This window comes from Phocoena phocoena, chromosome 20, assembly GCF_963924675.1.
Source record: "Phocoena phocoena chromosome 20, mPhoPho1.1, whole genome shotgun sequence".
Taxonomy (NCBI): domain Eukaryota; kingdom Metazoa; phylum Chordata; class Mammalia; order Artiodactyla; family Phocoenidae; genus Phocoena; species Phocoena phocoena.
Window position 1 is genome coordinate 8,637,971 of NC_089238.1, and position 143,615 is coordinate 8,781,585.

Sequence of the window (143,615 nt, forward strand, 5' to 3'; positions counted from 1 at the left end):
TCGGTTGCTGCACCCAGAGATTCACCACCAGGTTTGTGTGGAGGCCACGCCCCTAAGCCTGTTCCAGCCAATGAGTGAACTGGGGGTGGGGTGGGGTGGGACCCAGGGATGAGGGTTTGTTGGGCCAGAGAGAGGGAGAAAACTGGTGTCTCCTCTAAGGACCCTAATCCTATTGGATCAGGGCCCCAACCTATGACCTCATGTAACCTTAATTACCTCCTTAAAGGCCCCATCTCCAAATACAGTCACATTGAGGGTTAGAGCTTCAACGTATGAATTTTGGGAAGACACAGTTCAGTCCTTAGCACCCGCCCTGTCCATTCCACCATATCCCCAGTAGCCCACTTGAAAAGCAAAAGCTTTCACATTCTTTCTTATTTCTTCTGGTGGTTACTCTGTTTGTCTCGAAATATGTCAACTTTAGGTATTTCCTGCCAACTTCCTGCTCCCTTCCCTCCCCCTTACTTTCAGGCTGCTCGTCTAAATACTATGATACCTCATTCTCTGTGTCTTATTCTCTCAACCAGCAGTGCCCACTAGAATGTTCCACAATGATGAAAATGTTCTCTCTTCGGTACTGTCCAATATGAGAGCCACAGGGCACATGTAGCCACTAGCACTTGAAGTGTGGCCAGTGCAACTGAGGCACTGACTTCTCGTTTTTAAGTTTAAATTTAAAGAGCCACATGTGCCCAGTGCCTGCCATGTTGGACGGCACAGCTCTAAACCTTAGCTGGAGCTCCTTGTTAAAATTATTACAATTACAAATCATGGGACTTCCCTGGTGGTCCAGTGGTTAGGACTCCGCACTTTCACTGCCAGGGCCTGGGTTCAATTGCTAGTCAGGGTACTAAGATCCCACAAGCCACGCAGCGTGACCAAAAATATAAAATAAAATAAAATAGAAGTGTTGACAGGGCTGTGTTCTTTCTGGAGCGCTCAGGGGAGAATTGACCTCTTGCTTCTGTTGTCACATCTTCTTCTATTAACTGATCCTCCTGCCTCCCTCTTATAAGAACACTTCCGTCCGCATCCTAATTCCTGGAACCTGTGAATGCTACATTCCATGGCAAAGAAACTTTGCTGATGTGACTGAGTTAGGGATCTTGAGATGGGGAGATGATCCTACATTATCTGGGCAGGCCCAGTGTAATCGCAAGGGTCCTTATAAGAGAGAAGCAGGAGATCAGAGTAGTAGATAGAGCAATGGAAGCAGAGGGTGGAGTGACTCCAGGAAGAGGCCACAAGCCAAGGAGTGCAAGTAGCTTCTTGAAGCTGGAAAAGGCAAGCAAACAGATTCTTCCCTGAAGCCTTTAGAAGGAGAGCAGCCCTGCTGATGCCTTGATTTTATTTTATTTTTTTTTTAATTTTTATTTATTTATTTTTGGCTGCATTGGGTCTTCGTTGCTGTACACAGGCTTTCTCTAGTTGCGGCGAGCAGGAGCTGTTCTTCGCTGCGGTGCACAGGCTTCTCATTGCAGTGGCTTCTCTTGTTGCGGAGCGTGGGCTCTAGGTGCGCAGGCTTTAGTAGTTGCAGCACGCAGGCTCAGCAGTTGTGGCTCACGGGTTCTAGAGCACAGGCTCCGTAGCCGTGGCACATGGGCTTAGTTGCTCTGCAGCATTCCTGGACCAGGGCTTGAACGAGCCCGTGTCCACTGCATTAGCAGGTGGATTCTTAACCACTGCACCACCAGGGAAGTCCCAACACCTTGATATTAGATCTCTGATCTCTAGAATTGTTAACAAAAAAATTAATTTGCATTGCTTTAAGCCACTAACTTCGTGGTAATTTATAACATCAGCCATGGGAAACAAATACACAGACTAAACTAACCTGTGTTATTAAAGTCACTGTGGCAGTGGCTACAGTGCCTAAGAAGGGGCTTGAGGGGTCCCCTGGGGGCGCTGATCATGTTTATTTCTCAGTCGGGGAGGTGGTGATGTGGGGTGTGATTTTAAAAAAATTCATCGAATTATGTGCCGTGATCTTTGTACTTTTCTGGATGTGTGTGATGCTTTAATAAAAAGTTAAATAAGAAATTCCAGGGCTTCCCTGGTTCTTCCACTGCAGGGAGCACTGGGTTCACTCCCTGGTCAGGGAACTAAGATCCCACAAGCTGTGCAGCCAACAAACAAACAAAACAAAACAAAAGAAAAACGTAGCTCCTAAGAAGACTAGATTATATGCACAGAAAACTGCGTAATTCTGTCCTACCGTTCCATGCTAAATCCTCACTTTACAGGGAATGGAAAAAAACAGAGAACTAACTTACCTGGCATCACCTGAGTCGGTCTAGAACAGACAGCCAGAACCATTTTAAGGCCTCATACGCTATCACATGTACTAAAACAATAACCACTAACACATACACACACAGTACGTGAGATGGTGCTGGCCCTGGGCTGGGTGTTTGCATGTATTGAATAATTTCCAGAACTCCATGAAGTAGGTCTTATTATGTTCCCATTTCACAAATGAAGAAATTGAGGCCCAGAGAGACTAAGCAACTTGTCCTAGATCAACAGCTACTGAGTGGCAAAGTCAGTCTCCAAAATACAGACAGTGTGGCTCCAGAGTCATCTTACTCTTGGGGAGAGAGAGCCCCAGGGCTTGCGGTTGTCAGAGGAATACAGAGCGATGCCCTTCCTCCCCTCTTGATCAGTATCTGATCAGGAAAACTGAAACCACTCCAGGCATTTAAACCAGAGGGAATGTAATACAGGGAATTGGACACCAAGAGGCTGGAAGGGCTGGAGGAGTAAAAGAGGCATAATCGGGTTACCACCGATTAGTAGCTGCGGGAAGCTGCTAGAATCCCCAGGGTCAGGGTAACAGGAAAACGACAGTGTCACCCAGAGACTGCTATGTTGCTGAAGTAGGAACCAGGCTGCCTGAGCAGGACTTCTGAAGCTTGAGCTTGGCAACCTTCCCTCAGGGCATCACCAGAAGCCAGGGGGAAGAAAAGCTTCTTGCTTTTATGCCTTCCAACTGACAGAAACTAAGAGGAAACCATCTGGCAAAGGAGATGGAGAAATGTAGTTTGCAGGCTTCTAGCCCCTGTTGTAGAGAGGAAGGTATAGGAGGGCAGCGAGTGTGGATCTAACATACTGACTCTCTTTTTCGTGCCCCAGGCATCTGCTGTCTTTGAGGGGCATGTGAAACCTTCTGCTGCGTGAGCTGTTCCTCTTGTAGGGGACCCAGCCGTCACCCTGGGGTGTCCTGAGTCACAGCACAACTATAGAGGAGGGTCTGCAGTGAGGAGGAGATGGGACAAGCTGGTGGAGGAAGAGGGGAGAGTGGGGAGATGACCCCTTCCCACTAGGCCCTGCTTCACCCTGGGCCCCTCCCTTTCTCCACAGTGTGTCCCAGAAATTGCAAGAGCAGGCTCTGCGTCTTCCCTGAAAGGGCTCTACTTCACCCTTCTCTTCCCCACACAGCTCACTTTATCCAGCCTTCTGTCTGTTGCTTCTGCTACGCCTCATGGATGATCTGATGTGTCTTCATGAAGGACTTTGTTAAAACAGATAGCCAGTGCTCCAAGCCAGCGGTCATCTAAGAGCTAAACACACAGACCGCATCTTGTGGGAGAGGAATGCAGGAAAGCCTGGAGAGGGAGTGGATGGATGGATGGGTGTCCAGGAAAGACCCAGCTTTCTGGGCATGTGCCAGGTGTATAGGACATATGATCGCCTTGTACCGTTGTGCAGGTTTAACACTGAACAAGGACATCGCACCTAAAAGGACACCATTCACATGGAAATCATAGATTTGTAGACTGATGTTGACAATTTACTAGCATTTCGCAGAAAATTCTCTTGTTCTAACCAGATCAGTGTAGTAGGATAATTTTCAGGTAAGTGGAGACACTAAAGGAGAGTTTTGATCCTTGGATGGGCTGGGGGCCAAGGAAGTGGGGGGAGGGAAAGGAAGGGAATCCCAGAGGGAGACACAAAGGTGGAGGGAGGGAAGGTCTGGCAGCCTGGGGGGCGAAGTCGTGAGATTAGAAAGGGGAGTTGCTTTTAGCAGAGATGGAAGAGCAGTTCAGGGTTAGGTGGGGTCTGAGGGGCAGGGAGAACAAGGCTCCCATCAGAGCCTTCAGACCCCTCCATTTCATCTCCTCATGTCTTTTACTTACCACAAGTGGGCGGCAAGTCTGTGTCCACCAGAGGGATATCCAGGTCCAGAGATGGATAGGACGCTGAAGCCGAGGCAAACATCCAGGAAGCCATAGGGAACAGAAGAGCTCAGGGGGCAATGGGAAGGACCCCAGCCACTCCCTGCGGCTTGGCCTGCCCTGACATTTCTGCTTTCAGAAGGACGTTTCTTGGGAAATAGGTGAAGATGGGCAAAGGATACAAACTTCCGGTTAGAAGATGAATGCACTGTGGGGATCTAATGAGTACAGGTAACAGTACTCTCTTGTATACTTGAAAGTTGCTAAGGCAGTAGATCTTTTAACTTTTTTTCTTTACCATGCCACGCGGTTGGCAGGATCTTAGCTCTCCCACCAGAGACTGAACGCGCACCCTCGGCAGTGAAAGCACAGAAAAACAGATCTTAAATGTTCTCAACACGCACTGAAAAAAATGGTACCCGTGTGAAGTGAGGGAGGTGTTAGCTAACATTATATTGTGATACGCATTTTGCAATATATATGTATATCGAATCATCACACTGTACATCTTAAACCCAATCTTATACACCAATTATATCTCAATAAAGCTGGGAAAAAAACCCAAAATGACATTTCTCCTCTCTCCCACCCCCCACCCCAGGTTACAAAAGCAATCTTTTTTTTTTTTAATTTTATTTATTTATTGGGTCTTCATTGCTGCACGTGGGCTTTCTCTAGTTGCGGCGAGTGGGAGCTACTCTTCGTGAGGTGCACGGGCTTCTCATTGTGGTGGCTTCTCTTGTTGTGGAGCACAGGCTCTAGGCGCGCAGACTTCAGTAGCTGTGGCACACAGGCTCAGTAGTTGTGGCTCACAGGCTCTAGAGCGCAGGCTCAGTAGTTGTGGCGCACGGGCTTAGTTGCTCTGCGGCATGTGGGATCTTCCTGGAGCAGGGCTCGAACCCGTGTGCCCTGAATTGGCAGGCGGATTCTTTTTTTTTTTTTTTTTTTTCCTGTATGCGGGCCTCTCACTGTTGCGGCCTCTCCCGTTGCGGAGCACAGGCTCCGGACGCGCAGGCTCAGCGGCCGTGGCTCACGGGCCCAGCCACTCCGCGGCACGTGGGAACCTCCCGGACCAGGGCACGAACCTGTGTCCCCTGCACTGGCAGGCGGACTCTCAACCACTGCGCCACCAGGGAAGCCCCGGCAGGCGGATTCTTAACCACTGCACCACCAGGGAAGTCCCCAAAGCAATCTTAATGGTAAAATTTTTTGGAAAACTCCCTCCTCCCCCCAAAAAAATGGGAAGAAGAAAATAAGTATTAGCCAGAATCTCATAAAGCAAGTTATTCAGACTGTTGTCACAGGGACACCTTGTTCCCTCACATGTAGAACCCTCACAACCCATAGCCTTCTCTTCCCTGGATTCACATGTTCACTTTCTGGAGTACATCCTTGAAATCATTTTTACAAGGAAGAGAATACCTGGGTGTGGGGACGATAAAAAGTGGAGAGGTGTTATTTAGTCAAGAAAACTGCTATATACCAGCAATAACCAACCAGGAAATTAACAGAAAATCAGATAACCTTCCCAAGAGCGATAAAAAAAACTAGAAAGTATCTCGGAAGTAACTTAATGAAGAACACACAAGGACTTTCTGGAGGTGTCAAATACTCCGGACAGAGTTAATTTTATTTAAAAAGCCCACTGCAGTAGAGAGAATGCTCTGAGCTCCGAAATCTGCAAGCGGGAATTCCCCGGTGGTCCAGTGGTTAAGACTCCGCTCTTTCACTGCCAAGGGTCCAGGTTCAATCCCTGGTCGGGGAACTAAGATCCCACAAGCCGCGTGGTGCAGCCAAAAAACAAACAAAATCTGCAAGCATCTTAAAAATCAGACAGAAAAAGACATTGCTTATCTAGGGTAAGAGGGTTTCGCAGTCAACGGGAAGTTGCCTAGATGAGGAAAAGTAACCATGGTGGTTTGCAAGACACACAGGAAGTGTGTCTTCCTGGGGTCAGTGCGTTCTCAGGAGAAGCTGACGAGGAGGCATGTCCCACTTTTCAGTCCTTCGGAGAAGAGGGAAGCTATAGTTAAGGGCCTGGGGGGAGGAGACAAGCCAGACTTAAGTTTGCGTAGAGCAAAACAGAGGGTGAGACCGAGAAATGGGCCGTGAACACCTGGTTGGACAAAATGTTGAAATCTTATTCAAGGACAACCTGAATAAATGCCTTCTTTGTGGTTTTCACAACTTGGCATTGTAATTCCCCTCCACACTCTGAAATGTCCTGCCTGCCACCAAAGCTGATCGTTTATCTCCTTGGTTCATTGGGTTCATTGTTGTGTCCGTGGGTGTTGGAACAGTCCCTGACATCTAGTCAGTTCCTTTTTTAAAAAAAAAAAATGTATATATGTATATACATATATATATATATATGTGTATATATATATATATATTTATTTATTTATTTATTTGATTGTACCAGGCCTTAGTTGCGGCAGGCAGTCTCCTTAGTTGTGGCATGTGAACTCTTAGTTGCAGCATGCATGTGGGATCTCATTCCCTGACCAGGGATCAAACCCAGGCCCCCTGCATTGGGAGCACGGAGTCTTATCCACTGCGCCACCAGGGAAGTCCCCATCTAGTCAGTTCTTGATAAAAATATATTCTTTAAAAAAATGTGTAGGGAATTCCCTGGTGGTCCAGTGGTTAGGACTCTGCACTCTCACTGCCAAGGGCCTAGGTTCAATCCCTGGTCAGGGAAATAAAATCCCACAAGCTGCATGGCATGGCCAAAAAAAAAAAAAAAAATTAAAAATGGAGATATAATTGACCTATAACACTGTATAAGTTTCTATTGTAACTGTGATGATTTGACACACATTGATCCATACATACAATTACCACTGCAGTATGATTACCACTGCAGTGTTGGAGCACCTCCATCGCATCACATAATTATATTTTCTTTTCTTGTGATGAATAAAAATATATTCACTGTAAAAGGATACCAATGCCTGATCTCACCCTCCGATCCGCAGGTCCTGACTATGTTGCTCCAAGATGGGGCTGGAGCATTAATGTTTTTCTTAAAGCTCCCGATTGATTCGTTTTAGAACCACTGATGGAATCACAAGTGCAGAGGCAACTGGCCAGCTCTGTCTCTTTAAAGAGGATTTGTTTTCTCTGCAATGACCCTTTAATCTTTTTTTTTCTTCTCTCCTTTCTCATCTGCCTAAAACCATTCATCAGCCAAAAATGTGAAAAATGTGTTTCAAATATTTTCCGTTCCCATTTAAGCCCATTTAATGCTTAACATTCATTGCCAGCAGGCAGACTATTAGTACAGCCCGTTTGAATTCCCTCCCCAAGTTTAACCCCCCAACCTGCCTCTCCCTCCATAAAATCCAAGCTCTTCCCAGTAGGAGAGGAAGGAGCAGAGGTCGACAGGGGCCTGGCCTAGCCGGCCTTGCAGCCACGGTTCTGGAGGGTGATGGAAAGCTGTGGAAGATCTTCACCCTCATAGGAGGGTTTAAGCTGGGGAGAAACATCATTTGATGCTCATTAAAAACCTCTTCCGGGGACTTCCCTGGTGGTCCAGTGATTAAGATTCCGTGCTCCCAGTGCTGGGGGCTGGGTTCAATCCCCCGTCCTGGAACTAGATCCGGCTTGTCACAACTAAAAGATCCCGCATGCCGCAACTAAAAGATGCCGCAACAAACCTCCCAGACGTGGCAATGAAGATCCCACGTGCTGCAACTAAGACCCGGTGCAACCAAATTAATTAATTAATTAAAAAATCTTCCACCTGCTAAGTCCGTTTTCCACTGAGCCCTCAGCACCACATTCAAAAGACATACATCAGATCATGCTACACCCCAGCTCAAAATCTCCCACTGGCTCCCATCACGAACTATGGCCCACCAGACTCCAATAACACACCCCAATTCTCTCTCTGCCCCCCATTCTCTCTCTGACGTCCTCTCCTCCCAATCTCCCCATTGCTTAGTTCTGCTCTAACCATACTGGCCTCCTGGCTATTTCCCCAGCGTGTCAAGCACACCCCGGCCTCAGGGCCTTTGCACTTGCCATCCTCTCTGACTGGAGCACCCCGCCTCATGACCTCATGGCTGACTCCTTTTTGTTACTCAGATTACTACTCACATGTCACATCCTCAAAACTTAGTGATTTAAAACAATAAATGTATTATCACACATAGTTTCTGTAGGTCAGGAATCCTACAGGAGTGGCTTAGCTGGGTGGTTCTAGCTCGGGGTCTCCCATGACCTTGGGTTGGGGCTGTGATCATCCAAAGAATTGACAGGGACTGGAGGGTCCACTTCCAAGGAGATTGACTTGTGTGGCTGGCAAGCTGTTGCTGGTTGTTGGCTAGGGCCTCAGTTCCTCTCCACGTGGGCCTCTCCGCAAAGATGCTTGAGTGTCCTCACAATGTGGCAGCCAGTTTCCCACAGAAAAGGTGATTCAAGAGACCAAGGTGGAAGTTGTAATGTCTTTTGGGATCCAGCCTTGAAAGTCACATTCTGTCACTTCCACAGTATTCTGTCGGTCACACAGAGCTGTTCTGATTGGATGTGGCAAGAGACTATACAGGGGACTTCCCTGGTGGTTCAGTGGTTAAGACTCTGCGCTCCCAATGCAGGGGGCCCAGGTTCGATCCCTGGTCAGGGAACTAGATCTTGCACGTGGCAGTGAAGATCCCGCGTGCTGCAGCTAAGACCCGGTGCAGCCAAATAAATTAAAATACAAAACAAAACAGGGACTTCCCTGGTGGCACAGTGGTTAAGAATCCATCTTCCAATGCAGGGGACACAGGTTCAAGCCCTGGTCCAGGAAGATACCACATGCTACAGAGCAGCTAAGCCCACGCGCCACAACTACTGAGCCTGCGCTCTAGAGCCTGTGAGCCACAAGTACTGAGCCCATATGCCACAACTACTGAAGCCCACATGCCTAGATCCCATGCTCCGCATCAAGAGAAACCACCGCAGTGAGAAGCCCGCGTACCGCAACAAAGAGTAGCCCCTGCTCGCCACAACTAGAGAAAGCCTGCACACAGCAACGAAGACCCAATGCAGTCATAAATTAATTAATTAATTAATTAATTAAAAACAAAACAAACAAAGAAGGACTATACAAAGTGTGAAGATCACTGGATCATCTTAGAGGCTGGCAGCCACACTGTCTCATTTTCTAGCTCATCACCTTGACTTATTTTCTTCATGGATTTGACACTACCTGAAATTACATTAATTATTCCTTTGTCTCCCTTCCCCAATAGTGTCATGCCCATAGGGGCTGGGACAGTTTTCTATTTTGTTCACTGCTATATCCTCAGTTTCTCAAACAGAGGTTGGTACATAGTAGGTAATCAATAAATATTTGCTGAATTAATAAATGGAGAATCTACTTTAGGGGAGGTCTTTAGATCATTGAATGAGCTTTTTTTCAGGTGTCCAGGTGAAAGATAACAAGGGTTTGGACTAGGGAAGTATTGGAGAGAAATAGATAGGTATTGATATGGTAACCTGTCCTCTTGCAAGTTTCTGATCTCTCCCTGCTACAATCCATCCTCCAAAGAGAGGCAGAGTGATTTTCTTAACAGATAAACATTGTCTGTTCCCTCCATAGCACCATAGCTCCCTAGTGCACAGGATCAGGAATTAAAGGTGACCCAGGAGCTAAATGGGGTGATTTTGGAGGGTTAAGATTATCGATGCCTTGCTCTGGTTGGGGTTAAGGACAGCAGAGAGCTGCTTTTCTGGATTCAAAAGATCTCTACACACTCTAGGTCATCTCAGACAATATAATTATCACAGCTGCCCACAAGAAACTAAGGAAACTCTCTCATGGTGGTAAATAATCGTCATTTATTTTATTGTTATATTCAGTTTCCTACACTCACAGGAATCTTTCCTGGGCCCCCGATTCTTTCTGCAAGTCTCTGATCATGCTTTACCTGGTCCATGCCTACTCATAGTTCCAGTTTCAACATAGGCACCCCCTGCTGACCCCACATCCAAGCAGGGTTAGTTACCTTATCTGGACTCCTCTAGTGTCCCAGACTTTCCCTAGAATTTACTTATTTAGCATATTTATGGCTTATTTTCTGCCTTCCCCTCTAGAGCAGGGGTCTGCAACCCCCGGGCCATGGACTGGTATCGGTCGGTGGCTGTTAGGAACAGGGACGCACAGCAGGAGGTGAGCAGTGAGTGAGCAAAGCTTCATCTGCCGCTCCTCATCGCTCACATTACCACCTGGACCACCCCTCCCGCCCCCCTGCGGAAAACAGGTCTTCCATGAAACTGGTCCCTGGTGCCAAAAATGTTGGGGATCACTGCTCTAGAATGTAAGCTCCATGAAAGCAAGGAACTTTCCAATCCATGAACATGGTATATACATGTCCATTTATTTAGATCTTCTTTAATGTATCTCAACAGTATCTTGTAGTTTTCAGTATAGAAATCTTGCACATCTTTGGTTAAATTTATTCCTAAGTATTTTTTTAAGATTTTTTTTGATGTGGACCATTTTTTTTAAGTCTTGATTGCATTTGTTACAATATTGCTTCTGTTTTATGTTTTGGTTTTTTGGCTGCGAGGCATGTGGGATCTTAACTCCCCAACCAGGGATTAAACCTGCACCCCCTGCATTGGAAGGTGAAGTCTTAACCACTGGACCACCAGGGAATTCCCAGTATTTTTGTTTTTGATGCTAATTGTAAAGGGAATTATTTTAAATCTCACTTTATAATTGTTTCCTGTAAGTATATTAACATAAGACTGATTTTTGTGTATTGATCATGTATCTTGCAGCCTTGCTAAATTCATTTATTGGTTTCAGTAGTTATTTCGATTCCTTAGAATTTTCTATATAAACAATCACATCACAGGAATTCTCTGGTAGTACAGTGGTTAGGACTCCATGCTTTCACTGCTGAGGGCCCAGGTTCAGTCCCTGGTCAGAGAACTAAGATCCCACAAGACGAGCAACCAAAAAAAAAAAAATTACATCACATGTAAATATTGACAGTTTTACTTCTTCCATCTGATCTTTATGCCCTTTATTGCTTTTTCTTGACTTATTGCACTAGCTAGGATCTCCAATATAATTTTGATCAGAAGTGGTGGGAGTGGAAATCCTTGATTTATTTCAATCTTAAGGGAAAAGTAGTAAATATTTTACAATTAAGAATGATGCTGGTTGTAGGTTTTTTGTAGATGCCCTTTATCAGATTGAGGAAGTTCAGGGCAGAGAATTTTATCTGTTCACTGATTTATACCAAATGTGTAGCATGATGCTGTCAGAGAGCAATTTCTCAGTAAACACTTGTTAAATGAATGAATGCGTATAAGATGCATGGCACAGTGGCTAGTAATTTGGCGTTGGACTTAGTTAACTGTGTGATTTAGGGCAACTAATTTAACCTCTCCTCTTCCTTCTCTGTGAAATGGGGATAATAATGGTATATATTACCTAGGGTTGAGGATTTAATGAGAGTATCCATGTAAAGGAAGAGCACAGTGTCTGACATGGTTAGTGCTCAACAAACATTAACTTTTATTACCTCACTTCTCTGAGCCTTATGTTTTTTTCCCTCTATAAAAGAGGGAATGTTCTAATCCTTAACTGCTAGGGTTATGATAGGGTTAAATGACATTATGCACATAATGTGCCTAGCACAATTCCTGGCACAGAGGAAGTCATTAATAAATGTTTGCTATTCTTATTTACCAAGTCCCCTACCTATATTGAATGGAGGGACATGGAGACCTGTTGATCAAGGACCCAGTCCACTGGAAGCTCACAGCCTGATAGCAGGGACAGATAAGTATAGAAATCATTACAACACAGTGTAATAAGGGCATATATAAAGCCATCTGTGGACCCAGAGGCAGAAGCTGGCTGCTGAAATCTGACAGTTAAATCAGGTCCCTCTCAACTCAGACATTGGCTTAGACCTAGAAGGAAACAATTGTTTATAGCAGGAAAAATTGGAAACAATCTAGGGCTTGGGATAACTTGTGGTACGTCCTTATAATGTATCGGTGTGAAGCTTTAAACTTGCTGTGGAACAGGGGATGGGAACTGGCTGGGGGCACCGGATGTGAATTACTTTTCATTAGACCACTTTGTAACTTGCATCTTGTACCATGTTCAAAATAACTAAAAATTAAAAAAAAAATTATGCTATGGAAAAATATTCAGTGCCACCGGTCAATGTTCACGATTGACCGCTACCATATGAAAAAAATTAATTTGTCAAACGACAACTGTTTACACCCGCCTAGAAAAAAGGTGGAATAGGGGTACAACAAAATATTAGCAGTAACCGCTCATTTGGTGGGATTAATGTTGAATTTTACTTTCTCCTCTGGGCTCTTCGAGATTTTGCAAAGTTTCTACATTAAGCACCACGAGTTTTGTTTTGTTTTTTGGCTATTAAAGTTATTAACAAAAACTACAAGTCCCGGTAGACATAGCGCCTCCGACTTCTGAAGACCGGCCTTCCCCCTGCGTAATGAACGCTGGGATTCGAAGTCCGGCCCCAGAAGCAAGGTGGGACGCACGGTACCGGCACAGATGACAGAGGAGGGATCACCGCTATTTCAACCAATGAACAGTGCGCACCGGACCTGAGTGGCACACGCAAAGCCAATAGATGAGCGGCTAAGCCTGAGTGACGTGCGCTTCAGCCTACGGGCGGCCCATGGGGCGGTGCGGTGCGCCGCGGCCGTAGTGCGAACCATGGGAGGTGGCTGGTGGTGGGCTCGGGCTGCCCGCCTTGCCCGACTCCGCTTCCGGGGGGCGCTGCTGCCGCCTCCGCGGCCCCGGAGCGGGGGTGCCCGGGGGTCCTTTGCTCCTGGCCACGGCCCCCGCGCTGGGGCTTCGCCGCCCCCAGTGTCCGAGCTGGACCGCGCAGACGCCTGGCTCCTCCGGAAGGCTCATGAGACAGGTCTGGGGCTGTGGCTGGGGTCGGCCCGGATGGGAGAGGGGGATCCGCATAGCCGAGCTGTCCGCGCGCGCGAGTGGAGGATGGTGGTGGGATTTCTGCTGGAAACGGGGCCCGGGCTCAGGGGGGAGAAGGGCTTCCGTGTAAGCGCAGGCTGCAAGAGCGCAGTCTGTCCGCATAGGAGACGGGCTTGTGGATGGGACCGTGGGTCCGGTTTATGGGGTGCAGTAGGGATTGGAGAGGTTGGTCGGGCCAGGACAGGCAGCCTTATCAAACTGCGCTGTCTGGGTGGGAGAGGCTTCCAAAGAGGGCTATGGGCGGGGGAGTTGCCTACAAGAGGGGGCCTCGTTGGAGGGGCCAGTTCAGATTAAAGAGGCGACCACTCTGCATAAAGCGGGAGCGTGGAGCCCCACAGAAAAGGGAGGAAGTTGCGGATTAGAAGAGGGAACAACCAATAGAAGAAAATCTCTGGGCTGATTGGAGGGCGTGCTGCTCCTGGCTGCAGGGGGCGGGGCCTCATGTGGGCGGTGGGGGTCCGGATTGGAGAGGACTGGTCTTGTAGGTACAGGATGGGGTAAGGGTGGGGGGATTGTAACCCGAGTAGTCCCCGTTAGTGCCACACCAAGGACTTGAATGGATGTGAATGACACCAAGGAAGAGCATACCCAGCAGCAGATAGTGAGGTTTCAGAAAACTGAAAGGGGAGGCTGGAGAGAGGCCTGGGGGAGTGTGTGTGTGTGGCGGGGGGGGTAACAATTTGTCCGGAGGTCTGAGGAAGAAGTGAGGGGGCACCCCTTGGGGATACACATGTGGGGAGGACGTTGACCAAGATGACCTCTTGGGACCTTCCTGTCCTCAGATTTAGGTTCTGAAATTTTTATCTTAGATCCTCCGCCAGATTCTGCAGACTGTCTTGAATCTTTGGTGTTGCAGAGCTTGGGGTGGGGAGGCGCTCAGAGATGGAGACGAGAGAGGGTTTTGGGGGGATAGGGTTTGGTAGGCGGACCGCCAGGACAAGGTGGGGATTTGGGGCCAGACTGGGCGGTGAGATGAAGAGGCGCCCCTCAGTTTGACTGTCTGGGCTGGGGGGCTGCAGAGCAGGGTTTGAGCTGATGCGGATTTCTCCGCCCCGCCCCACCCCCTCCAGCCTTCCTCTCCTGGTTCCGCAATGGCCTCCTGGCATCAGGCATCGGGGTCATCTCCTTCATGCAGAGTGATATGGGTCGGGAGGCCGCCTACGGTGAGTGCAGACCTCAGTGTCGCCCCCACCAGAGAGTGGGGCGCTCCCTCCCCCACTGAGGAGGGTGGAGGTGCCCCATCCCGTCACCCCCCCCCAGAGTAAACGTCGCTAGAACCCCTCATTCTTCCCCCACCGGAAGCTGCCTCACCTTGTGAGTGTCCACCTTCTACCCACCCCATCCCTACCTCCTGGGCACTGGACCCACCAGAGGGGGTGGCTCAGGGCAGGGCTGTGGGTCCTCATCCTTTCCAATCTAACTTCTCAACAAAGATGAGGGTCTCTGTCCCAGCCCCACCCCCAGCCTGGTCCTGCCCCTGCCCCTCCGACCTTATCTTTGCTCTCAGACCAACCCCCCACCTCCAAGCCTAGCCACCCCTCCGATTCCTTCTCCAGTCCCCGACCTTGGCTCTGTACTGTCCCTGACCCCTACCCCGCTCTTGAGTGTGCCCCATCCCCTTTCTAACGCCACCTCAGTCCCGTGAACGGCCTGGGTCCCCAGGATCAGCCTCCCTGACGCCGGCCCGCACTCTGTCCCACAGGCTTCTTCTTGTTGGGCGGCCTGTGTGTGGTGTGGGGAGGCGCCTCCTATGTGGTGGGCCTGGCGGCGCTGCGAGGACCCATGCAGCTCTCGTTGGGGGGCGCGGCCGCAGGCGTGGGCGCCGTGCTGGCCGCCGGCCTGCTCTGGGCTTGTGCCGTCGGCCTCTACATGGGCCAGCTGGAGCTGGACGTGGAACTGGTGCCCGAAGACGACGGGACCGCCGCAGCGGAAGGGCCGGACGAGGCGGGCCGGCCGCCACCGGAGTGAGCCACAGGGCCGCGGCTGCGGGGAACGGCTGGGCACTGGACTGCCAGGGCCCGAGGACCGGGACATTAAAACCTGACCCTTCCCTTGCTCCCGATTCCGAGTGGTGGTTGCTTTTGCGGGGATGCTGAGCGAAAGAGGAGGGTAGGGGCGGAAGGCGCTGGGGGGCACACGGAGATACCTAAGAAGGAAGAAAAGGAGAGAGGAGCTCCTTGACCCCAGAGAGGAGCCACAGAGTGGGAACAGGCGTTTAATTCACCGGGGCTCAGAGCCCTGGTCCCCACCCATCCCCCAGGTCTGGCCACGTGGGGGGCTGTTCCAGTCCTCAGTCCCCCTTCCGCTGCACCCTGGTGCCCAGGGGCCCCGCGTAGGGCAGGCCCAGCGCGGGGTAGAAGGCCTCGGGGAGGGTGGGGCCCGGGCCCAGCCTCTGCAGGTGCGGGTACACGAGGCCCAGCTCGGCAGGGCCGTAGCGGATGGTGCCAGGTGCGCACAGGCCCCGCACCACGGGGGGCAGGAAGCCAGTGTGCAGGAGGGAAGGTGGGGGGTCCCCAGGAGGTGCCAGGCCCCACGGCCCCACCAGGTCCTGCTTCAGGGCCCCCGCCCGGATGACCGACGTGAACTCGGGCCTCGTTGGGGCCAGGTGGCCGGACGGCTTCTCATCCCTACTGTCCTCCAGGTCTTCAGTCTCCCCCGGGCCAGGCTCCACTTTGATGGGTTTGCCCCGGGGCTGGGGGTCCTTGTCCTCCTGCGGGGGGACGGCCTGCTTTCCTTCCACTGGTGGCTCTGGCTCTGCAAGAGGAAGATTTGGAAGGGCTCCGTGTGTGCACGTCCCCAGCCCTCAGCCTTCCCATCTGTGGAATAGAGCAGCGCCCCGTGGTCAAGACCCGTGGATCTCTGCTGGAGGGGTTTGGTCCCCTTAGGGGACACTTGGCAAAGTCTGGAGGCATTTTTGGTTGTCACAACTGGGGAGGAGGATACTCCTGGATTCTAGTGGGTAGAAGTCAGGGATGCTGCCAAATGCCCTACAATGCATGGGATGGCCACCACCACAAAGCGTGACCATGCCCCAGATGTAAGAGGCTCTGGTCTGGACGCAGGCTGTCCTCTGGAAGGAAGTTCCATATCTGCACTGGCCACCTATGGCCACCAAGCTCTTCAAACGTGGCGAGTACAACTAAGGAAATGGAATTTTAATTTTAATCTTACTGTAAATAGCCACATGTGAAGCTAGTGGCCTCTGCACCAGACAGCACAGGTCCCAGAGGCCACTCGGAGCCTCCCAGGGGCTGGGGTGGGAGGTGGGCTCACCTGTGGGTGCTGGCTCTGGGCTGGACGTGTCCTCATGGGCCACGCTGGCCGGAAGCTGGAAGGCATCCAGAGGTATCTGGCCCCCCTCGGCTTGACTGGGACAAGACAGATGGGATTGGGAGCTCAAATCCCGGGCCACCCAGCCTCTGGTGAGGGGAGACTCCCTCCTTCCGGCCAGTCTTGTGAGTGTAGACTTCCCCTCCCGCTCTGAGTGTAGACACTTCCCCCCCCCGGCCCCTGCCCGAGGCACTTGGGACTCATCATTGGACCCCAAATTCCAAGTTGGCTTCTAGCCCAGCTTGGCCCAGTCTCCCGAGGCCCAAACTTGGCAGCCCGTGGCCGCCTGGATGTCACCACCTAAGTGTCCCCCGGGTACCTCATGCTCACCTGACCTCAGCATCTTTCTTCCAAACCTGCTGCTCCTCTCAGAGGCTCAGACCCAGGCCCCGCAAAGCCAGAGATGGCCAGATGGCCGCCTCCCCTCCTCCACCTGTGCTGCCCGGCATTTCCCAGGACCTGCCCCTGCCCCCCATCCCTGTCTTGTCCCACAGACCTCCCTGTACATGGCAGCCAGAGTGGTCTTTCCAAGAAGCAGATTTGACTGTGACTCTCTCCAGCCCTAAACCCTTCCATGGCTTCCCAGTGCCCCCACCACCATCCTAAGCTTCGTCTCTCGAGACTCTATACTCCAGCCCAGAGCACCCCCTGTAGTTCCTCAGATGGGTCCGGCTGTGACCCTGAGCCTTTGCCTGTGCTGTGCCCTCGGCCTGGAACGTCCTTCCCACCTCCAGCTTCTTTCCATCATCTGCTCTGCTCTGTGGTGGCCCTCCCCTGGTAAGAGCCTGCCATGGCTCCCCCAGTGCCCCAGAAGCACCCTGGGCCTGAGGCCACTTCATATCTGCCTCTTTCTCCCTGGAAGCGCTTGTCACTCCGCCACCCACCCCTGGCCTCCTGCAAGCTCATTCCTCTTCCAGGCCTTTACTCTCACTGGACCCTGTTCCCCTTCATGTTTTCACCACCACTGCCCACATCGGTCCTTTTCTAGAAGCCCTCCCTGAAGAGCCCCCACCCGAAGGTGGGGAGAGCTGGCAGACTCTTCTGGAGGGAGTTCTGAGCTCCCCGTGGGAGAGGAGAGGGGCGCAACCCTCACCTGAGCACGTAGCTGACCCAGAGCACGTGACGCTCTCCAGGGCTCTTCCCGCTCATGGCCACGGTGGCCACGGACTGTAGCCACACGAAGCCCCCGGCGCGCTGCAGCCAACGGTAGTAACCGGTCATCACCTGGCCCTTGTCCAGCACTGGGCCCAGCCCAGGGACCGGAGACACCGGAAGGGATGGGGTAGGGGTGGGATGAGGTGAGAGGGGCAGAGAGAGACAGGCAGTGGGAGAGAGGTGGACAGGGAGACGGGCAGAGAGGGGGCAACAGGGAAACAGGAAAGGTGAGACGGTGTGGAGAAGAGAAAGGCAAAGTACAGAGAGGGAGGCAGAGAGAGCCCGAGTCAGAAAGACAGAGCGGAAACCCGGCATCAAGTCCCCTGGATTTTGAAGGGTGGGTCAGAGCTACCCCACGGTTCCCCTTACTCCCCATGCCCCCATCCTGAGCTGTTGCTCAGAGTCTCCTTGCTGCTCTTCCTGTGCTGAGTGGAGCCCCTGGAGGTGGCAGCAGGAGGGACTGTGGTCAGCCCGGGAGAAGGACTTCCAGGGAGTGGGGCAGTGGGGGTGCTCAGGTCTGGGGTGAGAGGTCCTCACGGTCCAGGTGGCTTTGGCGGATCCTGGTTGCATCCTGTCCATGGACAAACTGGTAGCAGCTGCGGCCCACTAGCTCCGAGGGCCCCAGGTCCATGTGGTCGCTGACTCTGAGGGCAGGGGGCAACAGAGAGGAGGGGAGAAGGGGTCCCAGACCATGGGGTGGGGAGAAAGAGGCAGGGTTGGCTCTGGAATCCCTCAGGGTCCAAACCCTGGCTCTGGAGTGCTCTGGGTCTCAGTTTTTCCCTCTGTAAAATGGGTGGGAGAATATTTAAAATAGTAGTGTCCCTCCTCGGGCAGCCATGGGCATTCAAGCAGACGGCACTCCTGGGTGTGGGGTGGCCCGGCCACCCGGCGCTCGGTGCTTGGAGACCAATTCGCTATTTAATTTCCCCCCACTGCGTCGTGCGGGAGAGTGGATGAGAGAGGAGAGGCCGCAGAGGCAGAGAGAAATAGGATCAGGGAAGGGCGGAGCTCTGCTGAAGGGAGGGCCTGGGTCTCTCGGAATCGAGCACGGCCCCGCCTCCATCCTAGAGGCCCCGCCCTAGGCCCCGCCCCAGACCCCGCCTTCACTCCCTCTTCCAGTTCGCCCTCCGCGGCTTTCCCTCCTCCCGCGGCTCCCCAGGGCCCCGCCCCCACCCCCGCCCCCGAGCTCCTCTTACTTCCTGCCTACCCCCCCTCTCCCGTGCGACCCCATCCTCCCACCTCAGCCCCCAACCCCGGTACCTGCTCTCACAAGCAAGGATGGTGAGACCCAGGCTGAGTCGGAAGACGATCATGTGTCCGTGCAGCGGCAGCTCAGCCAGTGGGGCCGGGGGCAACGTGTGGCCAAGGGCCACAAGGCCCAGGGCGCGGGCCCGGAGGCGACCGGTCACATGGATGACCTGCAGGTGGCAGGCGCGATCGGAGGAGGGCAAGGCGGGGCCAGTGGGGTGGGAGGACTAGGGGGGCCCGTGGACAGAGCTGGCGTGAATACAGGCGCTCTCCTTGGGCCAGAGAGGGGACCCGGGAGTCAGAGGCTGGGGCGGAGAGCTCACACCCACCTTGTACCCTGAGGCCTTGACGTGCAGCCCCCTCTTGGTGAGGGTGGATTTCATGCGGATGAAGAAGGAGCGCTCCTGGACCCGGGAGGAGGGGGGCACCTCGATGGGGCTGGCCTCTGGGACGAAGAGTGAAGGAAGGTTATGGAGTCCTGAAGAGGACACACACGGGCCACCCCTGCCCTCTACAGAGCTATCCAGACACAGGGTCATGGCCACAGTCACACAGACGCACCTACTGGGTTCTACAAGCCCACTGACATCCTACATCAATCTCCCCTCCCAGCAGCACCCAGCCTGGTCTTTCTAAAGCTCAGATCTGACCCCATCCCTCCTCTGCTCTGAACCTGCCATGGCTCCCTAGTACCCTTGGGGGAAAGCCCAGCTCCTCCTCACCATGGCCTAAAACTTTGGCAAGAACTGCCTCCTGCTGACATCATCTCTAGCCACAACCTCCAGGTCTCAGATCAGACATCTCCTCCAGGAAGTCCTCCCTGACCCCCAGGCTGGGTCAGCTGCCCCTCCGGGGTCTCCTACCCCAGCCCTGCCCAGTCTGGGTCATCACTGTCTGGGGACAGGGTCAGTCTCCCCCACTGGACTGTGAGCCCCGGGAGGGTGGGGCTGGGGCTCTTGTCACCACTGTGTCCCCAGCCCTGCCCAACCGAGGGCTGAGCACAGAGTGGGGGCTTGGGCTATAGCAACAAATAAGCCACACAAATACAGATTATTCTATAAACCCTGTGAAATTGTCTTATAAATATGCTCACACCCAGATGACCCTGTGCCTCAAACTGAGGTGTAAATATAATCACACTCCCTAACAGTCCCACACGTGTCACAAACATCTCCCCAAGCTTGCAAGCACTGCTGATAGCTCAGATGGTTTGGGTATTAAGCAAACTCCATATAAGAAAAGCCTATTTATGAGAAAGATAACCTCAGTCCCCCAATATCTCAGAGCTAAAAGGGTAATCTCCAACACCCTCCCCAAAATGGAGTGGAATTTTCCACTGGAGAGGAGTAGAAGCACAGGCGCTGGAGTCAGACAAGCCTGGGCTGGAGTCCAGCTCAATCACTTACAGCTGACCTGGGACACAACCTCTCTATGCTGTGCCCCAGGTTCCTCCTCTATAAAATGGGGATAGTCATAGCTCCTGCTTTGTGGGCTTGTGGTTAGGATTTAATAAAATTATGTACTTAAAGGCAGGGCACGTGTAAATGCCCAATAAGCACACGTTGTTATTATTATTTACCAAAGCCTGGTTCCATCTGTCACCCACAGGCACCCACCTCCACTCTGCAGCCAGAGGGGTCTTTCTAAAGTTCAAATCTTGGGGATCCAGGCAATCTTAGGGAGCCACGTCTCGCTACCTCAATTTAGACTCTGATTCATTTTACAAAAACTTGCTTGCAATACTCTAACAAGAGTGTTTTTGTATAAAGGAGACATAGTTGGATACATTGTACCCATCAGCCCCTAAGCTACCCTCAGGCCTCTTTCTTTGGGGATGCTGAGAATTACCGATCTCAGGGGTATCCGCAAGCGAGGAGGACGAGGACGAGGAGGAGGAAGAGGAGGGGACGGAGGGCGGGGTGGGGGGTCCGGGGGTCGGGGCCCGCAACCCCAGTTGCTCCAGCACCTCGGAGTGGTCCCCCGGATGAATGTAGTCGAAGAGGCTGCTGCCCGTCAGCTCCACCTGCCGGCGAAGGAGGGGAATGCAGGGGGCGGGTGAGGTGCGCGCGCAGTCACTCGCTCTCCTGTTCTGCCACAGGCTCACTCGCCAGCAAGCAGGTGTGTGTTTTTATTAGAAAATAAATATATATATATATTTAAACCATTTTAAAGGAGGATAAAAAGGCGCTTCCCGTGCCCTTCCACTTCAAACCCAGAGATTATTAAGGATTTTCTGCCCCTGCCTACAGTATAAAGAAGCTGTGTATGTGGTTGGGATGGGGGTGTCGTAAGCCTTCATATACGCAGCTCTTGCTTACTCACCCCCATACAGCAAACAACTGCGCCCTGAAATGACTCACAGGATGGAAATCAGGACACAAGCAATGGAATGGCTTTCAAACTCTTTAAAGAGTTAGAACCTTTTAATTAGACAGACTTTACATTCAATTCATCCCTCAAATCTCTCACAGTAGTGCCCTTACCTCCACACCTTCCCAGTCCCCGCACCCATCTTCTCCCTGCTGTGTTTCTGTCCCAGCGTCCTCACTGGTCTTCTGGCCTTCAGTCCCCACGTACATACCCCTCCCTCAGTTACTCCCCTGACCATGGCCCTCCTCCTCTCAGAAACCTCCCATGGGACTTTCCTGGTGGCGCAGTGGTTAAGAATCCGCCTGCCAATGCAGGGTATACGGGTTTGAGCCCTGGTCCTGGAAGATCCCACATGCCGTGGAGCAACTAAACCGGTGCTCCACAACTACTGAGCCTGTGCTCTAGAGCCCGCAAGCCACAACTACTGAGCCCACAACTACAGAAGCCCATGCACCTACAGCCCGTGCTCCGCGACAAGTGAAGCCACCACAATGAGAGGCCTGCGCACCGCAACGAAGAGTATCCTGCTCACCACGACTAGAGAAAGCCCGCGCGCAGCTACGGAAAGCCAACGCAGCCAAAAATAAAAATAAATAAAGTAAAATTTAAAAAAAAAGAAAAGAAACCTCCCATGGCTCCCACTGCCCCTGGACTTGGGGTCACATGCTTCCCTCTATCCCTCATTAAACACCCCCCCCACACACACACACCAGCTTTGAGCCTTTCCCCCCACTCTTCCTCCCTCCCTTCCCCTTGTCCATATTCTCCCTTCAGGGTCTTCCTCCTCCAGGAACCTCCAACAACTCACTGAAGAGCTGTTCACGAAGGCCAAATACCAATGCACTGAATTTTCTAAATATGCCATTTGTCAAAATCTTTGTAACAATGATAAAAGTTGACAGCAATTTGTACTGATTGCATTGGCAAGTCCTAAGACGCTGCACGGAGACAAGACTCCAGGGCTGGGGGCTTTTGGCTTCTCTTTGCCCCCCTTTTACCTTTCAGCCACCAGCTGCAGGAGCTGGAACAGAAACAGTGGGTTGAAATAAAGGCAAAATGAAAACTAGTCAACGAAAATGCCACAGAAAATCTTCCCAGCTGGAAACCCCAAGCCCTTCCGGTACGAATTGCTGTAATCTTTTAAAAGTGTTAAGAATAAACAAGTTTTGGTAAATACGGTACAGTTGGCAACCCCTCATAGGCAAATTTAGCTTTCTGCTATTTTGCTCTCTCCAAATCGACCTCTTACTTTAATAACCCTCCTCTGTCTGGGAGGAGGAGCCATGTTAGGTGCCATGTGGGGTTCCAAGGAACACACTTTGGGAACCAAAGATGCAGTCCTTTTTTTTTTTTCATGCTGGGATGGTGAGGCCAGGAGAGAGGAGGGCCGGCAAGGGAGATGGCAGCTGAGCCAGTCCAGGCAGGCTGCTGCGGGCCCCTTACCTGTGAGAGACCCAGATAAATGGAGACTGTCTCTGAGATGTAGAGGAACTTCCCTTCCTGGTTCAAGGCAAACACGAAGCCGTCCAGGGACTAGAGTGGGGAGAGACAGGGTCGGGGAGAGGAGGGCCTGGCATCTGTAAGAGGTTCTGAAATCTGGATCTCCGCCTGGGATGGATTATTCTGGGGTAAGGCGCTTCAGCGGCCCTGGGGGGAGCAGGAGGGGGAGCCTGAGCCTGGGGGGAGCAGGAGGGGGAGCCTGAGCATTCTGCCTCCCAGTTCTGGGGCTCCCCTACGGGACTGATGCTGGAGAAAAGGGTGCGGTTCTACCGAGACGGCCACCAGGTGGCAGCAAGGAGCAGCAGGCAGGGAAGGGGCCTCACCTGCAGGATGTGTCCTCCCAGGTGCTGCTCGAAGACTTCGGAGACCAGCGCCACGGGGCCCCTGCGGCCTGGGGCTGGGGGAAGAGGGAGGGGTGAGGCCAGGGCTTTTTGGCCCTATGAAGAATCGAATAGGTGGTGTGAAATAAAGAAGCACGGGGGGTTTCCCTGGTGGCACAGTGGTTAAGAATCCGCCTGCCAATGCAGGGGACATGGGTTGGAGCTCAGGTCCAGGAAGATCCCACATGCCGTGGAGCAACTAAGCCCATGCGCCACAACTACTGAGCCTGCGCTCTAGAGCCCGCGAGCCACAACTATTGAGCCCACGTGCCACAACTACTGAAGCCTGCGCCCCTAGAGCCTGTGCTCCACAACAAGAGAAGACACCGCAATGAGAAGCCAATGCACCGCAACGAAGACTAGCCCCCCGCTCGCCGCAACTGAAGAAAGCCCACGTGCAGCAACAAAGACCCAATGCAGCCCAAATATTTTATTTATTTATTTTAAATAAATAAATAAATGAAAGAAGAAGCATGGGGAAAGGCCTGTTGAAGGAGGAGGGGGTGTTTGAGCTCAGACCTGAAGGGTGAGAAGGAGGCAGATAGGAGACAGAAAAGGAGACAGAGAGACAGAGAAAGAGACATTGAGAGACAAAGACAGACAAATAGATAGACAGAGAGATATAAGGAAATAGAGAAAGAAATAAGGGCGTTACAACTCAACAACAAAAGGATGAACAACGGGATTCAAAAATGCGCAAAGGATTTGAACAGATATTCTTCCAAAGAAGATGCACAAATGGCCGATAAGCACATGAAAAGATGTTCAACATCATTAGTCATTAGCAAAATGCAAATCAAAACCACAGTGAGAGATCACTTCACACCCGCTAGGATGGTTCGAATTTTTTTTTAAATAGAAAATAGGTGTTGGCGAGGATGTGGAGAAATTGGAACCCCCGTGCATTGCTGGTGAGAATGTGAAACGGTGTGCCACTCTGGAAAATAGTTTGGCAATTCCTCAATAAGTCAGACATAGAATTACCATATAACCCAGCAATTCCACTCCTAGGTATACACCCCAAAGAATTGAAAACAGGTGCTCTAACAAATACTTGTACATGAATGTTCATAGCAGCATTACTCCTAATAGCCAAAAGGTGGAAACAACCCAAATGTCCATTAACTGATGAATGGATAAATAAAATGTGCTATATTCATAGAATGGAAGATTATTCATCCATAAAAAGAAATGGAGTACCGATCCATGCTACGACGTGAATGAACTTTGAAAACATTATGCTAAGTGAAAGAAGCTGAACACAGAGGCTACACAGTGTAGGATTCAATTTATACGAAACGTTCAGAAGAGGCAAACCCAGAGATGGAAGGCAGATCAGTGGTTGCCAGGGGCTGGGGGGAGGAGTAGCAGGAATGGGGAGGGACTGCTCATGGGACAGGGTTTTGGAGGGTGATGAAAATGTTTTGGAACTAGATAGAAGGGCTGGTTGTACAACACTGTGAAGGTGCTAAGTGCCACCGGATTGCACACTGTAAAACGGTGAATTTCATGTTATATAAATTTTACCCCAATAAAATTTTTTTTAAAAGAGAGAGGGGTAAAAAAAAAAAAAAAAAAAAGAGAGAGGGGTAGAGACATATATAGACACAGAGAAACTGAGACAGAGATAGGTAAAGACAGAGAGACACAAAGAGATGGAGGGACAGAGGGAAACAGATGTACAGAGACAGATACAGAAAAAGTGGCAGGAAGACAGAGATGGAGAAGTAGACAGAAAACAGAGACACAGGCCGACCCATCCCCCGCAGTGAGGAGCAGAGGGCTCCAGACATCCATGCTGGGCGTGGGCAGAGGCCCTGTGTTCCTGGACTCTGTTCCCACCCAGGATGCCCTTCCCTGACCCTGCAGAGAACGACCCCCGCAAGGGGTCCCTGCTCAGATTGGGGAGCCAGTGACCTCGAGGGTCCCCAAGCACCTGGTTCCTGCAGGGCCGAGGGTCCAGTTCTGGCGTTAAGCCCCAGGACTGTTCCTCCCTGGCTGTGTGCCCTGGGACCAGTGCCTTCACTTCTCTCTGCCTCAGTTTCCTCCTCTGTCAGGTGGGTTTGCTAACGAGCTGATCTCACAGGGGTGTTGAGCATTCAGTTGGCTTAGGGAACTGAAAGGGCCTACCGGGCGCCCGCATGCAGCAGGTGCTCTGAAACAGAGCTGGGATCAGTATTAATAGCGTGATCACTATTGTTATTTCCAGACCATCAAAACACCAGGCGGCGAAACGCCACCCCCTCCCCCCCAATCAGGACGCAGCTCCCAAGCCCCGCCCCCAGCCCCTTAATGTTTGGTCTCGCCTCCTCTCCCAGGAGCACCCCCAGCATCCCCACGGCTGTTCACACCCTTTTTCCATCCCCGCCTGGAACTCCAGGAACAATAACGGGGTGTGTGTGTGATGGGGACCCCTCCCCCGAGATGCAGCGGGAACCAGCCGGGTGACAGGCGGGAACAATGCCGCCTGCTAATTGTCGCAATTTTCCCCTGTCATTTTTGCTAATTCCTTCATTTTCCCTCTCACAGGATCAGCCCAGGTCAGACTGAACGGCTGCAATTAACAGCCTTAATGGGCACGTCGGGAGGCGGGTGCGTATAGGGGGAGGGCTCAGCCACTTGCTGTTCCCTCATCCTTTCCCCGGCCTCTGTCCCCATCCCTGACTGATGTGTCTTATTACCCCCGGCCTCCCCCGGCCCCAAATCCACCAACTCCCTGACTCCTCTCTCTGTGTTTCCTCCTCTCTCCCACAAATACCTCAACTCCTGTGTCCGCCAGATTCAGCTGTGGGCCCTTCCCTACTCTCAGATCTGCCCCCTCCTCACATCCGGACCCCAACCATCATTCGCTCATTCAACAAACATTTGCTGAGTTTCTTATCAGAGCCTGCCTCTGCTGGAACAAAACTGGCCCAGCTGTCATCTTCCCCCACACACAGAGGGGGCGCTGAGGGGCCGAGGGGAGAAGCCAAGACTTCTCCCAGGGCTCCCCCTCCACCTCCCATTCTCAACTGCCCTGAGGGATTTGCTGCCCTGGGCTAGGGCAACTAATGAAGGGCTGGGACTTCATTAGCTTTGGAAGTCTGGGAGAGGGAGCCCCCTGCCATAATCAGAGTGCCTTGCTCCCTGGGAGCAGGCCTGAGGACCGGAGTGGGTGCATTTCTGGCTGTACTTTCCTCAGCTGCATCTGTGAAATGGGTCTAGGGCTGGAGCAGAATGGGTTCATGCATGCAAATGGCACACAGCCAGGTACACAATAGGTGAGTCCTGCACCATTCTTATCAGAATAAGCTCTACTTCAGGCACCTCTACCTTTTGGGGAGGCTTCCTTACCATCCACCTTGACCCTCGCTTTCTCCCACACCTTCACCCATATTCTGCAAGTCCTGAGGCTGGACCCTCGCTGCATCACCTGAATCCTACCACCTCTCACCCCACTGCCCCCACCCTGGTCTAGCTGCCCCACCTCCCGCCTGGACGACTGCACTTGCCTCCTCACTGGGCTCCCAGCTTCTGCCCTCACATCCATCACCTCTGTAACTCCCATCTCACTCGGGGTAACAGCCAAAGTCCTCACCACGGCCTGAGAGGCCCTGCAGGACCTGGCCCCTGACCCGCTGACCACTTCCTGCCTCACTTACTCCTCTCTGGAGCCCCTGACCTCACAACTGTGACCTGCACGTAGCAAGCTGATTGCTGCCTGCCTCAGGGCCTTTGCACTTGCTGTTCCCTCTGCCTGGAAAACTCTCCTCCCAGCTTTTCTCCTAGCTTTTGCTCCCTCACCTCCTTCCAGTCTCAGCTCAAAGGTCACTTAGAGAGGCCGTGCCTGACCTGTGAGTTGTGATGTCCCCCCTCCTCCCCTCAATGCAGTTCTGTAGTCACCCAAGAAATACTTAGTGATCCCTTACTGTGCCCCAGGCTCTATTCTAGGCTCAGCACACAAGGTGCTGTAGGGGAGAAACACAAGAAACAACAGAAATAAAAAATATATAGTATTAGATGATGATTAGTACTATGGAAAGAAATAAGGCAGGAAAGGAAGATAGGACATGCTGGGAGCAGGGGTTGTCTTTTTTTTTTAAGCACCTACTATATGCCACGTGCTATTCTCTCTCTCTCTCTTTTTAAAGTCTTTATTGAATTTGCCACAATATTGCTTCTGTTTTATGTTTTGTTTTTTTGGCCCTGGGCATGCGGGATCTTAGCTCCCTGACCAGGGATCAAACCTGCACCCCCTACACTGGAGGGAGAAGTCTTAACCACTGGACCACCAGGGAAGTCCCAGGGTTGTCATTTTTAATAGAGTGGTCAGGGAAGGCTTGACTGAAAAGCTCACATTCTAAGGGAAGGGAGTTCCTGGTGGAAGCCGAGCAAGTGCAAAGGACCTGAGGTGGGAACAGGCTTCTCTGAACAGCAAGGTGGCCCATGTGGGGGAGGGGGTTGAAGAGGCCAGAGGGGTGGAAAAGTGATATCAGGGAGGTGGGGGGCAAGGGACCTACCGTGTCAGGTGTGTAGGCCCACCTTTGAGGGCAGGGACTTTGTCCTGTTCCCTGCTGTGTCCCCAGCACCTAGAACGGTGCCTGGCACAGGGAAGGTATTCATTGGGCATTTGTTGAATGAATGACAAACACTGATAGGAGATCAAGGCTGTCTCCTCCCCAGACTTAGAGCCCCCTGGCTAGACTTCAACATCTGTCATCCCATTTCACTGATGGTAGAGTAAGGCCCAGAGAGAGGCCGAGACCTGCAACATAGGATCCATCCCTGGAGACCCACAAGCATGCCAAGGATGGTGGTTGAGAAGGTGGGCTCTGGAGCCAGGCCACTTGAGTTTGAATCTCAGCTGGGCCCCTTCTCAGTTGTGTGACCTTGGGCAAAGAGCTTCACGTCTCTGGGTCTCAGTTTTCCCCTTCTGTAAAATGGGAACATAGCATTGCCTCCCTCCGAAGATTTTTGAGAGGATTAGCAAGTGAATTTGGATGCAGCACTCAACACCGTGTCTGACTGGTACGTTACTGCCATTATTTTTGAGGAGAACGCGGGAGCCCCCTCCTTTACAGAGAGCTTGAGGCAGAATGCTTTGCTCTCTGACGGCAGCTAATTCACTGTCCTCAGTTTTCCCATCTGAGCTATTGAAGCAGGTGCTTGGCCTCTTGTTGGGGTCCCGGGAGAGCAGGAAATGCTCCCAATTTCTTAATTTTGTGGGTACAGCGGGAGTCCACGCAGTTCCTCCCCCGCACACTGTCCTGCCCCACCCCCTTCCCACGTACAGGCAGGGAGGTTGCTGAGGTCAGTGGTCTTGAATTAGCCATCCCGGCAAGCACGGAGGGGGGAGGCCGGACGCCGGTGAGGCTCTCTCAGCGTCTTCCCCCTTTCTCTCCCCGGGGCTTGGGGACAATAGACAAGATGTTTATCCCCCGCCGGCGCACATGTTGTTCGCGGTAATGACAGTAATCAGCGGCGCTAATGCCGCATTCTCTCCGCGCCAGTCAATTCGCCTAATTACCGCCTGGGAAGCCGGATTATTTAAATTTAAATGGTGATTTATTGCGAGTTTAATCAATGCTATTTTCTCTCCCCCCTCCCCCCTGAGACCAGGGCAGGAGGGGAATTGGAGCCCCTCCAACCCCACCTTAAGGACAACCCTTCGGGGGTGGGGGGGTGGAGGTAGCCTAGGGTGCCCTGTCCCTGTCACCTGCGACCTCAGATGAAGACGACTCTCTCTCTTCTCGTAATAAGAGTAAAGTAATAAAACATAAAATAGAAGTAATAACATAACACTTCTATATAATGAAGTCTGAATAATAATGAAAGTAGATACCTATCTATATATCTGTGTTTTACATATTCTATATTTTAACATATTATTGATTGCATTTCGTTATTGTGTCTTGGCCAGTAGGATGTCAGCCTGTCCAGGGCAGGCACTTTTATGAAGCTTGTTTTCTGCTGGATCTCCAGGGCTCAGAACCGTAGCAGGCACACAGTAGATGGTCAATAAACCTGCAGGTAACCATTGATAGCAGTGCTTGCTAGACACTGATCGTTTACTCTGTGCCAGGTGTGTTTAGGGTCTTTACACATACACATATTACCTGGTAGATCTTCTTCTCTTCTCAGCCCTGCGGGTGGGGGTGGGGCTTCATCATGATTCCCATTTCACAAGTGAGGCACAGAGAGGTGAGGCGACCTGCCCAGGGTCACAACGGTGGGGAGTGGCTGAGTGGGGACAGGGACCCCCGTCTTTCTGAAGCTCGCCATCTTACCTGCCATATTATCCTGTCTCCCTCCCGCATCCCAAACTGGGAATTCAGACTCTAGAGGTTCCCTCTGGGGTCCCTCAGGTCTGAGTGCGGGAGTTTCTTGCCCATTAGTGGATAGGAGGCCCAGGCTGGGTCTCCCCTGTCCCGCCCATGGCGCTGTGATAATCTCCTTTGTGATAATAATGATTCATTTTCCCTGATAACAATAAGAGCATTAACTGGTTGTATGATCCAGTGTGGCCAGGCCCGTGATTAGGCCAGAATTCATGAAATCGTCCCTACCTGGTGAGCCCGTTTTAGAGATGAGTAAACTGAGGCTTGGACAGTTGAAGCCGCCTGATAGGAACACACAAAAGGTCTGACTCCAAATCCTGTACTCCCTCAGGGTGCAGGAGCTAGGAGAGAGCTGGTGCGCACCCTCAGATACCGGGTGCCCTGCACCGGGGGAGCGCGCCTGGACCCCCCCACCCCCGCGCATGCGCACTCACCTAGGCCAGCCTGCGGCCCCGCGGACCTCAAACCCCAGGGTGGCGCCCCGAGAGCGGCGAAGCGGCGCAGGCGGAGGTAGGTGACGCTGAGGCGCACGATGGACGCCTTGTCCAGCTGGCTGGAGATGGCTCCGGGCAGCGGGAGTAGCTTGGCCAGCTCGAAGAACTCCAGGTTCTCCTTTCCGCGCCGCGAGCGCGCCGCGTTACGGGACTTCTCCTTGCGCTGCGCCTGCAGGCTGGGCGGGCGGCGCGGAGGGGGCGTCAGCGGGACCCGGGGACTCAGGGGTCTGGGGTTGAGGGACGAGCCTCGCCTCTTGGGGCCTCGGGAACAGGACGGGATGTTGAAAGTGGATTCAACACTCCCGAGGTGGGGCAGAGCCTGAGTGTGACTTCTACACCCGGCCGTGGAGCAGAACCTGGGGTGTAAATTCTGGGGGAAGGAGGAGGAAGAGGAGAGAGATAAGAATGTTGGGTAGGAATTCCGAAGAAGGGGGCTAGGAACAGAACGCCAGGTGTGTGGGGTGGGTGTTACAGAACAACAGCTGAGCAACTCCAGGTAAGAAATTCTGGCCCGAGGGGGCGGGGCAGAAGGCGAGTGTGAATCCTCCCGGGACACCGCCTTGGGGGCGGGACCACAGCCCGAGGGGCGGAGCTTTGCTCACCAGGGTCCGGGCGGGGTCTTGACCACGAACCCTGGCAGAAAGTCCCAAGGGACGCTGCCGCCGCGACCTCCCCCGCACCTGACCTCGCCTCCACCGCCACTGCTGGGGTAGGGGGCCGCCATCTCCGCGGAGACCCGCTCAGGCGGGCTCAGAGCAGCCTGCGGAACTCGAGAGCCGCGTCTCCTGCAGCGGGAAGGAGCGGGAGGCAGCGCTCAGCGCCCGAGGGGGCAGGTGGGGCACCTGCTAGGGAAACCGAGGTCCGCGTGGGGCGCAGGGTCCCAGCAAGGAGCTGCGGCTAGATGCTGCCTCAGTTTCCCCTCCCTTGGGTCCCCGCTACACAGTCCGCAGCTCTCAACGCGCCGGGCTCTGGGAGAAGCTCAGGACGAGGACGTGCCCCGCCGCCGCCTCCCCCGCGCCGCCCGCTAGAGCGCCCGCCTCACGCCCGCGCCGGGCCGGCTCCCGCATACCAATAGGCGCACGCGGCGCGCATACGGATCCGACCGGCCCGCGCGCTGCGTGCCAAGCATGCCCAAGCCGGGAGGGGGGCGGGCGCCTCGCCCGGGCCCGGGCGCGCCCGGCTGCAGCCCCCAGAGCCCTCTGCCCCGGGGAATCCGCCCCCAGAAGCCCATCCCAGGAGTCCGGTTCCTTGCATCTGCCGTGCGCCTATTTCCCGGGCTGGGCTAAGGAGGTAGCGGGGACAGAGGGCAGGGACCCCACCCTATGCTCTGCCCAAGGACCACCCCCAGCCCCTCGGGGTGATGCCACGTGTCTGGGCAGCCAAATCTCCGCAACCACAACTTCCTCCCTGAAGGCCCGGACGTGCGAGCCTCAACCCCAGATGCAGTGGCCAGAGCCTCAGCCAGAGGACGCCCCCAGGATGGACCAGACACTCGGGGCCCAAGTGTCCTAGTATCCAGATCCCCCAGAACAAGGAACGTGTTGAATTCGGTCTTCATTCCTCCAGGACTAGGCATTCAGGATCCACCCCCGCTCCCCATATCTACACCGCCCCCAAGCCTCCCCAACCAAGTGTCCCGATGCCCTAGACCTTGGCGTCCAGATCCCCCAGCCCCCTATTTCTCCAGGACCCAACATCTGTGCGCCCCCTCCCTCAGCCTCGGGATACAGGCGTTCCGATGCCCTAGCTCCCAGCACACTGGAGTTCCGGTCCCCTTTTCTTCCAGGACCCAGGAGTTCCCTGTCCTCTCATGCCAGCCCCCAGGCGTTCCCTACCCGCAGTACCCACAGCCTCGTTACCTGGTCACGGGTCAGGCTCCGGGCACGGCGTGGGGCCGGCCGGGCGGCGCAGCAGAGGAGCGGCCCCATAGACCCCGGGGCGGGCCGGGCTCGGCGAGTCGCGCGGGCTGTGGCGCTAGGCTCTCAGCGCCCACCGAGGCCTCGCAGACTTCGAGATGCGGGGACAGCGCTGGCGGGCGGGGGCGGGGCCTGCTGGAGCCCCGCCCACAGACTCTCCGCCCTTGGGTCCAGCCCAGCTCCAGCCACTCTAGCCTTTTCCGTGGTAGGGGTTTCCAAGCAAGGGAGTCCCGGGCTGCTCTGGTGTCCGAGTCCCCTCACCCCACCAGAACGAGAACGTCGAAGTCAGCTTTCCCACCCCGAGAGAAGAACACCAGAGTCCGGGCACCATCCACTGGGAGGGACTATCATCCCATCTTCCCCAAGAGAACCCGGCACCCCGGCAGCCCCTCGGGATAAGGCGGGCACCTTGCAGCTGAGTCTCTTTTAGGGGTGGAGACCCAGACGTCGGTGCCCCCTCCAAGGGCACAAATCCAGGTGTTAGAGACTCTTTTCCAGGAGAGAATTTAAGGGTGTCAGCAAGAACCCCTGGACAAGAAGGTGACCTTGCACCCAAGCTCTGCCCCCCTCCTTATAAGAGCAGGATTTGACAACTGGGCCTCCCAGGGACTGGGACACAGGCATCCGAGGAACTTCCGAGACCAGGATCCTGGGGTCTTATACCCACCACTGCTCCCACGGCAACCCCGACATCAGAGCTTCCCATTAGACCATAAATGGGAACTAAGGAGTTATAGCGCCTCCCACAGAGAACTGGGGACCCAGGTGACTGAGCCAGGCCTTTCCCACTCTGGTAGGAGATACTACACCTCTCTCTCCCAAGCCCCTTCAGCAGCCTGGCATGCGGGTTTCCAGGCGATTAAGTGCTCCTAGGAGACACCAATGCAACTAATGAAGGTGGGACAGGAGTCCTAGGAGAGGCAGGTGGGTGGAGGCTGGCAGAGAGCAAGGGTTCCTCTGTCTGGTTGGACAGAGGAACCGAGGCACACACCTCTGAACCCTCATGTGCACTGGCTGATGGGAACACTCTTCAAATGGCTCTGGATAACCACACTGAACAACTTGGGAACTAATCTTTTACGTTCTGCTAATTTTTTTCCCCACAGCAAGGTTCTGAGCTGGGCTCCATTACTAAGCCCATTTTACTAGGAAAACTGAGGCATAGAGAGACTAGATAGCCTGTTGGTGATGGTCTGTTAGCCAATAATATTTTCCTGTTTTTTCCCAGAGAGACTTGCTAGGGTGTCAGGGTAAGGGATTCAAGCTCAGAACACTGGCTCTTAACTGATGCTACTTCCTGGCTGTGTGACCTGGGCAGGTGCCACGCCAGGCCTTGAGAAGTGCACTCATACTATACAAATTATTCATGACCACACACACACACACACACACACACACACACACACACACACAGATCTTGCTGAGGTTAAGAGCCTAATTTCTGGGGTTCAGACTGCAGTTCTACCCCTTACTGCTGTGTGACTTTGGACAAGTAACTTCACCACTCTGGGCCTTCTCCCTTGTAACGTGGGGATAATTTCATTTTAGTACCCACCTCCAAGCATCACTGTGAGCATTAAATAAGTTCAGCCAGCAGTTCTCGAAGTGTGACCTGGGCACTAGTTCCTGAGACTATCTCAGGGGGTTCGCGAGGTCAAATTTTCATACCGAGACATTTTCTGCCTTTGTCACTTCATTCTCCCATGAGTGCCAGGTGGGGTTTTCCAGAAGCTGCATGGCATGTGATATCACAGCAGACTGCATGCAGAAGCAGCCAGGAGGATCCAACTGTCTTCTGTTATGCTGGACTTTGAGGAGGTTTGCAAAAGTATAAAATAATGACAGTATTCTCACTAAATTTTTTCATAAAATATGTTATTTATGTTAGCCTGTGATGTGTTTATTATTGCTATTTAAAAATGAATTTTGAATCATCTTCAAGAATTTCCAGTTTTATTTTTATAAATTTATTTATTTATTTATTTTTGGCTGCGTTGGGTCTTCGTTGCTGCGCGTGGGTCTTCTCTAGTTGCGGCGAGCGGAGGGGCCACTCTTCGTTGCAGTGCACGTACTTCTCATTGCAGTGGCTTCTCTTGTTGCAGAGCGCGGGGTCTAGACGCGGGCCTCAGTAGTTGTGGCACGCGGGCTCAGTAGTTGTGGCTTATGGGCTCTAGAGCGCAGGCTCGGTAGTTGTGGCGCACGGGCTTAGTTGCTCTGCAACATGTGGGACCTTCCTGGACCAGGGCTTGAACCAGTGTGTCCTGCATTGACAGGCGGATTCTTAACCACTGCGCCACCAGGGAAGTCCCAAGAACTTCCATTTTTAATTTCTGGTATGGCTTATGAAACAGAAATAAAAGCTTTTTGGTTTTCCCTAAGAATGTAAAGAGACCAAAAAAGCTGAGAATCGCTGAGTTAAGCTATTTGAAGCTGAGAATAGAGCCAGGCATTAAATATGCTAGATGTGATATGTACATCCAAAGACACATCGCCCTCATATAACCAGACGCAAATCATGTTACCTCTACACCACTCAGGGAGTCACTGAAAAACACACACCATTTGGGGTCTCAGCTTCCCATCAGTGAAATGGGTGGGCTGCTCTGTGATGTCTGTGCCCTTCTGCAGCTCTGGTAATACAGTTGGGAAAAAATAGGACAGCTTCTGGGTCAGGGTGTGCATCAGGCCGGGCCCCAGGAGGAGACACCTGGGGCCCTCCAGCTGGGAACCGAGGGGCATTTCAAAAAAGACCCTTGACAAAGGTTTGGGGAAAATCTAGGAGGGCTGGTGTTACCATCTGGGGCCTGAAGGGGTAGGGAGGGGGCTGTTAAGGGACACTGGGACTGTGGCAGTCGAGACCTTCATGGTCTCATATCCGACACCTCCTGCCCTAGCCTGGGTTCTCAGCTGCTCAGCTGCATTCAGCTCTCCTTGGCCTTCCTCAGCTTTGGAGATGTTTCCTATCAAACCTCGGAGACCCCACCACTCCCAAAGCCGCCTGGGTTGAAGAGATGGGGGAGGATGGTATATGGCCTTGAGAGGTGGTGAGCTCCCTGTAACCAGGGGTAATCAAGGAGAGGTACAAGGATTTTAGTAGGCAGTAAGAACATGGATGGGGCTTCCCTGGTGGCGCAGTGGTTGGGAGTCCATCTGCCATGCAGGGGACATTGGTTCATGCCCTGCTCCGGGAACATGCCACATGCCGTGGAGCGGCTGGGCCCGTGAGCCATGGCCGCTGGGCCTGCGCGTCTGGAGCCCGACGGGAGAGGCCACAACGGTGAGAGGCCCGCGTACCACAAAAAAAAAAAAAAAAGAACATGGATGTGCGTGTGTGTGTGTGTGTGTGTGTGTGTGTGTGTTTTGAGGGTTCCAATGACTTCTCCTTAAACAGTCTCATTTTTCCTTATTAAGAGAGTATACTTTTAGGGACTGCCCTGGTGGCGCAGTGGTTAAGAATCCGCGTGTCAATGCAGGGGACACGGGTTCGAGCCTTGGTCCGGGAAGATCCCACGTGCCGCGGAGCAACTAAGCCCGTGCGCCACAACTACTGAGCCCGCATGCCACAACTACTGAAGCCCACGCACGCCTAGAGCCCATGCTCTGCAACAAGAGAAGCCACTGCAATGAGAAGCCCGTGCACCGCAATGAAGAGTAGCCCCTGCTCGCCGCAACTAGAGAAAGACCGTGTGCAGCAACGAAGATCCAACTCAGCCATAAATAAATAAATTTATTTTAAAAAACTATACTCTTTTTAAAAATTAATTAATTAATTTTATTTTTGGCTGCGTTAAGTCTTTGTTGCTGCGCGTGGGCTTTCTCTCTAATTGTGTTGAGCGGGAGCTACTCTTCGCTGTGTTGCACGGGCTTCTCACTGCGGTGGCTTCCTTATTGCAGAGCACGGGCTCTAGGCACGTGAACTTCAGTGGTTGTGGCACGTGGGCTCAGTAGTTGTGGCTCGTGGGGTCTAGAGTGCAGGCTCAGTACTTGTGGCACATGGGCTTAGTTGCCCCGCAGCATGTGAGATCTTCCCGGACCAGGGATCGAACCCATGTCCCCTGAATTGGCAGCCGGATTCTTAACCACCGGATCACCAGGGAAGTCCCAGAATTCTCTTTAACTAAAATTTTAAACCATGTATGCATCTGACAAGAATGTATAAGTAAACATAATGCAATTCCTCAATCCTAAAAAAGGTATGAATACCTACTATGTGCCAGGGGCTGGGGAGACATCAGTGAACAAAACAGACAAGGTCCTTATGTGTGTATATGGGGGGGCAAACAAGTAAATTAAAAAGATGATTTCTGCTCATACTGAGTGCTGTGAAGGAAATAAATCAGGGTGAGGCGAGAGAGTGACTGGAGGGTAGTTATGGTGACAGGAAGCCTTCTCAAGGGTGGTGACATTTGCTGGGAAGCCTGAGATGAGATGAATCTATAGGAAAAGTGATCCAGGCAGGAGGAATGGCAAGTGCAAAGGCCCTGAGGTGGAATGGAGGAACTAGGGAGAAAAAATAAAAAAGCCTGCGTGTATCTGGGTCAGCTGCAGTGGGCAGGGACTTTCGGGGAGGGGTTTGGTTTTCACTGGGACTGGAGGTTGTTAGGTTGGGGAGGGGCCTGATCTAATTCCATTTATTTATTTATTTATTTATTTATTATTTTGGCTGCTCTCTGTGCAGATCGTAGTTCCCCAACCAGGGATCGAACCCACACCCCCTGCATTGGAAGTGTGGAGTCTTAACCGCTGGACCGCCAGGGAAGTCCTGATTCCTGTTTTTTTTTTTTTTTAAGTGTGATGAAGACATTTATTTTACCTCTAAGAAACTCATGTTACAAACTGATTTCGATACTATTCATTTAAATAGGGTACAACTTTAATGTAATAAAAATATGGCTGAATATATGAAAAAGACTGATTCCTATTTTTTTTTAATTTTTATTTTATCATTTTATTTATTTATTTTTGGCTGCGTTGGGTCTTCGTTGCTGCACGCGGGCTTTGTCTAGTTGTGGCGAGCGGGGGCTACTTTTCGTTGCGGTGCACGCGCTTCTCATTGCAGTGGCTTCTCTTGCTGCGGAGCATGGGCTTCAGTAGTTGTAGCGCGTGGGCTCAGTAGTTGAGGCTCACGGGCTCTAGAGCGCAGGCTCAGTAGCTGTGGCGCAAGGGCTTTGTTGTTCCGCGGCGTGTGGGATCTTCCCGGACCAGGGATCGAACACGTGTCCCCTGCATTGGCAGGTGGATTCTTATCCCCTGCGCCACCAGGGAAGCCCCCCTGATTCCTATTTTTGAAGACAATTTGGGCTGATGGGTGGAGAAGGAAGTGTAAGGGGTGAGAGCAGAAGCCGGGAACCCAGCTGAGGGGGTGACTGGAAGAGTCCAGGTGGGAGGTTATGGTGGCCCCCAGGGAGGCAGTGGGGGTTGGGAGAGATGGTCGGATACTGGAGATATTTCAAAGGCAGGGCTGCCGGGATTGGCTGGCGACCAGATGTGGGGATGACAGAAAGAGAGGAGGAGTCAAGGGGATGTGGTAGTTTTGGCTCCAGTGCCTGGAGGATGGAGCTGCCCTTGAATAGATGAAGCAGGAAGGGCTGGGGAAACAGGTGTTGGGTCTGAGCTCCCAAGGGGGGTTATAGCGAATGAAATCCCTCAAAGCTGAGTCTCATTGTTCTTGAGACCTCCTGGCACAGACCTGTGACTCCCTGAATCTCCAGCATCCTCCAGGCTTTCACTTTCCGGAAAGTCCTACCACACATCTGATCTTCATCCTTCCTGCTTTCACTCCTGCACTTTGCAAGCCTATAGTGAGAGTTCCTGGAGCCAGACCTTGTTGGAGGCCAGGATTCTGAGAGTCAGGTTGTCAAGGAGCTGTCTCTCCTGACCACCAGGGGTGCTAATGGTGTACGGCACCCCAGGAGTGTATTCCTTGAGCAGAGAAGCTCGTGCTCAGGTCTGAGAGTAAAACTGTTTTCGCTTAAAGCACATTAAATGGACGATGAAGAGTCATTTGAGAACTGGGCAGCCCAATGTGGTCCCAGAATTGTTCTGTTTTTGGTTTTGATCCAGCCAGCGAACATTTATTGAGCACCTACTGTGTGTCAGAAGCTCCAGGGATCCAGCAGGGAAGAAACAGGCAGAGATTCTTGTCACTGGAGCTCGCATCCAGGTGGGGGTGTGGGACAACAGATAAAACAAGAAAATATCTGCATCAGATGGAGCTAAGTGCTAGAGAAAAACAAAGCAGGGGAGTGTGCGTGCATCTGTGTACGCGCGCGATCTTAGGTAGGCTAGTCAAGTACTGACAATTACCGGGGAGAATAAAGGAAGTGGGATATGAAAGAAAACACCACCCATCAACTCGATAAATAGCCCCACAGCCAAGTGTCGCCCAACCTGACACTTGGGTGTTGTCCCGGGCGCCTCCTATCTTCCAGCCCCACCTTGTCCTCTTCAGGCCACCCAAGGTGTCAGGGAAGAACTCTAACCTCACAGCAGACATCAAGGCCTACCTGTCACCTGTCCATAGGTGCCAAAAGAGGACAGCAAGCCTCAGGGAACAGAGAGAGATGCTCGTTACAGCACAGCCCACAGCGGGAGCGTCGGCATTGTTGGGCTGGTCCCCTGCCCCCAAGGGACACCAGGCAAGACCATGGACCCAGGTGGAGGCTACAGCACTAAATAAGTAGCAAGCAGCAAACTAGCCAGTGTGCTCCCCTAGGGAGGGGGCAGTGCCTGGTGGTCACTCTGTTGTCACCTTTACTCATTTGCTTAGGGGACCAGCTACAGAGACAGAGGTCTCAGGGTCTGGGCCAGTGGGCCAGTGGTCCTGCCTACCCAGGAAGGACCTGTGGGGATGCCCGGGGAGCTCGGCTGACTGCTCTCCCAGCCCAAGGGCTGCTCCTACCAGAGAGAAAGGGACTCTCTCCACTACTGACACTGCAGAGTCCCCTGGAGAAGGGACAAGAGGCCGAGCAGCAGCTGGGGAGGCAGCAGGGTGAAGGTGGGGCAATGATGAGATACCTCTGCAATTATTATTAATTCATTAATTAATTTTTGGCTGCACTGCTCAGTGCGCGCGATCTTAGTTCCCTGACCAGGGATCGAAACGGCGCCTCCTGCAGTGGAAGCGCGGAGCTGTAACCACTGGACCGCCAGGGAAGCCCCTTCAATTATTAAATGTGCCTCATCCTCATCGTCTCTGACTTCCCAACCGCCCACTTGGGCGTCTCCGACTTTATTCCAGCCCCAAGCTGCCCTTCAAGGTCGTAAGCACAATACCGATGACAACAATAAGAATAATAGCATCATTCGGGCTTCCCTGGTGGCGCAGTGGTTGAAAGTTCGCCTGCTCATGCAGGGGACACGGGTTCGTGTCCCGGTCCGGGAGGATCCCACATGCCGCGGAGCGGCTGGGCCCGTGAGCCATGGCCGCTGAGCCTGCGCGTCCGGAGCCTGTGCTCCGCAACGGGAGAGGCCACAGCAGTGAGAGGCCCGCGTACCGCAAAAAAAAAAAAAAAGAATAATAGTATCATGGGGAAGAGTTGTAGGGGGTTGAGTAGTGCCCCCACCCCACCCCAAGCGATATGTCCATGTCCTAACCCTGGAACTTGTGAACGTCACCTTACTTGGCAAAAGGGTCTTTTCAGATGTAATTAAGGATCTTGATATGAGATCATCCTGGATTATCTGGATGGACCCTAACTCCAGCGACAAATGTCCTTATAAGAGACAGAAGAGGAGGGAATCCCGTGGCAGTCCAGTGGTTGGGACTCCCTTACTTTCACTGCCTAAGGGCCCGGGTTCAATCCCTGGTTGGGGAACTAAGATCCCACAAGCTACCATGCGGCCAAAATAAATAAATACATAAATAAAAAAGAAGAGGAGACGCCCAGAAAAAATACAAATACACAGGGAGAAAGAAGAGGAGGCCATGCGAAAACGGTGGCAGAGATTGGAGGGAGGCCAAGGAGCCCCCAAAGGCTGGAGGAGGCGAGGAACAGCTCTCCTCTAGAGACTTCGGAGAAGGACAGCCCTGATGACACATTGATCTGGGGCTTCTGGCTGGTAGAGCTGTGAGGGGAGGCATTTCTGTTGTTATGACCAGTCTGCGGTCATTTGTTACAGTAGCCACAGGAAGAGCCATGGGCTTTGGGGTGCAAATCCTGGCTCCCACTTACTAGCTTGTGATGTTGGACAAATCACTTGGCTCTTTTGTGCCTTGGTTTCCTCATCTGGAAAGTGGGGATAAGAAAACAGGGCCTGATACCTTGTAAATGTCCAAAAATTGTTAGCTTTTTTTTTTTAAGATACTTTTTTCTTCTTTAATCAATTTTTAAAAATTGAAGTATGGTTGATTTACTGTTAGCTTTTATTTTTATTTTTTAAAATCAATTAATTATTTTTACAGTAGGTCTTTATTGGTCACCCATTTTATTATTTATTCGTTTTAAAATTTATGTATGTATGTATGTATGTATTTATTATTGGTTGCGTTGGGTCTTCGTTGCTGTGCGCAGGCATTCTGTAGTTGCGCCGAGCGGGGGCTACTCTTCATTGCGGTGCACGTGCTTCTCACTGCGGTGGCTTCTCTTGTTGCGGGGCATGGGCTCTAGGCGTGCAGCCTTCAGTAGTTGTGGCTGGCGGGCTCTAGAGCGCAGGCTCAGTAGTTGTGGTGCACAGGCTCAGTTGCTCCGCGGCATGTGGGATCTTCCTGGACCAGGGCTCGAACCCGTGTCTCCTGCATTGGCAGGCGGATTCTTAACCACTGCGCCACCAGGGAAGCCCATAGAGCAGTCTGTACATGTCAATCCCAAACTCCCTGTTAGCTTCTTTTTTTTTTTTTTTTTTTTAGCTTCTATTAATATGATTTGTCTTGCTAACATTTGTGACAACTGCATGCTCTTTAATCCCCACCTAGGAAGCAGAGTTCCGGTGACCAGTATCTCTCAGATCACCACTTTCTTCTTCCTCCTCCTCAGCTCCTGCAAATCCGACGCAGTCTCTCCCATGCTCAAACTACCCCATGGCTCCCCAGCGCCCCCAGGACAAACTTTGAGCTTATTACCTCGCCCTGAATAAATGGAGGGAGGGCTGGTTGGATGAGTGGCTCACCCCCTGCTTCTCAGCCTGCTCCTGGGACACTTCCAACCCCGTTCTCACCCTAGCTTAAAACGTCACCGACCCGGCTTCCAACACTTCCCAGGCCCGACCACGGCTGGGCAGGGCGGCGCTCTGCTGACCCCTGGTGGCCGCATGGAGTAACACGCCGCGTTCTCCACTTCCGGGCAGTCGGCCTGGAGCTGGTGAGAGCCTAGCAGCCCAGTAGGTGTTCGGTGCTGGCTGCAACTCGGGGAACAGACGGTGATTAGATACACTTTGTGTCAGCCCTGGAGTCGTCCCATCTCCTCTCTCTCACAGCCACGTGCAATGTTGAGCAGATTCTGTCGCCCTGACCTTTAAGATATCCGGACTCCCACCTCCTCTCTCCACGTCGACTGTCCTGGCTTTGGTCTCATCCACCACCGCTTTCCTCCCCACTCCAGGCTGTCTTATCGATTTCTCCTTTTGCTTGGGCCTTCACAGCACTGTTACTGAATCCGTTTTTTACCTAAAATTTTGATCATGGATTTTGGGGAGCTGGCTTTGATTTTTTAAAACATGAATTGAAATATATTTTATCTTGATCACTGAGTTTGTGCCCCTTTAAGTTTTGTATCCGAGGCAAGTCATCCTGGTCTCTGCCTGCTGCAATGATGTCACATCCCCAGAGAGGTCTTCGTGACCACCCTAAATAACAGACCCGCTCCCCCTTAATACCTTATCTACACCCGACATTATGCACACATTCATTTCTTTGCCTGTTTACTGTGTCTGTTCCACTAGGGGGTCAACTCCCAGCTGTGTCCCAGGGGGCCTGGCACCGAGTAAACACTCAGGAAATACGGGTTAAAGGGGCAAATACAATCTGAACGAGTAACAGAAAAGCACTGTTGCAGAAGAGAACATTTTTTTTTTCTTTGAAAGCAAAGGAGCTCATCTTGGTCTGGGGGGAGGGGGTGACTTTCCCAAGGAAGAGTCCATGGACCTGAAATCTAAAGGCTAGGGAGGGAGTTAGCAAGGAGGGGTGGGCAGAGTTCCAGGAGGGAACAGCATGTGCAAAAGGCCTGAGGTGGACGGGCCCTTGAGGACTCAGAGGGTTGGACCGAAGGGTGTAAGGTAAGACTCCCTGGGGGGCTGGCGGGGGCTTCACAGGACCTGCTGAAGAGTTTGCCTCTGAGGGCACTGGGGACCCCCAGGAGGTGTTAAGGGAGGGGTGGCAGGGCCAGATCTGTTTTGAAAAGCTTGCTCTGCTGCCACAGGGAGATGGAAGGGAGGGGGTGAGACTGGAGGCTGGGAGACCTGGAAGGAGGCCAAGGAGGAAGCTGGTGAGATTCAGTCAGGACGGTGGCAGGAAATGAGGAGGAAAATGGTGGGATCTGAGAGCTACGTGGAAGGTAAAATGCAACTTGGAGGTGGGCCGGGTTGATGGGAGAGAGTAACACCCTGAGGAGGTCTCCAGGGTCTCTGGCTTTGGGGAAGCATGGGGGATGAACAGGTTTGGAGAAAGGGGTCGGGAGTGTGGCTGTGGGTATGTCACGGTCAGCAAGTGGAGTGTCACAGGCAGGTGGGTAGGAATGTGGCCCTCAGAGCAGAGGTCTGTGCTGGAGTCACATGGGAGAGGTCGGCTTATAGATTCAAGTCAAGGGCCAGGTTGAGACCGACCATTGCGTTCTACAGACCGAGGACCTTGGTGGGCGCCTTGCTCAAGGCACCTCGGTGGGCATTCTGAGAGGACATACGGGGGAGCCACAGGCCCTGCCCCCCCAAAGCTCTCCACTTGGGTGGATGGGGCTGAGAGGTATAAGTATACGAGTACACGTGACTTGAGACAAAGGTTTATGTCAGTACACATATTGAGTGCCAGCTGTATACTGTATAAATTGTTTTGAAAAAGAACAAATGCTGAAGCATTTATGGGAGTCACACGAATCCCCATAGTAGGCAAATGGTTGTTGGGTGAGTCAGTGTGTAAAAGGGTCTGGGAAGAATTTCTAGAGGAAGACTGGCTTGGAAGGACAGGCGAGGATCTGATGGGCAGAGCTGAGGTTTGGGGGTGTGTGGATTGGAGGAATTCCAGGCAGAGGGAACAGCACAAGCAAAGACTTGGAAGCCGGAAGGAGCCAAGTGCATTCAGAGGATATGATTTTGACAGATGCTGGGAGTCTGACTGGAGGAGTGGGAGAGAAGGGCAGGCTGGGTCGAGGGAGGGGCCCCTGGCTGGCCCGCGGTAGACCTGTGAGTGACTGCTGGCTCCTGTCGACGGGCGGCGACTGCCTGGAGGGGCGTGTGGGGCCCGAGCTCTGGCGAGGGAGGGTTGTGATCAATGACTGCGCCTGCCACGGGCACGGGAGAGGAGAGGCATCTCGTTCGGTGACTAGTCCCCACTGCTGCTGCAGGTCTTCCTTCTGGAGTAACTTGGGGGTACGAAGACTGAGGACGGGGAGGTCACTGAAGGTGTGGGAGTGTCCGTCAGAGTCCAGGTGAGCCAGAATTAGGACTTGGGCCAGAACGGAGGCGGTGGGGACAGAGAGGTCACGGCTGCAGGTGGCATCTGGGAGGTGACCTAGAGAGCCTAGAAGGAGGGGTGAGGAGGCAACAGGGATAGAGCGGACCGAGTCTGAGTGGCTGAGGTGTCTTTGAGGGGCAACCTCCATCCCTGGAGCTGCTGTCCTGAGAAGCTGACTCTCCTGGGTCACCCAGGGGTAAACCCTGACATCTGACCCCAGAGCCACTGGCGTGGCTTCCGCTCAGACAACAGGGAGTGACAGGGATGGACAGGAGCTGCTGTTCAGTGTCTCCTGGGCCTGCTGGGTCCCTGTGGCCACAGGGGTCTCTGGGTGGTGCTTCGCATGATGACCTAAACTGCAGGGGTGACGGTAGACATGGGGGGGGGGCAGGTCGCTCTGCTAGAGGAGAGGAGAGGAGGCCAGTGCTGGCCCTGTGCAGGCGGGAGCTCCCGGCAGCAGTCCCTGGAACGGAGGCGTAAGGTGCCAGCAGCTCCTCACGGGGCCCGGCTCTGCTGGGGAATGCCTGCTCCCTGGGGCCCGGCTCTGGTGGGGAATGCCTGCTCCCTGGGGCGCTGGGGGACCCTCTCCCTCCATGGCCAGAGGCCCACCGCGCTCCTCCTGAGGGTCTGAGGATGGAGCCAGCGTCCCCGCGGGGCCTGAGGGGGCGGGAGCCTGGCCTGCTGGCCTGCCCGGGGCGGGTGTGCTCAGGGCCCGGGGAGGAGGGGCCACCTTCATCTCTCTCAGGTTTGGTTTTTTACAAGATTGATTTATTAACTATGATACATGTCACATAAGGCCTTTTCAGTTTTTTACACCATTCCCATTGAGACAAGTACAATACTCTGTAGCAAATACATGATTTTAAAAAACAAAACCAAACAAAAACACCTCAGTCAGAGATGCCTCAGCCTTAGTTGATGGCTGACCATGCACTAATCAGGTTGGAGCCTCAAAAAACCCACGTGTTTAAAAAAAAAAGTTTGGAAATTAAGCAAACATTCCTAATACCAACTAGAGGATGTCCTGGTTAAAGCCCCTAAAACACAAAGAAATAATTGTTATACTTTCTTTACATACACTTCTTCACTTTTGCTGCGAAACAGAATTTTGGGCACACAGCCAGACTACTAACACATTTCAATACCATTAATTTTTTTTTTTTTTTTCCTCAGGAAACTCAAAATATTTGTTAATTCAACATATATAAAGATCATTTAACATGTGAAAATACAAGTACCAGAAAAATAAGCTGGCAGCAGCACTATTCCGAATTTTCAAACAAGTTTTATTCCCAACAATTCAGACTTTTTAAAAATTTCTTTAAATGTACACAGGGAACATGATTCTTTTTTATGCAAACAATAACTTACGCCCTGTCTCGACTACATTGAAGTGTAACATCACTGCTGTTGGAGCTTGCCGAGGGGGGCTGCTGGGCAGGAGCTGCAGGCAGTCGCCTCTGACCCTCGAGGAGTCTGCAGGCGGGCGGCCGGCTGAGATGGCTCTCAGAGGAGGTGGTGAGAAGAATCCTTCCCTTCTAAGACAGCGGCGGCGGGCCCAGGCCGGGACCTTAGACGAGAGTGGCCCTTCCCCTCATGCCAGGCCTTCTCTGGTGCGATCACCAGCAGTCACGGACGTGACTTGGGCTTTCGGCATACACGACTCAGTCGTCCTTTCACCTAAGCACGAACGAGCGGCTTGAACCTGCCCAGCAACTGGAGTGAGGGCAACTCTTCCGTCCATTGTCTGCGGAAACCAGCAGTGCCAGGGAACGAGCACCGCGACTGTCCCCAGCAAGCTGGGCCCGTTCCCAGGCCCCGCGGCACACCATGCCCATCGCACACGAGGAAGGTGGTGTGAAGGAACTTGGTCCACAGCAACCCACCCAAATCCCTGGAGCTTCCTTCTCTTGGAAAAGCAGAGCCCTCAGTGGCAGAGCCAACACTTCCTCCAGCAAACATCCCCCCGCAGTGTAGGTCTCCTCTTAGGAGGGGACTGGGGAGGGCACAGATGGAGATGACCTTAGATTACAAATGCAGCTGACTGGTTTCCGAGTTTCAGGGCTGAGGCCGGAACACCCGTGGCCTAGGGGATGGCGTCTCTCTAGGTTTCCCCCCCGCCCCCGCAGGAGCCAAGATGCAAGGACGAGGGAAGTCGTGCTCTCCCAGCCCCTCCTGGCCGGTGTGCTGCCCCTATGCTGTCACCCCGTCCACCCTGGCAAGGACACACACATTCTGCTATAAGAATCTCACCTGCAGCATGCATTCTGCTTTAAGCAGGAAGACCAAGATGGCAGTGGATGTAGGAAAACCCAGGAAACAGCACTCTCTATTTCACATTCCTCCTCAAAATGCCAAGTGATGGGAAGAACTTGACAGAACGCAGGAATAAATGTGCTGTGATACCCACATGCAACACAACCAAGAACTGAGGGCAAATTCACAAGCCACGCCTCCTAACCTTGGACCACTTCCCTCTGTGGAACCATCGGTGCTGCAGATCCAGAATCAGCCTTATACTTAAAACCGAGGGCTGTTCATTTCCAGCTCCTGGTGCCTACACTCTTGTGGATGTACAAAGAACACCGGACAGGGAGAGCGCTTCCGGGCACACCGCTATTTTGCTGTGAGGCACCGAACGAGCCCCATACCCCCACTGACATGCTTACCCATTTTGGCAAAGGTGAATTAATGCCTGCCACTCCCTCGATTCCTAGAGCCGTGATGCAGCTCACATGAGAATGACTTGTCAGATAACTTTCCAGAGCTTAACACACTAGATGAACGGGAGGTGGGGGGTGGGAAGCATTCCAGTTACGGGTAGCCTGCCCCAACACACTCCCACACTCGCCTTCGTGGGTCCCCTCCAAGTGCCCGTTTGGTCCAAATGATGACCTCCACCCCCACCCCCAGAGGCCAAAGCCCAGGGCCCAGCACTGCTGCTGGTACCAATGCCAACTTGGGATGAATGTCCTCCAGCCCGAGAAGCAGAAAATGTAACTGAGTTAGCAAAGGAAACAAAGAGGAACCCCTGAAGCTTCCTGTCCGATTGTGGCTTTCGGGGCATGAGCCACCAGCCCGCACCTGCACAGTTAAAGCCCTGGCAGGACATTGGGGGCAGGCACGTGAGGGGGTCCCTGCAGCTGCCCAGGGGCACCATGGGACCGGAGGCTAACCTGTGGAAGCCTGGTCTCTGCTACTCCCACATGAGTAATGATGCAATGCACAGGCGTTCGCCCTTACCGTGCCCCTTCCCCATCCAGAAAAATCACCTACCACTTACAAGGACTGTGCAGTCTCAGGGTGGGAGCTGCCTGGGAAGGCAGGACAGCTCGGGGCTTGTGAAGTTCCTGGTGCAAAGCCAAGGTTGCAGCTAGCCCAGTGTGCCAGCACAAAGGGGCGGTAGTGTAGACTGGGCAGTGGGAGGGATCCGGGCCACTTCTGTTTTAGTTCACACATGGGACAGTGGCCCCAGGCCACCCCCACCCCAAACTGGGGCTGACTGGGAGTAGGTGAGCATGACCTAGAAAAGGCAGAGATTAATGGAGTCATTTCCTCACCTGCCTGGGGCTCAGAGCTGAGGGAGTTGGAGGGCCAGAGAAGCATGAGTCTGACCACCTCAGTCAAAACTAAACACAAACACTGCCTTCCAGCCAAGCCCCGACCTATAAAGCATGAAGCACAGATCCACCAGAACAGAAGAAACCCGGCATCCAACATTTACGTAAGACATTCATGTACCTTGGATTTGTTTTTTGACTTGTATCCCTAAGGAGGCGGTAAAACTTGCAGGGATAATTTAGTTTTTCCAAGCACCTTATTTTGTCAAACAACTAGAAACGGTGAAATATCCAGCTTATCCAGAGAAGTCAGTGAGCAAAGGGCCTACCCCGCCCTCCAACAGCCAACAGGAAGCGTTTGGGCCTGGGAGTGGCGGGGATTGTTCCGAGGCATCTTTTACTCTGTCAGGTCACCCGGCTGAGGCAACCCAGGGCGTCCTGGAACACGCCACAGGTGCTGCTTCTTAAAGTGCAAAGAGACCCCAGAGGATTACGCAGCGTGTGGGCCTCCACCCCACGCCCAGGGTACCTTAGTGTCAGGCTTCTTCACTGCAGAGGCCATGGCCCAGCCACGGGGAATGGGGGGCAGCCAGTATCTGTAGCAGCCTTAGCAGGGTTGCTGTGTTTGGAGGGCGGAGGTGGGAATGAGAAGGGTTCTCAGGGGCCAGTGGAAAGGCCAGGAAAGGCGGGGGAAGGCCGCGGGGGGAGGATGGTGTCAGGCAGGCACGATGCCCTCCTCACGACTCTCACGGTCTTTGTACCTTTAGCTCCTCCGGTCTCTGACAGCCTGGGAGCTTGAAGGATGGCCCTACGTGGCACCAACAGACCACCGTACTTCAGAGTTCCCCACACACAGCCCACTTCCCACAAATACCCCTGCTGGCGCAGTATGAAAATGATTCAACACCAAACACACTGAACCAAACCCCAAGTGCACCCTGGCACCCTCCAGCTGCCCCCACCCCAACCTTGCGCGCGAGCCCACACACGCAGCAGCAGCGTTTCTGTAGCATTGTAGTGTTCCAAGGCAGACCAGTATCTATGCTGGTCTCCCTAGCTCTTCCCACCAAGGGCTCAAACTGTCTTCTTGGGGTGGTGGGGGGCATCTAGTGACAGGACGTAAGTGGGACCCCAAAAGGCTCTCGGGCAACCACCCCCGGGCAGGCACCCCCGCTCTGCTGTCACCAAGACAGGGGTCCGCGTCCACCTGTCTGCCTCTCGGCAGAGGTGGGGAGAGAGTTAAATCTCTACGTCTGTAGTTTTCTTCCTTTTCTTTTTAAAAATCATTGGAGGGGGTCTTCCCATTTTTCTTCGTGTTCCTGTTTTAAAGGGAACGCATCCCCAAAGCCTGTGAAGCGAGGAGGGGGTGCGTGGGGGGTGGAAGCGGCGACACCCTCTCTCGGTCCAGGCACGAAGCTACCCTCCCTCTGTTCTGATCTGTGCCCAGCACTGTACCTCGGGGTGGCAGAGCCGTGGCCTACATGTTCCCAAGGAGGCTGCTAGACAGGCTGCACGGGCAACGGGGGTGAGGTGCAGATACGGAAGGTGGGAAGCGGCAACAGACGGGAAGTGTTCTCTTTAGGGGCTGCCGGCCCCGTCCTGGGGCAGCCTGAAGCCCCAAATCTCCTCCTCCCCTGGCCAAAGCCCGTGCTCTGTCCAGTGGGCGGACGCCCTGAGGCTGGTGTGCGCAGACAGGTTGGGGAGGGGGTCCGGGGAGCAGTGAGCGTGTGGAGGGCCACAGGGTCGCTGCCTGGCTAGTTCAGTCCTCAAAAGGGTCCAAGTCAAAGGGCAGGGCCCCGGCTGTGGCCTGCAGCCAGCCCCAGGTCTGCAGTGCTGGGGCTCAGGGCACTGGACGGCCCAGCCTCTGGCGGACTGTTGGCTGGTGGCGCTACTGCTGAGATGTCGAGAAGGTGAGAGGAGAGAGGGGACACCCTCCCCACCCCCGCCCCCAGTAGACCTGGTTTTGTTCAAGGCCAAACGCTACCCCGACAAACAGAGAAGACCGTGTCTCCTTTCGCCCTGGGCCTCGGGGGGCTCACAGCGTGTGTTCGGCTTGAAGCTGGGAGGGGAGCAGTGGCTGCATCGGGGACTGGGGGGTGGGCGGAGGCGACTGGGGCGGTGACGGCTGACTTGTGACAGGTGTGGAGGTGAGGAAGGGCACGGTGGAAGCCAGGGCAGAGGGGGAGCTGGGCGTGGCGCCGGGAGGCTCGCTGATGGGCCTGTTGTGGAAGAAGAAGGGGCACTGCTGGATGAAGAGCTCAATGATTGTCTGGTAGGTCCGTGTGGCCGTGAGGGCGTCCATGGTGCTGAAGTCGGGTCTCATCAAGGTGGGCCAGAAGCAGATGGACAGGTTCTCACTGGTCATGAGATTCACCTTGTTGTTGTGGCTGACTCTGTAGGCGACACCAAACTCAAGGTCAGAGCCCAGTAGCAGGCCTGATCGAGGATCTCGACCGACTGTGCTCATGGTCACTGCCTCGCCAGCTGCTCTCCTGGCCCGCCCACCCGCAGCCCGAGAACAGAAAAGGCCCCAGCACAGCTCTCCAGGGCCCCGGCCTGCGAGTTGAGGCCCGAGCCCCTCCACGCCCCGTCCTCTGTTCCAGTGCCTCACGCGGCTCTGAGGCCCAGCTCACGGGAGGCACCCCGCCCCCCCAGCCCCGTGGGTGGGCAGGATGCCTCAGGGACTCTCCCGCAGGCCCCCAAAGCGGGGCAATGCTCTGGCTGTACAGAGAAGAAGCGTGTGTATCCCAAGCCACGGTTCACAAGACACCACTTTGTCAGGAGAGGAATGGGTCTGACTGGAGAACAAACCTACTCTGTGTGTGAGTAAATGCGGGAACCACGCAGCGAACTGCTTTCCTGACTGTGGCTCCCGCACTTGCTCGAGTGCGGTTCACTCTCGCGCACCGCACACCTGCCTCGGCCCAGCGCGCTGTCACGCCGGTCAGGAGACACGAGTCCTGGAGGAAGGACTTCGGGTGTGTGGGGGGCCACGCAGGCCTCTCTCAGACAGAACCAGGACAGGAGCCCGAGGTGGAGGAGCCAGCAGCCCAGCAGGCTGAGGACGGAGCCTTGCTCAGCCGCATTCTACAGCCAACTGGCCCCGACCGGAGGTTTTCAAAGGAGGGAAGACCAAACAGCAAGCCCTGCAACGTACTTGTTCAGGTGAGAGATGACATATTTGAAGACTTCATGGTTTTCCTTCGGGAATCTCTTGAGTACCTCCTTAAGGGCATGTAACTTTTGCTCACGGTCATTGATTTCTGAGGAGAGAGAAAACCAAGACAAGGCTGGTGGGCCTGGGGCTCAAAGCAGATACTGGTCCTGGGCAGTTGGTCAGACTGGTGGGTTGGCGGCCAGGGAAGAGTACGCTGTATACTCTACCTTCTCTGAAGGAAGCCCAACCCCATCCTCTCCCTGCAAGCCGGTGCCCAAGGCTGGCACACCTGGCAGTGGCATGGGGCTAGGGGTCAGGCCCACCTCCGTGTCCCAGGCCCCTGCTGAAGGGGAGCGCTGTACGCCTGGGGCTTCCTGGCCCCCCTACCCGAGACTGCACGATCCAGAGAGAATCCACCATAAAGAACACCATTCTTCGCTCATCCGGTTGCCCCTGGAGACAGGCATCCCAATGCAGAAAGCCTGCCTGCTTCCTGACCAGACGGGTGAGCGCTGCCACCCACCCACGCCAACAGACGGTCTAGGGAGGGAGTCTGTCACAAGACCAGGCCTCTGTCCTTTTCCTGGAGTCACAGGGACCCTCCACATATCTCCCTATTGGAGGAGCCGATGGAAACAGCGGGGGAATTCTTATGTAGTTCGTCAAAGGGACGACATACCCCCTTCCCCCACTACCGCCCAGAGTTTGCCCATCACGGAATCCTAATGTACTGAGAGAGGGAAAATAAGCTAACCCAAATGAAACGCTTAATCCACGCCAGGCCTGGCTCAGCGAGCCCTCACAATCCTACGAGGCTGGGGCTGTTATCACCCCACTTCAAGGATGAGGAATCTGAGGCCCAGAGAGGTTGCAGACATCAGCCTCTTGGTCTGGGAACCAAACCCTCTCCAGATGGCTTCAGAGTCTGAGTGAGGACTGCTGTGCTCCCTGGGGCCCTGGTTCCCCTTCCTGAGTAGACCTGGCCTGCCTTGTCTGGGAGAGCCGCCCTGGGGTAGTGGGACAAAAATGGTCCAGAGACCACTTGGAACCAGTTGGTCGAGAGATCTCTCTGAGCATGGGCAGGTATCCCCGAGGCCACTTGCTGGAACTGAAGGCTATCTCTAGGACTCCAGGGCTCATAAAAATCACAGGAGGATCCCATGAAGAGATGGCAGCTCTCCCACAACTGATGGCTGTGGGGTAGGTGGACAGGGGGTTCATTAAGAAATATGACGGTTCCTAACTCGTCTGGGGACATGGGCTCCTTTAGGATAGATGAAAGCTCTGGACCCTCTCCCACAAATAAACTGTGTACAGCCCTGTCTACGATTCCTGGAGCTTCACAGACTCCCCAGACCCACATATTCTTTAGGAAGCCTCTGGTCTCCTAGTTAAGAACTTCTGTAGGAGGTGATGTTCCTAGAGGGTCACCACAGTCTGGGAGCCTCAAGCTAGACTTAGAAGGACAGACAGAACATAAACGGCTGGTGGGGAGGTGTGGGGAGGTACAGGGAGGAAGGGCTGTGCGGTGGTCTAGATCTCGTCTCTGAGACCAACCAGCTGCGTGATCTCGGGGGAGTGACACGTCTGAGCGGCAGTCTCCCTGCCCATGAAAGAGGCTCATGACAGTGCCTCCTTTACTTGGCAACACCACACCATGAAATGAAGAGCTCACAGCCAGACACACAACAAGCACCTGGGAGCAAGTCTGAGTTTCAGGGAACCAGTGGAAGAGGCGGCCGCCAAGATGGCAGGCATGGAGCTGAGAGTGTTCGCTGGCAGGCTAATGAGCATGAAACCGGTGAATGTTTTGACTTGAGAGCGTGCTTGATAAAAACAGTGTTTTGGTAACATCTGTCTGTTAGAGGATGACTACAAACCCCCCCACAGGAACTAATTATGTGGCGCCATTATCAGTTTCATTTCTCTGAACCCAAGACTTATTGTAAGGGTTCAACTTCAAGGGCACACTTTTTGTCTGGCCTTGAGTTTCAAAATCCTTTACTGTTACGCTTCAATAAAAAGTTTACTTAAAAGAAGGAAACTGCTCAGGGTGGGGGCAGGGGTGGAGGGATGAACAACTGTCCTGGAAAACACGAGACGCACGGGCATGCCGAGTCTCACTTAGAATAGCTGCGCCCTTCCAGACGCGGCTTCCGGAGGCCTCTTGTAGGCGCCCGCACGACAAGAACACAGCTGTGTACGAACGGCAGCACCTTCACGTAAGAGCCCAGCCTCACCCGTCCTCCTGGCTGGACGCAGGAAATGGGGCTGCTAATGGCACTGCCTGCCCGGGACGGCCCCTCTCCTTCCTATCCGCTGAGCAACAAGGACGGCTGCTCCGTCTCTCTCTTCCGGGCGGCGGGCCGGGGGGATTACAGAACCTGCTCGGACAGTGATTCAAGGGCCACCCTCAGGCACGCCAGCCTCTCTCCCCCTCCCGGTGTAGCACACCAGCAAGGTGCCTAACAAGGCCCTAGACGGAGGGGAGGGCGGCGAAGGGAACAACCGGAAGCCTCCCGGTGCAAAGCCCCATGAAGAACAAGGTGCACCTCACGCACAGCCTTCTGACCTGACCTGTCCTTCTGTCTTGATGTTCCTCCAGCAAGCACACCACCACCAGCGTTGAGGGACCCACTCACACCGGCCGTCTTTTCATGGTAGTCACGACACCAGTGACTTCTTACCTCTGGAGAACGCAGGAATGTCGGCGGGGCGATTTCACAGTTGCTGTTTGTGTCATCCTCCCACCACCAGAGGGCAGGTGGGGCTGGTTTATCCCACATGCTGGCTGAGAAGACCCACTCAAGAAAGAGGCAACACCAAGGACACAAGGCTGGTGAGTGGAAGGAGTGGTGGGCACCAAGCTCTGTCTCCAAGTCCAGCACTCCTGCCCTGGGTCACCTGCCTGCCACCATGCTCAGAGCCCTCGCCAGCTTCAATAATCCTCTTTGAAAGGGGTGAAGGGCTCTATAGGGCTCAGGCCTCCTCAGCTAAAAAACCATACTTTTTTCTTTTTTGCGGTACGCGGGCCTCTCACTGCTGTGGCCTCTCCCGTTGCGGAGCACAGGCTCTGGACGCGCAGGCCCAGCGGCCATGGCTCACGGGCCCAGCCGCTCCGCAGCAAGTGGGATCTTCCTGGTTCGGGGCACGAACCTGCATCCCCCGCATCAGCAGGCGGACCCCCAACCACTGCGCCACCAGGGAAGCCCCCAAAACCATACTTTTAAAACCATGTGTCTGTCAACTGAGACATCAATACAGGTTCACGAGAGGCATGTGAGGTCAGCTGAATCAAGACGAAGTCTGGGCACTTCCCTGGTGGTAAACTGGGTAGGGCTCCGTGCTCCCAATACAGGGGGCCTGGGTCCAATCCCTGGTCGGGGAACTAGATCCTGCATGCTGCAACTAAGAAGTCCGCTTGCTGCAACTAAGAGATCCTGCACGCCACAACGAAGATCCCGCATGCTGCAGCACGAAGGCCTGGCACAGCCAAAAGAACTAACTAGATAGACAGAAAGATAGATAATTTAAAAAAAGACGAAGTCTGGATACAGACCAGGGAACTTAGAACTGAGGTCCCAAGAACTTTGGAGCAAGAGGAGAGGACAGGACTTCCCTGGTGGCTCAGTGGTTAAGAATCCGCCTGCCAATGCAAGGAACACAGATTTGAGCCCCGGCCTGGGAAGATCCCACATGCCGCGGAGCGGCTGGGCCCGTGAGCCATGGCCGCTGAGCTTGCGCGTCTGGAGCCTGTGCTCTGCAACGGGAGAGGTCACAACAGTGAGAGAGGCCCGCGTACCACACACACACAAAAAAAGAATCCGCCTGCCAAGGCAGGGAACACGGGTTTGAGCCCTGGTCCAGGAAGATCCCACGTGCCACGGAGCAACTACGCCTGTGCGCCACAACTACTGAGCCTGCACTCTAGAGCCTGCGAGAGACAACTGCTGAAGCCCGCGAGTCTAGAGCCCGGGCTCCACAACAAGAGAAGCCACTGCTATGAGAAGCACACGCAGCGCAATGAAGAGTAGCCCCCGTTCGCTGCAACTAGAGAAAGCCCACGTGCAGCAACGAAGACCCAATGCAGCAAAAAAAAAATAAATAAATAAATTCAAAAAGAGGAGAGGATAGCCAGAGGCCACTGGGGACCTCAGAGGCTAGCTTGCTATACGCCTCACAGTATACAGAAAAACCATGGCCCAAAGAAGTAAGAATGCTGGTCCGAGGTCACACAAATTGGTGTCAGGGGCCCTAATCCCAAACATTGCTCTTGCCCTGGCTGTGTCACTCTGCTGCCATCTCTGGTACCCAGGCTGTCAACCAGGCTCTAGGCTTGGATCTGCTACCGCTCAACCCAGTGCCTAGAGGAAACTCCCTGATGGATTTTGACCACCTTGCACACCTGCACCACCAGAAAAGGAAAACACCGGCGCAGGTCACAACCGCTCAGTGATGCATGCAGCTGCCAGTGTCCTTCTGGTGGGAAATGACCCCAAGGCTGAACTCTCCCTCTGCTGGGCCCAGAACGGAAGTTTCAGGGTGTCCTTCTCCCGGAGGTACGACCTTGCAGTAACCTGTGCAATGTCTCCTACCCACCAGATGAAGGCAGGGACTGCACACGTGTCTGTCTGCTGCCATCTGTCCCTGTCCCACGCAGGGCCTGGCACATGCTAGGAGATGAGGGACACGCCCGTGCTCTTAAGCAGCTAACTGGACAGACAAGAGGAAGCAGGATCCCAGAATTAGCAACATCACAAGGCAGCATGTGAACAAGAGCCCAATGAGCAGCACGACTGGCTCACCTGGCGACCTCGCCGGTCAGTCATTTATTAATCTCTAGCTCTAAGTTGTCTCATCTACAGATGGAAAGGGTGAGACAATAAGCCAGCATCCTGAACCATCTGGGCTCATATAACCCTTTGATGATTTTTTTTTTTTTTTTTTTTGCAGGGGGTGGGTGGGCCACACTGTGTGGCTTGTGGAATCTTATTTCCCTGACCAGGGATCGAACCCGGGCCCTTGGCAGTGAAAGTGTGGAGTCCTAACCCTGGACTGCCAGGCAACTCCCATCCCTTTGACAATCTGATGAAAGACCATGGTCTTCTCCGTAGACTTAAATGCGCACACAGAACTCACAAGCAGTTTATGGGGACTAACGAGGCTCTGAGGCCAAAGGTCCTTAGGCTCAGAGCCTCTGGACCAAGACAGAGGCAGCTCTAGGGCCTTTCCTGGCACAAAAGACATAGGACAGGGTGTGTGGGGACTGCTGGACCAGAGGGATTCCGGATAGGTGGTGGTGGGGTTTGCGGGGGGGGGCTGTGAGATGGAGAGAAGACGCGGGGCAAGAATAAATGATACTGTTTCTTGAAGGCTGGGGTGAAACGTGAGGACGAGACAGAACGGGGAATTCAAGCCCCCTCTAGCTGCCTCCTGAAATCCTGGTCCTCTCTGAAGCCAAGCTCAGGTGCCGTCTCTTCCACGAGGCCTTCTACCTTCCTCTCTCCTTACTGCGTTTCTGCACTTCCAGCTCAGGTTGCTTCACGCTGTCTGGCAGAGAACTTAAGTGAGCACTGGGGAGGGCAGGAACCACGTCTCAGCACAGGTCGCGCCCAGCTTGCCCTCCCTCGCAGTGTGGGCTGCGGCTGCTATTCCTTTCTCAATCTCCCACACATCACCTTGAACGCGGTAGGAAAATAACTGGTGAACAGTCACGAAAACCTCCATTTGTAGGCAGAATTTCAGCAATGTTCAATATTGTGAAATCTTGGAGCTTACAAAACACTTTGATAGTGACCTTGATATTTGTTGTGATGGGATCGGAAACCATTTCCAAGCCCTTAACACACACAGACACAACAGCTCTTAGGTATTACGTGGAAAGAGCTGGTCAAGTTGACGTTGCCATGGAAACCCAGCCAGGCTGAGAATAGCTACTTTTGGGCATGAGAATCTTTGTTCCATCATGTCCCTTAACACTAACTTTGGCACTGCCTGGTTGGTGTTTCTGGCTCAGTTAAGCTCTGGCACACACAGCCCCACTCTTCACTCAACTGTTAAGGCCGTGAGAGGTGCCATGTCAGTGAGATACACTTCTCTCTACCAGGTTCAAGACAACGGAGCTCCAGCTGACTAGCTTGGGGCACAGGAAACACACAATGGGAAGAGGAAGCGGAAAATCTCCACCCTTTTCCAGGCTGCAGTAGCAGCAAGAAGCTCCCTTCCTCAGCAGAGGCAGGCAGCGGAAGCTGCTGTAGGAAGGCAGCTGATTCCCTATCAATAACACCTTCCTCTCCTGCCCCCTGTGACCCTCCCCGAACAAAAAGACGCTATGTCAGCAATTCCCGCAGAAACAATGGGATTCTTTCTGCGGGGTGCCAGGACTCTACAAGCCTCTAGATGGCGCCAAGTCAAGACAAACGCTGTCCAGAATCTCTGGGCTTCCAGCAAGCTGGGTACCAGCCCACACCTTCTCTTCCCAACTTCTGCCCAGAGACAAGCTTAGCTTACATGGAAAGAAAGCTGGCTCTGGATGGAGATTTCCCATGTGTTTCACATCTGAGCCAGCCTGGAGCCTGCTAGAGAAGTGACTGCTGGGAGGACCTCTATCTTTGGATGGTAGGACCAGAGCAGAAGCTGGCACCTGTCCCCACCCCCTAAGTCATCTGGAGAAACCCAGACTCCTGTCCTGAGAAGGTAGATGGGAAAGAAGGCCAAGGAACCCTATGACAGTCCCAGAAGCTGCCAGTGCTTCTACCCACCCCTGTGGGCTTGGATAAGATTGGGGAAGTGAACAATTTCAATCAGCTAAGATGGTGTGTGTAAAATATGGTGGTGAAGGCGGCACCTAGACTGTGGAAACAAACATCGCAGGAAAGGCAGACCACAGAACAGAGACTCTGGGGGCTCTGCAGCACTGACAGCAGTCAGGTTCTGACAGGGACACCCCTCCACAGTTGGGCTTCTGTCAGCACCTCTATTTCCCGAAGCCACTGAGAGTCCATGACTCACATCTTAAAAGTCCTGCGAAGTTGTGACAGCCCCCAGAATTCTGCCCACACTCTCAGCTTTGTGAGTAAATCGTGTTTGCTTAAAACTCCCTCTTTTGAGTTGGGCAGTGGCAAGATAAGACTAATGTGCTGGGGTCCCAGGACCACAGCTCCCTTTCCACTTCCCCACCCCCTTGGTCGCTGGCAAAGACACTCCCTTCTGTAGCTGCACAGCAGTGGCTGCTTCTGGGGTCTTGGTCCACCCCACCAGAGGTACAAAGTAGAAGGCTGCCTTTGGCTAAAAAAGTTCAGAAATGTCACCCCGTGGAAAGCTTGGAGATGGAGAGGTCAGGCCCCCCGCCTAGAGCACTACATGAAGTCCAGGAAAGGCTGCCCAGTGGGAAGGTTCCCACATGGTGGACAAATGCCTCTGGAGAGAGGCAAGCCAGGGCAGAAACAGCTCTCGGGGCAGGCAGGATGGCGTGCGAGGTGACCATTAAAACCAGAGATGCTAACCTGCTGCAGCCTCAAGTGACCATCTGGTCAGGGCCATCGGAGCTGTCCCCTTCCCTCAAGAGGATGGCTTCCTCAGAGGCTATCTGGCTCTGCACCACACGTTAATTTCCTTCTGAGAGAGCTGGGAGAAGAGGGGTGAGCGAGAGGAGGGCAAAGGAAAGTAATACACCTATCACCTAACAGGTCTGTGACACAGCCTTGCCTCCAGACCTCTCCGAGTCTCATTTAATAAATACGAGGAGGGATGGTAACAGAGATGACTGAGGGCCAGGGAAGGTCACGCTGGCCACGCACACACTGTGAACAAGCAACGGAGCAGAGATGTGCCCCAAGTCCGACATCAAAACCAGGCTCTCAGCTCACGGAGTTCTGGGGCCACGTGCAACTTCCTTGACAGAACCCTCAGAGAAGCACCTCTGGTCAACCAAGGCAGGGGTCTAATGTGTCAGCCCCTTCGGTGCCACCTTGCTGGTCCCCTTTCCTTACGTCCTTCACATCTCGGTTCCAAAAGTCCAAATGTCAGCTCTCTGAGGGCAGGACCCATTCTTAAGGTGCTGCACCCCCTCCCTCAATTTGCCCAACACAGAGTCCGCCTGGGGCGCTGCCAGGGGCCCACAAGCTACACACGGTTGCCACTACTCACTGTGTGCCTCCACCAGATCGATCTGCATGTTGTATGGGACCAGGGGGTCTGGCAGTTCTGAGAAAAAGCTCTTCATGGCCCCTGCCACAGTGTTTACTGTAAAGTCCTTCTCTGCCAAATCCAGGTTGTGATCTGAAAGGAAGTTGGGAGAGTGAGGCCAGATCAATGTAAGCCGGGCAGAAGCGAGGAACACTCAGCGCTGGGGATAAGCAGAGAAACGAGGACCCAGGGGCGCCGCCCAGGGCAGGCCTGGAGGCTGGGTAGGGACTCAGGATCATCACAGACTGGACAGAAGGTGGCACCCCTGGGTGCTGCTAAAAAAGAAGAAAAGAGAGTTCTGAGACTCAGAGACAGAGGCTGACACCCAACCTTCCAAGGTCAGCCTTTGAGTAGAGGAGCTGCACCCCCCATTCGGTGCCATCCAACTCCCCTTGTTTGGCCTGGATGTGCTGCTACCTCTTCCTTACACCCTCGCACTCAGGGAAAACAGGAGGAGGCTTTCCCAAAAGGCCAGCTCCCTTTTCCTGGAAGGTTACAGAAATGCTGCCAACAGCTGGGCTGCCGTCCCCGTCCCTGCTCCTGTGGTGATCGGGTAGTGAGGCTCATTCCCCCTGCTGGTCCCTTCCAGCTTATGATACCTCTGACCTCTGTCTCTAATTTTCCTTTACATACTTTACTGCACTTCTGATCGTAACAAATCATCTACTGATAGATATCAGCTGCTTCTATTGGGGGGCTGTATGTAACCCATGTTACAGATTCTGGCATATAATCAAGTGTATACCCAAGGGTGGCTTTACCCTCACTCTGACCTCATGCTTCCTATCCTGCAAGACTAACGCACATTTTCCTTCTCTCCTGGGTCACCTCCTCCCGCTGCCAGCCAGCAGAGACTGACTGTGGTGTTACGAAGTGCTATGGGCCCCTGGGTGCTGGGGTGGGGCGCCTGCTCCCAGTGCACAAGGCTTAGCTGCTGGCTCCCGCAGGCCCGCACAGGCTGCCTGGCTTGGTCTCCTGAGGCCCAGTCACATGCTAAGTTGGACCCTGCTTTGATCCCCAGCTTCCTTTCTTCTTTGGTCAGTGACATCTGTGAATTTTTACTGCTTTGGCTCATTTGCTTCTGGCATTGGTGGGTGTTACAGTTTGGCTGTTGGGTTAGGGTGGAATAGATTTGGCCATCTGGCTCTAGGCCTCTCAGACCTGATCTAGCTTAGGAGACAGAAGTCCCTGCCAAGAGCCAGTCTAACTCAGGAGAGTTCCGCTTCGGGAGTCTGGGGCCCAAGGCTCAGCTCATCACAAAAGGCTCCCTTGCTTCGTTTCTCTCCTGCAGGGACTCTGTGAGGAGGGTACTCCCGTGGCCCTGGCAAAAGGGGATTGTCATCTCAACCCAACCTTTACATCATGTGCCTGAGATTCACCCCTGCACAGCCCAGTCCAAGGGAAGCAAGGCCCTTTCCTGGTGAGCGAGGCGCGGGCCGGAACAGTGCCTGGATGGTGGGGTGCGGGAGCAGCCCAGCTGAAGCAGGTTTGGCGGGGATGACACTTCTGTTTGCTGACAGGGCCCAAACCCCTTCTCCTTCTCAGTCACCCGGCCAGCACGCCTTGGCTTTTGAGGCTCCTGCCTCCGGTGCTCGGCTGGGCTGTGGCCTTACCTTGGTCAAACTGCCTTTGCAGACTCTCCATCTCTGACTTGTTCCCGCTGACCCGGTAGATGCCTTCAGTGCTCAGTCCTGAGAAGAAACAAGCAGGTGTCTTAGGAGCAGGAAGTGGAGAGCAGAGAACGAGGAGGACTGCACTTGAGGAAAGAAGGGGAGAGTCCATGAGGCACCACCCACTGGGAGACAGGAACAGGGCTGAAGCACTCTTGACTTACCTAGATGCTTCAACTCACTTTTGCCCATTTTCTTTTTCACTTAAAAATGTAAAAATATTTGCTTTTTGTAAAAATTAAAATGATACAGAAGCACATCAGACAAAGATATCTTTTGTCCACATTTTGATGTATACTCTGGAATCTTAGTTTTTTTTTTTTAACAAAATGGAAAGAACACTGTTAATTTAACCCACCCATTTCATTTACAAAGTATGTTGTGAACGTAAATCATTAACTGTTTTTTTACAACATGATTTTTAAAGACATCAAAATACACAGTAACTTAAAAACAATCTACTGTTAATCATTTAGGTTTTTCCAAGTTTTCACTGTTAGGAATAACCCACAATTATGTTTTTTGATAGCTAGTTAAGTTTAAAAGATTCTTGGCCGTGTGTGTTTCTTACTCTGTGAATTTCCTATTCGTGTTCTTGTTCATTTTCCTATAGCAGTGGTTCTTCTCATTTTGTACTTGAATATTAAGGAACTGACTATGTTAATGTTATACATCTTTACGTTTTTTTCCCTTTTGTTATCTGTTTTCTAATTTTGTGTACTGAATTTTTTGGAAGTACATAATTCAAAAATTTTAGGTTTTCAAGACCCATCAATTTCTTTATGATGTCTTCATTTGTTTTTATGGTTAGAGAGGATTTTCCTGTTCTAGATCAGATATTCTCTATTTCTTCCTTCTTGTTCTTTTACAACTTATTTTTTTACATTTAACTCTGCGATTCTTTTGGAACTTACTTGGTGTACAGTGTTAGGTAAGGAAAAAAGCAATGCTAAAATTCAATTAAATAATAACATGGGAGGATATAAAGTACCAAGTGAGAGAATGACTCCCTCCACCCTTCACTCCCCACCCCTTGACACAGGAAGTACTGTGCAGCTTGCAGTGGACTCCAAGCACTGTCTCTCAACTTGGTTCTCCTCCTCTCCAGGAAGGAAAGTCCACTGTTGCGCCCCTAAGACCATGGGTCTAAAGGACAATGACGTCACTGTGAAAACCAAGATGGGATCTCATGGCCAAACCAACCCTGGTTCCCTTCTGAAGATCACGGTTTTGAGCAACTCTGACCAGCTGAAGGGGCACTGAGGAAGCACCCTGGAGCCACCACTGAACACCAGAAGGCAGTGCGGACAGTGGAGAGAGGACTAGGCCCTGAAGTCCATTAGGAGGCTCTTGAGAGCCAAGTGTCTCAACGTCAGTTATCACCTAACTGATGCCTCTGGAGAGGCACCCATCAGGCGCGATAAACGCAGTCGGCCTGTTTCTGGAGCCCCGGATTGGTGGCAGGTGAACTGTGAAGAACATCAAAGCAGAAGCCATCAATTCCCTATAGCCTAAAAGCTGTTAACTGCACATGGGCCCTTTCACCCCAGAGAAAAGGGGGTCAACAGACCAGCCTCAAGGACGCCCTGCTGTGCGATGCCTAGCTACGAAGGAGCTGCGCCATCACCGTACTCGGCACAAGTGCAGACACCATCCAAACTCGAGGCCCTGGACACACCCCAGCCCAGTGGTGACCCTGCCCACTGCCCTCCCTTCTGGAGTTAATATTTCCTGCGTGGTCACCATGTTGTGCACTGGGCTACATGCTTTCCCACATCCACCACTCATTTATTAGATGAATGATGATGCCATCGAATCTTCAACCCCTTATGGTGGGGCTACTGGATGGAGAGAGAATACAGATGAGAAAGGGAGATTCAGAAAGGTGAAGTCCTAGCTGGTAAGAGGCAGAGTGGTCTAAGTGCAGGACCTCTGCTACTCTTCTGCCTCCACACTGTTCCAGAAGATGCTTGACATTCATCCACCATCAGGCTGGGGTCCAGACCACAGTCTCCCCCCCCCGACCAATCCCCTCAAAGAAACACCACATTTGAGTGAAACCCACTGGCCCTCAGTACCCTGGGGAGCCAATCTTGAGACGGTCCATCCCCTCTATTGCTGTCAACCTCCAGAAGTTAGAGGTCAGGATGGCCCCTGTTCACCATCCCTAGTTAGTAATTTTACAATGGTCTCTTTCCTCAGTGACTTTTCTAAACTATTCTCAGACATATTTAAACTTTCTACCTATTTCACATCTCGGGTAACACGTCACATGCTTACACATGAAATCACCCACGTTTTGACAAGCCCTGGGTATGTGTCAACAGATTCAAATCTTCACGCCCTAGGTTTAAAAAAATCACTACACTTTTCTCTTTACCTGAATATCAGCCCTCTCTAATACAAAGAAAACAATGATACAAACGGCAGGAGCTTAAGAAGTCCTCGATGATGAAGTAGCAATACCCACAGTTCCCGAGCCCCAGGGTGGAGAGGCTCTCGGACCTGGAGAAGATCCTGACAGCCTCAGGCCATTCATCACCTTCTGGCAACCCTGACCTTCAGCGCAGACAGAGGTGCCCTCTGCATTGTCTCCTAATGGCCACCTGCCCCGGTATCACAGGGCAGAAAACAAACTGCAAGTTAGCAATCGGGAAATTATCGGAGGCGCGGGCCTGCTGAGACCTCACTAGATGGATGATCACAAAAATGGAAGCATCTGAACCACAAGGCCGGCTCCACAGCATCAATTAATCATCAACTTAGTATTTCCCGTAATCTGGACACATGTTTATATTACGAAATCCCACTTTAAAATAGCAATTCTGCCACCGCTCTACACAACAACATGGCATAATTTAGGAAAGGTATCATCTGCTTGGCCAGTACAATTTTTCACAACTATTAATTAGACAACAATTAAATAAAATCAAAAGTCTGAGAGCAGACTTCAAACTGCAGACTGCTCGGGAAACAGAGCTAGCAACACAGGTGAGAACCAGGATGGCTGACAGAGCAAGGGCAGCTTTGCCAAGGAGCCCGGGACCGGAGCAGGGAAAGGGCCGGGGGCCTGGAGCAGGCCCCTAGGCAGAGACGCTGGATGCCAAGGGGTGTGCATCCTGGGACCCACAGACCCACACAGAAACACTCAGGGGCTGACTCTGGCTCACCCCTGCCAGCAGAAAGCAGTACCCCCCAGCCACAAGATCTGTTCCATGGCTAGAGGCCCCACTGAGAAAGCTTCAATCTTAAACTATGAGGCATCTCTACATACCAGAAATCTCCAAAGACCCATTACCATAGCAGAATCTCAGCAATAGGTCTTTTTTTTTTTTTTTTTATACAGAGCCCTACTGATTTCTTTGGGAATCTTTTAATCTTTGGGAATAGAACAAGAGAAACAAGTTAACATGTGGGAATAGAACAAGAGACAGTTCAGAACAGCCAAGGCTGCTACCTTCAAAAATCTAAACAATTTCTATGTAGAACAGTCTTGTTCCGACGGCTCTAGAGAACAGAGCTATGACTAGACTGGGAATGACAGGAAGGCAAATATTCTCTCAATATATAAAATAATAGTAGCTACAGCTGTCACTCATTATAAAGGGCCAGAGTTTTTGAACTCCCTTCTCACTGGATAGCCATCTGTCTGGGACGCTGTTTAAAAAGATTAATACCTGGTCTAAGAAGACAGCTAATAACAGCAGTAATAAACCATTTACTGAACGCTTACTATGTGTGAGGCACACAATGCTAAGTCCTTACCGTGCATTTTTACATCTGTTCTCACAATAGCTCCTTCAGAGAGATTGTTACTAATCTCATTTTACAGATGGGAATGCAGAGGCTAAGAGGTAACGTAACATGCGCGAGGTCAGAGAGCTAGTGAATTGCAATCTGAACCCCATCTGCTTCCAGAGCCTGTGTTCTTCTACTACTGCGTTTTAAATCACCAGTTTTCAAACTTGAGCGGGCAGCAGAATCACCTGGAGGGCTGGTTATAATATAGGTTACAGGGCTGCAACTGTAGGGTTTCTGATTCTGTTGGTTGGGAGTGGGCCCCAAAAATCTGCATTTCCAACACATTCCCAGGTGACGCTGAGTGCGGCTGGTCCAGGAACCATACTGTGAGAACTGCCACCACTCTAGAAGATGGTCCAGGCCTCTAAGGTCCCTCTGACTCTTAAGATCTATGATTCAATAAAATGGGGGGGCAATACACAAGGAAAAATAAATACCAGATACTTCAGGAACAAAGCATCTCCAAAAAGTATTAAAACTGGCGCTTTTTATTTGTTAGCAAGCCTCTACACATTATTTAAACCACGGCCACGTGTGATTTTTCAAAAGGACATTAAAAAATAGAAAAGCAAAGAGGCCTTATTTTTTCTTTCAATAAGTATTTACTGGGCTTCCCTGGTGGCGCAGTGGTTAAGAATCCACCTGCCAATGCAGGGGACATGGGTTCGAGCCCTGGTCTGGGAAGATCCCACATGCCGCACAGCAACTAAGCCCGTGTGCCACAACTACTGAGCCTGCGCTCTAGAGCCCACGAGCCATAACTACTGAAGCCCGCATGCCTAGAGCCTGTGCTCCACAACAAGAGAAGCCACTGCAATGAGAAGCCCGCACACCGCAACGAAGAGTAGCCCCCGCTCGCCGCAACTAGAGAAAGCCTGTGCGCAGCAACAAAGACCTAACGCGGCCAAAAATAAATACAACACAATAAAATAAATAAATTTTTTTTTAAAATTTACTGAGCGCCCAACATGGCAGATAAGATCCTTCACAGAGCTTTCAGCTGTGGTCTTCCTCAAAACTATTTTGGTGACAGAAGGCTAGATGACCCAGCAGTGCCAGCCACGAGGCGTTCCCTATGGGCTAAGAACTGGCATATTTTACCCTTGACTTCCCCATCACAGCGTCCGAGAGATGCCTGTGGCACTTGCCACACCAGGGGCCCCAGGAGAATGGAGAGGTGACCTGCAGGAACTTGGAAACCGAGAGGAGAACCACCTTCTGCTCTGGTACACGTCTGATTTTCTGAAACGTCCAAAAAAGTTTTTATTCCTGGATCCCAAGCACCACTTCTCGGCACCGGCATTCTTGGCCTGAAGTCTTTCCGTAGTCTGCCCCGGCCAGGCTTCTCCCCTGCTCGGTCACACCAGGACTCAGTTCCTCCTAAGTTTCCTTTCTAGCAACAAATCAATACTTCCTCCAAGACAAACTCTGACTTGTTTATTTTCCACTTTCTATATTTAGATATAAAACTCAGCACTTTAGTCCTTAAATTTTTTTTTAAATTGGTGCTGCCAGTGCTGTAAAACACCCCACATCAGACAGGCTTTAACTACTAAACTACTTCTGTCAACTTTTAAGGAAATGCATCTAATAGGCCATTCTTCTTTCCTGTATCCCAGAGGTAAGTCTCAGGCAGGCTAAGTTTCAAGGCCAGAGGGGTGCTGAGAACTCTGGGAGAAAAGGAAACCCCGTCGAGCATAAAGTCCAAGTTGTCTTGAAGGGGGCCGACCTCTCTGGGTCAAATGCCAACAGTGACACTGCAGCCTGTCTCCTCCTGAGGGTCACACTGCAGCACCCCCGCCACGACAGAAGGTGAAAGGGCTGGAGTGTGGCTGAGCGTAGCGCGGAATCACAAGCCACTTACTGGCTCTAAGATCCTGGGCGATAGCGCTTCCTTTCCTTTTCTGCACAACACAGAATGGTCCCCACCATACGCCCTGTTGGGGTGCACTGAACGAGGTCTTAGCACAGGGCTAAGGGAGCAGCTATTATCCTAACGATCTAAGTGGAAAGCAAGCTGCCAAGTGGAGGAGCACCTGAATTTTGCTGTCAGGGAGATCCAGGTTCGGATCCTGACTCTAACTTCTGCACATCTGACTCTACAGCGGCTCAACCCCCACCTTCTTAGACTACTGCAAGGAACAAACGAGATAACCTACGTAAAGCCCACAGCATAATGCCTTCCCCCCGCCCTTTCTCTACATTTTAACAAGCTTCAACAGCAGCGCCTCCCTGTAGGATGGCCTGCTCTGAGGGCTCGGCCAAAACAGGCCAGTTGGCAGAAAAATATTAAAAACACACACAGGCTTTGACACCAAAGTAACCTCAGTTTTGATCCTGGCTCTGTCTTACAGCTGCTGGGTGACTGAGGACAAATCATTCCACTTCTCAAAGCCTTGGTTCCTCAACAAATACGGGGTTGTTTATTAATGACTATCAAGATGTTGTGAATACTGAGAATACACATGTGAAAGCAAGTAATACAAACGGCTGGCACGCTGAAATAATAATAATAAAACAATAATAATCACACTTAACTTCTGCTGAGGGCTTACTATGTGCCAGGCACTTTCCTAAGCTCTGCACTAGAATTATCATAGTGAATCCACCCAATAATTCCTTGAGGCAAATATTATTATTTTTATTCCCATTTTACAGAGAGCAAATAGCGGCTCAGAGAGGCTAAGCCCAAGGCCACAGAGCTGTGTGTACATGGTGGGGGGAGCAGGCTCTGAACTGGCTCACTCGAGTCTCTGTCTCGGATGACTGTGCGCTTATTTTTATTTACTTTTTCACATCTTTACTGGAGTATAGTTGCTTTACAATGGTGTGTTAGTTCCTACTGTACAACAGAGTGAATCAGCTGTGTGCATACATACATCCCCACGTCCCCTCCCTCTCGAGCCCCCCTCCCACCTTGACTGTGCATTTAAAACATCACGCTACTCCCTCCAATGTTAATCCCCTGTTCCCTTATCCTTTAAATATTACACGCAGGCTTTATCCTATAAATGCCAGATTCATTACGGGTTAGGAGGATTTTCCATTCCTCCCTTGTTTACTTATACACATTCATCTCTTCATTCACACCCCACTCAGTGTTCTCATCTGTCAGTTGGAGGATAAGCAGGGAAAGCCAGAGAAAAAATGCTGCCTCCTCTCTCGACAGACAGCAGCCAATGGACAGTGTCCGTGCTTTATTCCTATGATGAAGTTCTACTATTGATAACATGAAAGAATCCCCACTAGATCTCCCTGTTGCCTTCCTGTTTTGGATGTGCTTGGAATGATTTTCTGGCTCTTCTATTACTTGAACACTAGGGTCACTCTGGCCCCTCCAGTGCCCCTTTGTTAGCTGTCTTCCCTTGGTAATTCCCTCGCCAATCAAGATCTGTTTCTGGCAGTGCCAGACCTCCTTTCTCCCCATGACAGAATGCCACTAGCACTCTATTATGACCGCCTGACCGGGTGTTAGCCCCACAGCTAGGCATTGTGGCTTTATAAATTTCCAACGCCATTGCACGTACACACAGCCACGTCATAAATCTCAATGCTGAGGAGGAAGGGAGAGAAGAGATCTGAAAGGAAGAGAAGAAAATATCACACCAAGTCTGGGGCATCATATGGCTCCAGCATCTGGCTGATCCTTTATAAGCCACCCATGTATTTACTGTCATCAACTGTGAAAGAGGGCTTCTGGACCCTGCTCTGAGCCATATGAGGGGCTCTGTTTTTTTCCTGACTTTCAAGGAAACGCATAGCCCAATATATGTGTTTAAGAAAACCACTATGACAAAGTGAACCTTAGGCCAGCCCAGAGTTAATACTGCTCTTTCTGGGCAGCACGGGATGGAGGGGAGAGGAGTGTGACCTATAACTGAGGTGAGCAGACTGTACTCTGCAAAGCAGCAACGAATGTTCAAAGCCAAGAGCAGCTGGGAGACCCTACTGCCAAGAATGTGAGCGTCCTTCGGGCTCCAAGTGTGACTTCGCCAGCACACTCAAGCCCAGTGGCGCGGGGGTGATGCAGTGTGACTCGGAGGTGAGCTAGTGCCACTGCAATGGGGGGTGTGTGTCCTCACTGACTAACAAAGAGCCACCAACCAAGAAACAGCCAAACTAATACACAGGTACAATACCCGCCCCCATGCATACAATGCCAACTTCCCTTCCACAGCAGGCCCCCAAGTAAAGCCCCTTGAGGTCATAGGCAGATTCCTCTGAAGCATTAATGAGGGCAGAGGTTAACTTCTTTCCGGTTCCTCATTCCCAATGAACCACGAAAGGTTCTGTGATGTCACCAATCACAGCCCAGTGTCCCTCCTCTCCTGGCCTCTCTTTCCTCACTAAGAAAGTACACTTCATAGGTTAGAAGGCTGCTAACACTCTGGCATAAATCTGATCGTGGTTACTCTGCACCTAGGATACACCTAGGTGTATACACCTTGTATACAATACAATATACAATACTCTGCACCTAGGATACAATACAAAGTTGTCCACATGCGGCCTGGGGGGCCTGCATCACCACCTGATCCTGCTGCCCTCTCCCAACCCACTTCACTCCAATCACGCTGGCCTTTCAGAGTCTCAAAGCGTGAGCCCCTCCTGCCTCCGAGCCTTCCTATAGGTTGTTCCTTCTACTTCTACCTCCACCTTTTTGGCTGGCTGAACATTGCTCCCTCAGAAGTCTCCACTGACCCCCAGATCTAAATTAAGTCAGTTATGATAATAAAAACTGCTTACATTTATGCAATCCTCATATTTTGGGCCAGGCACAGTGATAAGCGTTTTACATGCATTATCTCCGAAACCCTTACGACAGCCCTATGAGTTGTATACTACCATTATGACTATTCCCATACAGACTCCAAAGCCTGTGTCTAACCACTGCACTACACTACCCCCATACTTTCTCTGTATAGCAGTGGGCAAAACTTCAAAGTTACTGTACAGCTGTGTGATTATTCACTGCATGCTGGTCCTGCAAGGAGAGAACAGGCATGTTTTCCGATTACCGTTCTGTGTACTTGGATTTGGCACAGTAACTCGTGCCTGGAGAAGGCATTCAGTTAACTATCCACAGAAAGGAGGGAAGGAGGAACACATTCCTGAAAATAAAAGTGCAGTTTCTCCGGCTGAAGAGAGGAAGGAAGCAGACTGAAGTAGTTTGTTCTCAACCACCCTCGTGCCTCAAGGCATACTGGCAGGCCTCCCAGCCCACAGAATACGGGAGAGGGAAGGCCTCAGGCCTGGCCAGCACAGAAAAGGTGCTTCCTACACAAGCGCACCCAACTCCTACCTTCCTTTATGGACTCTTTTCCCTGCCTCCGCTACTCCCTGGAGAAGTCATGGGGACTGAGTGAATTCCTGATCTCACCAGGGCAAGCCATCTGCTGCTCTACGTGTGGTCGGTCTCTGGATCTGGCCTGCTCACTTTTCCAGAGCAGGGCAACGGCTTTGCTTTGCCTGGGATCCCCCACAAGAGGGTTGCACCCTTTCCCAGAAGCTGGACAGAAACACACACACACACACACACACACACACACACACACACGCACGCACACACCCCACATGAGGGAGAGGGAGGGAGGCAGCGAGGGCCCTCAGTCGAGAGCGCGTGCTGCTCCCCAGGGCTGCTGTGACAGGACAGCCTGCTGCACTGCCTGTCGGGGCAAAAGCAGTCTCGTCTCCTCTCCGCCGGCGAAGGGCAGAGCGGCCTGTCCACCAAAGCTCGCTGCGGGGGAGAGGGAAAGTGCAGCGGAACAGGCAGGCAAGGCAGGCCTGTTGGAACTGTCTTGGGGATTTGGGCTTCCACCCAGATGATTTCTGTCTTGGATGGAAGGGCGGGATTACTCTGTGAAACAGGCTTTACTTCGTTTTGGCTGCTGGGCTCTCCAGGCAGCTTGCCAGGGCATGCTGTTCCGATCAGGGCACTGGGTCCCAAGGAAATCTGCTAGTACTGCCGAGTCACAAGCTACATGAACGCTGCTTATCTGAAAGAGCCCAAAGTGGAGCTGACTGCCTGCTTTTATGGCAAGAAGGCATTTTTGGAATGCAAATGACTTGTGTTTAACTTATAAGCAAGCAGAAGACAGGAGGGTGGTGAGAAATGGGCACATAGGAAGTAGTCAAAAAATGTGGAGAAAGCTTTGTTTTAAAACTATTTGGATAATGAGAAAGCAACTAGCTTACCTAGAATTATAGGGGGAGGGAGAGATTAAGTAACACAGAACCCCCGTAAAATCATAGCATATGAAACCACATACCTCATATTTTAGCACTTTACCATCAATTCAAAGCAGCATAAGTATGGCAGTTACACATAAAGCCCGTTGGTATATTCGAGCTGTAACTAACTGCACCTAGTAAACTATTATAGTGATAGGTGGGGGTATCTCTACTGAAATTAGCTGCCTTTTCTGAAAGACAGAATCACAGAGATCTAGGCTGACTGCAGGGAAATAAATGTCTAGATTTAACAGCTCTGGTCCCACCAATTCCCTTCCATGATAACTGTAGAGAGTGGCTATGATAAAAGAGGATGGAAATATGGAGGCTTTTTTTTAGGGCAGTCCCAAGTGGGAAGGAACTTGGTAAACTTCTGAATCGTTTCAGTCTGATGCTACAGAGCTCACAGCTTCACCAGCCTGAAAAGCACAGAAGAAAGGGCTGGAATGTGGGTCCTTTCCATTCTGATGGCTGTGAGTGGCCTCTGCCCAAAGAACTCCAGGATTTGTTCCCTCTCTTGTAAAAAGGGATTAGTGCTACTTTGAGATTAATGCTGTCCTCTAAGTCATGGGAGAGTAGCTAAGAAAGCAGGTAGGGTGCTCTAGGAAGAAAAGGCCCTGCGTGAGCACCGTCCTCCCCGCATGACAAGAGGCACACCGGCCCAGGGTTGGGCTCTTCCTGCGGCTCCTTCCCAGCCTCAGAGGCCACTGGCCAATTCAGCCCTAGGTGTCCACAGAGGGGCTAAGGAAGCCCACTGGCAAGGTTTTAGACGCAGGAGCCCTGGAGGGAGGGCAGGGACAACGTGGTATAAAGGAAATATATATTTGGTCTTTGTCCCTAGTTCCCGGCACAGAGCTCCTAAAACCCTCAGGAATTTCCTGAGTGACAGGAGTGTCTTTTGTTATTCATAACAAGCCCCTTGTTACCCCTTGATACCTGAGTTTATGATAACGAGGTGGACTCTTGGCGGGGGTGGGGTGGGGAGCCTTAGATAGCTTCAGGATGGGGGCTAGTCACCAGAAAGACCCAGCCTTGATGAAAGAGTGGAACTTTCAGCCCCACCCCCACCTCCAGGGAGGGTAGAGGGGCTGGAGATTGAACTCAGTCACCAATGGTCAATGATTAATCAATCATGCCTGTTTAATGGAACCTTTATATAAAAACCCTAAACAACAGGGTTCGGAGAGCTTCCAGGTTGGTGAACACATCGAGGGTGGCGTGCCCAGAGAGGGCATGGAAGCTCTGTGTCCCTTACCCCATACTTTGCCCTAGGCATCTCTTCCATTTGGCTGTTCCGGAGTTGTATCCTTTATAGTAAACTGTAATAGTAAGACAGTTGAACCCTGAACACGGTGGGGGTTAGGGGTGCTGAATCTCGACACAGTTGAAAATCCGCCCATAACTTATAGTCGACGCTCCATATCTGCGGTTCTTCCGTATCGGTGGTCCAGCATCCACATTCAACCAACCGCAGACTGGGGAGTATGGCTGTACTTACTATTGAAAAAGATTTGAGTATAAGTGGACCCACGCAGTTCAAACTGTGTTGTTCAAGGATCAACTGCATAGCATTTTCCTGAGTGAGTTCTGTGAGTTGTTCTAATAAATTATCGAACCTGGGGCGAGGTTGTGGGAACCCCCGACTTTCTGGCCAAGTCAGCCTAGGGACTTGCAACTGGCGTGGTGAAGTGAGGGTGGTTCTGCGGGACTGAGCCCCAAACCTGTAGAGCCTGATGATAACTCTGGGTGGTTAGTGCCAGAACTGGGTGGCAGGACACCCGGCTGGTGTCGGAGAATTGACGTGGTATTGGAAAAGACCCCACACAGTTGGTGTCAGGAGGGAAGAAAACCGTCCCATGCAGTTAGAGAGGGGCTATTGGTGTAGGGTACCAGAGTCCCACATCAGCTGCCTGATCCCATTGCTCCATTAGCTGGCAGGGCCCAACTGATCTGTCTTCTTTGGGCTTCAAATTACCCCAGTGAAGGGAGGCGATGTGGCCAAAAGGGTAGTCAATGGCTCTGGGTCAGAGTCCCAGCTCCAATCTCCATCTTTCTGAATCCCCTTTTCCTTTTCAGAAAATTGGAAATTACACCCTTCTCAGAAGACTGCTATGAGAATGGTATGAGACTCATGGAAACACTTAGCACTGGGCCTGGCAACGTGAGGTCCTAATTGGCACTTGGCACGCGTTCTCTCTTAATATGCACAACTACCCTTGCAAGGAAGCCAAGGAAACACAGACTCAGAGAAGGTAAGGAACGTACTGAGGGTCAGGCCTGCCTCGCTGCCCACAGGTGCCGTAGAAGGCTCTGTGCCGCATGCTAGGGCTAAGTAAAGAGCATTTCCCAATTAGATTAAGCAGCCTGGGAGTTCACCAACAACTGTAGGAAATCAGCTCGAGAAAGAGTCTGGCCTTTTGTCCTGCTGTCTCCCACCAGGGCAACACTGTAATTTGCTCTCAGTTAGTTATAAAGCTGAAATATATGCATATTACTTATTCCGAACACTTAGCAGCCATTTTCCATTTACTAGTTTGGTGGGGTTTTTTGGAAGGCAGTTCCAGGAAAGACTGGGTTGGTGTTTTCTGAGGAATGGTACACCACACATCAAAGTGCTCACTGACGCTGGGCGTCTGTTTCTCACGGTCACTGTGAACACACAAGGGAGACAGATGTGTGCTAAGCCATCTCTCTGTGGGGAGGGATAAAACCGAGGGAGTTATTAAACTCCAGCACCCAGGAGGGTTGTCTATTTTCAATCTGTAATATGGAGGTGAGGTACTGAAAATAAAGCCAGGAGCTAACGTTACCACTTTAAAAGTTTTATTAGCTGCTATTACTTCTGTTTGTCCTGAGTATACGAGATCAGCGACTCTATTTTGGAAAGGGTCCAATGGGAGGGGATGGGCACACAGTAAAACTGGAGGTGGACTATACCAATTTGGGCCACCAAGTTGCATGGAATCACTGGGAAGCTATGAGGCCTCCTGTCTCGGAGAGCTGGGAAGAGAAAACTATTTGACCTAGTCTCAATCACTTCAATGCTACTCATCCTTCAAGTCCTAACAAATCCATCTCCCAGCCCTCACTGATCTCTCTTTTGCCAGCTCTAAGAGGTTTCGGGTCAAATCTTTTAATCTTTATTGGATCATAAACTCCTTGAGGACAAAGGTGTGCCATCATCCCCGCCTGCTCTGGGTCATGTGGTAGGTATTCCAGCCGTCTTTAGCCTTTTGGGAGGAGGAGACGCCTCTTACTTTGATAACCTAATGAAGGCTGTAGGTTCTGGTGCATCCCCATTGTGCGTGCACGCACACACACACATACAAGCTCACCAACAGCTGTAGGAAATCAGGGGTTCACAGGTCTCCAGAAGCCTATCCATAGTCCCTAGGTTATGCGCCCCTAAGTAAAAATAAACCCACACAGTTCTTCAAGTCACAGTTTCCAGGGGTTTGAGAATCTGCTTTTCCCCAATTTCCCTGCTCTAACCGTACTAGGTCCCTTAAACAACAAGTATTTACGTAAACTCCAAAGACAGCTCTTGTGGCAGCAGCACCCTACAGCATTCAAAGGGAAACAAAATTTTATGCTATCAATTTAAGAGCCTGGGCAGGGAAAAAGAGAAGCAAAAAAAGCGATAGTGTAGACAGACTTGCCAAGAAGAGATCTTTAAGTGATCAATCCTCGAGAATTCATCTTGCGTCTAGTGACCATTTCCTATCTGCCTTAATCTAACCGATTTAGTACATGGGACAAAAAAATCACTTATTCCTTCAATAAATACCCAAGTGCCTACTGCACGTCAGGTGCTGTGCCTGGGGATGGCAAAGAAGAGACAGTCTCTGCTCTTGAGTTCCTCAGTGTAGCAGCGGTGCAGGAAACAAAGCAGCAAAGTGACAAAGACAATGAATGCAGAGTGGTGACAAGAGGCCTGCGTACCAGTAGTAGACAGCCTACTGGTTCTGCCAGTAGTGACACCTTACCTTGCCTTCGGCAGGTGGGAGGGTGGGTATTCAGGGAAGGATTCCTGAAAATGGAGATAAACTCAGAAGCCAAATCCAACCCAAGAATACTTGTAGCAAAGAGATCTAACAATGGCACAAGTAGATCTTTTTCAGAGGGCAAGGAGAGAAAATTGATTGCTTCTTTGAGGCTGACAACACTCCACAGACAACAATTCATTCAACTGTTATTTAGACAGTCAAGCTCTCTGTCTTTACATCCTTGAAGGAAGAGTGTTCGCTAACAGCCTGCCCACTGCTGCTCAGATTAGCCTGGGTGTAACTGCTCACTTAGAGTCACAGAGACTCCAACACTGTCTCCGCCCAGCCTCTGCTTGCTCCTGGAAGCTGAACAACAGCTCGAGCAGCCCCAGGGTGCATCAGGGAGAAGAGAAATCACCAGGTAATGAGGAATCTTTGTCAGAGCAGGTCTCTGCTCTAAGGACCTCTGAACTGATACAGGCTGCAGTGGACTGAAAAATTTTAAGTGCCAATCCCCTGGGGTAAAACATCTATCCACTTATCCTCCATTTATTATTATCATAATTATTAAAACAGCTCTTTTTCTTTTTTTTTTGGCCGTGCTGCGTGGCTTGCAGGATCTTAGTTCCCCGACCAGGGATCAAAGCCGGGCCACAGCAGTGAAAATGCCGAGTCTTAACCACTGGACCGCCAGGGAATTCCCTTATTTTTGAACTCTAAAGTGATTTATAGACAATTCTCCCAACTCAGAAAAGGTGCACCTGAATCCTCATGGCCAGCCGCACCTTCGGGACACCAAGTCTCCCATTAGCCCTGGCAGCCTGACCCACTCGTTTTCTTTCCCCCTGCTCTGCTGACTCGCAGCTCCCTTCCTTCTGCGCCCCTCTATTTAAGTATCCTATCTCGAAAGTTTCACATTCCCTGGACTGTTAGCCATACACCCTCTACCCCTCACACTAAGAACACAGGGAAATAGTTCTCACTCAGATGTTGCAACCTTGCTCAAGACCTTAGTATTATATGCATCTTTTTACTTCTCCCTATCTTTAGATACAATTCCACATTTCCACTGAATGGCACTTCTGAGGAAAGAGGTCTTCTGAATGTCTCTACACCATTCATTCATTCATAATCATTTATTAGAGTCCTGTGTCTTGGTCTGGAGGATACAATGATGAAGACCCAGTCCCTTCCCTCAAGGAACTTAGGATCCGTTGAGGAAGGAAGACAATCAGAGTCCAGAGTGTAAGTGCTCACAGAGCACTGCACAGAGCACTACAGAACACAGGCTGCTGGGCACTGGCTCAGAGGGTAGGCCAGAGAAGGACGCCAGGAGGGGACTCTTGAAAGGGAACGGCGAGTGAAGGTACTGCGGGTGAGACATAGCACAAAAGCTTCAGAAGCGGCGTGCCGCTCTAATCTGTGTGGCTGAAGTTTATCATCGTGGATGAAAATGGCATGAGGTGAGGCTAGATGATGGACAGGGGCCGGTTTTGCTGGCAACAGCATTAAACTTTATCCTGGAGGTAATGGAGAGCCACTGAAGAATTTTAAATGTGGGAAGGTGATGTGATCTCATTTATTTTACAAAGATATTTGCAGCAGTGTGGCTAAAGGACTGAACGGACATGAGACCAGAAGGAGAAAGACCAATTACCAAGAGGCTATGACCATAAACCAGGAAGAGAGTGAGATTAATTGCAGTGGCAGGGGCCAGATTCAAGACCCACTCAAGTGGTAAAAACAACAGCATCGATTGATTAGGTTGACTGATATGGTAAGGTAACAAGGGAGTGCCCTCCGAGAGCTTCATCGAATTCTCTCAGATAAAAACCTTCAAACCCTGCCTTCCCACTGATGATAACAAGGGTTGATAAGCTTTCTCAAGAGCACCAAAATCCTTTTTCCAAATAAAATCTTAAACTGAACTTTAAGGGTGAAGGACCCAGAATCCTAGTGGCCTGTGTTCCCCGTTTCCACACAGAAAACCTTCCTTAGAATCCTAGGGACCCGAGACAGACAACCTGAAAACCCCTGTCCAAGTCTAAATGCCAGAACCTGACATTCAAAGGATTCTAGGGCAACATAGCTATGTGGTCAACAGCACCTCTCACCTCTACACCTGAATCTTGTTCAGTCCACCTTCCCTGCCTAGAAGATTCTTCTCCATCCTTTCTTTGTTACAGAATCCAACTTATCTTTCTGGCCAAGCCCCCAGCCAAGTACCAAGCCAGCTCAAGGGATTTCCTTTCTTCCCTGACTTCCACCTAACGTTTCAGCCTCACGGACTTGAGGCAAACTCACTGCCGTGAACTATTAACTATTAATTTCCTCTTCCATGTAGCTCTCTTTCCAATGGGACCTGGCCTTAGGCTCAGGTTCTCCTCAGCATTGAAAACGCCTTGTACTCAATAGGCCCAGATATTTACCGACTGACAAACTAATTCATTACACTTGACCTCATCAACCTTAGAAAGGAAACACAAACAACAGCAGGGCTTCCCTGGTGACGCAGTGGTTGAGAATCTACCTGCCAATGCAGGGGACATGGGTTTGAGACCTGGTCTGGGAAGAACCCACATGCCGCGGAGCAACTGGGCCCGTAAGCCACAATTACTGAGCCTGTGCATCTGGAGCCTGTGTTCCACAGAGAACAAGAGAGGCAGCGATAGTGAGAGGCCCGCGCATGGCAATGAAGAGTGGCCCCCGCTTGCCACAACTAGAGAAAGCCCTCGCACAGAAACGAAGACCCAACACAGCCATAAATAAATAAATTAATTAATTAAAAACAAAATTTTTTAAAAAACAACTGCAATGACTAATTATGAGAAAAATGAAGAGAAAAAAATACAGAGACATCATGACCTTGAATTGAAAGACCACACACTACACAAAGATGTTGAACTGCATTTTAAACATAAACCAAATAAAAATCTCAACGGCATGAGGAGTTCCCTGGTGGCGCAGTGGTTAAGACTCCATGCTCCCAATGCAGGGGGCCCGCCCGGGTTCGATCCCTGGTCAGGGAACTAGATCCCACGTGCATGCCGCAACTAAGAGTTCACATGTCACAACTATGGAGTCCGCATGCCACAATTAAGACCTGGCACAGCCAAATAAATAAATAAATATTAAAAAAAAAAATCTCAATGCAATGGTTAAATGCACTAAAGAAAATAATTCAAAAAGTCACATTAAGATACTTTTTAAAAGAAAAAAACAGCAAAACTATCTTTAAAAGATCCCATAAAAAATATCACACAGAGGCAGGCTGGAAGGTTACCCTGTAGACCTCGGTGGCTGCTGGGCGTATAAGCTAGGCAATGGGGCTGTAGAAAAATGGAAGCTTTGCCGCCAACTACTTCCTTTACTAACTTGGTCTTGACTATAATCTTCACTAGACTGAGAGCCCTTCTAGGGAAATATGAACTGTCTTATTCATCGTTGAACCTCCAGCACCTAAGGGGAACTGGCATATAACAGGCTTTTAATTACTCTTTTAGGATAGTGTGAGGCTATAGAATATCCTCGTAAAGAGTTGAAAATGATTAATTCTACCAGTTATTAGAACACATTCTAAAATAAGAATTCACAAACCATGATTTCGGTGTAAAAACAAGAGAGTGAAATCTGTAAAACAAACATCTTAGAAAAGACCCAATTTTTAGGATTTAATGGTTGATAAAGTAATTGTCACAAGACACAGGGGATGATACAAAAGGTAGTACTATGGTAACTGAATAAAAATTTAGATCCATGCTTCATATTCGGACAGGCTACCAAAGACTTATCAAGACTATGCATTTCTGCAAGTTTTTGAGACTTTTATAGTCTCACCCTGGGTTCATGTTGGCTTATGCCTATTCTATCTTTTCAAAGAATTCACATATTGATCTTAAAACCCAGGTAAAATCTTCTTCCAGTAAGCTCCAACAAACCACACCAACTCTTCTGCTGAACTGAAACTGCCCTGACAAGCAAATACTACCCTAAATCCAGAGGGTCAGCTGAGTCAGTCAGCAACTGAAAATAATTTTGTCACACAGTTTTTCAGTGGAGGTTGACCTATGGTGTAAAGGAAGACAAAGAAAGATGCCACCTGCTCAAATTTGCAAAATAAATTAGCAATTGAATTTTCTCTTTATAGTAATCGCATCTCTGATATGACACATGGTGGTATTTGGGCAACAGGGTATCACAGCAATAAATCATTACTGAAAGCATACTACCTGGGTGACACTACACTAGGGATATAAAAATCACCAACACTGTCATATCCTTTCAGGAGGTGACAATTTAGGGAGACAAGGTAAAGATGTGAAAAGTGTAATCAACTTAAAGATAATAAAAGATAAGCTATAAGGTAGAACATGTGACTACTAAGCAGAGTGCACAGACAATATTGGCACAGAAGTCCAGAAGAGGGAGGGCGAGGTCAATAGAAGTAAGGATGGCCAATCAGTGAGAAGGCATAATTCAAGCTGGATCTCTGATAACAAACTGATTTGCTGAGGCCGGAGTGGAGGAAGGAAGCAGAGGGTGAAGGGAAACAAAAGGGCAGACAGTAGTGAGGTGGGGTAGGGGCTTGGAGTAAGTCCAACGTGATGAGAATTTTCTACTGAGAGGACCCACTTACAGAAGGCCCCGTCTGGTTCAAAATAAGGACTTACCAATTTGGTGTCTCTTCAATATCATATCTGGAATGTCTTCCCCCAGCATTGTATTTACCGGTGCCCCCTTTAGAACAGATCAGTAACTACCTTTAACATTTCCTCCATGTGTCAGGGATGTTTAAGATTTAAGAGGTGGCCATTCTGGACTTTACATACTTACCTAAATTTGCATAAATCAATCTCTTGGTATTGTCAGGACACGGCCATGATAATAAGACTGTATTATGTTAAGAGGGCTGGCTCTTGTAATTTAGCCATTATTTCTAACTCATGATCAAACAGGACATTCCACACAGATGTGCTACTAGCACTAGCAAAGTCAATAGGTATGTGCATGCCAGCAAGTGTTCAGAATACATCTTAATCTCCGATCAATTTTTTGACCACAAGGAAAATTTCTGACCACAGGAAATGCTCAAACAACCCAACTATGCTTTGACTCACAGAAAGTTTCCAGAGAGAATCTCCGCAGCAAAATAAAGGAATCCGGGATGCTGAAAATCCTGGAGTCACACACCACACAAAACAATTCCTTGGAATCCACCACTCCACCACCCTCCTAAAGCAGGCCAGGAAGGATAACACAGCAATCTGTTTCTTTTTTACTTTAAACAAACAATTTTACTGAAAAAGATACAATTATCTAAAATAGGGACTGGCCTGAAAACAATCAGAAATAAGCAGTGGCAAGTACAGATTAGGATGCAATGAGAAGAAGGTTCAAGGAAAGGAAATCATGAGTGAGAGGCAGGCTGGAATGACAGAGAACTGGACTTTTCCTCAGCTGTAAGCCTTCTGAGCTTGTCTTATCAACTGGGTGTGTGAGGCCTGTGCTAGGGTATTCCCAAACATAGCAGTGTGTGCTATAAAACCAGAAACTCCATTTGACACAGCAGCTGGCTCTCAGACACACCATTATTCTTCAAAGGCCTCAAGGTGAGAGACACTGTCACACATTCACAGCCTTTCCGAGTGCCAACAGCATCACTAGTCCAATATTGGCAAGACAGGTCAGGGCTCCAGAGCCAGCGTGAGGCTCTCAGGAAACCTCAGCTGCATCTGGCAGGAGAGGGAGGAAAGCCTTCAACTCTTGGGGTCTTAATCTATAAAACCAGAGTTGGACTAGATGCTTTAAAAAACAAAAAACTCTCATTGAAGTATAATACACATTTATAAGCTTATAGAGAAGTGTACAATGATAAATTTTCACACACTGAACGCACCATGTAAACAGCACCCAGACCAAGATACAGAACATTTCCAGCATTCCAGAAGCCCCCTTCTAGTCTCTATTCCTCACCAAGGATAACCACTGTCCTGATTTATAATAGCACAGGTAAGTTTTTCTTCTTTATATAAACAGAATCATACAGTATATATTCTTTTGTTTCTGGCTTCTTTTGTTCCACAACGTTCGTGAGATTCACCCATATCGCAGAGTTGAATTAGATGAGTTTTTGAAAATAAATTTATTTCTTTATTTTTGGCTGCGTTGGGTCTTCGTTGCTGCACGCAGGCTTTCTCTAGTTGCAGCGAGCGGGGGCTACTCTGTAGTTGCGGTGCGCAGGCTTCTCACTGCGGTGGATTCTCTTATTGCGGAGCACGGGCTGTAGGCGCGCGGGCTTCAGTAGTTGTGGCGAATGGGCTTAGGTGCTCCGCGGCATGTGGGATCTTCCGGGACCAGGGCTCGAACCCGTGTCCCCTGCACTGGCAGGCGGATTCTTAACCACTGTGCCACCAGGACCCTGAACTACATGATTTTTAAGGCATCCTGAAATTCTAACGTATGGCCATTTTAAAAACATGTGCTACCCTTATGCACTGAACAGTATTTTGGCAATATCCATCAAAACACAAAACGTACCCTTCAGTCCACTCTGGGGTATTTATCCTACAGATATATTTGTACACCTGTGTTTCAGTGTGCATACACATGCCTATAGACAGATATCCACTGCAGTACTGTTTATAATAAAAGACTAGAAACAATGCCCCTCAACAGCAAATAAATGGTGATATATCCACACCAAGAAATACTATACAGTGAAAGGGAGGAGGAGGAAGCAGAAGCAGAAGAGGAAAAAGTAGCAGTGGTAGTAGTAATAAGTAGTTTATACCTACCAATATGGGGAAATGTACACAACATGTTTTTTAGGTGGAAAAAAATAAGTCATAGGACAGTACGCTTAGTGCTGCTCCAACTGTGTGTAAACACATTGTGCACGTGATGTATATGTATACGCACAGAAAATAAATCTCTGCAAGGGAACCACTCAAACTCCTAACAGCAGATATCTATGAGGAATGAGAAAGCAACTCTACTTTTCCACTTCAAACAATTCTATACAGTTTAATTCTTTTAAGTAATATACATTTATTGTTAAACTTCTTTTCATACAATATAGCAATTACGTATAGAGTAAACAGTAAAAGGCCGATTTTCCAACACAACCCCTATCAAAAATCTCCCTCCCCTCCCAGAGCCACCTGGAAGGCACTCCTGAAACCCTTGCAATTTTCAGACATTTTTCACACCAAGTCATAAGCATATACCTTGACATAAGCACAGGTTTACTCCACCTTATAATGGGATCACACTACACACGTAATTTTGCAACCTGCTCTTCCCACCTTACAATAAATCACGGACATACAGTCCCATATTGGCTAGATAAACCTTACCTTTTTAACATCTACCTAGAACTCCACTGTACAGATGCACTATTCTATTAACAGACATCCTTGTACATACCTTTGTGTGGACCTATACAAACACTTCCATAGGACGATAAATTCCCAGAAGGGCCAGCGGTTGGGACTGAGAACGTAAGAGGTTTAAATTTTTAACAGATACTGCCAAATTATCTTTTTTAATGGCTATGTCTATTTACATTCCCACCAACAGTACACGAGTGCCCCAAATTCTAAGCATTCTGCCTTTGATTATTCTTAACAAGGAGTACCTATTTTACAAGAACAACAAACACTTAAAAAAAAAAGGAGTAGAAACCTTTAGGTTTAGGACCTAGTGAAAAAAAGTCTTAAGTTTAACCTATTTTAAAATACTTAGAAGGCCAAAGAAAGCACCTGACTTACTGCTATGCACACATCCCCACCCACGAAGACTGCTGGTCCTCGACATTTTGATCAGAAACTATCAAGCCACCATGACTTCTGGCTGCCAAGGTCCATGCTACAATCAAGCAAGAGACGTATAGTTCCTGTGTTGCCATGAATCGTGTTTCTCTGCCATATCAAGACTTCCACTGTAAAATTATTTGGGCTTTGGTTCCTTGCTTCTAGGAAATGCCAAATGTTGTAAACAGGGCTAGCATTTCAAAGCACAGACAACCGGGGGTGTTATGCTAGTTTTAGGAAGGCAGGCATTTTTTTAAGTCAGCAAGGCCATTGTAGACAAGATAGTCTAATAAGCCTCCCATTTAAAAGTTGGGGACACTCAGGTCTTAAGATATAAAGATTAAGAGCCTGAGTTCTGGAATTAAATAGATCAACATTTGAGCTGAATCTGCTATTTATGAGTTAAGCCACTTTTGGGCAAATGACTTAATTTTTCTCAATACCAGCTCACCATTAAAATAGGAAAATAATAGTCTCTGCCTCATAAGACTCTATGGGAATTAAGTAAGATCATGCACGAGAGAAAAGCTCAGAACCTTTTCCCTCTGCAAAATCACTCAGGAAGTTCTATGCAGAGCTGGGCACAGACATTCCAATCCACTGGTATGCTAAAAGAAAAACGTACAAATTCAAAGACCAGAAATTCTAAATGGAACACTTGCCAACTCTGCTGATACAACTGACAGGTAGCCATGGTTGTCCTTAATTAGTACTTCTGTCATTGTCCCACTCTCCTTTCCTGGGAACAAGGAAAATAAACTCCTTTGCTCCCACTGTGGTTGGGTAAAGTCATGTGACCAGTTCTGACCAGTGACTTGTGAGCAGAAGTGAGGTGAAGCTGAAACATTTAATTGCTGGAATGAGATCCTCCAGAAGTTTCTTTCCCTTCGCACCTAGCGTCGTTCAAGAGAGTGGCTGCTCCATCAGTGGGTCCCTGAGTGAGGACAGTGCAGAGCAAAGCTGCCAGAACAAATATCATAAATGAGTGGGAAAAAAAATCTTTGCTCTTTTAAGCCACTGAAATTGTAAGCTGGCCTCATCTGACTGATATACTATGGCCAGCTGGAAGAGAAGAATCTAGCTAAAGAAATGACAGCAATAATTAAGGCTGGGGTGAAAAATAAAATCTATTCTATAAAAAGGATCTTTCTTTATGTAGACTAAAGAATGAAAACTTACGAAATTCTCCACACTACAAGACCTAAGGAAGCCACAAGGGTCTGTGTGGGTCTGTTACCTACAAACTCACAGAGCTTCCTGTTTTGGTGACGGGACCGGCCGGCATTTACTCCTGCCGCACACACTGCCGGATCATAAAGGAGACATAGCTTTCTCAAGTTTCTCAGCAGAGTGATATATACACACAAGAAGATGTGCAACCAAGCACAGAGATCTAACTGAAATGCGCATAAAATCAGAGGGAGACAGAAACAGGCTAATGGAGAGAGCACAGGAAAGGGTCTAAGCATATCTCTCTCACTAACCCCTCAAGCCGCTCCCTCAAGAAGATCAGATTACCTTTAAATGACACAAAAGCAGCAATTTCCCGACCAATGGTGGTGAGCAAGTTCTCAGGAGGAGGCAAAAAATAAGGGCTGCTTAAAAAATGAGTTTTTCAGAAAGCTAAATTTATTAAAGTTAGAAGACTGGACTTCATTTTAAAAAGGCAGAACGAAGACTTTACCCCTTTCTCCACTAGAGAACGACACAAAAGCAAGCAGGAGAATGAGAAACAGAAACATCACGTCTTTGACAAAACTAGAGACATCTGTGACCCCAAACCCCAATATGTGAGTAAGAACCACCAAATGCTGTAAAGGTCAAACAAGGGTGTGGGAAAGCGATGAGAGAGAACGCCTGTTGTTACAGATGTCAGACAAAGCATGCAAGTCCACTTCTCAAAAGTAAATGCTTCATTCTAAGGGGGCAATACCAGCAATCCATTGTTTCTAACAGTGGGAACTGGCTCAGGGACTGGTGACTGAGGCTTCCTCAGACCCAGTAAGGCATGAAGAATCATATATACAAGTCAAACCTACAGGAAGCAGTCTGTCAAGGAGGTAGGGTGACAGGGAATGCCTGGGGCATTACAACTGCCATTTCCAGATGTCTGAGGGCAAGAAAGGCTAGTAGAATATTCAAGAAAAACCCCTCCTAGGCTAGCCCCTTCCCAAAAGAATTTTCTACAGACTGCTAGAATGGAAGGAATCACCTCATTCAAAGATGAATGACAATTTTATGAAAGGATCTAGCACATACTGAACTGTACATTTAAAAAATGATTGATGGTAAACTTTATGTTATGTATATTTTATCACAATTTAAAAAAAAAGGAACCAGCACAAAACTATCAGCAAAAACACAAAACAAACAAAAAGAAAAAACCTCAAAAAACCCCACAAGAAAAACCAATTACAAAGAACATTCATCCAAAAATGCTTCCATTAGGGACTTCCCTGGCAGCGCAGTGGTTAAGAACCCGCCCACCAATGCAGGGGACATGGGTTCGAGCCCTGGTCCAGGAAGATCCCACATGCCTTGGAGCAACTAAGCCCATGCACCACAACTACTGAGTCTATACCCTAGAGCCCGCGAGCCACAACTACTGAGCCTGCAAGCCACAACTACTGAAGCCTGCGTGCCTAGAGCCCGTGCTCTGCAACAAGAGAAGCCACTGCAATGAGAAGCCTGTGCCCCGCAATGAAGAGTAGCCCCTGCTTGCTGCAACTAGAAAAAGCCCGTGTGCAGTAAGGAAGACCCAACACAGCCAAAAAATTAAAAACCAAAAAAAACCCCCCAAAATGCTGCCATTAGTAAATGAAAATATATTCCCATGAAATAAAAAACAAATGAACCACACAATCTCTTCTATGAAACAACGTGTAAAGCAGAGATACACTAAGAAAAGACAAGAGACAACAAAAGTAGATAAAACACTTAAGGGCAGAGCTAGGGAAGTAGAAGAGAAAAATAAATCTTTTTCCATTACAGAAACCAAAAACACATGGAAAAGAAACGACACTGGGCTTCCCTGGTGGCGCAGTGGTTGAGAGTCCGCCTGCCGATGCAGGGGACACGGGTTCGTGCCCCGTTCCGGGAAGATCCCACATGCTGCGGAGCGGCTAGGCCCGTGAGCCATGGCCGCTGAGCCTGCGCGTCCAGAGCCTGTGCTCCGCAGCGGGAGAGGCCACAGCAGGGAGAGGCCCGCGTACCACACACACACACAAAATTGGTGAGTTTTATTATATGTATATTACATTTCAATAAACCCAACTGAATCATTTGAAAAACTATTACAAGCAATAAAATATTCAAGTAAGGAGTCTGGATACAAAATTAATATGCAGAAATCAAGTCTCCATCTATATAAACACACACCTATTAGTCCATTTCATCATGCAACCAAAAAAAAAAAAAAGCCACCAAGAGCTACATGAAGAAAAGTTTAAAACACTACTGAGAGACAAAAAAGAAAATGTAACATCATAAAGATATCAACAGTTAATGTATGATTTAAGGGTTACAAAAGGCTTATTTTAAAAATTAAACAGATTCTGAAGTTCATACAGAAAATTAAACAAGAAAAGCCAAGATAATTCCAAAGTGGCTACCTATAAAACTCAGTCATTAAAACAGTGTAGTGCTGGCACATGGATGGATGGGTAGCTAGTTAGCTAGATCAAAGAGATGAGAGGGTTCAGAAAGACGCTCCAATACATACTGGAATTCAGTAGTATATACTGTAATATATACAAGTAACCATAAAACACTAGAAAAAAGCTATGGTAGACTTTCAAAAATAATCTTGGAGTGGGGTAACCCTTTCTAAGTGAGTATATCAAAAGCCCAGAAGCCAAAAGAAACAATAAAAAATTCAACTGTAAAAACAAATGAATAAATGAATTCTATAAAAAACAAAGATTATAAATAAACAATTAGATATCTGCAACTTATACACAAAGGGAGTTTGCTAGTTTAGGGGAACTGGGATAGAAGGCTAAGAGGGAGACTTACTTTTTCACTGCATACCGTCCCGCATTTTACACCAAACACATGATAAAAAAAAATTAATAGAAGGCTAGCTTATATTTTGAAATCATCTTTCCTACTACGTCGAGGTTGATGAAGTATTCTCACTTTTATGAAATAACAGTCATAAAAGATATTTTAAAAAAATTTAATATCCTTGCTTGGCAGAACAAAAAGCTGGCAACCCTCTGTCACCCCCAGAATGCTGAGGGCAACAGTACTAGTCCACCAAATCAAAAAGTCTGGGAGCTGCTGTAGTTCTGATCGTGATTAAATTGACAACCTCTTAATAGGCAAGATATGCAAGATGTAAGACCAAAGTTGTGATCACCCTGCTCCCTACCTGGGAAGGCACAGCTACCAATCCACCTCTAATCTTTTTTTTTTGTGGTATGCGGGCCTCTCACTGTTGTGGCCTCTCCCGTTGCGGAGCACAGGCTCCGGACGCGCAGGCTCAGCGGCCATGGCTCACGGGCCCAGCCGCTCCGCGGCATGTGGGATCTTCCCGGACCGGGGCACGAACCCGTGTCCCCTGCATCGGCAGGCAGACTCTCAACCACTGCGCCACCAGGGAAGCCCTAATCTTTTTTTTTTTAAACACTCATTCATTCATTCATCCACCTATTTATTTATTTATTTATTTATGGCTGCATTGGATCTTCGTTGCTCCACCTGGGCTTTCTCTAGTTGTGGGGAGAAGGGGCTACTCTTCGTTATGGTGCGCAGGCTTCTCATTGCAGTGGCTTCTCTTGAAAGAAGAGCATGGGCTCTAGGCGCGCAGGTTTCAGTAGCTGCAGCACACGGGCTCAGTAGTTGTGGCTCACGGACTTAGTTGCTCCGTGGCATGTAGGATCTTCCTGGACCAGGGCTTGAACCCGTGTCCCCTGCATTGGCAGGTGGATTCTTAACCACTGTGCTACCAGGGAAGTCCCCACCTCTAATCTTTATGGCATTATTAAATGGTCTACCTCACAAGGCTGCTGTAAAGATTAGATGAGATACAGCACCTAGCACATACCTATTCAAGAGTAACTGAAGGCCTTACTTCTACCTTTCAAATTATAAGACCAACACACCTCAAGACAAGAATAGCTGCAAAGTTTCATAATCTGAAAATACTTCTATGTGTCTCTTCTTTGATCTTCAATATCACACGCCATGTAGCATAGGTAAGGCAGATATTACCTCCATCCTGCACTGAAGAAATTAAGGATAAGAGAAATGAGGTGACTCCAGCTCCCCTGCTGGGTTCTCATAGTCTTGAACACAGGCATATCCCTCCCCCATTCTCATTTCCTAACTCCTAACGGCAGGGGGCCATGTTCTAGTCGCTGTCTTCTGGATTACTGAACATGCTCTATCAACATCCCCATGGCCTGAATGAGTGAGCAGCAGATCCAGAGCTCAGAGTCAGCTGTTCTGATGCCTGCCATCTATCACCTTGCCACCACACCAAAACGGTTACGAGGCCCAGCCTCACAAATTTGAAGTAACTGAGAAAGCCTATTTGGATGAATAAAACATCTAAGCTAGTTTAAATCAGGCTTTTGGGGGGAAAAAAAAGATGAAGGATGGTACCATCTGAATAGCAGTGTTAGAAGGTCTGTTTTAATAACAGCTAGAAGTCACTGGTGATTAGTATGTTGAGAGCTATAAAGAAGTACTTCTCAAATGCTCAGAAATAGTTGGTTAAAACTAAGAGAATATCTGGATATATCAAAATACTGTTTTTATCAGCACTCCCATTTAATAGATGAGGAAACTAAGGCTTAGATGGGGTAAGTAACCTGCCCCAGATCACAGAGCTTAATGAGGTGGCAGGACTAAGCCTGGCATCCAAGCAGACTGACTCCAGGGGGTTGTTCTTTTCTTTTTTTGCGGGGGGGGGCCTGCGTTGAGTCTTCGTTGCTACACACGGACTTTCTCTAGTTGTGGCGAGCGGGGGCTACTCTTCATTGTGGTGAGCGGGCTTCTCATTGAGGTAGCTTCTCTTGTTGCAGAGCACGGGCTCTAGGTTCGTGGGCTTCAGTAGTTGCGGCACACGAGCTCAGCAGTTGTGGCGCACGGGCTTAGCTGCTCCGCGGCATGTGGGATATCCCCGGACCAGGGCTCCAACCCGTGTCCCCCTGCATTGGCAGGCAGATTCTTAACCACTGTGCCACCAGGGAAGCCCTTGCTTATATTATTTAAATGCTATGTAAGTCCTTTCCTTCAAGGATAGAGCTTCCTTACCCCAAACACAGGAAATATGAAATAGTGATGTCCAGATTAGAAAGATATTGTCGGCCTTACGTAACTGCTGCCAAGAAGGCTGTTGAAAGGCTAGCTGTGTGTGGGCAAGGGACAACTCCTCCCCGAGAGGATGAAATGAAATAATGCTTATAAAGAGCTTAGGACCCGGCCTCCTTAATGCTAATTACCCTCATCACTATTGTTGTTAAGACAGCCATTACCGCATTCCTTCCCTCTGATGATGGGCACCTCGGCCCATTTTAATGTTTTCCACACTAGGCTAACTTACTGTTAATACCTGCACTTACTGTGCTGCCCCACAATCCTTCCCCCAGTAGCTGTTATCACACGGATGGGGGCAGTTTAGAACCAAGGGGCTTCTTAGAATCAATAACTGTTATATTTAATTCAATTCAGATTGGGTATTTTCACCTTGTTTTTCTTCATTTGGTTTTAGTGATATTAAAACAATAACAACAACAACTACTACATAACCTACATTTTTCAAGGCTCAGAGGAATTTTGAATTTACCCCGATTTGGGGTCCTTCACTCCCTTCACGGGTTATAAAGGCATACATGCTCTTCACAGAAAGCCCGGCCAGGAAGTGGAATACCTCATTACGGATTAAGTTTCCACAAAAACACTCTCTTGCTGCCACAGCCCAAATGCTGGCTCCTGACAACCACAAAAGAAGAAAGAGTTTTCTGTTGTGGCTTTTGAAACACAAAAAATAGATCACAAAACAGAAACACTGATTGTAGTTGCAGTTATCAGGAGCTACATGCTAGAAAGGTCTTGTTTCAACCAAATTGCAGCTTCCCCGAAAAGATAAATTGTGTGAGTTTGTTTTTAAACTGTTGGGAGGCCACCAAATTTAAATAGACAAAGGATTCCAGCCAAGGGTGAAAGAACGCAAACTGGGGTGAAATCACAAGGCCTTGTACCATCTCTGTTTGAAAAAGGGGGATTCAATTGTCTGATACCCAAGTCATCTTACATTTCAAACAAATAAACCACCTGAGAGCCAGGTACAACACAAAAGAGTGAGCTTATCTTTTTAGACCAGGATTCTCAAGTGATATTCTTCCACGTCTTCTTCCACCAGCTTCAGTCCTTCTGACTTTCTGTTGCCTCAATTCCCATTCCTACTGACCCAATTGTTCTGTCCTGGTCATGTGAACACAAAGATACCTGACTGAGGTCTCTGGAGAGCTAGGCCCCATGGGGATGCATAAATGAAGGAAGGATCAGCCCATACCTTAAGGATCTCAGGAGTTTTGATGCCTGCATCAATCACCTTGCCATCTGTATTCTTCTGCTTGGGCTACCATGACAAAATACCATAGACTGGGTAGTCCGAGATCAAGGTGCTGGCCAATTCGGTTTCTGGTGAGAGCTCTCTCATGTCTCCTCTTATAAGGACACTAACCCTATTAGGCAGGGCCCACCCTTATGACTTCATTTAACCCTAATACAAGGGAAAACCTGCTGTGACAAAGGCATGTTTAGAGAGGGAAGGTTTAGAAAGAGTGGGGGTTTGTCAGGTGGGAGGGGAAACAACATATGAGTCAGAAAGAACAGTGATGAGCAGAGACATGAGGCATGAAACGGAAAAGTGTGAAGAAAGATGAGTAACCCAGCTGCTGACCATTTCTTGCATTCTTCCAGTTTTGGCTCTAATCCAGGCTGCCCTCCTATGCTGAGTTATACACCTCTACCCTTTCAGGTTTAAACTAAGGGTCTAGGTGAACCCATGCCAGCATAATGCAAGACTGGGTACATATGCAGAGAAAGGAAGGGCAGAACGGAGGAAGATTTGCAGAAAGGCAGCTAGATCAAGTGCATTTCAGTCTTCAAGGGTCAGAACTGTTCTCCACACAGTGGTCAGAGTTATTTTATTAAACAAAGGCCAATTACTGTCCCTTCACTCAAAAGCTCCCAATGGCTTCTGACCTCAGAGTAAAAGCCAAGGTCCTTACCAGGAATGTTCCAGTCTCAGGAATTTTACACTCACTGTTCTGTCTGGAAGTCTTCCCTGGGTAATCGCATGGCTCCCTCCCTCATTTACTTCAGGTTCACATCAAAAGGCACTCTCCCCCAGCCCTCCATCTCTAAAATTTTAACATTCACCCCAGACATTTCACATACCACTCTCCTGCTTCATTTTTTTCCTCTCAAGCACGAATCATTAAGATTCTTTATATTTTGTTTGTCATTGTCTCCCCAACAAGACTGCAATGCACGGTTCATGAGGGCAAGGATTTTTATCTCTTTTTTCCAATATTGTATCATCAGCATCTTGAACAGTGCACGGCACACAGTATAGAAGGTGCTCGATTAATCTATGTACTGAATGAATGAGAAAAGGACAGGATCCTCACAGTTCGACGCACTCCAGTCCTCTGGCACTCTGGAATCAGGCAGAGAAATAAATGTACAGAGTTATCTAAAGAGTGAGGTTATATGGAGGTGAAGATGGCTCTGTAGAAAAAAAGATTCCCAAGTATTTATCACAGGCCAAGTAGGCATGGAGAAGATCTAAAACATGTAACAAACATCCCTGACTGTAAGGGGTGAACATCTAAACAGGGAATCAAAATCAACTCATGAAATAATCAGAGGACAAGCAAGAAGTTAATACTGAAGATTTCACCACAAAATGACAAGGTCTCCCCTTTCCTGAGTGTTTAGTATGCGCCAGGCCAAGTATCTTACACGCGATCTCCTTCAACCCTCACAGCCCTAACAAGGTGGGTATTATCGTTAGCTGCATTTTGCAGAGGAAGCACAGGGCTCAGAGGTGTGAAGCGGTGAAACTAAGAAGAGGAGCAGCAGAGCTGGGATTGTGAACGGGGTATGACTCGTTCCAAAGTCTATGCTTGACCCGCCTGGCTATCAAGCTCTTTGAAACTCAGAAAGGGGAGGGAGTCAGTGGGCTACCCTTCCTGGAGGGAGAAGCCTGGGCTGGACTTTGAAGGTGAGGGGCCTCTGCACAGGGGGAGGGGAACCAAGCCTAGCGGACAGCAGGGCTTGGCAAATGAGGCTCCAGCAAGCTGAGAGGCCCAACTAGAGTGGAAGATGCACTTCAGTGTCAGTGCTAAAAGCAGCAGCAACAAATGCTAATTGATCATTTACAACCTGCCAGGTACTGTTATAAGGTTTTTAACATATTGAATCACCTCAATGATTCAAAGTACTATCATTATCCTCATCTTACAGTCAAGGAAACTGAGTCACAGAGAGGGTAAACATTTGTTCATAAGCAGAACAGAGATTCGAATCCAGGCAGTTTAGCTCCAGGTTTATCCTGCACAGATTAGTCAGCAGCAAGAAAAAAGGGGAAAAAAGGCCATCAAAACATATGCATCACGTATGTGCATATGTACACAGTCCCCACAGGCACATGGCAAGAGTTCTCACTTGGCTTCTCCGTGGACCGTCCCCCAGTTACTAATAACAGTTGCACTCTGTCCTCTCCCCATCTCTACCCCCTGCCTTAATCTGCCCTGATGTGCTTGTTGCCAGGCTGTCTCCCAAAAGGCCTCTGATCTAATGGCAAGCGCTTCTCCCCAAAGATGCTACCCTCAATTAGTGGTGAAATTTAAATCTGCCACGCAGAAAGCACTCTGCTCATTTACCCGGGCAAACGAGCTCAATCAGGAAGAAGGTCACAGCTCTAAGTATTCTGTCAAAGAGCATTTTTACAGAGGGCTTCCATTTGCGCAGAGGAGCCGTGGGCCACCTCTGACCTGCGAACAAAGCAGACAAGCTGATCTCCAGCCACGGCTGCAGGGCTCCACACTCACACTCAGACACACTGGGGGAAGAGCTTCGCTTCCAGACTCTGCCTCACCCTTCCTCCCCTCACAAACTGCCCACAGGGTTGAACATTTCATTTTAAAGTCTTACTGGTAGGTGTCAATAAAAACACCTTTTTATCTGTGCTACAAATGGCCAAAACTGAATCAGGGAGCAATGCCCCATGACAGCTCATCAAGTAAAAACCACAGGGTTACCAAGATCTGTGCTAACCACAGTCTCAACTCGGAACCACGAGGAGAGCCCCAGCAAAGAAAAGGGCTACACCACAAGGTATTGGAAGAATTCAAGATCCTTCCAGCCAGGCACACTTGGCAAACGGGAATGATCTAGCTGCTAAAATAATGTATGACACAGCTCTGTGCACCCACATACACCCTCGCCAGAACGACCCCTTACCCCTTAAAAGACAGGAAACACAAAGCCATAAATAGGTAGCAGAGATCCTCCTACTGCTTTAGCTCTCAGCCTCATAGACTTATTGCCCCTTCAGGAACTGATATGTGCTTCAAGACATCTTTTAAACCAACATGTTCAACATGTTAAAATTAATTATTAAAAACTGCCTCACTCCTGGGTATATACCTGAAGTAGATGAGTGCATATACACGCACCAATATTCATGTACAAGAATGTTCAGAGCAGCACTATTCATAACAGCCCCCAAACTGGAAAGTGCCCAAATACCCACGAAGAGTAGGATGAATAAATAAATTGTGGACTAGCCACATGATGGAACAGTATACAGCAACGAGAACGAATGAATCACGCAACCACGAGGGAGCTTACAGATGCATGTCACAGACATAATGCTGAGTGAAAGAAGCTAGACCACAACTATGCATTTGGTATATGAGTCCATTATTAAAGTGCAAAGGCAGGCAAAACTATTCTGTAACTGGCAGAAGCCAGGGTAGTTAAGTTTTGCAGGCAGCTGGTCATCTTCTGTTCTTGGTCTGGGTACTGGTTATACAGGTGTATTCAGTTAGCGGCTATTCATTGAGCTGTACTTATGATGAGTGCACTTTTCTTAATGGATACTATACTTCAGTGAGAAGTTTTTAAAAACTGCTTACAGGGAATTCCCTGGCGGTCCAGTGGTTAGGACTCCGTGCTTTCGCTGCTGAGGGCGCGGGTTCAATCCCTGGTTGCGGAACTAAGATCCTGCAGGCCGTGTGACCAAAAATAAATAAATTAAAAAATAAATAAAACGCTTGATTCTGTTGCCTCCTCACCTGGTTAAAACAAACAAACAAACAAAAAAAAAACCCTGCCTACAGACATTGTCTAATGTCATCCATTACTGTTCTGGGTAAGTGTCCTATTTGGGTTTCCACAACCGCAGTAAATCAGTAACATGAGCCACCAAAATAATGGCCAACATGGGCTGAGTGATTACTATGTATGAGGCATTATGCTAAGAACATTACAAACAGGAGTTCATTTAATTCTAAAAAATTCCCTTTGAAAGAGCTATTATTTTTATTCCCAATTTGAAGGAACAGGAAAATGAGGCTTAGACAGTTTAAGGCCAGCTACTGCGTGGGAAAGTCAGGACACTAGAGGTGACTCAGAAGCTCATACACTAAACACCTGGTTACCTGAATGGGAAAGGGGTTCAGGTTATAAACACAGAAGTTGCACTAGGCCCCCAAACTTTTTTCTATTTCATGACACTGACCTTTTTATTGAGTCCAGGCCAGTTGTCTTGTAAGATGTATCACATTCTGGATTTGTCTGATTATCTACTCATGATAAGATTCAGATTAAATATTTTTGGCAACAAGGCACATAATGTCAGGCTGAACAGCTGGGGGTGCCAGTCCTGTTCACCTTTTGTTAAGGTGGTAACCCCCGTATCTCCCCATTATAAAGGTACATTTCTCCTTTGTAATTAGTAATTAATGTGCTGGGTGGTATTCTGAGACCATGCAAATATCAAGTTCCCTCAACACCTTTCCTCAGTGATTTTAAAAAAATCAACCATTGAGGCATAATTTATATACAATAAACTGTATCCATTAAAAGCATACGGTTCGGTAATTTTGAAGTATGTGTACATGAGTAAAATTATCACCACAATCAAGATATGGAATATTTCTATCACCCCCAAAAGTTTTCCCATGCCCCTCTGCAAGCAATTTTTCTTGCCACTCCCAGCTCCTAGGCAACCATAACCACTGACCTGCCTCCTGTCACTATAGATTAGTTTGCATTTTCCAGAGCCATGTATAAATGGAATCGTAATTTGTAGTCTTCTGTGTCTGGCTTCTATCACTCTCAGCATATAATGATCCTGAGACCTGACAATGTTGCTGTGTGTAGCAGTAATCCATTCCTTTTGGCCCCTGAGTAGTATTCCAGGGGATGGATGGGCCAGTTTGTTTACTCACCTGAACAGCAGCGGTGAGGGTTCTAACTGCTCCATATCGTCATTTGGTCCTGTCAGTCGTTTTATTCTCCAGTGATTTTTAAAATCCAGTAATGTTCCTTGCCTGAATTAATTATTCATTTGTGTGATTATGTCTATTTCCTCCACCCCTGGTCATCATGAGGGCAACTTTAGTTCAACACAATGCCTAGCATTAATTGATATATTAATAAATTAATCCAATAAATATCTGCTGGATGAATAGAATCTGCCATCTATCCATCCCCCCCACCAAAAGATGGTAAGCTAAATATTTTTCAACCTACTAACGACTTATCAGGACATTTCTTTCTTTCTACAACCACCTGGTGCTGTATCTGGATTTTCCCTCCATCAGAGGTGAGAGGTCAAGCTTGACCGGATTCTGCTGCCCATCAAGGAGCCCCTGGAAGGCAGACAGAAGAAGTCCCTCTCAGGACCTCCCTGGCAGTCCAGTGGTTAAGACTTCGCCTTCCAATGCAGGAGGTGTGGGTTTGATCCCTGGTTGGGGAGCTAAGATCCCACATGCCTCGCGGCCAAAAAACCAAAACATAAAACAGAAGCCATACTGTAACAAATTCAATAAAGACTTTAAAAATGGTCCACATCAAAAAAAATCTTAAAAAAAAAAAAGAAAAAGCCCCGCTTGCAATACAAAGCCTGCTAAGTGCAGGCACTGAAACCCCAATGCAGGGTAGTGTGGTTCGATTCCAGGCCCTCCAGCAAAAGGGCTTTTGAAAATAAATGTGAATTTCAGGGGCAATGTTGTGCCCAGGTAAGCACTGCCTCGAAAGGCAGGGTCCTGGTTCTGTTACCAGACTGTGGGGTAGGATTCCTCCCAGAGAGCAGGGGAAGAGAATATAAATGCTGCCACCTTCTCCCCACCTTCTCCCTCCTGCACTTTATTGACACTGAGGTCCTCCCTGCAGTGATAAAAGACCGTGATGTACCCTGACTGCCTCCCAAGGGTCACCCTCCCACATCTGGCTTCTTACAGCAACAAAACAATCTCTTGTGAAATGAGATCACACATGCCAAGTGCCCAGTACAATGCTTGGATCATAGCAAGCACTCAATAAATGTGTCAGGAATAGAAAATGGGGAATGTTAACGTGATGGCAGACCATCTTTGGCATTAGTATTTTAAACAGCTGCAGGCCTCCTTGACTACAGGGAGCTTTTCACTCTACAGGGACCAACAGAAAGTAAGATGCACTAACAAAACCATGGCCTACCGATTATTTATATGGCATGGTCTGAATACATTGTAATTTAAGATGCAAAAGAGGGGCCTTCTGTCCAAATGAAACTACTTCTCCCTGGGAACATTTCCTATTCTCAGCCCTCTGTGGCACTTGCTAGAGGTGCTGGGGATTGGTCACCTCTCAGTAAGCAAAGCAATTAAGAAAAGGATGGCTGGATGTGAAATGATTTTTGCCACTGTCACCCTGCCCCCTCTCACTGCCAAAAGAAAAAGGTTAAAAATCACTGAAAGAGGGAGCAAGGAGGTTTGGTCTCACACATTATTCAAAGAAATCATTCCTAGAGAATGCTATTCTTAGTTAAATGGCTGACATGCGAGGCTGCCGGCCTGGGGAATACATGCAGCAGAGCCCAGATGAGCAGGGCACTAGGCATTCAGCCTCCAGGATACTAGACCTCCCGGGATGGGGAGGAGTGACACTTGGAAGAAGCTCCTTCGGGGAGTTTCTATGCTGTACGACGTGGATACTTCCCCCCAACTTCGAGAAGGAAGCCTTGACTCAAGATTGGCCCAGAGACTCGGGGTATAAAACCTTAGTTTTGTGACCACAGTGAGGTGTAAAGATAGCGTACTTATCCTGAGAAATTATTCTCGGGAGGATTGTGAGTAGGCTCTAAAAGTAAGTCCTCACCCCAACTCCAGTGAGATAAACTGTCCAGAATTGAATATTCCTACTTCCTGCCACACATGAGAGACCTCAGATTAGCTTGGCCAATGCTCTCCTTCACCGAGGAGTCACACTGCTATCAAAGGGGAGCAGTGACTCTATTGCCCTGACCGATTTTCCACATGGATGAAAACTTGAAGAAAACTTGAAGAAAAAGCTTTCTAACCAGAAATACAACGTCAAATCTGACCCCCAGTCAGTCCTCCCATCCCGCTGCCATGGTGACCCCAGAGCAGCTGCAGTAGTTACATGCCCTTTTCCAGCCTTCCCATGTAACCAGAGCTGAGAAACTGAAAATCTAATATCCTATTAGCACAGAAAGCACAGAGGCTGTCACTGGGCCTGGGCTAAAAGCATCTGCAAATCAATCTGAAAGCTGTTCTACCTACTGGCCATTTCTGAACACATTCCAATTTTAGAAAATATGGAAACAGGATAAATGAACCGGTCAGAAAGCTCAGGAAAAAAAACAGGTGCAGGGACTTCCCTGGTGGCACAGTGGTTCAGAATCCATCTGCCAACGCAGGGGACATGGGGTTCGAGCCCTGGTCCGGGAAGATCCCACATGCAGCAGAGCAACTAAGCCTGTGCGCCACAACTACTGAGCCTGCGCTCTAGCCTGTGCTCCGCAACAAGAGAAGCCACTGCAATGAGAAGCCCGTGCACCACAATGAAGAGTAGTCCCCGCTCTCTGCAACTAGAGAAAGCCTGCGCGCAGCAACGAAGACGCAACACAGCCAAAAATAAATAATTTTTTTAAAAATTAAAAAAACAAACAAAAAACAGGTGCAAACTAGAACCAATCTCCACCCACAATCTTATGAGCTAACCTAAGAATATGGGGGAGGAGCTCCAACAGAGTCCTGGTAACAGCAGGAGCAGCACATTTTGAGGCAAGAAGGCAGCAATCCTTTCTTTGTGGTTCGTGTTTAGGAGGAGCCAGCAATTTACTCACAGAACATGGGACAGGAACCTGCCACCCCTGGAAGGCAGAATGGCTGCAAACAAAGCTTCTCCTCCCATACTCCCAGAGACCCCCTTTGAGCCCAACTCTTGCCACCCTCTTCTCAGGTCAAAGGTTAAAATGCAGTTGGCTTGGAGATGAAATTTTAAAAGATGATGCACAAGATACAGTGTTAAATTAAAACAAACAAAAAACAAGCTGTGGAACAGCAGTACATGATCTCATGCTTTTAAACATTTTGGGGGACAGTATTAGCAGAAAACACAATCCAACTATTAATGCAGATCACTTCTGGAGACGGGATTATAGGGACTTTCACTTTGTTATATACCTATGTAACATCTACCTACGTTTATAATGATTAAATTTTTACAGTGAACAAGTATATTACTCTTATAAGATCTTTTTATTATTATTATTTTTGGCTGCACTGCACGGCACATGGGATCTTAATTCCCTGACCAGGGACTGAACCGGTGTCCCCTGCATTGGAAGCAGAGTCTTAACCACTGGACTACCAGGGAAGTCCCAGAAAAAATATTTTTAAGGTGATGGGATGGTTTAAGTCGTCCCAATTCATAACGGTCACACCATTTCCTCTCTATTGCAAGGTTTTGGTTCGGTTTCTACTGTGACACTGGCTGTGAAGCGGCAGCTGGGTAGCAACACAGGCCCTGAGGCATGAAAGGCCTAACCATGGCTGGCAGGACTATGAACTCCCAAGCACTGCCCTTGAAAGTGATGATGTAATACTTTATTTGCCAGGATAAGCACAGTGCCCAGGTGCATGAGATGGACACAAGAACAGGGACACGATGACTTCTGACTTTGAACTGCATGGGGCAGTCCTGACAAACAAGTTTTATTTGGAATATCATTTCTAATTGGTTAGAAGTGACTGCCTGGACCACCACATGGAAACTGGGTCATGTGGCAATTCTACCATGAGTAAGAGAGGGAGAGATGGGATGGGTGGTCAGGTGGCAGCACAGGCTTTCCCTAAGAAAAGCACAAGTTCAGTAGAAAGCAGCCAGAGCTGGGGAAACACCTGACCGACGAATTCATTCAGAGAGTCCCGATGCCCAATTCACAGATGTGCTGTGTCCAGGGAGGGAGGTGTCTGCAGCCCCAGCCCTCGGCTCAGACAGGAGCCACATGAGGAGGTGGCTGTGGGTGGTGTCAGAAGGGGGCTGAGGACACTGGAGAGGTACAGACAGCACACCACACAAGGGTACAGTCTATACGACAACTGTCTAGACTCTTCAAGAAAGGTCATCACTAAAAAAAAAAAAAGGCAGAGAGAACTGTTCTCGACTGAAAGGGACTAAGGAGGCAATAGCTAAATGCACTGTGAATACTGATTGGATCCTAGAACAAAAGACTCAGCTATAAGAGACAGTTTTAAGTCAACTGAGTAAATTTAAACATAGATCTATATGAAATGCTCTTGAATTAATGCTAATATTCTTAAAAGTGATAATGTTATTGTAGTTATAGAGGAGAAAGTCCTGAAGCTTAGGGATATATGCTGAGACTTTTAGAAGTAAAGTGACATGGTGTCCGCAGCTCACTTTCAAATGGTTTAACAACAATACAGTGGGCTTCCCTGGTGGTGCAGTGGTTGGGAATCTGCCTGCCAATGCAGGGGACATGGGTTCGAGACCTGGTCTGGGAAGACCCCACATGCCGCGGAGCAACTAAGCCCGTGAGCCACAACTACTGAGCCTGCGCTCTAGAGCCCGTGAGCCACAACTACTGAGCCTGCGCGTCTGGAGCCTGTGCTCCGTAACGGGAGAGGACGCGACAGTGAGAGGCCTGCGCACCGCGATGAAGAGTGGCCCCCGATCGCCGCTCAAATGGAGAAAGCCCTCGCATAGAAACGAAGACCCAACAGAGCCAAAAATAAATAAATAAATTTATTAAAAAACAATACAAATTGTGGGGAGAAAGAGCAAATGTGGCAAAATGTTAACCACCGGTGAATACTGGGTGATTACTGTAGTACTCTTTCAATGGATTTTACCACTTTCAAATTTAAAAGTTAGGGAGAAAAGAAAAAGGTCATAACTCGGTAAAGTCTGACCTGCAATAGGAAGGAAGACCGAATGTACCACGGGTGAAGCTAACCGCGACGACCAGCACGCACTGAGCACTTCCGTGTGCCAGGCACCACACTCGGCGTCCGACGTGCAAGTCCCCCTGAACCCTGGCAGCCCAAGCAGGCAGGTCCTGTCATCACCCTCAGTTTACAGATGAGCAAATGGCAGAACAAAGATTCTAAATGCGGTCTAATTGCAGACCTGAAGCTCTATATCACTCTTCCCAAATGCCTCTCCTAGTGAATCTGTTTTATTTTAAGTACATCAGGAGAAAATGCTACAGGGGCCTAAGAACGGGGAATGGTTAAATAATCTGTGATACAGCCATTTAATGGAACATTGTACAGCAATTAAAAGTCATATTTTCACAGAGTATTTAATGACAGGGGAACATGCTCACAAAATAATGTCTGGTTTAAAAAGTAATGGTTCTCAAAAAATGGTCCTCTAACATAACTCTTAGTTACTGAGTTCCTTTTTCTGCAGGAAAACGGGAGTAGGTAAGCTGGTGAACTCAGGGCTCTTTAGCCTCATCTGAGTTACACTAAATTTTTTTTGAGAACTATAATACCACATATTCTGAATTACGTAAAACTAAAAACCTATACACATGCAGAGAAATAAAACTATAAGGAAATACATCAAAATACCAACAGTGGTTTTCATTAAGTGGAAGATAATGAATCTTTAAATTCTTTTTCAGTTTTTGCCTTTTGTTGAATTTCTACAATGAACATGCTTTAATTTTATGAAGAGGAAAACAAATTCTTTTAGGAAACTGAGTACACAAAAGACACCTGCCCCCAACATACACATTAAGCTCACAGATACCACATCTAATTATTTTCCTGAAATTCTATAAAAGTACAAACTAATGCCAATGAGGGGAAGCATATGACCAGAATTTAAAGGGAAAGAAGAAGAAAACAATGCAATTAAGGTATTCCAGGTTGAAAACCAATCATTCCATCAACAACTAATGTGTATTGTGTGCCAGGTTCTCCGAGACAAGGGGAACAGAGAATCCTGTTCTCAAGATTGAAATGTGCCGGGAAGAACTACCAGGAAGGTTACATTCAAAGTGCTGCTGGGGGTGGAAGAGTCCTGAAGAATGAGGACAAGTTCCAGAGGCAAGGAGGAACGTGGGACACATTTCAAACCACACGAAGGGTATATGCAAAGCAGAGAAACACAAAGAAATCCCGCTCTGGCCATATCCTTCTAATACATGGTGTGTATTCTTGTAAAACAATTTTAAAATTAATGCCTGTGGTAGTATAAAACAGAAAGAATGGGGAGGGAGGGTCGGAGGGAGGGAGAGAAGGCAGGCAGACAACCACAGCATAACAGTACTGCAGTAGTGCGCGTAATAGGGAGGAGTTGAGACTGCGTCGGCATCTGGTAGGCAGTGAGGAAGCAAGAAGAGGTTTATAGTGGAGGAAATGCCACGTAATCAGGATGGACTGAGAAGGAGGGTGACAGTGGGGCAGTGGAAATGAAGTGGAGGAGACAGAGCCAAGAGATGACAAAGGACAGCGACACACTTGGGAACGGATTAGATGAGTCAGAGAGGACCCTGAAGTTCCAAGCTTTTGGGTGTCAGGGTGAGCAGGGGTGCAATCTAACAGAGCTTTAAGAGAAGCAGCAGCTCAGGAGTGGCTGGTGGTAAACTGGGGGCAGGGTTGAAGAGGTCTTCGCACCTGAAAGGATTCATAGGTAGAAGAACACCTGTAGAAGCACAGGTAGAAGAGAGGCAGTGGACATAATAAAAAGCTAATCACAGGGCTTCCCTGGTGGCGCAGTGATTGGGAGTCCGCCTGCCAATGCGGGGGACACGGGTTCGTGCCCCGGTCCGGGAAGACCCCACATGCCGCGGAGCGGCTGGGCCTGTGAGCCATGGCCGCTGAGCCTGCACGTCCGGAGCCTGTGCTCCACAACGGGAGAGGCTACAACAGTGAGCGGCCCGCGTACCGCAAAAAAAAAAAAAAGCTAATCACAGTCTAAGAGTCAGAGAAGCAAGGAGGGTATGGTAGATCAAGCCCACAGATGTGCTCAGCGAGAGGGCATGTGGGTAAAATTCAGGCATTTGGTGCTACCACAGGTGAGCCAGTCAAAGAGCCCACTGAAAAGGGAAGCTCACCCTGACAGGAGAACCCTAACTAATAAATGAAGAAGGAATTAGGGTGATCATTGTGTCAGGGAAGAATCATCAATGGATGCTAAAACTAGTGGGTGAAAATATTAGGAGAAAACAGATACTTAGTCTGAAAGCATTTCCCTACAAAATACTTATTCATACAATGGGGGAAGAGTAGCTTTACAGTGGAGAAGCTTGGCAGACACCACTACCTTAATCAAGGGATCAAAGAGAAAATCTCCAGTGATGGGACAAACTGACAACACAAGCCAATTGGCATGATGCACTGAGAAGGACACAGCCTCGCTTCCCTGCTGTTACTGCCACAAGTGCAAACATGAACCTAATCATGAAGAAACATAAAAAAAAAAAAATCCAAGTTGAGGAACCTCCTACAAAATAACTGATCTGTATTTTTTAAAATTATCAAGACCATGAAAAACTGAACTGTTCTAATTAAAGGAGACTAAAGAGACTCGATAATTAAATGTACCATTTAATGTGGTCTGAGATTAGCTCCTGGACCAAAAAAAATTTTGTCTTTTGCTATTAAAGGATGTTAATGTGACCAATGATGAAATGAAAACGTCTACAGATTAGACAGGTTAGTATTGGGTCAATGTTAATGTCTTAATTTTGATAACTGCATGGTGTTTATATAAAGGGAATGTTTTTAGTAAATACCCACTGAAGTATTTAGAAGTAAAGGTGCATCATATCTGCAACTTCCAAACATTTCAGGAAAAAAGATACACGCACGCACACACACACACACACACACACACACACACACACACGATACAGGGAATGTGGTAAAATGTTAACATTTAAGGAACCTGGGAATTGTAACTTTCAATTTCTTACAACTTAAAATTTTGGTAACTTTCCTATAAATCTGAAATCACTTCAAATTAAAGTTAGGGACCCCCCAAATGATACAAACTATCTCTCTGAAGTGAGAGAGAGGCTTGAGTCACTCAAACTTTCTTCCTGAAGATTTCCTCCTTGCCCAAGGCGGAGGTGCCAGGAAGAAACTGATATAAAACCAATGTCAAGAAGATGGACACTGACAAAAGGCTTTGGGTACAGATGGTCTAAACAAACTACAGATCTGCTATGATTATGCCAAGTGCTTGCTGTGATTCAGTCCTGGTGTGCTACTGAGAAAACCCTGGAGATAATCCAGAGTCTTTAGAGAGCTTCAATTTGAGACCCATTTCCCCTGATTTGGCACATCCTGAGTAAATATGAACACCACCAGTCAGCCTAACATGACGCTGCTGAAATTAGCAGCAGAGCTTGGTAGGCTGTCCACACCACACAATACTTAATATCATTGCAGGTAATACCGGAATTAGAAAGAACACATAGGGAGGTTATAATCCCTACCTTGGTTTCAAACTAGTAGCAGCCTATATCCTTGAGCTCACCTCTTAATGCTCAAGGGTCCACATAACCATGTGCCCACTATACCACCTCCTCAAAGCTCATCAGCTTTGAAAGTATCCAGGAGAAAATCAAGGGAAACAATGACATGGAACTGGAAGCTCCGGGGGTTACAAAAGAAATGCCAAGGATGGGAATTCCCTGGCAGTCCAGTGGTTAGGACTCTGAGTTTCCACTGCCGGGGCCTGGGTTCAATCCCCGGTCAGGGAACTAAGATCCCACGAGCCATGTGGCATGGCCAAAAAGGGAAAAAAAAAAAAAAAAGAAAAAAGAAAAGAAAAGGAAAAAATGTCAAGGATACAGGTTATGGGAGCTCTAAATGAAAAAAATAAATGTTTTTCACACAGGTAAAATTTTAACATTTCAAGAGCAATACAGAAAACTGTAAGACAGTCAGCCTTTGTGATAACACCAAGTTGCCAATGGACTTGAAATGCAGCTGTGCGACTAGATGTCTAAGCATCTTAGCTGGTTTTTTATTGCAGGAAAAAATTTCTATCAATATATGAATTTCAGGCACCTGATCAATGGCCATCTATACATTCCTTTTATTAAACCAAAATGTGTTAGTTTGGGTCCAGTACATTGGACATTTGGGTCCAGTACAGCGCTGAAGTCACTGATAAATAAAACCCTTTCCCTGCTGGGAGACCTGTAGGGGACAAACAGACTACACGCTATGACAGGGAGCTGCGGGACCACAGAAAAGGTATTCCAACCAGCCACAACTGCAGTCCTTACAACAGGACTGCTACCACACACTGAAAGGCCTAACATATCCCGCACGACAGCCTCAAAACTACATGAAGATGGAGGATCCACAAGTCTGACAGCTGTCGGGATTACTCAGCTCCTTCCCAGAAAGCATCTCACGGAAACAAGAAATAATTCCAGAATCTCCAGATGGCCCAGCCCTCTAGAGAGCGTCCTGTAAACAGTGAAAGCTGTAATCGGCTCTGAGGCAACACTTACCTGTGGCTTCAATGTACTCAATACATCGCTCAATAAATACAGGAATCGGTTTCTCTGGAGTCACCACGGTTGTTAAGGGCACCCCAAAATAGTTACTCTCCCAGGTCGCCTTTGTGATGGATGGCCGGGGTTTGGGCTTTGGTTTCTGTCCAGGAAAGAGAAAAGAAAGCACAAAAACAAAGTGATTCTCAACATACAACTACAACTTCAGCGAGGCTTCCAGAGGGGAACTCTCAGTGGTGTGGAAACTGTTAGAAAGATTCCAAGCAGGATAAAGAGACCCACTTACTCATCTCATTCATCCAAGTATCACACAAGATGCCGGCAAGTTGCCACATAGTCACACCTTGGGTGTGAAACTGCATTATCAGAACAAAGGTGTTTATAAGAGGCAGGCCATGTTTATTTAATAACAATGAGATGACTGTCCAACATCCTTTATCAGGGGTACAATGGAGTAAACAGGAAACTTTCCAAACATTCCATACAGATAACAGATACTATACACTCAAGGATGGCTAAAATCTTTTCAAAAGATTAAAAAAGTGGAATTGAGGGCTTCCCTGGTGGCGCAGTGATTGGGAGTCCGCCTGCCGATGCGGGGGACACGGGTTCGTGCCCCGGTCCGGGAAGATCCCACATGCCGCGGAGCGACTGGGCCCGTGAGCCATGGCCGCTGAGCCTGCGCGTCCGGAGCCTGTGCTCCGCAACGGGAGAGGCCACAACAGTGAGAGGCCCGCGTACCACAAAAAAAAAAAAAAAAAAAGTGGAATTGAAAACTAATAATTTCCTCCTTCGAGAAAAGAGAGCATGCATTCTGCTGAAAGCCCAAGAGAAGAATTCCCTTTGATACATCAGCCTGGGGTTAATTCCCAATGGCTTCTGCATTAGGAAAGGGTAAAACCAACTAATCAGACATGACAAATAGGATAATTCTTTGTCCTTTCCTTCCTAGCAGTCACCTTCCTCATGTAGCAGGAGGAGCAGCAGCAGCAGCAACTACTTGAGAGCTGCTACGTACCAAGCCGTTCCCAGCTACTATTTCTATTAAACCGTATGGCATTCCATTTTACCAAGGAAAAATGTCTCACATGACACAGCTAACAAGTGACAGTGCTGGGATTCAAACCCAGGAGGGTCTGTCTCCAAAGCCCATGCTCATAAACATTACTGAGATATTTTGCTCCAAAATTATTCAATCCTTTTATTTTGAAGATCACATGAGGAGGAAAAAATGCTCTAAACCAATGGTAAATTTCCTAAAGCTACAGAAATACACCTAAAATTTGGGGCTTTTGTTAAAATATCTACTAAAGAGGAGGATAACCAAATAGAATCAAGGTAAATGGACCCAGGTGTATCTCCAGCAACTCAGTTTCATCTGCAAGTTAATGCGACTAATTTAGAAGGGCAGGTTTATTTACAAATATGCCCAACTTAAAACTTAAAAGTATTTAGGGATCTCTGCATAAAATCCACTAAAGAGGACAGCTAGCTAGCTGTCATTCCTTCTGGTACCCCCTTTATATGAGAACAAATCACTTCCTGTTTAGTCTGAAATTCGCTGAGGACTTCCTGTGCAAACAAGTGGCAAAAAAACAAACAAAAAAAAAACCCGGCTGAGAATAAACTGTACATGAAAGAAGGAACGAGGCCATGTCTGGACTGCTGGCTGACACTATCTGAAATGACAACCCAAAGGCAAAGATGATCCAGTCCTCACGCAGCCCGCTAACTGATCTGGTATGGAGGACTGTAATGCAATGTGAATGGATCCCAGGGTCCCAGAGAAGAACACGCACTCCACAAAGCCTGTCACTGCAATGTGCCTGCTCCTGGTAAAACCAGTGACACAGCCTCTCAGGCTGCAGGGAGTGGCTGCTGCTCTCTCCCCTGTATAGACTGCCTGAGGCAAACAGGCTCTGATTTCACACTTTTTACCAAAGAAGTATGGAAAAGCAAATTAATGATTTACCTTTACACGAAATAATTTAACCAATGTAGACTCTCCCTAGCATCTTCTACTTACATGAAGTACAACATAAAGATTTAAGCTTTCAAATCTAACAGACCTGGGTTTGAATCCTGACTGAGAAGTTCTGTGACTTTGGTCAAGTAATTTAGCACCTTGGGGACAGTACCCTCCTCACGAGGTGGTCCTGAGGGTGAAATGATATGATGTACTGGAAGTGGCTCAGTGCCTAGAGCGCAGTAGTTGCCCAACAATGTGAGAAGGGCGGAGTGTTTTCCATTGTTACACACTGTAGCAACCGGTAACAATGCATCAGGTGAGGCTCTCCCTTAAAAATGCCGTACCATTTAAACTGTTAGCTGAAGAATCTGAACACACAAGGAAGACCATCCGGATTTAAGCGACATTCTCTCGGCCAACCCCAACCAGGCAGCATTTGCCAGTCAAAACTAACATAACAATAGCACTGTTCTTCAATAAAACCTTGAAGCTTCCAAATAAACTGCTGTTATAGAATTTTAAAAAATGGGAACTTTAAGAGAGCTGCCAGGAAGCTACTTCCAATCACTATAATGCCTTCTGACCATAGTTCTAGTAAACAGACAATAAATTTTAATCTCATACTTCTTCCACCCTCTCAATACTAGAGCAAGATGATGAGGTGTGTTCTAACAGTCTAAGTTAGCTAGAAAATTTAGCCTCCATCAACTGAATACTTACTAAGCACCGGATCCTTGCTTAAATTCTTTTTTTTTTTTTTTGCGGTACATGGGCCTCTCACTGTTGTGGCCTCTCCCGTCGCGGAGCACAGGCTCCGGACGCGCAGGCTCAGCGGCCACGGCTCACGGGCCCAGCCGCTCCGCGGCACGTGGGATCTTCCCAGACCGGGGCACGGACCCGTGTCCCCTGCATCGGCAGGCAGACTCTCAACCACTGCGCCACCAGGGAAGCCCTACTTAAATTCTTTATATGTATTATTTCATTCCAGATTCACAACAGATCTGTAGATATGGGTGTTAAAATTTAAAACTCCATTTTACAGATGAAGAAGCGGAATCCCAGAAAAATTCAGTTACTTGCCCAAGTCAGTTCTGACTACAAAACCTGCGTTCTTAACCACTATGGTTCACTACCTTCCTCTGAAAGTTCTTGGGATATGTGGAATTAAATAAATGATTAAATGATTAAGGGTACACTGACAATCTGAAGAACTTCTAAAGGTAATAAAGACTCACATAAAATACCAGGGATCTTTAAGCTGGGCAAGGGAAGAATGGGGCATGATGACAGCTATTTCAAATAGCTACAGGACTATCTCATGAAAAGAGAGCAGATGACTTTGTATAGTCATGTTGGGAGAGATAAGAGAGGCAGTTTTGGCCAGAGAAATTAAAAAAAACAAAAAACCCCCAGCTGTTTAAAAAGGAAAGGACTGCTCTGTAAGTATTCGAAGCAGAGGCTGCAACCTACCTGCCATACTCATTGTCAAGGAGATTCTGCTGTCAGGTGGAAGGCTAAATTAGAGAGCCGCTCTTTTTTTTTAAAGGTAACTTTAAAATATATTTATTTATTTATTTAGTTTTGCCTGCGTTGGGTCTTCGTCGCTGCGCGCGGGCTTTCTCTAGTTGCGGCGAGCAGGGGATGCTCTTCATTGGGGTACGCGGGCTTCTCACTGCGATGGCTTCTCTTGCTGCGGAGCACGGGTTCTAGGTGCGCGGGGGGGCTTCAGTAGTTGTGGCGCACGGGCTTAGCTGCTCCGCGGCATGTGGGATCTTCCCAGACCAGGGCTCGAACCCGTGTCCCCTGCATTGGCAGGCAGATTCTTAACCACTGCGCCACCAGGGAAGTCCCAGAGAGCTGCTCTTATCCCTCTCACCTCAAAGAGTCTAATAAGATCTAACCTAGTTCAGCACTTCAACTTACAAAACAGAGAGTAAGCTTTGGCAAGGGCATCAACTCCCGTTGTTGACTGACATGGATATTCATTCTCATTCTCTCTAAGATTTAAACAAACTCTGCTTTACAGAATGTCAAAATACTTCCTTGAAATAACTGAAGGCTCTCTAGGGTGTCACAAAATCAGGCAGGGATTCTTGCACAACTAATTCTAAACCTTCCTAGGAAGGAAATCAGACTTTGTGGTGCATGCCAAGAATTGGACCAGACTGTTGACATAACAAGCAACACCTCAGGCATCTGAAGGGTTACTGGGCACATGTCAAGATGGAAATGCCATTCTTCTGAGTGGCCTGCCAGATGTCTCAGTCCCAGGTCCGATATGTGTCACTCATTAGGGAGTCAGTGGAGCACCCTCAGCAGCAGGTCCTTGGAGAGAAGAAAATAACACCATCCCAACATCTCTCTTCTTTTAGGCTCACTCATTAGCAGGCTGAACTGAAAAAAGCATCTAGCCAGAGGAAACCAAGCCCTGAGAACAAACTACACATCTGCACGTCTAACTTTAGAGTCTGACTGGGTCCAAAATGGAAAATAATAGTGATTAATCACGAGTGGCCATGTGCTAGACACACTGTGCTAGGTGCTCTGCACAGTTATCTGAAACCTCACAACCACCCTTCGAGGTAAGGGTTATTAACCCCATTTTACAGATGAGAGAACAAAGGCTCAGACAGATTCACACCCAACACTGAGAGCCAGGATTCAGAGGCCAGTGATGTACGAATGTCAAAGCCCCAGTTCCTTCCCCTGCATGAACTATCTCCATGATGAAACACACCGCTGACAGAAACAAAGGACTGGGTCAGCTCAAATCATCTTCACCTTGCCCTCTGGATAGATATTTTTTGAATAAATAACGTAGTCCATTGTTCTTTACTGCACGGTTTCCTTAAAAACATGCCTGATTCTTAGTCTTGATACTAACCAGGTGGCAAAGGAAACAAAGAAATAAACCAATAGCTTATGCCAGTGTTGCACTGGGGAGAAATGGTGATTGGAATTTGCCTCTGGCCTCTTGGCCTTTCTGAAACAAGAACAGAGCATAAAGGGGAAACTCCTGCTTATGGGACAGTACGCCCACCCCAAAGCTCCTCCAAGTCCACGGGGCAAGAAAATGATTAGAATGCCAGCCAAAGAATACTAACAGCCAAGAGAAGGAGTGCTTCTATCAGCCTGTAAAATGACTGGGTTCCAGAGCCTGATGTGCAATTGACACTCAATACATTTCTTGAACAACAGCGGTTTCCAGTAATGTACAAGGCCAATGTTCCTTTATATTTTTTTCAAGTTTAGCTGAGATGATGACTATCTCTGTGGGTACCAGAGTATTTTTTTTTGTCTTCTAACATTGTTCTGCTCTTACTAGGATGTGAGGTGAGGTTCAGAACGTCATGTTCATACCGACAGTAGTATTATCACAGACTCCGTTTTAAAAAACAGATGAGGTCATGAATTCCCTGTATCACTCTGTGAGCACTGAACAAGGGACAGTCACCTACATACACAGATGACCGTTTTCCTAACACGCTGTTTCCAGTGTGCAGCAATCCAGGCATTTTTCCTTTTTAATGAATTATACCCAAGGTCACCTACAGACTAGCAGCAGAGCTAATACTAAAGTCATCTCTCGCCCTCAGTGAACTTACAATCTAATGGGCATTAGAGAAGATATATGTCTACAGCAAGCAAAGGTGATCTAGATATCAGATAAAAACCAACTGAGTCACAAAGAAAAAAGAAGTCTCCCACAGCCTCAATGGAGAGGTCAGCCACTCTTTCTGGATAAAGAATATTCTATCTTCTATGGAAACAGCAGGTACAGCTATTCAGTGATCCTAAACTGCCAACTTCAAATATTCTCTCCCCGTCTCCATAAATACCCATATCCATGTCAAATTACTTATCCAGATTTTAGGGTCAGAAAACGCGTTCACTGGAGTTGTACCACCTAGCACAGCCTTTTAAATGCTTGGTAACATACCTAATACAGCAAATAAAAAACAGGATCCAGTCTGCGTTTCTGTTTTTAAGGAGGAATGCCATATACAGAATGTAGTCTGCAACAGGGACGGTGTCCTCTGAGTGGGGCAATTCTCCCTCTTGAGAGTGAAACTGATACCAGCAGAGCCCTCGAGGGTCACACACATGGTTTGCCAAGTTGTATAGTGGCACACCCTGAACTAACTGTAACTGGTAGGAATCTCAGAAAAACCAAAAGATCCCATAAACTACATTACTCTAGGTTTCCCCCAAAGCGTTTCCTTGCGTTCTATATTCAACATTACGGCTTTCTGATTGGTGACGATTCCCTCGTATTTCCGACACAGCTTCAAAAGGACCCTTTCAATTAAGTTACTCGCTCATGCCCCACATGTATTCTTGGCTGACTGGTGCTCCCCCTTCTGGCTCTGAAAAAATCTAAGCCCAAGTTCAAGAGAAAACCTGGGGACGGATCTGTTCTGACTGGCAAAGTCTATTATGAAAGCACAAATGCTCAGCCTCGTCTCCTTCAAGCTAGCAGTTAGCACTATGACCCGGTCACTCTCCCACTTGGAGCATCTTTATTTAGGGATGAACCAGGAAGTAGCACGAAGTCTCCTAGCATCCCTAACCCTCCCTCTGGCACGGTGGGAAAAGAAAGGCATGTCATCCCCTCATAGGCACCAAATAAATAGAGACCATAGCTTTTTGCCCTATAAAGGCATGAATCTGGGTCAATCCCTGTTGCCTTCTCAGGCTGAATGGCCAATGCAGTAGGGGGCCTGAGCAGGGAGGAGGGTCCACTAGTTCCAGGAAGTGTTTATAAACATTCCTGCCTGGTTCGACACCCACTGAATCTGGACTTTCCAGAGCTGTGGGGGTCAGTTTTCACCTGCTAGCCTCCCCTCAAATACTGTATAAAAAGCATTCAGAAGGCCTTTCTCTATGGAAGTAGAGGTGATCCCTGATTTGAGCTGAAATAATCTGAGTTCCTACAAAGATATTTCAGTATCACTAGGTGGTAGAGGAGAACAAGTTGGCCCAGTGAAGATCAGAGCAATTCTCTGTTCTTTGAAAAATAGATTTGGGTTGACTATTGTAATTTTTTTTCTTTTTTAAAAGAACAGGTGTGCTCTAAGCTAAAGCAGATAGTTAAAGATAGCCTATTTTTGTCACCAAAAACAAACTACAGCAGTTCTTTGGGCTTAAAATAAACTGAGAACCGAGTGACACCAGTTCAAAACAATTTCTCAAAGTTCCAGTTGCTATTTCAGTGACTCCATGCCTTTTTTGTCCTCTACTCAAGTAGACACTGAAGCTAGAAACAAACAGCACTACGCTGTTCTTAGGGGGCAGTGTGGGGAAATAGATGTTGTTAGATAATAAGCAAAGTCCTTTGTCTAAAATGAACAAATTGACTGGACTGACTGAGTACTCCAACTGTGTGCCTGGCTATGGAATAGTACCATCTTTCCTGGAGACGGGACTCTAAAAACCCACTGGAAGCAGAAGTCAGAAGAGTGGGGTTCCAAAATCTCAACTTCCACTCAGTAACTACACTAATTTGGGGGCACTGAGACTCAGTCTCCTCATCCCTAAAACCAGGATTTTAAAAAATCACTTCCTTAAGATTGTTAAGAGAAATAGATGAAAAATTGATGTGAAAATGCCTGGTACTGTACCTGGCATACAGTAGGTATTCAATAAATGTAGGAAGGTACAAAGTCTTTCACATGGGATCCGTAGCCCTCTGTTATTCTGCCCAGTTCTCCCTCACCCTCTACAGTAGCCGCTCTAGGTCTCTTTCAAGTCTTAGCACATGCCACATTTCTTTCAGCTCCAAGTTCCACACTGTTTTCTCAAAAGCTCGACCCAGGAAGCCTCCATCTTCACTGACTTTGCCTGCCATCCTTTCAGTCTCAGCTTTATATATCATTTCCTCTGGGAGCTTTCCCAGATATCCTAGGTGAGTGTAAAACTCCTTGCTATACAGTTCCTTAGCACCCTGCACCTCCGCTCCGGCAACATTCAAAATGCACGTAAATACACGTATAAAATCTATCATTCTCTGTTACGGTAAACTAGATGAACGCAACTACCACACATATGATACTTAGCACAACACCAGGCATACAAGTGCTCAGGAAATGCCCGTGCGTGGAGGTGAATGTTTCCTTCCTAAAAGAATGAATGAAAATGTGCTTTGGAGCAAGAGTACTTCTTTTAAAAGATAAAATTCTTTCGGGATTCAGAAAATGCAAGGTCAAGTCAGCGCCCCTACCCCACTTTTAAGACCAAGGTATTTATCTGGACTTAGAGCTCATAGGGCAGGGCTTAGCCTTTTCTGAAGCACACACTGAGAGTCTTTCCCGAGCAGGTTACAAAGAGCTCATATTTCATACCATTTCAGCTTGTCAAAATGCAACATCCCTCCCTGTGGAGCGAGCAGTCCAATTCCCCAGCTGGTTTTTATTCACACTAGAAACTTTAACTCCGTTCTAGGCCTCACAAAATGAGAGCTGTGTCCACACAAAGCCACAACAACCAGCCAATTCACTGAATCCAATGAAATAAGCCAATTCACTGGGGGGGGGGGGGGGGGGGCGGGGGGGACACAAACTGTCAAACTGGTTACTTGGTGCCTTATAGACCAAACAATGCGTGATTGAATTGGTTTGCTTTTCAATAGGTTGTCTTGTCATGTGGTAGCTGGAGTGAGTGAAAGATTTTCTTTATCATTCTGTTTTTGTCTTTTTTTTAAAAACCCCACAAAACAAGAGCACGTCAGATAGAAGGGTAAAATAGCCGGTAACGTCTCCTCTAAATCTGTGGCCAAGCACAACGAATTCAGCAGTCTGAGCTTGCCCGAACAGCACATTGTGTGCAGCAAGGCACCCCAGCCTGTTTTTTGGCTTTAAAATAAGACCCTGCTGGTCCTGATCTCATCTTTGCAAACGCATGGCACTGGGAGACAGAGACCATGTGCAATGACAACTCTTTACAGACAAAGCATCTATTCATGGACCCCACTGAAGTGCAAGCGTAGATTTTCAATTTCATTCAGCTGAGTGCGGAAGGCTCCCACTATGAGGGTGGGTTACTAAATGGTTCAGCTGGGAAAAGGACCCAGAACGAGAGTCAGCTGCTTTACAGTTCGCACTTTCATGAGCAGAAATGAAAGCCATTCCCTCACTCTAACTCCGGTTTTACAGTAAGGAGCTAATCTAGCATATGAGCCAAGGGCACTGAGCAATTTCTCTTTCTCCACATCACACAGGTATCCAGAGCACAGCTTTTTTGGTTGTTGTTAGGGCTGTCGCTAGGGTAAGGGCGGAGAAAGCAGCCAAGTAACACACAGGGTTAAAACTTATACAAAAGGGAGGGACAATGTTGGTCCCTCAAGCTCTCAGCCAGACCAGACCAGTCTTCTCGCATCCTTGAATACAACATGCATATTTTCACCTTCAAGCCTTTCCCCACCTCACACCACTTCTTCAATTCTACTCATTCTTCAAGGTCAAGTTAAATAATAATAACTAACGCTTATCCAGCATGCACTGTGCTCAGTGTCTTACAGGCACAATCTCATCCCATCTCCCACACCATATGAGAAAGGTGCTACTAAGTCCGCCCCTTTTGCGGAAGGGACGTGGAGAGGTGAATCAAGTGCCCGAAGGCCCAGTAAGGAAGAGGAGGAACTGGGTTTTGACTTAGGCCCCCTGATTCCCAGAGCTCCTGATCACCACACATTACACTACCTTAACCACCCCCAGCACAGGATGTCTGCTCTGCCCCACACAGACCCCCTCCCCTCCCCCTCTTAGGCAGAGCACCTATTTTCAGAAGCCGTGTAGGTCTTGCTGCCTCAACTGGGTGCTAAGGTCTGGGCAGGACGGGTCTGTGCCATTTCCCCAGTGGTGTGTGGCATGCAGGAGGAACTAAGTGTGTTTTCCATTACCAAACGGCTCTCCCCTCACTTCAAATAAATACTGTACTGCTTTGGCATGCCAATAAAAATCAAAGGCCAAATCCCCCATGTAGGGGCTGGCTTGGCATTCTCTGACCCATGGTACCTTGCTTTCCCAGTAAACAAGCGTCAGTCTGATTTCTTAACGGCAGCAAATTTTAATAGGAGGTTTGCTCCAACCAGGAACAGCATGAAAACTTTGCTTATCTCTGCACTAGGATGACAAAGCAGCTACTCTCATTTTAAGGCACCATTTTCCAAGGCAGGAAAAGACAATTTCACCTTTTACTCACTCTTTCCAAAGGATACTCCTAAACGACTTCTGGCACGCTACTGATCTTGGGCCAGAGGTATCATTTTTATTTGACTAGGAGAGGTGTGGCCCACGTAACCAAGACAGACGGGAAGCCGACCACTTCTTGCGTGCTGACCCGGCAACCCGGCGCGAGGCAGCTCCGGGTTAGGAGGCACTCATTGCCGGCGTGGAGGCGGCCATCCCAGAGGCTCACGGCAACCAGCTGCTCTCTGCTGAGCCTACTCTCTAAAACACAGCTTGTCTGGGAGTGTGTTTTAAAAGCTTTATTTCCAACAGTATTAAAAACGTAGCTTGAAGTCGGAAAACCCGTTATGATCCGCAATGTGGTATTATGCCACCTTCCTAATTCCCAGGTGTGCAGACACCTCCACACTCAAAAGACTGTCAGCGTTTAGATACGCTGCGCTGGCAATAGTCTTCACTGGGAGTGGAGGAGGAAAAGAAGAAAGCCAAAATGTTCGAAACGTTTGGATTCCAGTACCATCAAACAGGAGAGCTCTGGGGAAATACTGGCAGGCTGGTCAGGCTACTTTCTGGCTTCCTAATAAGAACTGCTTTCCACCGGTCTGCCCGCTAACTTGGAGAACAAAATACTGCAGGCGGATAAAGGTATAGAAATGTAAAAGCAAACCACAGGGAGAGCAAACAGAAGAATGCCTATGACATTTACTGATACACAGCTCAAAACGGGAGGGGAACAGAACACACAACGATACTGCCCTGCCCTTTCTGAAATTCTATAGGTAAGAAAATTCTGGAAGCTCTGGCCAGTGGTGATTAAGAAGCATGCTGTATGCTGTCAGGGAACACAAAGTGAATAGGTCTTCCCTGTGAGGGCCACAGCACCATGTTCCTCCGTCTCCAAGGACCCTCTTAACCGATATGAGCTGCAGAACCTGCCTCCAGATAATACACAATGCTGGGGGCGGGCCCGCACTAACAGAGTCTGTTGACAGGGTCCTGTTGTGGTGTCTCACCAAGATGTCTTTCTCTGAAAAACATAAAGGTATTTCCCCTACTCTAAATGGGGAAAAAATAAAGTTGAGAAATACCTTTTCTATCTCAAAGCCTAAGCCCAAGAGGACAGGGCACACTGCCCTGCACAGCGCAATTCCACACAAGATAAAGAGACTTCATTTGCTCCTACATTTGGGGCTGTTTCCTCTACATCCGACAGCAGGCCTGACATTCCTAACACACATGGTTTACTTTTTCCTTCTTTTCCCCTTCCTGCCCCACTTGTGGTTCCTAAATCAAATCCGAAGCTCTCACTGATAGCAGCAACAACTCACTCAAGGAGCTGGAGGGCACTCCAATTTTACAAACACGGGACAGGTTTATAATGCAAAGAGACAAGATTATTTTTCATTTAGGTACTTGAAGACCCTTCACTGATTTATGTGTGTAAATAAAATAACCATCTAATTTTTCCTAATCTAAAATGCAGCAACCTTTACAGAGCAGCAAGGGGGGAAAGGAGCATTTAAGAGATGTACGGATGAAATGTTTGCTTCTCAGTCAAAGACTGAGGACTGTGATTCTGGGTTCTGCTGTTTAAGTGAAGAAAGGCCAAGCACACTGTCACTGGCCTGGCTGTTTGTCAGGACACTGACAAGTTCTGCATGATCTGCTCATTTTGGTAATTGCCTAACTATTGTTTTGGACAAAGACAGCTCGGGCTATCTATCCCAAGCCCTCACCACTTGAGAGCTACCAGTAGTAGCTATCTGAGACACTGCTTATTTTTTAATGCTAAGTCAAAGAGTAAAGACACACACACACACAACACACACACCCAGGGCAGTTTTTCACCAGGGTAAGCTGTCCTTGAAAATCTTCATCATCATCAATGAACTCTTACCAAGGCACTGTGCAAGCCACTCCTATAACTCACGCCTACACTTGGGTCTTACCTTAGTGTTCCTTCTTAGACTGCGAAGAATGTTCCTCCTCCTTGGGTCTTCATCTGTCTCATATGGAATGACGGCGCTGTCCCCTTTATAACCCTGGGATGCCTGATCCTCCTCTTTTTTTCGGATGGGCCCAAGCTCATCATCGCTCCCCACGGTGAAGCTGGTTCGATAACTAGCAAACCTCCCCAGCCGGCTGCATCTCGTCCTGTACAGCACTGGCTTGCTCACGATGGATACCTTGCGTCCTCGCTCTAGAGAACTAGTGTCCATTTCGCTGTCGGAACCATTCCCACTGCCATTGGACTGGGCTTTGTTGATATTCCGAATGGTGATGATTTTGCCTTGGGTGCTGTCGTGGGGCACTGAGTATATGTTTTCTTCTTCGTTCCTTGGCTTGACCACAGCATCCATGGGTTCGGCATAATCAGAAGGATCGAACCCATCTGGAGGTAGCCAGGTGCTAGAAGACACAGACTTCCTCTGTCCATCTCTATGGCCTTGGTCTAAATAAGACAGATCCCCCTTTGTAATTTCAAAATGGACAGGAGGCTTTGGTTTGACTGGCGGAGGTACTTTGTTGTTCAGTTTACTCTCAAAATTGCTCATGATGAAAGAGAGCCCATCATTTCCCTCCAGTTCCATAGAGAGCTTAGAATGGTCTTTGGACAGAGAGGGCAGTGACGTGTCTTCTCGAAACAGGCTATAAGAAGGGGGCTCGATATCTTCTTCAGAATCCTGCAGGTTTGAGTTGCAGAGCGGAGAGCCTGCCCGGGGGGAGTTAAACACCTCTTCTGTGGTGCTGCAGGCCTCGGCAGCATTGTCGTACATATGAGTAGCCTCGATTATGTTCTTTTTGTCCACCACATCTTTAAAAAATGGGTGGAAGATCTCAAGTTTATGCTGGGGTTGGCTACAGGGGATACTTGTGAACTTTCCGTCAATTTCTTGAGCAATCTCCTCCCCCTCAGTCAGCTGTTCCCGACTTAAGTCATTATCCAGGACATCTATAGCGCCGTCAGTGAGTGCAACCAGCTGGATGGGGATAATATCCTGCACTTCACAAAGAAAGGCACGTAACATAGCCAAGGAGGCCTTACGTTTGGCTGAATAGAAAACAATGTACCCATGGACCAATCGGCTTTTTCTGATGCTAAATGAGGAATGGTATGAAAGAAGAGACAGTTCGATGCGCTTCTTGTGTAGTCCGATTGGTAGTTCAAGTAAAACAGAGTTGTTGCTTCCGCAATGGGAAGACTTACAGGTTTGGGACTGAAGGACAGGAAAGAGTATGTCATCTGCACTAAAAGGATCTCCACACATCAGACACATGACAATTCGCAGGTCAACATCAGCCAGATCTTTGATGCTAGCCGTAGAACTGACCAGGTTTAAGTTACGCTTGGAGTCCAGAAGTCCTTTCAAAACTTGACTGATTTGCTTTTCGTTAATGTTGCGTCCGTAACCAATGCCAGCAGAAGCGGGGTCGAGAAAGACACACTGAAGTTTGCTAGCAATCTGCTGACCTTGCTGTATTAAGCTATGCAGGGTCTCTCCACTGGTGTCTCCTCTTTTGTTAACCAAAATTAAGGTCAGAGGGAGATGGACTAAATGATTATCTCGCCTGCCAAGTGTGGACTCTCTGCTCTTCTCTATACTCTCCACCACATAGGACAGAGACTCCTTTGAATTGTAAAGGCAGAGACAACCATGGGGTTGAAACGTTGGTGTTTGGAAAGAGTTCACAGGAAGCCTGACATTCCCTTCTATTGGCCTCAGGGAGAGCTCATACATTTTACCATCTATTACATACTTATCATCATTTGTACAAAGAGCTCGAATCTCATTGGCCAACTCTCGTGCAAGGCCATCCTTGCCCAAGATCACCAAGTTGATTCTATCAATGTTGGGGTCGGAAAGTGAATTTTTCTGATTCCGGTCAGATGGTCGGATAAACCGAGAACTAATCAAGTGCTCGATCTTAGCATCCACACAGGCGGGGCAGCTAGGGCATGTTTCCTTTGTTGGGTGGTACACAAAATGAATGTGCTTCAGAATAAGGGCATCACGCTCTGCTTGGAGCTTCTGTAGTGCCTTAAATCGCTGCTCCTCCCCCAGAACATCCTGAATGACACCCATCTTCTCCTTGCTGGGCTTAGCATCCAGCTCCAGCTCATAAAACAATTCCGAATATTCCAAAAGCAGCTCCTGAAACTCTTCCTTTGCTTTGTCTATAATTTGCTTTTGGTGTTTGCCATAAATATCCAAGTATACAGATTCTTCTAGCCACTGATAGAAATCTTCATTCATAATAAAACTGCGGGCCTCTTCCCAAGGCTTTCCAGGAGTTATGAAAGGAGAGGTCTCCAGGTTTTCTTTGAATGCCCTTCTCATCTCAGCTCTTTTCCTCTCATTCCGCAGCTTCTCTAAGTGGGCCTCGTACAGCTGCTCCGCAGGGACGGTATCCATTAAGTCAAAGGGAATCCGCTCGTTCTCGATGTTGTCAATGTGGCTGGTGGCATCCCACGGTGTCTCTTCAAGCACAACAAACCACTTCAAGAATTCTGGCTTGGTCTCCAAGAGCTTTTTGGCTTTTATGCAGCTTAGGTGGTCTATTTCATCTAGATTGGGTATAAGAGCTTCAAAAGCTAGTGGGAGGGCTGCCAGGTACAGCTTCCTCCTGCGCTCGATATGCTCATGCTTGAGGCGATGGATGTGCTGGAGAAATAGCTTCTTGGCTTTCTGAGTCCCTTCCAGGTAGACATAGTCCTGGTATTCAGGAGAGGCCTGCATCTTTCGGCTGACACTCAACCAATTCTCATTGTGGTTTTTCACAATGCGACTCACCAGCCACTCATACTTGTCTTTTGCTGTAGCTATCTGCTGACTCTGCTGCTTGAGAGCTTCAAAATAAGGAATGATTTTCGTCTTTCCCCGACTTTTATCAATGAGTTGCACTAAGGTGCTGAAAGCTAAGTCCACATTTACATTGGATCTTGCTGAGGTCTCCACAACCTGGAGGTTCTTTTTGCTTAAGGCAAAAGTATGTGCATCTCTAATGTACCGCTCCACGCCCTCATCACACTTAGTCAGGACCACCACTATGGGCTTTTTTGTTTTTGCAAGCTGATTGTAGAGATTAGAGACAAACTTGAGCTGGTCATCAAAGTTCCTATTCATGCCCCTGCTAACATCAATACCAAGAAGAAAACCATCAATTAGCAGCTTTCCATCTGGCATTTGTTTCTGCTCAAAGTCCTGCTCCAGCCCCAGCTGGTCAGTGCAAAAGTACATGAGTTTTTCAGCTGATGCGAGCTTGGTTGCAGCAGCTCTCTTGATATAGGGCTGCAGGGCCGTGCTCCGGTGAGGTTGAAAAGTCTGATCATCAATGAATTCAGTCTGCTCCACAACGTGCATCTTACATTCCACACAGTCCTCCAGGGAACGGCTAACTTCTCCCCAGTAGAGAAAGTGGTCATTATTGACCACTCGCCCACCAAAGTCACTGGTGCTGAGGACAGAGGTATGGTCCAAGTGAAACTCGTCAGCACTCGGGCGCACAAAGCGGTTGCACAAACAAGACTTCCCAATGCCGCACTGGCCCTTCTCCTTCTCCGTCCCAGACAATCCCACCACACTGATGTTGTAGGTGGGAATGCGGACATCTTGCTTTCTTGCCATCATCATCGTCGACACATCCTGCCACAATCAGCTACTTCCAAGATCAGATTAGTGTTTTCCAGTGGACCCAATGGCTTCCCCACATTATCATTGGGGACCGGCTGCCCACGAAGCAAAAGTGTCAGATCTCATCGTGCTTGTATACCAGTACGAGGTTAGTTTTTGCCACTTCTCATCACCAAATAGCCAACATTTCTTCCTAGGTGGGGGAGGAAAAAAGAAAACCAATCAGCATCATAATTTTGAAAACAATTTTAATCACCAAACAATAGGAAAAATCAATTTTATTGTTCAACAAATAATCATAGTGAGCATCAAATGTACGAGGCCTTAAGTTGGGTAAAGACATAAGAGCAAATAAGACTGACATCTGGACTTCCCTGGTGGCGCAGTGGTTTAGAATTCGCCTGCCAAAGCAGGGGACACAGGTTCAAGCCCTGGTCCGGGAAGATCCCACATGCCGTGGAGCAACTAAGCCCATGTACTACAACTACTGAGCCCACCTGCTGCAACTACTGAAGCCCACATGCCTAGAGCCCATGCTCCGCAACAAGGGAAGCCACCGCGATGAGAAGGCCGCGTACTGCAACGAAGAGTAGCCCCTGCTCGCCGCAACTACAGAAAGCCTGAGCACAGCAATGAAGACCCAATGCAGCCAAAAATAAAAAAATAAATAAAAACGAGAATCTGCCAACAGCAAAGAATGTAAGAAGTGGTGAAATAGCCAAAGCATTTGCACTAAAGGCAATCTACAAAGCAAGGCAGTTTACAATTATTTAAAAAAAAAAAAAAAGACTGACATCTGTGTACCCTCAGAGGTACAATGTCATCTAATGGAGGAAGACACGTAAGTAAGCAGTGTGCTAAGGGCTAAAACAAGGGCTTGCAAGCTCCTTGGAAAAATGGCTGATTCCAGGGCTAGGGCAGGGTTGGTACAATATGAGCCTGGAACATCTTATTGTACAAGAAAGGAAGGAAGTGCTTGAAAGAATGATAGGGTACCTCACAAGGACACAGGAGCCAGTTTGAAGGGGCACCCATTGGTCAAATCTGGGACCCTATGAACATCAAAATAATACAGTAATAGTACAGTAATGAATTACAAGCCACTGCAAAAGTAGGAACTTGAGTTCATAATCCTGGATCAGACAAGAATCATCACTCGATGCTGATCGGGGGTGGGGGGGGAGTTTTGATGAGGAGCAGGATCTTGCGCAGAAATGAGGTCTCCTGAGAGACTACTTATTAGCTGCAAATGGAAGAAGGAAAACAAACACACACTAATTACACGGTGGAGATACTGGGCAGCACTTTGGGTAATGAAAATTATCACCACCAAAGAGCCAGAAGGACATCACAGGTCTCCAGATGTGATACCCCAGGAGGATACAACATCACTGTGCAGTATGATGGCCTAGAATGCACTACCTCAACCTAATCACAAGGAAACATCAGACAAACACAAAATGAGCAAGATTCTATTACGGCCGGTGCGGGGGGTGGGGCGGGGGTGTGTGTGCATTTCTGTACTTAAAAAAAAAAAATCAGAGTCATAATAGACAGAGAATGGCTTTGTAAATAAATATTCCAGATTAGAGGAGGCTACAGAGACATCCTAACTAAATGCAATTATCTGACCCTAGACTGAATTCTGTATGGGGTGGGGGTGGAGGGGCAGGAGGAGAAAGGCTATTCAGAACATCATTAGATCAATTAATAACACTGGACTATGAATGGAATTAGATAAAAGTATTCTATCAGTGTAAATTTATGAAGTTTATACCTATCATGTGAGAGAAAAGCCCTACTCTTAGGAAATACACACTGAAGTATTCAGAGGGAAAAGACCATAATGTATGTGACTGGTCCAAAAAAAAAAAAAAAATCACACCTATATATTGAGAGAGACTAAGAATGCAAACAAGGTAAAATATTAACAACAGGTGAATCTGGGTAAAATGTACAGGATATTCCTTTGTGCTATTTTAATTTCTGCAACTTCTCTAAGTTTGTAATTATTTCCAAATAAAAGGTTTTTTTGTTTTTTTGAAGGGTATGAATATGGGTGGTTCCCTGACGAGAACGTAAGCCCTGTGAGGGTAAGGCCTACCCCTGCCTTCTTCACTCTGTGTCCTCAAGCTACGAGAACATGTTTGACACAAATATTTACTGAAGGAATGAATAAATGAATGACTATTAGAGCTTATTAAAGGGTCCCCAAACCCAGCCTTTTAGATTTAGGAAAGCCTTGCTAGAGGAAGTTCCATCTCAGGCGAGACCTAAAGTAGAGGGGCTGAAATGTTGCAGACTCCTCTCTCTCCAGAAAAGGGCATTCATTCCCCATGCGAGAACCAGTTGAACTTGAGTGTGTATGGGGAGATGGGTGAGATGCATTAGCAAGGAGGCAGGGACCAGATTAAGCCACTTTCAAAGAGCTTTGATTCTTCCCCAAAGGCTATGGGGAGTCACAGACTGTGGCTGTGAAGTGGCACCTTAAAGGATCTAAAGTTTGAATAGCTGAAGTCATAAAATGTTATGATGTCTTACAAAGTCTTTAGCAGCTTTCCAGCTGAAATAAGTAAAATATGTAGTCTTTGGCTGCCGCTACATAAATGTTCTTCTGGTTGCTACAGTTTATACTGCACTGCAGTCTACTTCCACACGTAAATATAACTGTGCAATTGCTGAAGCTGTAGCCAAATGAAGTCTCCCGAGACACTCCAAAGAGAATTTAAAATAAACAGCAATTTTCTTTTGAATCTCATTTATGCTTGGTAGGAACCCAGCATTTCCACAACCTTCATATTTTTCTGAGAGCCTATCTCACAAGAGGTGCCACAGGAAGTCAGACCACAATACATTATTCTGACTGATACAAGGGGGCAACAAATGCGAGAGCACAACTGTCCCCTATGATGATAACCCTGAAAGGTCAAAGACCTTTCCCAAAAATCCGTGTCTTCCTTTGATAACCCAGAAAGCCAAACCCTCTATGGAGACAAAATGTGGCTAGATGGTATGTAAAAATTGTTTGACCATTTCTCAAAAGAGAAATCTCAATGCCTGTAAGTAATCGCCTCCAGATAACCTACTGGCATGCTCCTATGGAAGCCAAGCTCCAGACTTCAGGAGGAGCAAGCGGGACAGCTATGGGAAAGAGAGAAAAAACCCAACCTTCCCCATCCCCCACTTCCCTAGGTGATTGCGTACATAAGTAAAATTATAAGACGCTTATGAACATCTAAAGCATGTTTACACACATCCTCTGAAATACCTGAAAAGGAAAGATTTATATGAAATCAAAGTGCTTTTTGCACATTATTTTGTAGTACACATATACAATTTTTTTAAATTTATTAATTTGTTTATTATTTATTTTTGGCTGTGTTGGGTCTTGGTTGCTGCGCATGGGCTTCCTTTAGTTGCGGCCAGCGGGGGCTACTCTTCGTTGCGGTGCGTGGGCTTCTCATTGCGATGGCTTCTCTTGTTGCGGAGCACAGGCTCTAGGTGCACGGGCTTCAGTAGTTGTGGCATGCGGGCTTCAGTAGTTGTGGCTCGCGGGATCTAGAGTGCAGGCTCAGTAGTTGTGGTACACGGGTTTAGTTGCTCCACAGCATGTGGGATCTTCCCGGACCAGGGCTCGAACCCGTGTTCCCTGCATTGGCAGGCGGATTCTTAACCTCTGCACCACCAGGGAAGTCCCTACAATTTTTGTTTTAATGAGGCTTTAACAGAGTCTCAGGTAGGAATGCTGACGAAGGTTTAAGGAAGTCAAGGGTGCTCACCTAACAGAGCCCTTCTCTATCATTCCTCATCCCAGGGTCTGGCAGGAGCCAAGGCCACCCACTTGACCAATCTTGAAATGCAACTTGGCGACACAGGTCCTACTTCAAGCAACTGCTGCATGTAGCTGGCAAATCATCCCACTTACCCTCTGTAAAGTGGGCCGAATAATCTACCTCTTCACAGAAATCTCAGGAAAACAAAACCCCAACCTGCTCTTAAACCTCAAGAAATAAAGATATTGGTTTAATTTTGAACTAAACTAAAATGCATAGTCCATGCAACACCTTGTTCCTTACAATTTTTTTTTAGGCAGGATATTCTATTTAGTCCATTCAAATCAATGTCTCAGTTATCTGAAGGATGCTACAGAAAAGAAAACACTCTTGACTCTCAAGAATGGAACAACTGATATTTTAAACCCAGAATGCTGCTGGCTGAGCTAAAAAAGCTACAAAAATGAGAATTAAGTGGCATGGGAGTGGTTAATTTTTGGACACCTGGTAACTTTCCACTTGTTAGAAACCTAACAGTTTCCCTGGTATAAGTATACTCTTCTTACATGTCTGTCTTTGATGTCTAGATAATGCAGTTTTACTAGTTCCTCAATTGGACTGAATTACATGGTAAACAAAGACTTATAAATCTAAAAACGTCTCAAACACTTGGTTTAAAGGAAATAACCTTAAGTGCTTGGTCACAAACACGTTCAACTTTTCTAAGAGGTGGGTAAAAAAAATTAGCTGAGTCACTGAATTTAATGATCTGAAGACCACAAAGAAAGAGAAAGTAGAAGACGGCATGTCCAAGACTTCGCAATGTCTTCAGAGTGTAAATCTGATGGGAACTGGTGTTCTTAGTGGGCAACTAAGCTACTCAAACAACAAAATCTGAACACCCATTCTAATAATTTGCCAATACTAATCCTTTTAAAACTGAAGAGTTACAATAGAGGAGGAAAAAAGTATTCTTTAAAACAGTAATTCCGGGCTTCCCTGGTGGCACAGTGGTTGGGAGTCCGCCTGCCAATGCAGGGGACACATGGGTTCGAGCCCTGGCCTGGGAGGATCCCACATGCCACAGAGCAACTAAGTCCATGCGCCACAGCTGCTGCGCCTGCGCTCTAGAGCTCATGTGCCACAACTACTGAGACCTCGTGCCACAACTACTGAAGCCCACGCTCCTGGAGCCCGTGCTCCACAACGGGGGAGGCCACTGCAGTGAGAAGCCCGCGCACCACAACGACGAGTGGCCCCCACTCGACGCAACCAGAGAAAGCCCGTGCACAGCAGCGAAGACCCAGTGCAGCCAAAAAATTTTTAAAATAATTAATTAAAAAAAAAAACAGTAACTCCTTTTATCTTTAAGCTTTACTGAGCTACTTGTATTAGAAAAATAAAAACACAGAACCTAACATTTAGCTTCACATTTGAAGCCGTAAGTCCACTTCTTCAGGAAGAAAAATACTCCAGGAGTATTTTCAATTCTTTGTCACAAATATAGGCTGAACATAATGCAGGGACTTCCCTGGCGGTCCAGTGCTTGAGACTTTGCCTTCCCATGCAGGGGGTGCAGGTTCGATCCCTGGTCGGGGAGCTGGGATCCCACATGCCTTGCAGCCAGGAAACCAAGACACAGGACAGAGGCAATACTGTAACAAATTCAGTAATTTTCAATTTCCACTTTGAAAATGGTCCACATCAAAAAAACAAACAAACAAAACCATAATACAAACATCTGAGAGCTTTTTTAGAACTTGTCACCAAGCTTCCGGAGTTATTTGACTTGTTTAACCAAGACAGTAGCTCCACAAAGAGCGCCTCAACTGGAAGGTAGGAAGAGGGGTGTTTTCTTTTTTAACACCTCTACAGAACACCCAGGGCAAGAAGAGGTAACATTCCAAGATAGTACACATTTCATAGGACACAGAAATGCCACTGTGACCCAGCATTCCTCTGCCTGCTCAAGTTCAGCAGCCCAGTGTGTGTTTCACCCTTCCATCCACAACCTCACACCCCTACCCCCACCCCCAAGAGGAAATGTTTCTGGGCTGTGATCTAGAATGCCCTGTTAAGACACAGATCTACATACCACCAGTATTCATAACCAAAACTACTCTCTCTGCCTGTGAGACTAGCCAACAAATTCTGAAAATGCATTTCGTTTCGAACAACCATATACAGAACACCACCAAACTAATAATAATATAACACTGTAAAATAATTATATATAGGATAATATAAGGAAATAATTTCATAGTGAGCTACTAGCAAAGGAAGCAAAATCCTTGTTACCATAATTTTTCTTAATTCCAATAGGAGAATGGAATGGAAATATGCATTTTAATTTAACAGAAAGCAGAGCATTTTCTAAATGTCCTTAATACCTCATACTTCTAAACACATTAAATTTCTGAATGGATTTTCAAAACTATGAATTACCATCAACAGCTGGTTAAAATGTCTGCATTAAGTAGATACATGATAAGACTCACTGCTCTACAGAGGGGAGGGGAAGAACAAAAGGAAGGGATCTAAGCAGGAAGCATTTTCCCTGTAAGAAAGATTCCTTAAGAATTTTTCAGAGGAATTTACTTTCCAAACAGGCCAGGAAGGATGCGATATAAAAGCTCCAGTAAGGGCTTCCCTGGTGGCGCAGTGGTTGAGAGTCCGCCTGCCGATGCAGGGGACACAGGTTCGTGCCCCAGTCCGGGAAGATCCCACATGCCGCGGAGCGCCAAGGCCATGGCCGCTGAGCCTGCAGGTCCGGAGCCTGTGCTCCGCAACGGGAGAGGCCACAACAGTGAGAGGCCCATGTACCGCAAAAAAAAAAAAAAAAAAGTTCCAGTAAGAAGAGAATACGACTCTCTGGTCTACTGAACCACTGAATTTAAACAAAATAGTCTTTAAAAACCCAATGTTTCTATTTTCACATTATTAAATGTTAAAGTAAAATTTCCTACGGTTTTTGTTTGTTTTCCTTCACAAAAAGAAATTAAAGTTGGAAGTGGAATCCAAGGTCCTCGTTTATCCAATTAATTCATCTGTGAAATCCAAATAAATTTATAGAACCTTAAGAGTTAGTGATGTACACAAATGATGCATCAGAGTATTTAGCTATAAATAGGAATTATCATCCTTATAAATCTGACACCAAAATACAGAGGGAGTCTTCACTTCCTCTGTGTGATTTCTATTGAAACGTGAAGAAATGCCCTTGCTCCGCTCATCTCTTTACCGCATGAGAAATATCTTTTGAAATGACTACATCTGAAATGACAACATTGAACTTAACAAGCACAACACAGCCTCTAACACTGAATAAAAGAGAAAGGTAGGCCATTTGATGGCCCCAGTTACAGAGCAGCTAAATTCTCCTTCCTTCATAATATTTCAGAGACGTTAACCATTTTTGTATCACTCTAGTCTCTAATCCTTAGAATTAAGAACTGAACTGTCCATCAACCAAATCAAATACATATTTATATCTAAGACAATGTGATGAAACAAAGAAGAAACAGGACCCTGTCCTTGCTGGTGAGAATCTAATAATTTACTAGAGATACAATATTTTAACTTAAAAAATAACTAGATCACAGACAATAAATGGCATAGACCAGACTTCCCTGGTGGCGCAGTGGTTGGGAGTCCACCTGCCAATGCAGGGGACACGGGTTCGAGCCCTGGTCCGGGAAGATTCCACATGCCAAGGAGCAACTAAGCCTATATGCCATGACTACTGAGCCTGCACTCTAGAGCCCACGAGCCACAACTACTGAGCCCGCGTGCCACAACTACTGACGCCCGCGTGCCTAGAGCCCGTGCTCCACAACAAGAGAAGCCACCGCAATGAGAAGCCCGCACGCTGCAACAAAGAGTAGCCCCCACTCAACGCAACTAGAGAAAACCTGTGTGCAGCAATGAAGACCCAATGCAGCCAAAAATAAGTAAATAAATTTATTAAAAAATAAATAAATAAAAAATAAATAGCATAGACCATTTCCTGGGATCCAGAGAAAGGAAGAGGGGATCATTCAGATCTGGGATAGACTGGGAATGGTGTCAGAGCAGAATTAAAATCTGAATTGGTACATAAAAGACTGGCAGGCCTTGGAGAGATGGCCCAGGTACTCTAAAGACATGAAAGGGTATGAATGACGGTGACCAAAATGGAACAGCAGCAGGTACGTTTTGGGACATACTGACTGGCACAGAGTTTTTGTCCGTGGAAGGTAGAAGACAAGAAGGTCAGCAGGGCTCAGACTATGAACAGACTGTATTTTTACCTGTGAGAATCTAACGTGAAAATAATCTTTTATCCCACCAGTGTTACTTATTGTTGGTAACACTGCTACCTCAACTCCACACCGAACAAATTAACACAGTCTAAGGAGATGATCATCTTAATGTGAAAGAAAACACCATTTGAATATGGCAATTATATTTCTACCGTTCAGTCCAATGCAAATTCAAATAACATGGTAGGGAAGGGGCAGAAAGCCACGGATTTTACAAAGGAAGCAAAGAGCAAATGTTTGCCCGGAATAGTACTGGTGGTTGCTCCCACTAGCACAGGCTACATACACCTACTCCTGTTTAGCGTAGGAGGGAGGATTTCCTCAAAGCCACAGAATCTTGCTATATCCCCAGGGCTCTGGGTACAGGAAATCTCTGAAATGGGTCATCTGGATCTTTGGAAAGACTGATTTAAGTGTTTCACCATCTGGTCTTGAAACATGTAATCTCATACAACAGATGGGCTATTCTTGGACAATGGGTATGTATGTGCACTCAGCTCTTACTATGCGCTGTGCAATGGCCAGCACTCTCCAGAGGGCCCAATGAAGAAAACACAAAGGGATCAAACACAACTTTCAAGGACTGATAACTCAGATGACTCTTGAAAATAATTTGGCCCAAAGTTAACTTTTTAAAGAACAGCTATGAAAGATTCTCTGACATTACATATATAATTTTTACAAATGTCTCTTAATGCTCCTTCTTTTTTTTTAAAGATTTATTATTTACTTATTTATTTTTGGCTGCATTGGGCCTACGTTGCAGCATGCGGGGTCTTCACTGCGGCACGCGGGATCTTTCGTTGAGGCGCACAGGCTCTTCGTTGCAGTGCGCAGGCTTCTCTCTAGTTGCGGCGTGTGGGTTTTCTCTCCTCTAGTTGTGGGGAGCAGGCTCCAGGGCACGTGGGCTCTGTAGTTTGTGGCACGTGGACTCTAGTTGCGGCGCAAGAGCTCATTAGTTGTGGCGCACGGGCTTAGTTGCCCCGTGGCATGTGGGATCTTAGTTCCCTGACCAGGTATCAACCCGTGTCCCCTGCACTGTAAGGCGGATTCTTTACCACTGGACCACCAGGGAAGTTCCAATGCGCCTCTTGATTTATCTTCCCCCCAAACCCTGGTAAAGGTACCTCAAATTCCAGCGTAGAAAAACACAGCTCCGTTATCCTACCATCATAGCCGGCCCACACAGAATAAAGCAAATAGCCCATTTTTCACCATGACACAGTTCTCATGCAGAACTCTACAAGCCGGTCCCAAAGAAACAAAATTTCTAAGCCAAGTTATTCACAGGATGAAATCAAATTCCCCTGATGAATGAAGGGAGCTGCTTTCAGCAAAAGCACTTCCTTAAACTTTATCCTCAGCAGCTTTCTCTCAGGTAACTCTGAAGTTCTGATCAGGCTATCTGATCAAAGCAACTATAAACAAAGACAAAAGTGAAGGCTGAGAAATCTTTCTCACTAATGCAGCACAATTTCTCTGGGTTACCTATATTAAGAACAATAACAACACACAATTTCTGATAACCTGCAAAAATATTCCACGCCAAAGGAAATGCAACACCAAAGCCAACTGGAAACTGAAATTACTCGAATCCACCTTGGTATCACAGCCTATCTACCATTAATACAGTGAGCTAAGATTCTTACCAAACCAAGATACAAAAACACAGCCACATATATGTATAGCCGATTCACTTTGTTATAAAGCAGAAAATAACACACCACTGTAAAGCAATTATAATCCAATAAAGATGTTTAAAAACAAAACAAAAAAAAACGCAACCACATCTTACCTCTGAATTTCCTGGTATTTGGGCCAATTTTACATTGATTTTTGAAATGGTAAAGAAAACCTATAAAATTATCTCAGCAGTTGCTTCTGAGCACTTCTGATCTATTCAGTTTTTTTTTAAAGTTCAGTAGAAAAAAACAAAGTTTTTTTGAAAGAACATTCTCCAAAACAATTTATCTGAATATACAAAAGTGGAGGTACCGTCCAGCCAAATGTGTCTTGCAGAGGAAGAAACAGGCATTTCTGTCAATTGGGAAAAATAGGTCGGCTTGTTTTCAAGTCCAACAGTAAGCCTTACTATTCTGTTCCCCTGGTGGCAGTCTAAGATGACATGAGGATTTCAGCCCATTATCTCTAATTATTCCTCACTACTCATTTGCATTATTCTATAAGTTGCCAGTCCTAAAGCAGACTGCTGCTAGTAATAAAAATTATGCCACATGTATGAACTTTTTTAATAAGAACAGTTGGTTTTATTTAATTCACCTGTACTGAAGATAAGACCAATGGTCACAGAGAAACGTAAGAGAACTTCTAAATCCAGCAAATTTTAGTAGGGAACAATCTGAATTCACAGATTAAAGAACTTATTTAGGACTCACACTAGTAAACCAACACTTATATTTCTCCTTCCCATTTTCTAGCCTCCACACTTACTTATATACTTGCCTTGCTTCAAATAAAGTTAAAAGCAGAGGTCTAAGAGAAATGGAAAATGAACAGTTACAAGACAGAACATGGGAAGGAGGCTGGAATTAGCACAAAATCATGCCTTAGGCTCAATTCATCATATTTGAAAATCTGCTAAATTGAGGTGTTTATCCCTATCTTCTAGAGGTGATGGATTTATGAATTAATACATTTAACACAAAATGGATTTTCTGAATGAGAAGATGTTACACGTAGGCACTATTAACAAAAAGGTATTATGAAAAATATTTCTTACTCAAATATTTATCACCTCACTATCTGAAAAGCATATCTCAGGTTCCTACTTTGAGGCTAGGAAAGGAGGTACGATAGAAAAAGGATACGAGCAGAGCTTCTGTTCTATTTCTTGACCTGGGTTGGTTACACGGGTAGGGTATTCACTTCATAATTGTTCAGACTGTACATGCTTTATACACTTTTCTCTACAGTTTTTAAAAAAGGATACAATTCAGAGAAATGAAGAAACACAGGTTCACATAGCTAGGAAGTAGAGCTGGGATTTGAACACACCCCTCTCTCAACCACTGGGATTCTCTCCCTTGTATATTAGGCCTCTCTGCCTGGGGTCCTGTCAAACAGGTGACTCTAATCCTCACGTACCAATGAGAAGAACAGTTGAGGAGCAGTGCCCTGGAGGGCCCCGGATGTGACTGGCAGATCTTCAGGGCTATGGAGAAGGCTGGGCAGGTGGAACACCAGACCTTCCGGCCTTAAAACAGAGCAACTCAATTTGATCTATTTTATATGTTGGGATTCCACATATAAAGAAAAGAATTTTTTCAACTTCTATAGTTTTTTAAAAAGCTCAAAAAACTTCATGGTTCAAAAACCAATTTAATAAGCAGACATTTGGTGGTCTAATTCCCAAGATTTTGCCAAGAGTCAAGAGTCAAAAAGAGTCTCCTGTCTGTCCCCGAAAGGCTCCCTTCTCTTCTCATTCAGGAAACTTATGCAGATTAGTGAGAACCGAGACAGAGAGAAGGGAAACAACTTGGCTAGTAAGGGATGGTGCCCGTCTGACAGGTCCAGGTCTAACACCTCCCCACCCCCGCCAGGCCTGCCCTCCTGCTCTAACATGCTGTCCTGGCCAGAGAACTGGAACGGCGAGCATAAGGTACGTATGGTGGGAGAGGTCGGGGGCAGACCTGTTTTGTGGTGGGCCCTGTCACAATAAGGAGAGTCTAGACTTCATCCTCTGAGGAACCCCCAGGATTCTGAGCAAGAATGGCTTGGTCAGTCTGGGCTGAAAGAGGGAATTCTGAAAGCAATCTTTGTACTCTCCCCCTCCCTCCACCTCTCTCTCTGATATTATACCCTCACCCTACTGGGTAAATGCCTTCCGTGTAAAGGCCACTTCAAACCTGGTCATAATAAGTACCATGAAAAACAACTGCTTACGACGGAAACGCTGACACAGTGGTGGTGTAAGATGCCCCTTTGAAAAGCCTTGTCAGGGCTCAGTCTTTGTAATTTAGTGGTGGCTCACAGGAAGTGCCTGAGAGCCAGATTCTTTCTGACTGTGCTCAAGGCCATAATTTCCTTCCCATACTTAAACCGATGACCCTGTGTCTCACTGTCAAGGGAGTCGGCCAAGGGGAAAGGGCAGATAAATAAGAAGCAAAATCTGAAGAAAACTGGCCAAAAAAAATTCCTAAGATTCTTCTTGGGATTAACAACTAAAAAGACTTCTAGATGAACCAATCTGTTGTCTCTCCAAACGAAAGCTCCTTGAATGCAGAGCTGTGGAGAGCTGTCAGCCAACTCCTTCAGGTAACAGATGAGGAAGCTGAAGAGGAAAAGGGAAGTCACAGAAGCTGCCGTCAGACCTGTGCTAGGGCCTCTCCCGCGTCTCCCCACCCCACCCCACCCCAGGGCTGTTTCTACACACCACTCTCTGCCATGGGTTAACGAAACCCTTTTCATAAGGTTAATGAAATCCAAGAATCAAAATGATCAGGAAGGGGACAAAAACAACCTCTGTCCCTCATCATATGTATACTTTCATGAGCTTCTGCTATATGTTCCATATAGCACCTATCTACTACCCATTACTTCAAGATAAATTTCAAACTCTAAAAGTAACATGTCCTGTTGAGGAGTCCAAAAACAACTAAGAAAACACTTGTAGTCATATAAGGAATTTAATAAATGGCATTTTCTATAAAATGCTAGCTTCATGATTTTCCCTTAGATAACAGACCAGAATAGTAACTAGTTCCTCCTTATCAACCACCATTCCTTGAAAGTCCTTGGCCAGTAATTTCCATGAAAACTAATGAGTCATCTCTTACCACTACTTCAGCCTTTATACTTAAGAAGGAAAACAGGTTCAACCTACTCTTCCATGACAGCTGTCCTACCTACAAGAGGAAATCACCTTGACCTCATGTATTTGGCTGCTATTCAGAAAACAATGTCTCTGAATTCAAAGTATCAAAAATATACTTACACTGGGTGACAACATACCTTTCTCAGTTACCTGTGCACGTAACACTCACACTGTTTCATCCCAACATAAACCCACTGTTTCCCTCATTGACCTCACCTCCCACTCCCCAGGTTACACATGGCCGTGGGAACATATCACAGCTACTTTCTTTGGAAAAGTCTTAAAATCAGTGTACAAGAAATAGCTACTGATTTCTAACTCACACTAGAAAGAACAGAATAGAAAAATATGCCACCATTTTAAAACCTTGTCAGCAGACTGACTTTACCTACAGCATCAGCTATGCTTAAATGAAAACTTTTATAACATGGCTAATGTGACTACTATAGTCTGCAGAAGGAAGAGAGGATTTGGTAACGAACAGAGGTGACTCAACCAAGCTCCTTCACTTTCTGCACGTATCTTCCCGACTCCTCAGACCACTCACTCGCTCCTGCAATCCAACTGCTATTTCAACTTTCTGCTCAGAAAACCCACTGTTTAAGAGAGCCTGTCAGGGGCTTAATTTTGTGGTCCGTAACAGGATGATCCCCCTGGCTATCAACTCCCCTAAACAGCACAGGTGTCGGCCTGTAAACTTACATAACGTGTCTATACCAAAATACTCTGTCAAACACACCAGGCCTTCAGGTCTTCCTCATTAAGGACATCCCGATTTACACTTGGATGAAGAGATAATATACACTTTCCTGAGCCTTTCTGCCCAGTGAAGAATGTTACACAATACATATACAGTATGGTGGGATTTCTCTCACTGTTTTTATTTTTGGAGATGGGGCGGGCAGGGGTGGTTGTAATAACTTGTCAGTCCTTGAATGTATATATTCCTCCACTGTCTTATTTAAAACATTAGAGCAGACCATTTCAAAGGTGACAATTAAAATCTATGTAATCATGGCTTGTCAAGTCTTATAATTACATGAGTTAAAAAAACGTAAGCTACTGAACTCCATTTTCCATATTGACTACCTAACAAAAGCTCAACTCAACCAGATGAATCATGAGAACTAAAAGCCTAGTCTGGAGCAATCAGAAGGCAATTGAGCTTGAAAGCTGTATGTCTACATTCCACACAGTTAAGGCTGCAGTAAGCCAATGGCCTGGACAGGGCTAGAACGTGTTCGATACAGCCTTTTCACGCCCCTTCTTGATTCCTCCTCCAAAACCCATATTCCTACAGGCGCAAACCACACTCTACAATCTAATACAGTAAAACCAGTGTTGTCTGGAGTCACAAAGTTTTATATGTGCTTGCTTCTAATTAAAGACCATTCGATTTTAAGAACTTAATAAAAAGGCCAAACCTGTATCATTCCACAAGAATGCCAAGAATGCTAAGTACCTAAATAATATTCTTCCAAAGTGACCTTTATTAAGGGTTGCCTCTACTACTCTGCCAACTAACACATCAGGAGGCAGAAACATTCCTATCACAGGCTACTCAACTCCGTTTTAAAAAGCAAAGTCGGGGCTTCCCTGTTGGCACAGTGGTTAAGAATCTGCCTACCAATGCAGGGGACACGGGTTTGAGCCCTGGTCCGGGAAGATCCCACATGCCACAGAGCAACTAAGCCCGTGCACCACAACTACTGAGCCTGCACTCTAGAGCCCGTGAGCCACCACTACCGAAGCCCATGCGCCTAGAGCCTGTGCTCCACAACAAGAGAAGCCACCACAATGAGAAGCCCGGGCACCACAACGAAGAGTAGCCCCCGCTTGCCGCAACTAGAGAAAGCCCGCTCACAGCAACGAAGACCCAACGCAACCAAAAATAAAATAAATTCATATATATATAAAAAAAAAACAGCAAAGGCAAGTGAAAAGGCCTTCCTCAAGTAACCACAGCAACTCAAAATTCCTACAGCGAAAAGTACTAGTACAAAGTCTTTAAAGTGGCAAAATCAAAGTTTAAAACACCACTTACAGTGCCTGCAAATGATTCAGAAGAATTCTGAGAAAGGTAATATCAACATTTTAGTGGTAGAACACTTGGAGAGTAGCCAAGAGGCCTGGACTTTCTCCCTAACTAGGTCATTAAATCTCACAGAGAGGAGGAGAGGGGAGGGGAGGGGAGGCACACACAGACACAAACTAGTTAAATGGCATCTAACAGCCAAGCTGTCTTGACAGCTTTCTTCCGTCAGCAGGATCCCTGGACAATGATGTTCTTCAAGGAGACAGGTAGGTCTCTTGGGGCTAATGATAACCTAAGTGCATGCAATTATAATCAGACTGATAACAATCAACCCCTACCCTTGGAACAGACACTCAAACTCAACAGCTGAGAAAGAAAACATATCTGTTTCCAGGGAAGCTAGATCCCTACAGCGTCAAGTGTTCTTCCCACCCTACTCTTGCTCTCTGCAATCCATACTCTGTAGAGTAGCAAATCATCTTTTTAAAGTACAGATCTGTTCTTGCTGATCTCCTGCTTACAACCCCTCAGAGCTTCCCTCTGCCCTTCTAATAAAACCCCCAATTCTTATACATCCCTATGTGATCTCATCTCCACCACTCTACTTCTTTCTCAGGGACTCTAACCACTGTGGCCTTTATTCAGTTCCCTGGGTGCCCCTATTCACTTATTCTCATTCAACCATTCAACAAAAAAATACTAAGCCTTTGTAAATTACCTACTATTGTGCCAGGCACTACACTAGGCACTGGGGATATGGCAATGAACAAAAGAGACAAAGATCCTTGCCCTCCTGGAGTTCATATTCTAACAAAGGGTAACAGACAATTACAAAACAGAAAAGTGAGGGAGTTAATAATGTGGGAGGCTGGTTCCAGGTAAACAGCAACTACAAAGACTCTTAAGGCCCGGTAGGGCTTCCCTGGTGGCGCAGTGGTTGAGACTCCGCCTGCCGATGCAGGGGACACAAGTCCGTGCCCCGGTCCGGGAAGATCCCACGTGCCGCGGAGCGGCTGGGCCCATGAGCCATGGTCGCTGAGCCTGCCCGTCTGCAGTCTGTGCCCCGCAATGGGAGAGGCCACAACAGTGAGAGGCCCGCGTATTGCATTAAAAAAAAAAAAGACTCTTAAGGCCCGGTAATATTTTTCCTTTAAAGTGTTTCTTGTTAAATTGTTGACTCCAAGAAGATGGGGACCTAGTGTCATATCTATTCCCCTCCCCGTTCAACCTCAGTACCGCACATAATACCCGGCTCAATAATTACTTGCTGAATGGGATACGTGAATTTGTGTCTAAAGAAAAAGCCAAAAAGGTGTCCCGAAGTAATAAAAGTGTCACCTCAAGTTATCAAGGCCCCTGCAGAGGTTACACAGGTTTCAGATTTACTAATAAAGTTTGTGACCAGAGTTAATTTAGTGCCACTTTGAGACAGATCCACACAATATTATGATGAGTCTTACTCACTGAGGTACCATCCCAGAGACAGGTAAAAGCATAAAAAGGAGAGAACAGAGACCTTCAAATATCCTAAAGTAATTAACACATTCAATTTATGTGGAAAAACTAACAGAAAATGAGAATTCATTATTTCGCCCAATCGCTTGCCCCAACCCACTGATATATACCAGTTAAAAGCTTATCTCGGATTGCATTTTCCTCTCCAACTCCACTACCGTGGCCTTAGTTGTGTCCTTGCTATTCCAAAACTTGGACTATCGTGTGGGTTTCCTCACTGGTCTCTCCCAGGCCAAAGCATTGCTCTGTGTTAATTTTAGAACAGTTTTGTCGCAACACCTCCACCCCAATTTGACTCCAACCTACCTTTCCAACCTTATTTCCAACTATCCTTCAATAAGAATTCCAAGCTCCAGATAAACTGTTCCCTGAACCTGCCTTGTACATTCCTGCTTTCACACCTCTACCCAGGCTATACCCCTTAGCTGGAATGCCATTACACTTTTCCACCTATCTGAATGTTATCAGTTTAAAATAATGCCTTCTCCGCTCAGGTCCACTATGACAAATTCATCATTCCCAAGTAACGCTAGCATTCATTTGGCCATACCTACACTTTCTATACTCTTCTCTTTATCACCAGAACTGAAAGCCTGCAAACTACACTTCCCAGACTCCTTTGCTAGCTGGCTTCCAGTTAAGAATCTGCCAAAGGCTAGAGACTGGATGGCAGGAAGAGGGATACAACACTTTTCCTGCTTCTGGTTATGTCTGCAGCAGCAACGAGCAACTGTGGAGGACTGCAGGCAACTGCACACACACCACAGGTTCTAGCAGCATCAGCGGAGCACTGGTTTCTGGGTTCCTGCTGAACTGTGGCAATATGGCTCCAAGCTCATCTGTGAGTGCAGACTCCTGGGCTCCAGCCCAAAGGCAGCTTTCTGATCTTTGGCTAAGAACCCCCTTCTCCCTTGTGCTCCCCACCACACACCTCCTTTCCTCCTTTTGCTCCTCCAGCCCTTCCACGACCTCTGTAACAAATCCCTCTCTGCTTGAAGTATCTAGAGTGGTTCCCACTTTCCTGATTGGACAATAACTGATCCAACAGCAGATAATGAAGAAATAAAAATAGTAATATCAACTAAATGAAAAAACATAAAATGTCGAAAGAATGAAGACCACCAATTTTTTTAAATTTCATAAAATGAAATCCTATAAAATGTCTCCCTAGGTACATTACAATGTCATTTTTGAGTTCTAAAGATTAAAATGCTAGTTTAGCTGTATATTTATTTAGGTGTACTTTTTCTTTTTTAAAGGAAGTCAGTATCGCTTCTCTCTTTGACTCACTGAGTTTCTAGGGAATAGAGAGAATCCTTCTATGTGTTTCCTTCTATGTTTCCCCAGAACCTCACACACAGGAGGTACTTCTTAGATGTCTGGTGTCTGACTGATGTCTGTTATACAGTTGTGGGATTCACAGAGATTGGGGGTGAAGGCCAAGCAAATAGCCTAGTTCTAAAAAGCAACTTGAATACAAATCTCACCCAAAGCACTCAACAAAGGATTCCAAAGCTCTTTCAAGTCCTGAAATGCAGCCACTAGGGAAGGAAGGCGGAGGAGTTCAATTGGCACATGAGGCAGGGACTTTTGCCTCCTCTTTGCCGAAGCCACCCTCAAACCTCTACTTCTGATGAGGGTCTCTATTTTTTTGTTAAACATCTAGCCTGAAAACCCCATTACAAAAAACTGCCCAGAACACAGTTCACCTTTCTTAGAAGGATGAAGAACTGAATCAATCCAGAGCAGATGCAAGCCTCCAGCTCCTGAAAGTCCGTGTTTCCAACCTGCTCAGAGGCCACTTAGACGGCTCTAAGTCTTATCTTAAATTCAATTTCAGGTATTATTTTAAGCCTAGATAAAGGTAAGAGGTGCTAGAGAGTGTACATTTTTTAAAAGGCCAAAGAAGAACCTGGTAACTCTGGAGGTTAACAATTATTAAAACCACACCTATGGCCCTTCATCACATCACCTGCTGACCCAGTTTTCCATTAACAAAAAAATGTTTCACGAAATGGAAACCTTAGAGAAGATATAACCTCCAACCAGAGCACAAAGAAGCTTGATTCTCACTGATTTCCAGGCTGACTGATGAAACTGGGCCATCAGCTGTTGTCATTTTCATACTTCATCTGCCAACAAACCTAACAGATAAATGCTTTAACATTTTTAGCCAGTCCATTATTACTTCTAACAACCTTACCACAGGAAACCATGCTGTACAACCCAATATAAACATTTTCCAAGTGTTAGGCACAATAAATTCCTTTCAGAGACTGGAAAATGAAAAGGTCTTTTAAAATGGGATTTACTGAATGCTTCATAGATAATCAACTCTCAACAAACTGGAATATACAAAAATATATCTAGCAATTACCACAGGAAATCACATCTTTCTCTGATAATTAAGCCAGCACTTCACAATGAGGGGCTTCAGGTTCATCACTTAGTTAACATTTACTGAAGGCCTTCTTGGGGCCAGATGAGAAATAAAAGGACAGAGCAGGAGTCCCATGCCAACATGAAGTCTTCCCATTGCACAGTATGTGGGGTAAATGATGGAACAGAAAATGCACTAGAATTGCCTTTAAATACACACACACGCCTACACTAGTTGTTTTCCCATTTAGTCATCTCTCTTTTATACAAGTAATAATAGCAAATATTCATGAGCCAGACACAGTACCAAATAAACAATATACATATATGATTTCATATCATTTTTCACAATAACCCAAGTCAGGTACAATTATAATCCCCATTTTACAGATGAGCAAAGAGCCTCAGAGAGGTCAAGCAACTCATTCTAGATCACCCAGCTTCGTGTGGCCCTAGCTGCCTGCTTCTGAAACCTATGCACATGGCTTAACCCCAACACTGCAGTGTTGCAAAGGCTGAACGGACAAAAACAGCTGTGCAGCTTGAGCTTTCTGGAGAAAACAGGGGCTACTATCGCTATAATCCGTTTGCTATTTCAGCAGAGCTCTCCACTATAAGAGGAACAGGCTTTTATCTACCTCGAGGCAAAACTTTAATAATATGCTCCCCATAAAAATGTGCCTGCGCCTTATGTTGCTCAAAGTACTATTACATACCTTGTCTTACGGCTTCTTAAACCCACTTGGGAAGGGAAAGTAGGTCAGGATTCAATATGCTGTCTCCTCAATGGGCACACTGATGTCACCCAAGACTCAGAAGAAACAGAATGTCTCTCGTGGTTTTATCCACAAAGACCATTCCCAAAATGAGACTTGATGTAAAATGGTTGTCTTTAAACTTCAGTAATTTGCAATTAAGAATTAATATGACTTCAGTCATCTGAGCATTAAATTGTGAGAAAACACAAGTAGTTCTCAAACAATGTAAGGGAGAAGATGCTATAAATTTCTGCCCTTGAATTCAACCTCATTTTTTTTTTCTCAACCCATTGCAAAAATTGATCTCTACTCACACAGCAAGTACACCTGAAAAGTCACCAAAAAAAAAGTAATTATGTGACTCCACTATTATAGAAATACTCTTTAAAGGCTCTGGAAGAAGCATCTTCCTTACTGATCAGACTGCTGTGTTCATATGAATCCTGAGGGGGTTAGCCCCCAATAAGGACAATCATAAAATTAAATTCTATGGAAAGAAAGTCAGTCTCAAATTTAAAGGAATTAAAATATCTACACTAAAAAATCGGTGGGTAGGTAAAAATTCATCTTTTATCTCAATCCCAAGAACTCACAAACAGCAGAGTTAAGACGCAACACAGGAGACAGCAGGAAAGGATGGAAGTCTTTCCTTTCACCAAAAGTGAAAAACACCAGAATAGTGTAAACAAAGTCAATTCCATTTAAAGTTTCAAGGAAAAAAAGAAAAGAAACGTCTCAAAGAATGAATCAGAAGTGACATTTCATTCATAAATCAGAGCTATCTTAGAAACTTCACAGCATTGCTTAACACTCAAAAACTAACCTCAAGGTAAGAATCTCACCTTATCAGGTCATTTTTGACAAAATTCACCAGATATAAAAGGAATCTTGCCTTTAACCATGAGCTTCCGAATTGTGTAGAAAATGATTTCCCTTGAAACCCACAGGCAATGGATTGCATCCTAATTGCATCATTTGCTCTGTTTTGAGGGTTCTGGGACAATTTTAAAGACAAGGGAGTTGTGCTTTAAAATTTTCATCCTAGGGGCTTCCCTGGTGGTGCAGTGGTTGAGAGTCCGCCTGCCGATGCAGGGGACGCGGGTTCATGCCCCGGTCCGGGAAGATCCCACATGCCACGGAGCAGCTGGGACCGTGAGCCATGGCCGCTGAGCCTGCGCGTCCGGAGCCTGTGCTCCGCAACGGGAGAGGCCACAACAGTGAGAGGCCCATGCACCGCCAAAAAAAAAAAAAAAAAAAAAAAAAAATTTTCATCCTAATCACAAAATGCAAGCACTTGAAGAAAAACTATCTCCTGAATTTATGGTCAAACGCCCCATATCAGTAGAGAAGTTTGATTTCCCCAACATGCAGCCTTCACCAGCATGAAATTGCATTTAAGAATTTAAGAGACAGGGCTTCCCTGGTGGCACAGTGGTTAAGAATCCAACTGCCAATTCAGGGGACACGGGTTTGAGCCCTGGTCCAGGAAGATCCCACATGCCGTGGAGCAACTAAGCCCGCGCGCCTCAACTACCGAAGCCCGCATGCCTAGAGCCTGCACTCTGCAACAAGAGAAGCCACCACAATTAGAAGCCCACGCACAGCAACAAAGACCCAACACAGCCAAACATAAATAAATAAAATAAAGGATTTAAGAGACAGCCTGAAATCTTCAGGGGGAAAAAAAACAGAACTCAATTAAAAGGCTGAAACAAACCCAACGTAAAAACAAATCAGAAACATTAATAAGTAAATGTACTCTCCTCAAATACATTTTTAGTTAGGGAAGATGGTATTACAAATCTATATCCCAATCCTGTTAAGGGATTCACTTATAATGGAAAGAATTAAATGCCTGACTCTACCTAAACCCTGGGATCATTAGTTCATACTCCTACTGGTGCAAAAAGCTTCAATCCAATCTTCCTATGTTAATGTGCTTACGATATGGCATGAAAACCTCACTGGGGATTGGCTAATGTAAGAATGCTGGCAGTGACCTTCACACACATTTTAAACATTTTTAATCTGTTTAAGTTATAGGTCAAAGACGGGGGGTGGGGGGGGTGGGGGTACTCAAAATATTGATAAATAAGAGAAGAGCACTTTATAATCTTCAAAGCACTTTCCCATTTAATGCTCACAACAATCCCAGGCAGAGGTTGGTGCCCCGTCCTCCAGATCACAGAATTTTAAGGCTGATGAAGGGACTAACCCACCCAATACTGGCTGGGACGATACTACTGGAATAGAAGCAGGGGGCCTTGTCTGGTTGTTCCCTATCATATTCTCATAGCACCTGGCACACAGCAGATGCTCATTAACACCATCACTATTACATATTCAAAAAAAGTCCAACCCACTTTCCAGAGAAGATAACCCCAGTCCAGAAGTGATATTACCTGGCCAAGGCCATAATGTTGGCTACCTATTCCCCACACTCCTGCTTCCTAATTCAGGGTGGGTTCTTCTCCCTACGCAGGCTGTCACTGAGGCTATAAAAAGGGTTTCCCAAACTCCCTCCCAGAACTCAGAACTCACCCTGGCATCTGATCATTTTTCCTGTTTTCAGTAATTTTTTTTAACATCTTTATTGGAGTATAATTGCTTTACAATGGTGTGTTAGTTTCTGCTTTATAACACAGTGAATCAGCTATACATATACATATGTTCCCATATCTCTTTCCTCTTGCGTCTCCCTCCCTCCCCCCCTCCCTATCCCACCCCTCTAGGTGGTCACACAGCACCGAGCTGATCTCCCTGTGCTATGCGGCTGCTTCCCACTAGCTATCTATTTTACGTTTGGTAGTGTATATATGTCCATGCCACTCTCACTTTGTCACAGCTTACCCTTCCCCCTCCCCGTATCCTCAAGTCCATTCTCTAGTAGGTCTGTGTCTTTATTCCCGTCTTACTCCTAGGTTCTTCATGACCTTTTTTCTTTTCTTAGAGTCCATATATATGTGTTAGCATACGGCATTTGTTTTTCTCTTTCTGACTTACTTCACTCTGTATGACAGACTCTAGGTCCAACCACCTCACTACAAATAACTCAATTTCGTTCCTTTTTATGGCTGAGTAATACTCCATTGTATACATGTGCCACATCTTTATCCATTCATCCGATGATGGACACTTAGGTTGCTTCTGTTTTCAGTAATTTTAACCTGTACCTTTTTCCTCCCTTTAGCAGATATTCGGTTCCACCTTATGCATCATTCTTCACTTTAGTGCCTAACTCTATACAAAGGACTATGCCTCTGGAGGACAAAAGATGAATGAGAGTGAGTGCTTTCAAGGGATGTATAAGCTGATAACAATTAAGAAAGGCAGCATCAGGAAGGAGCTCTGAAGCACAGAGAACTGGACCTGCAAATTATGGGAGAAAGTAGTCTAGGCAGAGGGACCAACATGAGGTGATAAAACCTTAAAACATGTCTGGAAGAAAATAAGTGATTCAGCCTCATTGGAAGTTATAGTAGAGGGAAGAGGAGGCTGAGTGATGACCTAGAATCAGTCTGTGGAATATGTGGGCAAGAAGCTGGCATTTAATTCTTCAGGTAGATTCTTACTCCCTCTGATACCTCTCTTCCTTTCCTACTTGTCCCCCTTCCTCCCAGCTTAAAGAATAAATAAATAGATAAGGGTGGCACACAAAAGCTTTTGAGTATTCACTCTATATCCTCATTACGTTCTTTTTATTTGGATCAGTTCTCTCAGTAATATCTTACTATAATGGATAATTTCAGATCAAGGGTACCAATTGTGACTCTATACTGACCTAATAGGTCAATTAACCAATTCTTAATCATTTGGCAGTTAAGGATCCCTTTGACAATCTGATGAAAATATGGACCCTCTCTCTCAGAAAAATGTACTTACACAAAAAAATTCAGGAACCCAGATTAGGAATCTTTCGCTAGTAAAAAGTATGGAACAAATAGGACTAACCAAAAAAAAAAAGACATAACCACAGTTTCTAATACTAACCAGGAGTACCCAATTCCTCCCATTCACATATGTAGAATCTCTCTTCTGAGTGATGTAGTAATTATCCTTAGTGAATAAATAAAATGAGAGAATTTCTCCAAGTTTTATAATCTCCATCAGCTAGTAACAAAACAGCTTCTACTTATTGGGCTTGACTACGTCATGACAGGCCCTCTGTGAAGCAGCTGATATGCAGTATATAATGCTAAAGTCCTATAATAGTTGTATCTCAGAAGAAACCGAAGCTCAGAGGGATCAACTGACCTGATGCAAGGATACTCAGCTGGCAAATGGCAGAGCTGGGTTTAGAACTCTGGCATT

The 143,615-nt window shown here is 48.0% G+C and overlaps 3 protein-coding genes and 1 non-coding gene across 4 annotated transcripts; 2 read left to right on the forward strand and 2 right to left on the reverse strand.

Moving 5' to 3' along the window:
- The first annotated feature begins 6,803 nt into the window (after positions 1 to 6,803).
- Positions 6,804 to 6,876, forward strand: TRNAE-CUC (transfer RNA glutamic acid (anticodon CUC)). Its single transcript has one exon. It is a non-coding gene; the product is annotated as a tRNA-Glu (tRNA).
- Positions 6,877 to 12,875: 5,999 nt separating this feature from the next.
- TMEM160 (transmembrane protein 160) lies at positions 12,876 to 15,214 on the forward strand. Its single transcript, XM_065899542.1, has 3 exons — positions 12,876 to 13,087; positions 14,232 to 14,324; positions 14,864 to 15,214. The coding sequence occupies exons 1-3, from the start codon at positions 12,880 to 12,882 to the stop codon at positions 15,127 to 15,129; spliced, it is 567 nt and encodes a 188-aa protein (XP_065755614.1). The 5' UTR covers positions 12,876 to 12,879; the 3' UTR covers positions 15,130 to 15,214.
- A 150-nt stretch (positions 15,215 to 15,364) lies between these two features.
- Positions 15,365 to 30,679, reverse strand: NPAS1 (neuronal PAS domain protein 1). Its single transcript, XM_065898907.1, has 11 exons — positions 30,558 to 30,679; positions 29,896 to 30,131; positions 23,088 to 23,161; positions 22,708 to 22,797; positions 20,743 to 20,917; positions 19,224 to 19,339; positions 18,907 to 19,064; positions 18,184 to 18,290; positions 17,585 to 17,732; positions 16,435 to 16,529; positions 15,365 to 15,915 (listed from the first exon to the last, which is right to left on the reverse strand). Exons 1-11 carry the CDS (start codon positions 30,677 to 30,679, stop codon positions 15,452 to 15,454), a joined length of 1,785 nt encoding a protein of 594 aa, XP_065754979.1. The 3' UTR covers positions 15,365 to 15,451.
- A 17,632-nt stretch (positions 30,680 to 48,311) lies between these two features.
- On the reverse strand, positions 48,312 to 119,709 carry ARHGAP35 (Rho GTPase activating protein 35). The gene is made up of 6 exons (XM_065898946.1): positions 116,026 to 119,709; positions 103,919 to 104,063; positions 59,991 to 60,068; positions 58,339 to 58,470; positions 50,191 to 50,296; positions 48,312 to 49,426 (listed from the first exon to the last, which is right to left on the reverse strand). The coding sequence occupies exons 1-6, from the start codon at positions 119,707 to 119,709 to the stop codon at positions 49,069 to 49,071; spliced, it is 4,503 nt and encodes a 1,500-aa protein (XP_065755018.1). The 3' UTR covers positions 48,312 to 49,068.
- Between the last annotated feature and the right edge of the window lie 23,906 nt (positions 119,710 to 143,615).

Bases quoted from the DNA above. Each gene is read 5' to 3' on its own strand.
- NPAS1 (XM_065898907.1), bottom strand. From the start codon at position 30,679: ATGGCGGCCCCCTACCCCAGCAGTGGCGGTGGAGGCGAGGTCAGGTGC. The intron at 30,132-30,557 runs GTGAGCAAAGCT...CCGCCCGCCCAG, and splicing joins AAGACCCCGCCCGGACCCTG to CCTGCAGGCGCAGCGCAAGG. The intron at 22,798-23,087 runs GTGAGGCCCCTT...TCCCCACTCTAG, and splicing joins TGGGAGGACACATCCTGCAG to TCCCTGGACGGCTTCGTGTT.
- ARHGAP35 (XM_065898946.1), bottom strand. From the start codon at position 119,709: ATGATGATGGCAAGAAAGCAAGATGTCCGCATTCCCACCTACAACATC. The intron at 60,069-103,918 runs GTAAGTGTTGCC...GTTTCTTCTCAG, and splicing joins TGAGTACATTGAAGCCACAG to GACTGAGCACTGAAGGCATC. The intron at 49,427-50,190 runs GTACGTTGCAGG...TGTCGCCTACAG, and splicing joins GTCATCTCTCACCTGAACAA to AGTCAGCCACAACAACAAGG.
- TMEM160 (XM_065899542.1), top strand. From the start codon at position 12,880: ATGGGAGGTGGCTGGTGGTGGGCTCGGGCTGCCCGCCTTGCCCGACTC. The intron at 13,088-14,231 runs GTCTGGGGCTGT...CACCCCCTCCAG, and splicing joins CCGGAAGGCTCATGAGACAG to CCTTCCTCTCCTGGTTCCGC. The intron at 14,325-14,863 runs GTGAGTGCAGAC...TCTGTCCCACAG, and splicing joins GGGTCGGGAGGCCGCCTACG to GCTTCTTCTTGTTGGGCGGC.